Below are 110,000 nucleotides of genomic sequence, written 5' to 3'. Positions count from 1 at the left end.
CAGTAACAATTACAAGTATAGCGACGCGTTTGGATCCTCTCCGGCTCATGCCTTTCTCGCCTGGTTGTTTGTTTCTTATCATAAGTCGGATTATGGAGATATAGCAAGAGGAAATGATAAGCAGAGGAAACACATATCCGAGCATAAAGGCGTACAGAATAAACGTTTGGTAGACCTCTCCAGACCAAGAGAGACTGCAAAGTGTCTCATTACTGGATTCTGATATGCTCGTTTCTGAGTACAACCATAGGGGTAGACTTACCAGTACGGAGAGTACCCACATCATTATGCATATGAGGCGTGTGTTCCGCACCGTCCTAATGCTCAAGGACTTCATCGGATATTTCAAGGCCATGTAGCGATCCAAACTCATTGCCGTTAAGAGGAACACGCCTGTAAATTGATTCATTCCATCGAAGGACATTACAAATTTGCACATGGCGTTACCAAATATCCATTTGGTGGTCACAAATTGGTGCGATATGAAAGGTATGGTGAGCATAAATAGGAAATCGGCAGTAGCTAAGTTTAGAATGTAGATGTTTGGCAACATTTTCATCTTTGAATACAGTAATAGTACGAGAATGACCAAAAGATTACCGATGAAGCCAGATACACTTATAATACCATAGGCTGTGGGGAGTGCGATTGAAACAGCTGCCCGGTCATTGGTAGAATCCGGTGAAAGTGTTGGGCTCGGAAAAACAGAAATGCTGACATCAGGTAAAATAGTGCTGGTTGAATTCAAGTATGTCGATATGTTTGATGATTCTGGTTTGTTTGATCCTTCGGTGAAATTAAAGGAAGAGAAATCATACGCTGTTGACAAAATCGAAGTTGTTGAATTTTCAATCGTCGAATTCCCATCGCTGTAATCGTAGTAGGTCGAATTAAACATGGATGTGGTGTTATCCCCCATCTTTGCAATACGTATTGCTCTGTCGTCAAGTATTTCATATGGTGATACTTGCCACGCGCACAAGTGTTTTTAAACTGAACGCATTAGTGAAGTCCGGAAGTATCCAAAACATTATCATACAGTTCATAAACTTATGAATATAAACACGCCCTCTCGCATTCATAATACATGTATATGTTTTCCCCACGTTTCCCTAACTGAAGATACAAGCGATATTGGTTTTAAATTTAAATGACACGTTCCAAAGATAGAATATGTTTCGTTGGTGATTTCAGAATGATATGTTTGTGACAATAGTTTATGTTGAGATTAAATGAATTTTGCATGACGTATTCATTCTAAAGGACATACGATAGTACTAACTATTAAAATACGTAGAACCCGACTCTGACGTCACAAGCAAAATACATTACGTCATAATATAGATAATGTAAATATTGTGGGCATATTTTATTGTTGTTGCAGTCTGTGCATTAAAAGAGTAATATAACGTCGCTGATTTTAAATTTGAAGGATGTACATTTATTAATTTTTTACATATTTATTCATGCATTTCGATTGCATAGTTTATAAGTTCATGGGGTCAAATTTGTGGTTCATCAGGTCAATAGATACACTGGCGTCACGTTGTTATGAAATTGTTTTCATATGCAAAAATCATACTGATATCATGCCGTGCCATTATTGCATATTTGTCGTGTTTATATCTGTCTATCGTGTCTCAGTCTACATAGCCCGGTGCTCTAAACTATGTCAATACGACGATGCATACTATTGAAATAGATTATTTAATTAATCTCCTTCCTATAAATGGTCAAAACAGTGTTTTGAAGATTAAAATCGAACAAGAAAATACTCAGAAGTCTTCAAAGTATATTTACACCATTACCATTTTTCAGAGAGTTTTTAGTGTCACGGCATCGCACATTCAAAATAATTTCATATTTCATTTCATTTTATTCCATCTCATACTATTTCTGTTACACTAAGTGGTATAATTTATTCTCAATTCATGATGTTAAAGTTGTAATAACAAATTGTAATAATAATGCAATGGAACAAAATGGTTGAGGGTGGCAAATTGCTTTTCGTCACTTTATTCCGTTTATTGTTAGCTATTATTAGCTTGTGGAGCAATTTTATTCATTCAAGATAAACCCCACAGAGGTATATAATCATAGACCTGTCATATTCAGATCAGAAAGCTTTTTGCACATATTAGGATTATTTTGATTCTATTATCTAAAAGAAATTGAAGATTTAGTGATATGGAGTTTGAAGAATATAATCGGAAACTAATAAAAATGATATTAAAAGTTGACATTGTGTGGCGTTATTTTGCCATACTATCCGTGATGCAAGGGTGCACCTAATACCTACGATCTTCCCCTTTGATAACATAAGGTAAACGTGATATTCACAGTGGTTAAAACATGGTGACATTTCTTCTTGAATTACTTGAAAACAACCAGGAACAAGCTTGTACATCGCAAAGTTTTTGGAAATTTGGATAACTCCAATTTTCAGGTAATTTGACTCTTCTTCCTTAAGATAATGGTGCTCTAAAGATATGATCTTGCAAAGTATCTTTTATATGCATTGTATATATTTTGTCGTACTTTAATGACGAATCTTCTTTTGAATACTGGCAACGATGTATCTGTTATTGTTTATGATTGTTCTTTTAAAATACCTACATTTGTAACTTTGTCTTGTTTTTTTAAAGACTGGAGTCAAAACAATATTTCGTCTATGATTCGTAGACTTAGTATTACCCTATGTTTACCCTATATGACTGTATAGAAGATCAATTTTACTACGATTTAATGGACACGTCCCTTAGGCCTAATTCACATAGAACAAATTAAGATTACTTGTACAAACACAGTTTTCCGGTTGACTTCAGCGATAACTAAATAGATCACGAATTTGATATTATAGTAAGTTCTGGTATCATGACAACGAACTGAATATAGGTAGTATTAAGGTTAGATTATTGATGACCCCTGGACACACTTGCTTATTAGTAGTGAACCAATTGGTCTTTCCAGACTGCAAACAGGAAATTGAGAATACAGCGCTCTCGCTCAAATCGTGGGTATGACCATAGTACCATTTCTGTAAGAGCTTTGTCCCTTGGTATTCTGTAGAAGTGTAAATCAGGGATGTTTTTCGTATTGTTCAGACATAGAGGAAACAGCAGGGCTCTATGATTAACTGAGTAACCTATACCATGTATACCCCAAGGTACACACAGACAGGAAGTAGAGCGCCACCATGGCAAACTTTGCAAAGTCCTATTATAAATCTGAATGTGTAAGATGTGATCCAAATCACGTGATTTTTTCAACGTCCAAGTATTTGGATCGAAGTATGTATTAGCACATTAGAAAGAAAAGAATATTGCAAGTGACAATATTTCAAATTTTAACTGACATTGGTCAAGTTGAACTACTTTACTGGCAAACATCCCATAGTAAAAGGCAGTTGAGAAATATTTCCTCTTTACCTAATAGCTATAATATTGGTATCACACCGATCAGTGCTAGTATATATCATGTTCTCTTCACCACATTACTCGACATGAAGATTTTCTGAAGTTACTATTTGCAAAATATTTCTTAGTGATTTATTTGTTGGTGAACCTGATGCTAGATGATTATGCCATGTTGATTTTCGAGAGCAAATGTGATATAGGTATTTGAATTACAAATATTCCGGAAAGTGTGTTTTTAGTGTTGTTTTTTAATATTTGCTGTGATTTGTTTCGTGGAGGGTTCGGGGCAGAATTCTATTCAGATGAGTAACAGACACACTTAACTACAAATGTAGCTTGTTGGAACAGAAGAGATGCATTCTCATTATAAATGCGCTTTACAGGAAATAGCACTAGTGTTAAACCAAGTGTAATGTATTTAATATCCCGTTGCTTGCGGCAGTATCCTTTTGATGTTATGAGATGAGCAAGTTTACAATGAGAAGCCTCAAAAGCATAGTTATACCTGTCTAACTTATATCATGTCAAAGGAATGGAAGAGAGAAAGGTTGCAATGAACTTTGGTTACATCGAATCTGCCGTAAGCGATTCGTGTTATTTTAATGGTGTTATGTCTTCTTTTTTGACATGTCCAAATGGATGTCTTCAAAAGCAATAATGTGTCTAGTTTATTTGTATTGTAACTTTTGTTTTGAGATGTTCAGTTTAATATCTCACATAAAGACCAACATGTATGTTGTTTAATAGTCAAAAGTTAAAGTTTGCACGATGATCGCTATTTGTTTGAGATGAGAAGTATTTTTCTTGGCAACATTTCAAGTGCACACGTCTTTTCAGTAGTTATTCGTGATGGCACGTCACAGTATCTTACTATACAATTCTTGCACTGATAACGTATGTGTTACGGGAATGAATGTTCATAATTACAAATGAAGATTTTTTCTCAGTCAAAAACATGTTTTTTAAGCAAACCCCAAATATTCGCCGAAGTTTCGCCACAGCATCGTCAGGAGTATATTAAAATGGAGACGGGATGATCCCACTGGAGTTAACCCTGATGGTGCTGAAGACACATCGGCGAAATTCGTTCCCATTTTTTTAAATTCAGGGTATATAAATTGAAATTTGTAAAAGATATATAACGGTTGTATAGTTCAAGGTCAAGTATCTATTTGACAAATTGGTGAATAACTCAACTGGGAATTTAACATTGGTTTAGGAACGATTCGATATCTGTTGAGAGGACGGAGAATTAAATTGAATACATAAAGTGTCCTTTGAGGTAGGTAACCGGGCCTTGCCGTCAGCAAGATCATTACCTACTCGTTCACCTTACGTTCTTCATTGTCAGAGAGCACCTACAGGATATTGTTACCATAGTTGACCCTAAAAACGTGCTTATTTGAATTGCTACTTGTGTTTTGGTTTCCAAGTTTTAACATTTCCTTGCATTTGATATATTAACATTCGTCGTATATGTTGTGTTTTTCTACTTGAATGTTGAAATATAGAATTGTGACTGCTTCACATTAATATGAGAAATTATTTGTATTCCTGGGTTAAGATTTCATAATGTGAGTATTATTAAAGTGGCCATATATATGAGAAATGAATATCTGTTTTATATCTTTTTTTTATTTATTAAGACAACTTTACTATGTTTTTCTACTTGCAAAAATACGAAAACATACACCAAGTTCCCACTTTTATGTCAATAAATTGAAGAAAAACCTTCCTGTATGTACAAAAACATACTTTTTACATATTTTGTTTTTAGGGTTTCATAGAAACTTACATGGTAAAGTTACTTTTTTAATCAAAAATCCTAAACTAATACCAATCTGTAATCCGTATGGCCACTTTAAGAGTGGTACTTAGAAAATACCATGTTCTATACATACTGGTAGATTTAAGCACTAGTAAACACATTCTAAGCATTATAATTCCGGTGTTGAAGAAGGATCTTCACTGAAAAACAGCTTGATAAAGGAATTCGCATTAAAGTTAAATCTTAAGCAGTTAATATCCCCGTGGAATTGCATTTTCACTTGCCAAGTTAAAGACTGATAAACGGTGCTCTGCTATTTCACTATGAGTCACCAGTATATATCTTCATTTTTTTTGTAATTCGACTTTGGAAGCAAACCTGTGATAAAAGACTAAGCAATCCGATACGCTACTCGCATGACATACATTACAAGGCAATCAGTTGAAGTCTTGAAATGCAGATCCCTGTGAGACTACATAAAATGAGATCTCAAGTCATCACTCAATGGTGATGCAAAAGACAATGATGTGAATTGGGTTTTAAAGAATCTAACCACTTCTAAATCTTCAAAATGTGTAGTTATCACCTAGTTACTACACGGAGCTTTGTACGTTGCCATCTTTTTATTCAATAGGGATAGTACATTTCAGTGCGTCACGTTTCAGACTAGTCGTGTATTACCGCAGAATTGTTACCTGAGAACTATATATATATATAAGATACCTAACGGGTCGAATGTATTCCCACGTGTTTCTATACACAATATTTATGCTGCATCGTATGTAAACGTCTAGCTTCGGAAAGCTTAAGGTAATGTGCCAAGTAAGCCAACGTCTGGACCGAAATCTCAGTTGATGTTAGGGACTGGTCAGTTTCTCCAGCCTGGGGGGGGGGGACCGGTGGATTCTTAAATTGGGCCGACAAAACGTCACTGACCCCCCTATCTGTAAAACCAAAAACATGCCGACCCCCCCCCCCCCTCACTTAATTCTAAAACATGATAACACCCCCCCCCCATGATATATAATATTCACATGACAGGTATTTTTTGATCGTGACTCAGTGTGGACTGCTTGACTGTCTTGCATCTACTTTATAAGATCCCGGGTTAGCACTATCATAATTATAATTACTACACAGGGTAAATATATTTCAAAAGGAGTTTAATAACTACAACTCTCATTCCCCTTGCCGCTTGCTACCTACCTACATACCTACTTAATACCTACCTAGTACTTACCAATCTACGTAAGATACATACGCACGCACGCACGCACACACACACACACACACACATACATACATACACACATACATACATACATACATACATACATACACACATACATACACATTCATATGCGAGTCTTCATAATTGTGTAAGGACAATGTTCTATCATCAGCTGTCAGACACACGGATGGAAGCAATCTTGCATTCAAATGGCTATTCGCAATTACGACGTTTGTTTTCACCTGAGACTGTGCCGAGTTAAACCCTTTGGGATATCATCAAGCTAATTCCCTATCTTAAACCACTCAGAGCATAGTCGAGAGACCATTTGTTACATTATTAATGCTTCGGGATACTGGACCAGAAAAATAAACGACGACCATCATGTTTTTAATAAAACCTCAGGTAGTCTTTTTTCGGAAAGCCTAGTCCTTTTCTAAATAAATGAAAGTCTGTCATCATTAACTAACATTTGAAGCTTACCAATCAAACGTTCATTTTATTTTGTTAAATCGATGATGTTGTGAGCTTCAGTACTTTCAATCAATCGGGGTATCATCTGTCGCTCTTTACTAAATTGAAAAAAAAAAACGTTACCTGTATTGTAAAGCTAGCTATATCTATCATTTGTAGAAGTCATTTGTCTACCTAGTTTCTCCAGTTTCCATTTGTAGGGTGTTCTTTTGTGCTGGGAATTACTCTCAGCGATTTTTTTAGACAGGCAAAGACATACAAAGATACATGAATACGTGCTTGTAAAGATTTCTATTCAGGTTTGAGACTACGTGACAGTGCTATGTTGCACGCTTGCTATCACGTCGACAACAAGGCTTTCGCCGTCAGTCCACAGGCTATCACGAACCACCCAGGCTGGTATTTTCACTGTGTTTTCCCTACCGCCAGAATTGCACTCGATTGGCCAACCATCCAAGAGCGGCACAACTACAACTTCAATAAACTTGTCAAAAATGTGTTATTTAACAAAAGTACCATCATATCTTTCTGAACTTGTAAACAACCAATGATACCGTTCATCAATACAACGCAAGGATCAAATTCCACATTCTGAACTTGTAACAACCAATGTCACCGTTTATCAATACAACGCAAGGATCAAATTCCACATTCTAAACTTGTAACAACCAATGATACCGTTCATCAATACAACACAAGGATACAACTCCACATTCCGAAAGCCCACTCCCGGTCTGCATTCTCCCACTCCTCTCGATGTCCAATATTGTATATTATTGCATTATATTTTGTATCTGTCACATATATTTTAATTGAAATATGTATTTGAATCTGTTATATTTTGCAACTGCATGAAAACCCATATAATGGATGCATTGCAGTTTATAAAATAAATAAATAAATAAATAAATAAATAAATAAATAAATAAAAAATGTCTTTTACTATGTAAAGGACCCAATTAACTGAATATTCATACGTACGCATTGGCAGTTGGGGGCCAGTCATTCTGAACTGGTTGGGGTGTTTTGGTGGGGGAATATTGATAAACGTCACTTCAAGTGGGGACGCATTCATTTTGGAAGACACCACTTGAAGCGGATTCAGATTCAGACTGTCTTTGCATTTCAAGGCCTCCGGCCCACGTGCTTTGGGATTTACATTTTCTATTATAATAGAATAAAAGATGAATACAATAGTCAATCAGCAATGATTTATCGAAAAACATAACCGAAAGCATATACATACACTAAACCACTCGAATCTTTATACTATTCAAAAATTCCTGATGGCGCTGAAAATATCTGTACATGTTTCTTATAATGACCTCATCTTTTAACCTCAACAAAAGGTAAAACTCTTAGACTAGTGGAATGTATTTGACGCGTACATTGTGTTATTTAGGACATTCAAGGAGAAAATGGTACTTCTCTTCCACTATTTGTGCGGCTGACTTTGCAAACTCGGTCTGTACATGCGTGACCTTCACGTCTACCTACTTCAACTTCAAAAATTGTTACTCCAAAGTTCTTCTAACTTTTGCATGTCTTTACGTTGCTCATGTTTACCATTTGTAGATGTCTACCTGTTGAAGTAGACCACTTTGCAAAAGAACAAGATAAGTGTATTTGTCGTTTTTGTGCCATGAAATAACTCCTGAACTGTAATTTGTCAAAATGTTCTACAGAAGTGTCAAAATGTTAGAGAGAGAGAGAGAGAGAGAGAGAGAGAGAGAGAGAGAGAGAGAGAGAGAGAGAGAGAGAGAGAGAGAGAGAGAGAGAGAGAGAGAGAGAGAGAGAGAGAGAGAGAGAGAGAGAGAGAATGTTGTCAGGTGTATACAGTGGTACATAGGAACAGTGGCAGAGATTTCCTGACAGTTTCCTTCTACATACCCACTATCAAACAATTTATGTATTTGTTTTTAAGCCACTGAAATGTAGGCACAAGCTTCCTTCCGGCACTCTAGTATACCACAACAATGACAACATTCTGATTGATTTTAAGAAAACATAGTTTGACTTGCGCAGTTCCCTTTCAAATCACATGGAGATGAAAGATACTACAAATCGTGACATTAGAAAATGTACCAGCAATGAACATTTGCTATACGTTTTGGTCACGAAAATATATTGAGTAGCTGTCTCCTTTTGCTCAGCCGCCTTTCATTTCCGCCAAGCAAAATGACCGGGCTCCCTATTACGACGTCGGTTACCCTTGTAAAACTACTTAGTTTTGATAAGCTCAACTAAGGATGTATTACACCAGGAAGTAGGCATGAAGCAAATCGTCAAATGGTAACAAGAAGACGTGAGTTAGTCAACATCAGCCGTCACTGTATATAAGGAATTCTGGTTTTAGTCATGTAGTCCAGTCACGATGATTTTGTTTCAAATGCACGAATTACGCATTTTACTTCGTAACCTTTCCAGTAGCTCGATTTCTTTGGGGATATCTGCGGGAAGAAAAGCAAATGCAGACAGACAGGCAGACGAACGGAAAGACGGACTGCGAAGACTGTTTTGTTTTCGCTATCAGCAATCTTTGCTTTTTCACCTTATTTTCATTTGTCTTATCATGTTCTACTCTTGAACGAGGAAAATGTCTAAGGTTATCATGTTGATCAAATGTAACAAAGTGCTCGCCAATAATCTTTCCTTATAGGAGACTTGGGTTATCTTTAATTGTACGCTAGGTTGTCAACAAAGATTTGAAGGTATGATACTGTCCGTTTATTTTCGATGAAACAAAACTTATAGATGTATTAGTTTGCCAAACGATGAATCCATTCTTTAAACTCGTTATTTTCTTCTTTGTATGAGCTGATTGAGAAGTGAAAATAATCATACTTGAATCGGTTCATTTTAGGACTATTTGTCATTATATTGTATTCTGTGTCCTCGGTGGTATGTATTAACTTGTCTGATTTTGTTGCGTTGTGGTTTTTACTGTTATGTTCTGCATTGATCTATTGGTACAAATATACGTTCCCGATAAGCCTTATTGTTTAGATGAAAATTTGAAGTTTTTCTTCTGCTTGGATGGATACAATTGTGGTATTCTAAATTCAGTTACCAGTGCTGTCTTGCCAGGATGCATACCGTACTTGTCTGTGTAACCGAGAGTAATATCATAATGGTTTCTTCCCCATACGACAGTACAAAATGTGATAAAAATGTGGATATTTCAGGTCACAGTTTGACGACAGTGTGCAATACATAATACAGTAAGTGTGATTCATCTCATAACCCACAGTCACGTGTTAACTTTTAGAGAGAAAGAACAGGACATGGAACGAGAAACGTGAGAGTAGTGGTGTAATTTGGATTGAGGATTAATGTATCAGTCAAGATATTTAATGAACTGTGTAAGTGATCTAATTTGGTTTTAGGCTTCATTCTATACTAGCACTTTGTGACTTCAAAACTAATAAGGTTTCGGCACTGTGTTCAAGGGAAACTGTGTTCACATTGAGGATATTACTCAGTGAATTTTCATGTATTATATAAGGATTAAATCTGGACAAACCAACATAGCTCTTTCAATTTGAATCTGGACAAATTTGTACAGTGTTTGGTTATTCAGGCAAGTAGGCAGACAGGCAGAAGTATAGGCGCGCAGTTTAGGCCCACTGGCTGATAAGCGGACCCGATAGTCTATATGTGTAACTACCTTCCTTCCTACATACCTAGCTCCCTATCTACCAATTATAACTGAATGAATGAATGATTGAATGAATGACATTTATTTCTGTATGTATGTAGACAGACAGACAGACAGACAGACAGGCAGACGGACGGACGGACGGATAGACATATGTGTTTGTGTGTCTGCATGTGTCTAGTTGGCAACGTTATAAATGTAAATAACCCACATTTCGATATTGCAGCAACATAATGAAATATAGGAGAAAAGAAAAGGTCTTTCCAATTGACGGCTAAAATCAAAATAGATATTCCAAACATGTCGTGGTAATCACGTCCACGCTGTCGATCAATTTGTAACAACGAGTGTTAATTATCTCCGGTGTACGCTAGAATGTGCCATCCTGGAAATTTTTACTTCAAAGCGCTGTCGTTCATTGATATGAGTCGATCATATATCGGCCATGCATCATTGGAAGTAATGAATTGGGGGATTCGAATTTCAATTTCTAAGATTAACTAGAGCATTGCATTAATGAGTCAAACGGGTATTGGAAATGAGAAATACGTACTACATCTAGGAGATAAGGCTAAGAAGGAATTGAAACACAAACTTAATGTAATAGCATATATAGAGTACATAGCGTGCAAGTAACAGCATGGGCTTGCTCGCTTGACCAATTTAAAGAATTAAATGTCACGATCTCATGCAAATATAATCTCTGCACAGCTTCAAAATCCAACACACAAAAAGGTTAACATAACTGCGAATGATTTCCAATTTTACTTTGAAAATTGAATATTCATGAATATTGAATCTTAAATAGCAACACAATAGCGAAACTATTTTGAATAATGAATTTATCAAAGCTAAACATAGTAAGAGTATTGTAGACCAGAATATAGATTTTAGAAAGATTGGAGAACATCGCCTGAGAAATACACTAACAAGGTTATAAGTGTATTCGATTCAATAACTAATTTTTTGGAAAGTGAATTGTGTAGCCTGAAACTGAGCAACATACAGGAAGCAATAAGACAATATAATTGGACACACAGACTTATGTAAACTTTGGGTTATCGATTTTGAATAATTGGACACACAGACTTATGTAAACTTTGGGTTATCGATTTTCATCATTATATAGGAATATCTTGTTCAGTTTATCTATCCATTTTTCCAACTTCTGGTTAATTATACCGAAAGATGATTTTGAAGGTAATTTGTTATCCAATTGGTAAGTACATTACTAGAGAGTATATCGGAGAGTTACTAGGTCAATTGTTCACTGAACAGTTGCTTTATAATTCTACATCTGCCACCTGCCGTTTCTGGAGTCATTTGGAAATCATAAATTGATTTTCCAGCCAGGTTTGGTGTCGGTATATTCTCACAGGTATTGAATTCAACACTCAGCTGGATTTACCATCATATTTACATTGAGTTACAGTGCAATGGAATAACAGTGAAACAAAATGTTGCCTGGATCAACAGAAAGTTTATCAACTAAACATTAATTGCTTAACTTTCGTTACGTGAGTTGTCATTATCTTAGCATATCGTCACCAAATCATATACATTGTAACAATATATACCTTTTCAGGCATGTCAATTGATTGAAATGTAACAATTATACTTAAGTTTTGTTCTGGCAGACGATGACATGTAGCAATGGTATTACGATACTTGTCGAGCCAGACAACAAAATGTAGGATTATTGGTGGGAGTTTTGTCGAACCAGTCGACGATTCGTCTAAACTCATTGGTGTTACAGCTTTATCAAGTACACAAATTATGTATTCTAAGTTTTGTCAGAAACAACTCATGTGTAAACAGCATGTTCTTCTCTACTTGACCTTGTGTCGTATTGAGAGAAAGAAATCATATCACCCACTTCATGTCATGTCCATACGCAATTATTTTATCTCCTCTTGTTCAAGACGATGGTATTATTTTCTTTTTACTCTGATAGTGGGATGTAGTCATGCATGCATACATACATACATACATACATACATACATACATACATACATACAATACACACACATACATACATACATACATACATACATACATACATACATACATACAATACACACACATACATACATACATACATACATACATACATACATACATACATACATACATACATATATATATATTTACTTTGGTGAACGTTTTAGCAAATACTTACATAAAGCGTCGATTTAACCAGTCTAGCGATGGTATAATAATGGTTAGTCTATGTGTAATAATGTATGCCATCGAATCATTTATGTATTGTGTTATTATACCCAAACATCAGGTTTGTGTTATGCCAATAGCAAATAATGGTTAGGTATATCCTTCTGTAGGCAGAATACTAGTAATATGCAGCTGAAATAAGCACCCCAAAGGTATAAAGTAAGAGTGAATGAAGGAACGGTTTTCTGTGTATTTTAAAATTTTATGTATCATGAAATAAGAAACGCGTATGGTACATCTAACCAGTCTCTAGGGAAAAAAGATGCAACTGTCTCATCATTTCATATATTGCAGATATGTCAACATATAAAATATCGTTTCATGATTTTTCGCAAAAGGCACACTATTCTATGATCTACAGTGTTACACATATATTTGACGCTCTTTCAATTCTTACTGAAGCAGGATAAGATGAATGTGAAAAATACAGGGAAGTGCTGTTTAGTAATATTAATGATATAGTCCAATTAAAACCATTATTATCATTACTTGAATAAAATATTATGGGCTTATACTTCAAATATGTTTGGTCATGTCATATTCCAGTTGATAAACAGTGATAAACATGGTAAAAACCATTTACATCAAAAGGGCACATCCGTGGATACGTTGTAAGCTAAAATGAATGTTCTAAACCCCTGCGGAGTTGACGTCGAAAATAAAAGTCGATATCGCTTTTTTGAATCAAATGCACTATCTCAAATGAAATCCGTCGGTGACACTTTATTAACCTCAAGATGAATCAACAAACTTGTTCAGCGCAATGAAGATAAAAAGTGAATTATACCCATTCGCAGTGAAATGTAGAAACTTCAAAGGAATATTCACAAGACTTGGGTTATTTTCTAACCTTTTTAATCAATGATTTGATTACAGTGTATAACTGGACAATACAACCTTATAAAATACTTCTCTTCATTGCATAGATGTTCGAATTGCAAACCATACTTTATACAGAAGACAGTGTTAGTTTAGTTGGATGTCGATCCAAATATAGTACTAGACTACATTAATTTATTTAAAAAAATCCTGCCGATGATCAGGTTTCTTCACTCGGTAAATAAAATGAATAATACGCTGTGTTCGACTGAAACCTGGAGAATTGTGTAGAACAGATTCACAGGGTTTACCTATATAGTGCTTTGCTGCCTATATATGTCCATGACCTGGTCATTTCTTATGAGCTAGTGCTCACCTTAGCATTTTATAAAGATATATATATATATAAAGATATATATATATAAAGATATATATATATATATATAGTTTTGGTAGTACTGGAACTCTTTCTTGGGTGTAACTCGGAGTTTCACGCATATTGCGATCATCAGACACTGTCTGGTATTTATTTCAGAGTGTCTGATGATCGCAATATGCGTGAAACTCCGAGTTACACCCAAGAAAGAGTTCCAGTACTACCAAAACTATTACGCTCTGCCACTGCGGTATAGAGCACTGTCTTAGCAGATTGATACTCACCGAGTTATATATATATATATATATATATATATATATATATATATATATATATATATATATATATATATATATATATATATATATATATATATATATATATATATATATATATATATGAAAAACTGTGGGATAGAAACATTTTCTGAGTCAGACATCCTTTTACTAGTAACGGAAAATACAACATTTGTCCAATATTAAATAGAAAATTGGCTGTAAAGGATATTGCCGATTTTTTCGTAGTCACATTCTATTTTATGGAAACTATATATTCGTTAATCTACAACAAAACTAATGAATGAAAAATGGTTTATATTACAATAATTTTGGTTAATTTCAGGATGTTCAAAGAATGTTTTGAATTGATTCCATTTCTTTGCGATGGCCAACAAAATGGCTATTTGCTTGAATAAGAAGTTTAAAAAATGCTGGTTCTGATGCTACCTTTATGTTCTGTTTATTTTACATCTAAAGACATAATGTACTATTGCCCCCTCATGACACACGCTTTAAAACTAAAAACCAGAATAACGTCAATTTAAGATGACAGAAAACGCACTTTGACCTGTTTCATACAGTAAACTACTTGGCAATGCGTGTTAATTGTACATCTCTATAGTCGTAAATTTATACTATTATTTCTGGCTGGCAAGTATTAACCTACATGCCCTTCTCACTAAATTGCTGTCATTCAGGTGATGATCCATCTAAAGGCGATCGTGAAACATTCAGAAATAATTATTGCAAGTGTTAAACGTCGACCTCATATTCACAGAGAGTCAGTCTAGTGGAGTTGTCTGGTATTTACGTTTGAAACTTATCTGCATTTTGAGCTACACCGTAGACCAAAACTGTCTCAAAATTCTATGTCTTCATGATCGATAGCTACGTATATCATGGCAATGTGGGAAGTCTGGGAGTACAACGTTGTCACGTGATACGTAGCAGATTATTATAGCATATTTGGTGTTTTGTATTACATTTACGAAGCAGAAAGTTTAACAATACATGTTATTACCACTGAAAACCTACTATTGTGGTGTTGCCATGCATGTGATACTGAGCAGCGTAAACTCAAATGTACAACAAAAGTACGTTGATTGTATAAATGTTCAAAATAATGTACTCGCAAAACATGATAAATGTGAACCGCATCTACAGCCAGTATGAATAGTATAGCTAGGGGATATAACCAAGGTATGATACAGAAGGTTACTATTGAAAGATACTATATTATCAGAAAACATATTTTGATTAAAGCTGTCACAATTTGTTCACAACAAAATTGCAATTGTCTTTAATGTTATCTGTTATATGATTCAGATCATCTGAAGGAACATTCGAATCCGTACATGGGCAGGATGTGTGTGTTAAACGACGCGAACGATTTAAAAAAAAATAAATTAGGGCAACGAAAACGATGTATATTTAATGATGTAAGCTGTAGTGTAGAGTCGTGTTCGTGAAAATAAAGTGATGAACTCATCTCATTATTGACGCTGGTGGGTGAAAAATAGCGGCTAAGACAAGAAAGAGGCAATTACCTGCTCCCCTAATATGGCGTTTAGAGTATTAACAACAAACCTGTGGGCTCTACTAACGTTTTACAATCTTTGCTGACAGCAAGTAATATTAGTTCAATATCTGACTTTCGTCGTTCAAAGATGTCGACTTTCAGTGTTCATCTTTTATAACAATTTCAAAATGATCATGGAACTGTAGGGGACAGAACGCAAAACACAATATGTTTTCCTGGGGTAACACTATAAATAAGTCCTTCATAATCCGCACGACGCATTTTAACAATAAGTTCTTAGCGGTTATGTAAAGGGAATCTCAATGATGCCTATTGGTTATATAGCTTCTGCTATGTGCTCGAACAACAAAATATGGTCTTCGAAAGATACAACAAAAAAGATACTTAATACTTTCAATTTACAAGGAATAAGATTTCTGTAGCAAATGAAATTTATAATATCAATGTCCTTATTTGATTGAGAAATTGTGACCTGTTGATATTTAAAGGGACAGCCTTTACGTTTCAGTGAATTTCCTTCCGACTTTTAATAGCTTTAGGATTATAACTGTATTAAATTCTACACCTTGGAGAAAGTTTAATTAATAGTTAGTATCACAGGTTAGAAGCGCAAAAACACGTACGATCATTGTTATGTGGAAATTGATGTTATCAGCATATGGTGGTGCCTGGGTTTGCGTGCTTACAAGCACGTTAATGATCACGTAAAAAGTCTAAGGTTATTGGTAATCGACATCGAGAGAAACAGGCCATCCGGTAAGCTAAAATGAATTGTATTTGACATTTTCCTCTCCTTTACCTCTGCAAATTTGATGACAATATTCAATCTTGCTCAGGGCGGATTTGATTTTAAGCCGTACTTTTTGGTGGTTTTTTTACAATCATTTTTTTTTTTACTCCGGGGATCAAATTCAGTTAATCTTGAAATAACATACACATCATCAAACGATCCTTCAGGTAGACCTTAACCTATTCTAAAGCAAATGAAAAGAATTACATCTGACACTAACACGGCAAGAAAGGATTTCCAGAATTGGGCTCCTTTCGCTTACAGAATTGTGTTAAATTATACAGCCTACCGCCAGGAAGTGGAAGTGTATGCAATTCTGAGGTTTGAGAATACTACATACAAAGTTGGCTTTCTTCTGTATTTACGCTTCGCTTTCTTTTGGAACATAAGACATTCTTAGGAGCGTAAGATGCATTTACACCAACCGGGTTTGAAGATTCTAAACAGTAACGTGTGCATAGTTTTGGAAGGGTGTTTTAGATGTTGTATGCATATGTATAAATCGCCAGTATTAGACTACAGTACCTTCAAGGTACAGGAGATGACGATTGTTTGAAAGAACTGTAGCCGAACTTCATTCATACTGGTAGGCCTATAAAGATAGAACAGCAAGCAACTACTACAAGACCTAGTTATGAATGTGATGTACATTATACATAAGGAAGTCTATAGAATGCTTTGACTTGATCTAGACGAGCAGGTAGTTCGTCGTGTTTTGTTTGGCGCAAACAGTGAGACGAAAGACTTCATTTGAATGGCAATTAGTCGAAAGTAAAACCAAACCAAACTGCAAATCTCCGACTCTTGTCATCATCACACTTTAAAGTATTCAATACTTTAAGCCACAAGTTGACGTTAATTCGCTATTCATACCTACTTCAGTTTGGAAGAAAACTTTCAATGGTGATATCAGTCTGTGACAGGTTCGTTTAAACAAATGTCTCAAAGCTTATTTTTAAATCTTATTATGTGCGGATCATGCAATTTCTTTTTGGACGAAAGCAAATTGCAAATTAAAGCTCTTGAACTTTAACTCTATAAACCGTGGATCAGGTTCACGTCTTTGTGGTATTCGACATCAATCAAATTATTTCCTTTTAAAAACGGACACAGCTGTACTTTTCGTTGTACACGGGAATAATACAGTGGTTTCAACAAAATGAGACACTTACACGCGGCTTTATAAAATAAAGAGCATGCAGCGAACACGGTGTACTTTATGGGCTGTAAGATTATTAAATGAGCTTATGGTAAAGTTTGATACCGTGAACCGAAAAAAGGTATATTCCCTCGATCAAACGTTTTAACAATTCATATCGTGGTATCAGAAGTAAAATACTGTACATAATTATGTTATACAATCCGTTATGGCCAATTCTCAACTATTATGTTCTAAATCACACATTCTAGAACGCATTCACATAACAAAGTCACGTTTCATGGCTTATATACCAGTTGATGTGTGTGAAACTTCTTTACGTCTTTCAAATGAACCCTTTTGTACACTTTGTCTGTGAAATCAATTAACTTAAGATAAATCTTAACGATTTTGATAATATAAATAATTTATGCACATACTTTTGGTTTCAGATTTGGTCCCTGCTCTTGTAATAATTTGTCTGATTTTCATGGATAATGTGTTTGAATTCCATAAAAAAATCCACAATGGGATACAGATAGTAGACTCTCAACTAACATTTAGTTAATATTGGTTTGTGTTAGCGTCCCAAGAGTATTCATGTCTGGCATTCTTACACACTTTAAATGGAACAGTATATTTAGATTCTTCAGAGAGTATTCATGTTGGACTTTTTACAGACTTTAAATGGAAAAGTATATTGAAGGTTCTTTAAAGATTATTCACGTCTGACATTGCTAAAGATTGTAAGAAAGATCAACAAACCCACATCTTAAAAGGGGTAAATTGTGTCGTCGTGAACGTAAGAGGATTACAGTTATATGGCCAATAATTAGCTTTTTTGAAAAATGCTACTCACAAGGTTAGAGATGTAGACACGTGATTGTTTATCTACTTGGGTGTCAAGTCAGGGGATAGTTGTGATGAAATAACGGTATGTATGTACAGAGATGGTCGTTTCAGGAAGTATTTCATTTCTTTAAAATTGGCGAGGTGTTCATTACAAGAATGGATTTAAGAGTTAAGTATATAAATACTGCATAGCCTTGAAAGATCGATATTAATGAAATTCAATATAAACAACCAAATTAATCTGACCAAATTAATCTCCAGAATTTAACCCTGAACTTGAGCGAACAATCACTTGAAAAGAGCAGTTTGACAACGAAAGTTATGCACATGCATATCGGTGTATGTATATTGTGATAACATGACCATAAGGTTACGGGGACGGGATGGGGGGTGGGGGATGGGGGGTTAGTACACCTATTACCTCAGCCCACTAAATTTCTATAGTGGTCTGAAGTATGCGTATGATAAACTCTGTTCGACCCCTGTTGTGACTAACAACTTAATGAAATATAAAACGGCTTCGCATGCAAAAAAAATGCTGCACACCATTACACAGTTGATGTAAAGCAATTGGCAAGTTAATGAGTCATCTGATGAAAACCTTTATGTGGTCTCATATTTCACTATACCTAAATACACTTATAACTCAGTAATCACTGGCGCTGAAAGACAACAGGAAACCAAGACGGAGATGAATAATTTGGCGGCAGTTGGTGTGAATAGTGTACAAAGGCAATGAAACCATACAGAGGACAAGAGTGTAGCGTTGTAATATTTGCGTTGTAATGATGTGTTACCGATATTTTTATGGGAATAGAAAGTAGTATTAAAGCACATAGTATGGCTCTATGGAGATTTTCAAAACTATTTACAGTAAATGCCATTTTGAATACATGTGCCTATAATCAGATTCGTTTCGTTGTCTACGCAGTACAAGGCATGTGTAGGCAGATGTTGATTTTTTCTTGGGTTATATTAATTTACTAAAGCTTGCCACGTGAAAGACGATCACAGATATTTTTTAAACCATCAACCAGCTAAGGGAGCGTTCCGTGATTACAATGAGGGGGGGGGGTAAATCAGGACTGGGTAAAATATGGTCCTCCTTGATTCCGTCGTGCTAAAAGGTTGCACTACCACAATTTCTGTTCCATAAAACTAGACCCTCCCCGAGAATAAATTTGCAAAACGTGCCCCCTCCATTCCCAGCCCACATGTAATTAATAAAGACTCCCAAAGACATTTATCAAACACAAACGTTTATGATCATTCAGTGCATATTGGTTTGCAAATTGCGGAATAACTCCCATCGTCGTAAACAACAGCGTCGTTTTACGGCACTGTCCAAGATGCTTTATTTCAATTGTGTCGAGGAAGAAATAACAGCTCTGGTTTGCGACAGTGGTATTTCCCTCTTTTTCATCAGAATTAGAGGTCTCTAATTTCGCAATCTTCTCTCCATTACCAAAAGGTACATAAACTATTTCGACATGTAGATGGTTGCCTATGGCTTCCATATCAACACTCCAACGCAATTAGACTATATTGATAAAATTATTATGAATCAACCACTGAAATATCACACTAGAAATTTCAGAAACTTGCCGAAGTTAATATTGCATTTTTAAAGGTTGATAAAATTAAATATGCACGGTGGGAAGCATATGTTACATCACATGTAGGATAAGATGTCTGGCAGCTAGGAAATAAATCACTTTAGGCTTATACAAGGCAAATCAAATTTTTATACAAAATACAAATCATAGAATATCTGCATAGTACATGATATCATATTTGAATTATTCATATGAGAATTTTTTCTACTGCAAAAACTAATAATCTCCGGTAAAATCACTGTAATTGGAATTCTTCGAGTCAACCAAACCTTAAGGTTGATTTCAGTGATACTTTTGTCATGTACACTATTGACTATCTTTAAACTAAATAGTGCCCCCATAGTCACAGAGGAATCGAGTATGTGAACATCATGGCTTAAGCTTCAATACAAACACGGCTATATTTCCCCAATGTATTCCTTATCACAAATGCAAAGGGTAGAAGACACGAAGAAAAATGTCCTTTGAAATGAAGTTTTACAAGATAACGTCGAACATGCGTGCATAATTATGGGAATTCACCTCATGGACCGAGTTGTTTGAACACCAAAGTAACTCGAATCATTGTAATGTTTAAGATACGACGTGTCGTGCCACTATATCAGATACCGTTTCACATCTATACTGCAAGACACAATTCTATACTGCAAGACACAATTCCACACTCAACTATATCTGGTTGCAGTCAATCAAGTATAGCTATGCCATAAAAAGGTTTTAAATCACCTTGAAGTCACTCTTATTAGGTTAATTCATTTTATTTCGCTGATAACACAACCTAATGCTTATAATATTGTGCCATTAGTAAACATAACTTTTCCAGCCAATGTCTGGTACCTTGTCAAGAACACAGAACGGACAGGTATCACCATTGGAATAAAACTGTGTAGATTGTTCCTAGTCCTTTTTTTCTTTCATTATTCATCATCTTATTTTCAAATAATAATAAGGGCAATTTTTTTGAAATCAGGTTATTTATTTTAAAACATTGCATGGTGACCCCAGTGTTCTTCTTGATTTAATTGAAAATGTGTTGGAGTTTCCTTGAGTAAAGTTACAACAAAGGACTTGTATTCCCTCAGGCACATGCTAAAAGAAGTAGTAATAAACCTCAGACTCTCAAATTATGTAAGATTGATCTTTATTATTTAATTTTGTGTGTTTTATATCATAAGTTAAGCTAATGTTTACAGAGTGACATAAGCAATGAAATATCAAGGTATAATGTTTCAAGGACAGTCTGGTTTCAATTTTTAAGTAAACAAAAGTTTCACTTACATTACATACACTAATACTTTATGAAAACTGTCTACAATACATCTGTGGACAACATATGTATGACCTGCTTGACCACTGAAATGTAATACTACTGGTGACATCTGTTTGACAGGACACAATAAAAAGCTGTTCCACTATTCAAAATACAACTACAGAAATGAACTATACACAAACACAAACTAAAACTGTAGTCATTGCAAGGGGCAGATTACCCAAGTGGGTGATGGTGTTGCCTTGGTTATGTGGATATAATCACCAGGTAAATCAAGGCAGTGTAAGCACCGAATGAGGTTGAATGTTCGGGCACTTGAGGAAAATTAGATTGTATCAACATGAAACAATAGTTCTAGACTGGCTGTCTTTAGTTTGTCTATAGCTTGATTTCCATCATAATAATTCATGCATGATATTAACAAACACCCTTTCATTTTGTGTGACTCTTCCTATGATGAAAACAGGTATTTTGCTTTCAATGGTCCAAAACTGTCATAGCTACATAATATACAAAATGTAGTTTCTTCGGGAAGTTACACGAGGGACAGAAGAACTCTAGCCAATATATTGTACTCTATCTGCTTTGCTTTGTTTGCATGTTTACATAGTTGAGTCGATTGTAAGAAAACACAAAACATAGAGTTGTCATGAAGATATTTCAGCATGAAATAGGTGTTGTATTATTACCATACAGTTCTGCACACCATTTGATAACACTACTGATGTGTATGATGAATATCATTATACAATGAGAAATACTGCACTAAAAACAAATTGAGAGCAATAGTTGAATTAATTACAGGTCTTGTTACCCTTCTACTTCTCTTTTACTTTTTAGACATCAGTAGTAGCTTTTCTTGCTGAATGCTCTTGTCCAGTTTGAAGTTTTTCTGAATTCTGGAAGATGTCGTAGAGCATGTAAACTTTCTATTGAGAAATAAAAACAATGACAGAATAACTAAGAGTTACAGTATACATGTGAAATTAAATTTATATTATTTTTGAATTATATCAATTGATAAACATTGGTCAGAAATCAAAGACATTCAGGTAAAGTAACACAACACATAGGATGATGTTTGTGGTGAATAATATTCATCTTACTTGATATCACGTAACATTTCTCCAATGTTCAAACTTAGAAGACCATTCTAGTGTGGTTATATGGAAAGAGCTAATCTTTATACAGTTTAACCAAGTAACATAAATATCATTCACAGTAAGTTTAGTTATGAACTCAGTGAAACAAATCTCAGTTTAGTCTATTCAAGTAACATAAACATCATTCACAGCAAGTGTATTGACAATTTCTGACCTTTCAGTATAAGTCTGGTAGAAGCCAGCATATCAGAATTTGGTACTTCTAGCATGACAATCAACCAGTCCACCATCTAAAACACAAACAGGGCCACATAATTATAGCCATATACAGGCATATGCAACAGTTTCATGTCAAGAAGACTCATATCAAAAGGTACAATCACTTTAAAAATCCAATGGTTTCACACTATTATTATTTTATCAGTTGAGCTATGCGACATCAACACGTCCATTCTTATGTTCAGGACAAACTTTTTAAAGATAGCTTTGCAAGATAACAGTTTTTCTCACAAAAATGTTAACCATAAACCAACTTCACCTTTGAAATATACACATGTTGCTTTATCATCTTATTTCTTAAAGCATTACGGTACTCATTAAAAAACAACAAGGAAAATACAACTACCAATTATCTATGAAATGAATTATAAAATTATAAATAATATTCTACTGGTCATCTTCTGGGCAGGTCTATTTTGATTATTAAATCTGATTGCATTTTCCTGCTTGCCAAAAGATACTGTGAATAATACAAACATTAATCAAGCTATATCATTCTGTGTTACCAACAGCTATAAATACATTCAGATAAGCTGACGAGTGCCTATGGTACTGAAATAAATTTAGATTAGCAGATGAAATAATAACGAATAGCCACTTTAAAATCTAACTTCAAAATTGCTGAAAATAATCGTGTTTCATGATTCGTAAAATATGCATAGAACGGTGGTTATGCTATATGACATGTCTGAGAGCTATATGGGCTTAAGACACTTATTACATTTCTTTGTAACCATAGATGTTAGAGAAGAGACTAAGGTCTGTGTTCTAACATATCTATCAGAGAAATGTATATACGATACATGTTCATGACATACATTATTCATAACGGGGAGTTTTGTTTCATGAAAAAAAATAATATTGATCGGTACACAGCATTCATCCGGTCAGTCAGTCAGTCAAACTTGAATGATATTTAAGGATATTTATTTCACAAGAACTACTGCCCCCAGGGAAGATTGGCCTTGGCCAACTGGGCTACCTGCTTTAAATAAAGTTTATTGATTGATTGATTGATTGATTACCAAAGTCCTAGCATAAGACAGATAGCATAAGACTTACAATGAACATGGGTGCCTGTGTATGTGTGTGGCGATGTTTGTAATGATGCTAACATATATTTTTAATGATGCATGAAAGGGCTTGATATTCCTTAGATCTATAATGGTATGACCCATTCAAGATCTTAAACTTTCTTTTAAGTATACATGATGAAATATCCTTCATGTAGCAATCTCTATACTACAAAGTTCCTATTAATAGAATTGGCATGACTAGGGCACAACCATACTGCCCAAAAATTTAACACAGAATGGACCAATTTACCTGAAAATTTGCAACATGAATGTTTGTTCCTCGTCCTTTTGAAATAATAAAAGAATTTAGGAGTTCACTGTCTTGTTTTCAAGGAAATCATTATCTTGCAGTTTTCCAGAAAGTTAACGGTATTCAACAGCCATTTTTGATTCAAAAATGGTTAAATTTTTATGTCAATTTGACCTCTATTTATCAAATTTGTATGAAACAAATTTAGATTAGCAGATGAAGTAATAACGAATAGCCACTTTAAAATCTAACTTCAAAATTGCTGAAAATTATTCAAAAATGGTTAAATTTTTATGTCAATTTGACCTCTATTTATCATTTGTATGGTGACCCCCGATTTTCTGTAATGATTTAAACTTAAGAATGGGTGTGCATTTTCTTGAACAAAGTAACAGCAAAAGTTTTTGATTATTATTTCTAAGATGCATACAACATTAAAACTGATGTGAAACAAAAAGCAGCAGAGATGATCTAGAGGAGTCCAAGATGTCCACTCCATTTTTGGCAATTTGTTTGACTCAACCCACAACTCACCTTGTCTGTCATTTGACACCATGGCTGTATAGACAGTAGAACTGGTAGTGCAGTGGGTAAAAGATGTGCTATCTCTAACATTGATAACTTTTCTAAACCACCCATTCCTATACACATGTCTTGCAATCCAGAACGCAGGCTAGTCTTTAAGTCAACTTCTTCTTTCAAGAGTTTCTGACTCAAGTGAAAAGCTGGACTATGAGAAGACATTAATCCCAGTGACAATGCTAGATTCGTCCCACTCCATGAGACTACAGCAATAGCTAATACATCCACCATGAATTTCAAAGTCTAAAATAAATATTGATTGATATAAGATGTTGTATAAGTGCCCAGAATCATCACACAATAACCATTATAAATAGTGCCAACTATTCAATAAATGTAACATGAAGACAAAAAGACAGAATAACTGCACACAATGGGACACACAGGAATGTGACCACTCAATACAGATGATACGATTCAGATTTATGCTCTATTTCTATCCATAACGCATGCCTAACTTACTTCTTACCAAATACAATATGTATCTATTGCAAATTCAGTCAACTGTTCCCTATTTCTGGCATAAGGAATCTACCCTAAAGAAAAGTTACAAATAAACTATCTAAGCATACACCTTCTATCTAATACAATACCTTTAATCAAACAGATTTTGTGGAATGTATTGTGGGATTTAAAACTTAACTGAAGTAAAATCCAGGAGTAAAATCCAAGTTCCTTTTTTTATTCTCAAAAGTTCTGTCTTCATAGAATTTTCAAAAGTATTTGTATATTGCTAAGTCAATAGAGGGCCCAAAAACACAGAAGGTATAATGGTAACAACATCCTTAACTTACCAATTGTAAATTTTCTTCTTTCAGAGAGATCTTCTTTGCTGCAGTATTCTTGATATGCCCAAGAAGTTCCAGCATCCATTGCACCCGAGGCAACACTCCCATTTGTTCAGTCTGGACAGATCTACAGTTGAGGAATGCAGTAGTCAACAACCACACAACAATTTGATGACAGTCTGGTTGGTTTGTTGCTATGGCAGCATCAATGCATGGGTTCAGCCATGTTATTGGCTGATGACCTTTTGAGAAGATATAGCACCGAATAAAAGTTGCCTTTAAAAGATTCTCCTGTAGGTGATAATAAAATAAAATGCAAGCATCTTGTAAAAATCACAATTTAGATGAGGTAGTATGATTTTTTCTTATATTACTGTGGACAATGCATGCTTCATCTGCCCAGCAAGTATCCCAGATGTTCCTCTCTGAAACAATGATAAGATTGCATGTGTATATTGAGACTTGTGATAAGATATAAAAATTATCCTAATGCTAAACTTACAAGGGAAGCCTACTCCAGCAAATAATGGTATTTTCATAAATTTTGAGATCTAGAGAGTCACTTCATGATCTTACATCGGAAAACTTGTGTGATTGCTGAGAAACACCGAGTTGAAACTTGTTCCTCATTCATTCTTTATTGGATAATAAGACTTTGCATATGCATTGCATTGTGGAAGTCAGCATGTATATGTAATATAGCAGAACATAAATATTTATGACTAAGTTCCTACTATCAACAACAAGCGACCTATCAGTCAGAATAGCTATGCTGTTGTTTTTTAATTTTATTTTTTATTTTGGTGACATGTAGAAGTGGTTCAGTTCTTCAGCTCTTCACTATGCAGTTTTGTTTTAGCGATGTAATAAAGTGGTTAGTGGTTTCATATGATGTCTCACTACAAAACACATTTTACACAGAAGTTGGTAATGTATTGTACTTTTATACCATAGTCACCATTTTATATCCAAAATCTACTGTTATGAAAAATTGCACAAAATCTCAGAAAGAAAATGACTGGGAAATGCACACAAGAAAAAGAAAAAAAGAGGATTTTGAGGTTGGCTATAAATAATTCCAGTGTCTTACAGCTTTAACCCTGGAAAATTTTAATGATGAATGAAATAAACTAGGGATCTAAAATAATTTTGAGGCAATTTGAATTTCAATTTTCTAACAAATTTACCAAGTCAACAACATTCAACTTGTACTAGTTGTAGTAGATATATATAGGGAAGAAATGACTGTCACTTTCAGAGATGATGAAAATATAAAAATTTGACAGACACCAATGATTCCACCTATACTCTATACCTTAATACAACCTATACCTAAAGCTACGCTTTCAGCTTTCGCTGACAGCGGAGCTAAAAAGACATTTGGAATATTTATTTACCAATGTGAGTTACTTGTATATACTTAATTTGTATACTGCCAACGTACTCACTATAACAACTAACTATAAAGCCACTGATAGCACAACTGAACTTTATAGTTCAGTTCTGAAAATGGACTGCAATATCACAGCAAGAACTTATCCATAACATATAATACTACTCTTATCAGTACAGCTTTGTTAGTTTAAAAAAAAAAAAAGTACATGTATATACAGTCTACAAAACATTCAGCCTGAGTCTTTCCAGCTATCAGTTACTACCGGTACCATGAAAATAAATCTTCTTCTAAATTGTAATCGATGCTTTCTGAAGCAGATAAACTGCAATGTTTCATCAATCAGCATATTACATACAGTAAATTCAGTGAACTGCAAAGCGGGTGCCTAGATTTACTATGCATCAATGACTGCTTTTGCTACATCAATATCATAGTAGTTAGTGAATGCTTCACCAACTCGGTTCACTCTACCACAGTGGATAATTTGGTCTTCTGTATGAAGAGTTATAATTAAAACAAGTTATGATAGTCAATTGCTTCATATCTATAATACCCCTGTACATGGCATTTGAGTAAAATTGCATGCATTTAATGAACCCAGACCACAATCCCTCAGTAGACATATTTTATCAGCAAGAGTAGGTTTTATAAAAAGTCAAGAAGACCAAATTGTTGACTTGTTTTGTTATCAATCAGAATTTGCGAGGTATTAGAAAGCAACCCTACCTTCAAATGAACTTACAATGATAGCAAAGAAGTAAAGTGGAATATGTAAAGTGGCCATATAGATAAGGATTAGATATTTAATTTATACGACAATTTTATCATTGCTACATACAAAAACAAACATTCTACTCATTATTTAGCTTTTTGCAATGTATTGAGTTAAAAACACTGACTTGGTCAATGTTGTTTCACATTGATCCATGACAAAATTGTTTTATAAAATTAAAATTTAAAAATAAATACCCAATCTTCATCCATATGACCAATTTAAAGTACATTTGAACTATTTGTTGAATAAGTATGATAACGTATCTTACACCATGAACAAGCCATTTAGAACAAAAAATATGGAATATATACGCTGGTTGTTCTTTGTCACGACCACACACATCTAAGTCACGACAACGCATGTCTATGTCACTGGTTTTGTTATTTCGAAATATGAATCAAAGCATGCAAAATTACCATCATTTCCTTTTTCCCTTTGATATTACTGGCACTGGTATAATTATGTTATTCTCCAATATTTTTCTTAATTCAGCTGGAAAATACTCATGACCTAAGGGTTTGTCACTTCTTGTCTATCAACTCGTAGTGACAAAGACCCTTAGGCCACTAGTATTTTTCTTGGCTGAACAAAGAAAAATGTTGGAGAATAACATCTAATTATGTATTTCTTTTAGATGGAGCTAAGAGCCAAATTGCATGTTATCGTTATATAGATAGTCTCATTAATAAGTCACCTAAAGCTATCACACACAAATGACAGTAGCTGTTATTGATGTTTTGTTCCGTAAGTTACATGAGTGGTTGATGCGTACTTTCATCTAGTAAACACCATTGTGATTATACTGATCAATTATATCACTAACTATTTTTCCATTCTTTTCTTAGTTTACGTCATATTGACTCTAAGTGGACAAAATTACTCAGATGAAGGAATTTCTCCAAAAGCATTTAGTCATTTAATAGAGTTTAAGCCTTAGGACATCTCTTTGACGACTTCCATAATCTACATAGCATGAAATCTACTGGGAAGTAGTTGTCTAAAAGTAATGGTAAATTTGAACAACTGAATATTTAATTCTTGAAACTACTGTTTGACATAGTGTGCATGCAAATTCTACTTATTCGTGTATCAAACACAACCTAGCAGTAAGCAAGCCTTACAGCAAGTCCTGCTAATGAATTACACATGAAGTTCATCACCCCAAAGCGACAGACAAATTGTATGCATTGACAGCGCCATTGGAGATTTATCAAAGGGATAAAAAAGAACATCACAAGTAAGGAGATGTACTTTGGATACCATGGAGACAGTTAGAGTGTTGCACTTTTGCTGTTCTTTACAGGTCATTGAAAATCCATTTTTGAGTTATAATCCTTTGCTGTTTTCACATACATGATCAAGGAAACCAACCAGGGTTCATCATAAAAATTCTCAACATAATATCAAAAGTACGCCATTTTAGAATCAAATATGGCCGCCAGTGATAACTGTACTAAGAGAACCAAGCTTTTAAAAAGTTTGATTTTCAGGCACAATCTACATTAACTCAAAGTAAATAGATACAAAAAATGCAGTCCAATTTAGTTAAAAGATTGAAGAAAACTTTTGCTCTTCTAAAACATCTTATGTTTGAGGATGTTACAAAATAAAAGTTGGAAATATAAGATTTGAGGTAAAATGATACTCTTGTATTAATTAATTCAACCACAACGATTTTAGATTCAGACCTAATAAGAAAGTTTTTGGGTTCTGGATACCTGACCCCACCTAGTTTTTCACACTGACTCTAAAAAAATTTTATGGTTCGAGAAAAAATATACTAAAAATCACGAAAAAAAGTCTCGCAAGAAAGAGTGAATGTGGAAACTGACATCAACTTAAAAAGACAATATAAAACTGTTCTTCCAATCTGTAATGGCTGTACATCTAATGTGAAGAAACCAATAACACAAAGACCATATGGAAAACAATGGAAAGCATAACTACCTGAACTAGACACTCACATATGAAAAAAAAAATTAAATCAAATAAAAAATCTACCTACCCCACCTATTCTAAATTTGAATGTAATCGAAACCACACAATTTTTTCTTTTACTCACCAAAGACATTAAAAATATAATGAACATGGTGCTATCATTCAATTTTCAGAGAATTTGTGTTTTTGCTACTGTTTTATCAGAAAATTTTATTGTTGTTAGTGTTCTTACTGTTGTTGTTTTTACCATGCTATAAACACTGAAGGTAGGTATAGTTGTGTAATAAATTTACTAGTTACTAACTATTTAGTTACAATAGGAAACTTGCAATCCAGACTGAGCATGCTCAGATGCAAAGGACTATGGGATTATCTGTGGTTATCATAATACCTAATCTGGCGCTACCAATAAAAAACCTCCCACGATTGTCAGGGTAACTATGAATTGATCATTCGTACTTGCAAACAATGTAACAATATTGTTTACAAAACCGATTCATTAGTATTTATTTTCACATTTCCCATGATGCAACAATCAACATGGCGGGTTTGCAAGTTCCCTATTGGAGAATATGAAATGTCGGAGAAACTTAAGAATTCTCTTTCCAAAAATATTTTGACTGAGTAGAAATTTTCATTGATCTCAATCTATTGTTTGAATAGCTTCCAAGAGGAAAATGACATCCAACTTTTTGTTAATGGATTGCAATTTCTTCTAGAAATTCAACATTAAAGAATTGTTAATTTCCAGTAGTTAAATATCTATACAAATAGGCTATGCACTGTACACTCCATCACCTCAATTTATTTCTCATAAGATAGTGTTATAGGATCAAAGCCTGAATGGAAACCATTCCAGCTGTTCTTGTTAAATTAAGGGCAACCCTGTTTTATTTCTGTGTTTTATGTGAGCTATCTGACCCTATATTTCATGAGTTTGAACAAAAATAATGTTGAATTAGAGAAAAAGTACAATTTCACTTCTGTCAAATGACACAACAAACATTTATCTATAAAAACTATCATTATCATGTTTCTCTAAAGTTTGGGTTCTTGAATAAATTAAATGATTGATAGTTATTATTAACCTGAATATTTTCACTACTAGAAAATTGGGTGATTTTACAGTCTTGAAATAGATCTATAAGACTAAGGCAAAAAAAAAAATATCTGGTTCTGGTCAGGGTAAACTTTCTAAAGTGGTGCATCGACGCAAATTTTTTTTTTTCCCGAATTTTTTTTGTTTTTTTTTTGCAAATAAGTAATACACATTTTTTTGACACTTTACATACTCTGTTTTATCATATTTATCTCTTGAAAAACTTCCTTTTTCTTCGAAGCAGTTTAGGCTTTGTATTTATGCAGTCTTGGCATGTAGGGTAGATTTCAGCTGCTTGTTCGCCTGATATCAGGAATAAATAAGGAACGGGAAAGCAAAATTATCGGAAAAAAAAGGATCAACGCGAGGGTATTCAGGGCACGCGCGTGCTGACCAGAACCAGATATATATTTTTTTGGCCTAATATTTACTAATTACCAGATTATTACATTGTGTTTATGTACAAAAAGACATTTTAGTCACTACTTATTTTGGGGTTTTTGTTTTCCTCGCGAAATAAGTGAAAACAATTGTTTAGCAACAATTTCCCATGTTTATAGTATCCTTCTGATTTTAATACATTGTAGTCATCTCTAAGACATCCTGGCAAACTGTTAATGGCGCAATTATAAACAGAAAACAGTACCAACAGGGTTGGCAGTGGCCGAGTGGTTAAACCACTTGCCTCTTACCACTGCGATCAGGGTTCAAAATCATTCAAGGTTTGATTAAATTTACCATGCTGTAAGTAAGAAGAGTGTCGTTCAGTTTGACTACTGAACAACGCAAATATGTATGTATGGTTCAAAGGTATTCTTGTAGTGGTCACTGATGTGTCAGTTTGTCTTCAAATTGATAGGTGACGATGTAACTCAAGTTTGAATTCATGTTCAAACCTTGTTAATTCCTGCATGTCGATGAAAATGTATAGTCTTGAAATAGACTGTCTACTTTTCATGCATTAAGTTACATCCTGTCACTCTTTGAGATGTTTTCTCGTTCACTCAAGAGGCAAAATATCCCTCACAGTGACAGATAAAACAGCTATTTACTTTGAGATTATTTCCTGTCTCAAAGTAGTACAGGAAGCAACTAGTGAAATAAGGTCAGACATAAATATTTATCATTTCCCATTCAGTAATACATGTACTTCATACTGGTATTTCATTTTATTTATTTCTGATGAAATCACAATAAACATGATATTTTGGGTTTATTGAAAAGGTAAGAATGGTCCTAAAAAAACACTTGAACATATCGATTTTACTCAATCTAGCTCAAGTTGTAGGTTGGTCCCTCTGTTGACACACAAGTAAATCAAGACAAATCTCTCCAGTAGCTGCATGATGAGTGTTGTAATGTGACATTTTGTCTATGTATTTACTATACTATGTTGTCTATAGTATGCTGCAAGGTTATAAAGTATTATTAGTGTAAAACCAAAGTCTTGAAAATATAAATAAGAATTAATTAATTATTAATTTGCTCAATCAAGCTCAAGTTGTAGTGGCCTGTGTACCTTAATTTATTTGAAGGTTGGCCCTTTTTGTAAAACCAAGTCATGTAAAAGTATGTTTGTTCAATCAAGCTCAAGTTGCAGGGGGCGGTGTACCGTAAGTTATTAGCAGCTTAGCCCTTTTTGTAAAACCAAGTCATGAAAAAGTATGTTTTCTCGATCAAGCTCAAGTTGCAGGGGTCGGTGTACAATAAGTTATTAGCAGCTTAGCCCATTTTATAAAATTAAGTCATGAAAAAGTAAGTTTTCTCGATCAAGCTTAAGTTCTAGATATATGATTTATCACAAAACTAGTAATTGTAATCACAATCAAGTGACTTGGTTGATTATAATATCTATTTTTATGCTGTGTACACCTAATTGGAAAAAAAATAAATTGGGTTGATACACAAATGATTTGCCATTCATGAAAAACTCGCTGAATTGTCAGCAGCTACACTTTACAATCTAACCTTCAAGAGTTCATAATGTGAACGTTTATCATGCATATAAATAGTCACTTAAAAAATCATTTCAGAGTAGACACTTGAGAGTATTGACAGCAAATTGTTTAATCTAATGTTTGTCATGATCTTATTAATGTAAATATCACTTTAAAATTTGGTATTTATTTGGGATTTTTATTTGATAAAACAGCTTCACTATGTTTTTCTACTTGAAAAAATAATGTGAAATAACATATACCAAGTCCATGTTCACATCTCAATAAACTGCAAAACATTAAACAATGTGTAAAATGTTTGTTATTGTACGTACAATAACAAACTTTTTACACTTTTTGCATCTTTTTGCAATGTATTGAGTTATGAATATGGACTTGGTATATGTTCTTTCACATTATTTTTTCAAGTAGAAAAACGTAGTGAAGCTGTTTTATCAAAAAAAATCCCAAATAAATACCAAATTCTCATCCATATGGCCACTTTAATACAATGTAGAATTGAAGTCCAAGAAGTGCTAATTATTGCACATTTGCAGTCATCCTGTAGTTGGTAAAGCTGCCACAACGTTTTATCTATTCATTGTATGATTCATTTATTACATATATATTTGCAATCTAAGTGTTTCCTTCTTGGTATTCATGTCACCTAGAGTTCAAGTGCTCTCTTAGGGTATAGAACATTTTCAAAAGATAGTAGTTTCATTGAACTCAAAACAGCAAGAAAATTGCCACTTTGGGAATATACAATAAGTGGCTTCTTATTTTCCAAAGTGGAAAAATGGCTTTTGCGAGAAAGAACATTTACAGATGTTTAGGTTTTGTAACATTGAAGCTTTGCTTCATTCCTCTCCACTGCAGGCATATTAGTTAAATGACATACACATGAACACACATTGTCAGCAGCTGTACATCTAGGAGTATCATTCAGTTGCATGGAACATTAATATTTTTTTATCAGGTGACCCTTAATGTCAGATTGCTGTATAGTTGCACCCACTTTGGATTCATGACTGCAAAGTGAATACAGAGCTATAAAGCTGGACTCAGAATCACTTATTTTCATGAAAAGATAAAAAGAGAGGGGATAATTTCACATTTGTATCTTGGAAGATCTGAATTAAACAAAAAATGAAGGATGTCATTAACTACAGTCCTACCTCAGACAACTAAAAGGTTTAATTGTCTGAAGTCCTACATATACTTCACTGACAACCTATGTTGAAAGACAATGTTCAAACTGTAAAAGTAGGAGGACATGTCCAAGTGTATAAGATGATAATCAATTTTGGTGCACCACTCTTCCTAACGTGTATAGCCCATACTCAATAACTCATAAATGCAGACTGTGTGTTTGCCAAGTGGTGGAACCCCCAGTAGCACAGACATGAAATCTGGTAACATTTGAATGGATTTCCAATCTTCTACATTTTTGTTCGGACACTAGTAACACCCTAAGAAACCCAGGTAGATTTTTCATATGTGGCATGCATAAAACCAACCCTATATACCATATCAAGTCAAACTAACATTTCCAAAGGGCAATTTTTTTTTTATCAAGATCTGCATGAACCTCAAGTCATAACTCTAATGAAGAAAGCGAGTTGACTTAGTTTCATTTCCTTAATGTCTTAAATCAATGCCTTATCACTTGTGAGATCAATAATGGTTTGAGGTGATTGGCTTTTACTGATAGCATAATGATTAATCTAAAGACAGGGTTGAGAATATAAACTATAAAAATTGCATCTCTATCAGATTTGACTGCAGCAGAATATACAATTGCTTCATTATCAGATTTTAGTATTAAGACTGCAACCAAATAGACGGACACAGGATAGATGATTTTTTGAATCACACGAGGATTCATGAACAATAACAGAACTTTGATATTGCATTACAAATTGAATAACAGTGCCCCACCTTGTGTCGATACTATGTTTAAATTTGTATAAAGACAAAACACAAGGATACTGATTCCTACATTTGTGCCGTCAGCTGTGTGCAGTTCATTGACTGTTTTGACAAAATTGTAGCCAAATTGAAACAAGTATAATCTCATACACATCACGAAAAGCAACATCTGTGTGGTCTTTAACACTAAGGTCATACAACAAGACTTACCGGACAAGGACTTCCCGGCTTTAATTTTCATAATTCCATTTGCAATATGCTAATGGAGAGTTAACCTTCAGGCATTTTGCTGAAAGCCAGCAGCTTAGATAGCCGAACTTTAAAACTACATTGGAAATCAATTTTCCCTGAGATCTGTTATCCATCATGTTTTACCCCGTGAAATTAAACATTTCTCTCAAATTGAACACTTTTAAGCTTTTCATCATTTTTCTATATAAAACAAGTCATGCAACTTATAGATTGAAAATGTTCTGTACTGAATATTAATCTGTAGTTTGATTTATAATTTCTGATAGAATCACTCAGTGCTATATTTTGTTAAAGTTTGGTACTGGAGGTAAGTAGCTAAAATGTACCTGAGTTTAGATGGATTGTCAATAGCTGAACAGTTTAACAGCACATATTCGTCATACCACTAAGTCTGGGTTTGATTAAAAATTACAGAGAAATTAGATGCATGTCTGTATGTATGAAGAGTAATGAGCTGACTCTACCAAACAACACAGGTTTTCCATGAGTTATCCAACACTCCAATTTTCTCCTACTGTAAAACAGAGGCACTAGGGTGTTGCAACACTCAACATTCAACAAATTTCCAAATTTATTTGAACCTATAAATATTACAATTATTTTATACTCAGTCATTTTATACAGTTCCCATTAAAATTATAGTATTTATAAGGAATGGAAATCTATGAAAGGTTTAGTTGATTTTTGTCCTCTAAGGTTGCCAGAGTTCCCAAACCATATACTGATTTTCTACATATTGTGAAGATCAAACTCTGTTAGGTTTTGAAGCATCAAAAAGCAGATGTCAAACTGTTGAAAGAAATAGTAATAATAATAATAATCAAATATATTTGTTCAGGGTAGCTCAAATAGTGATACAGTACTAAAGTAAGTGAAACACTTCTTTCTATTGTGGTCATTAAGCATCTCAACAATAACACTAAACAATGAAAAATTGTACAATAACCCAATATAATAAAAGATATATGTGGACAGGTAGGTGACAAAGAATGATGTAAAGTCACAAATCAAAAATGGAAATGAGGGGCATATAGTTCTATCTATCTTAATTTGCAGCTACCGGGTACATATTTTGAAGCCATGTAAAATCCCATGAATCATTACCCTGTTGACCTGAAATAACCTATGATTTTATCAATTTCAACAGGTACGAGTGCAAAGTAGTTTTGTCATGTGTAATGTGTCACATAAAGTAGTACAAATGATGTATTTTGTACTTTTCCATGTTTCATTTTTTGGCTGTCCAAGAGATTTTTATAACTCAAATTCTATATATTCTTCCATTTTTTGAAAAGAGAAAACAATTGTAAAAGATTTATTTTCTAATTTTCAACAGGATTTTTTTGTGGTCTGTCCGAGAGATTTTATAATGCAAATTAGATGTACTTAATAATATTAAATTTTCACTTGGAGATATGGATATCAAATAACAAACAGGAGCATCGTTATTAAGAGATATAGCTATTTTATGTCTTAAGGGTAACACTGCAACCATTAGGGAGGATTTTAAGAACTATACCTCATAAGATACTGTGATTAATTCAGTTGCCAACTGAGGAAAATTCCAACTGTACATATACTTTGTGCCCTGCAAGATTCTTTTTCAGGGCGCAGACTGAGTGTCTGTAGTCTTGTTCAATACCAGTATTTTGCTTTTAACGATCTGTCTTGAACAAAGTTTGTGTGAGTGAATGAATGAATGAATGAATGAATGAATGAATGACTGGAGAGATATCATTTTTAAGTTTGTACTATATGCTTTTAGTCTTCAAACTCAAATATGTTAGTTCAGTCCTAAATGTTTAACTCAGTGGGGTTGTTAAATGAGACAGATTATTCTCACGCTACAGTAAAACCTGTCCTCTTTTCATTTGAAAGGTTGTTTCCTATTAAGATCTTTGTTCAATTCTCTAGATGTCATTTTCAGTGAGAAAGTATTTGCTGTGATGTGATATATACAATGCACAAACATTAATTCAATCACATTTACAAAATACAAATATTTCAATAAAATGTCAGTTGGTAAAACATTCTATGTTTGCATTTAACATATAGTATTTATTTTCTAAAGTGCTTCTGTTCTATCATTAGAATAATCAAAAGCACACTAAATTCATTACATGAAAAGTATATGGATGAAATGGATAATATTTTGGCTAGTATATTTTCATAGATTGTTTAAAAAACATTCACTATAAAAAGTGTGTACCAGTTTTATAAAAACATTCCAGTAAAATACATAATCCTTTTTCATGTCAATCATTTCTGTTAGTCTTGTTTTCCAGTTAATCATATTACTTTTTGTAATATTCTAAAGTGTTGTGGATTTTCCTTTGTAAAAAGTGTTAAACCCAAACTGAATGTTGTAGGATTTCAAAATATCACCAAATCCTCTTATTTGATAAGTTGTAAAACTATCCTGACAGAAGTGAGATAAAACAGACCACACAACTAATCATAATTTGGTAGCAAAGGAGGGGGTAATAAACAGCCTCCAGAGTTCCCGTACAGTTTTTACTGACTTTGTGTGTATGAATGTGTGTAGTCAGTTGAAAGGAGACAGACTCTTAGCAGGATCATGAATGTACAAATTTGAAAAAATGTGAATCAGAGGTTACACACAAGAAAATATCTTTTCTTTAACATTTTTTTGGTAGAAAATTGCTCACACTCTCTGTTAAAATAATATTTCATAAAAATTGAATAAAAATTGGTGATAAAGTTGTTTATTGATAAAAGTTAGCTAACAGAACAGTATGGTATTTTGACTACAATGATGAACAAATGAAACATATCAAAGATTGCCTTCAGTCATAAACATATTGAATTTTACATAATTTTTGACGGAAGATGTCACATAATTTTCTGACATTGTTCTGTAAGATCATATTTTAGAAATACCATATTATGCAAAGAATTGTTGATTAATATAGACAATATCATTTGTAAAAGAATGCAAATGAGTAGAGTGTATGGTACTTCGTGACGGGGTGCCCTCACTCATCGGTCAACCCCTCGCAGAGAGGGTGAGAGGAGGCCTGTGAGGGCGGAACGTCATGACGTATCTTACAGTCTCGTAAATGACATGTTAAAAAAGTTACAAAAATATACATCAGGAGCAGTTGATGTAAAAAACCTACAACATATGTCTTGTTAGTATTATATGACATAATAAAAACTAATGGTGACTTTAAGTATGATATATTATTATTAAGTTTGGATGGTACATTTTTATGTTATTACCAAGCTCTCATTTATCTTAGTATTATACCACATACAAGCCAAGTTGCACACATTAGAACAGAAAATGATTTATACCCTGGTCGTTCTATGGTATGATAACGTGTGTCTACATCATTTGGTGTGCAATACTTCACATTTGAGTCAAACACTCAAAATTGATTAAATCAAATGTACTTATTAATTATGATATATTGTTATTAATATTGGATTTTATATTATCATTAACAAAATCTCATCTATCTTAGTATCACATGACACGCAAGAAAAGTTGTAAGCATATGAACAGATAATATGGAATTATACCCTGTCATGACATAATTTGCTGTGCAGTGCTTGAATTTGGAGTCAAAATTCCAAATTGTCATTTTTCCCACTATTTTCATGATTTATGCAAGTACAGGTATAATAATAATATACTGCAATATTTTACTTTATTGAACAGGACAGTGTTCATGGCAGAAATGTTTTATTCACTACTAGCCTTCAACTCACAGTGAGAAGATCCGGTATTTCACTCTGTTTTTCTCAGATTGAATGATATATCTCAGTGTCAAACGATAACATTACAAACAGTATAGATGTGTTTTTTCATAAGAATTGTTATTTCTTTTATTTTTATCTTCTTTGTACTTGATGTGTGATCAGAATATTAATGTCTATTTTATTATTCGCAGCAAGAAACTAATTAAAATAATGCTGGTACAGAAGCACAAAAAATGATTAATCTTCCAGCCTAACGCCATTCTAGTTATTCCATTAAGTGTTAATGAACAACTTCCAATAGTGCTAAATCACTGGCATCTAGAGACTACTGACCACATTTAGGGGCATTTTTTATTTCAAAATACTATAATTTAGAAATGTCTAAACATTGAATTCCAGTCATTATTCACTTCTAATTGTCACAATTCAAGTGAATATAATGTACATACCTTATCATCAGGTTTTGTTATTCTATCAACAACATCTAGTGGTAGGAAAACAAGGCAATCCCCTAGTGCAGCCAACACAGGAATCTGGTACTTCTACAAAGAGATAGACAAATATTATTATTTGGATATTATAATAATAATAATAATAATATTTATTTCTTATAGAGCACATTACATTAAAACAATCTCAATGCACTGAACAAAAGTATAAAAGTAATTTAAAATGTACATAATTATACACAAGTATAAACATAATATGAAACAAGATAAAAATACAAAGACACGGAATGACATTTTAAAGACTGAAATGTAAAAAAGTTAAAAGTTAATAATAATGAGATCTAAAAAGATGACATTTCAAGGCAGATTAAAACTGTTCAAAGTGTGTGAAGAACGAAGACATGATGGCAGGGCATTCCAAAGGCGTGGGCCGCAAATAGAGAAGGCCCGATCACCATAGTATGCAAATTCACCACGCTACCGGATTGTGACCGAAGGGAACGACGGGTGGATCTAATCATTAATTGTCAACATCCTTCGTAGACTTACATTTTAGTTATTTCACAAATTGAGACAGATAACTTAAAGGTTGTGTTTTAGAGTATTTTCATCTTTCTCTTAGTTCAGTTTATTTCTTTAAAAGTAATTTTATTAGTTTTTCCTACAACATTTACTCATTTTTAGAAAATAAATCATTCAAATTTATCATTTGCAAAAAGTGGCACAAAAAATTTTGTTTTCAAAAAAAAAAAAGTTAAATGGAGATATACTAGTTGAAAGAACGGAATACAATATATAACAGATTGATCAACAGAAACCTGTCTACATGGTAGAGTCAGTTTGCTTCAAGGCACTGATATCCGACATAAAGAAGCAATCTACATCGAACAAATTACACAAGACTGACTTCCTTTGTGGAGATTGATACATGAACTGCCTCAAGATCGTTGATTTCTTTCAATGTACATACAGTGTTGTCAAAAAAACTCCAACAACTGAGTGCATGATAAAAAAAAAAAACAGTCACGCTTCCAAGCCTTTAGCAATGCTAAACTTTACAGAATGGTAAAATTGATGTGTTTGTAATTTTTGTGTCATGAAAGTGAACCACTTGCAGTGATTAATACTTTTGACATCCAGCTGCTCATTGAATATAGATAACTATTACAAAATGAAGAAAATCAGGAGACCAAGAAATACATTTTTTTGACATCAAAAGAACAAACAATTGGAATCGTTTCACTGTATTTTTTGACAGAGATCTGGTAGTTATGTAAATATTAAGTGTAGATACGATGAAACCAACAGAAACTCATCTGATGATATACAATGAATACATATTAAATACATAGCAACGGAAAACATGTCATAATACACGTTATTGCATACATCTGTAAACTTTTCATTTCATTTTTTGACAAACATTATGGAAATGTTGATTGCGTGTAGATTATAATATAATGATGACAAAAGGCAGAAACCAGTAGAGGCACATCTGGTGATGTACAACGTATATACATACTATAGCATAGTGACTGAAATCATTCCGTTACATTTTTTATATGAATACACAAAGAATAAATGTCATAATTAATGTACAACTGAAAATAATTCAAAATATGACAGAACCCCATGACATGAGTGCTAAGTATGCATTACTTGGGGTATGTGCTCAAGTGCTTGCAGTGTTATCTACAGCCATAATTTCATGAGTGTAGTGAGGGAAAGTATCGTAGAACACACCACACGTACAAGTGAAACTTATACATCTGAATACTGGCACTCATGCGTCATCTGGTTCTGTTATTATTACATGTGTTTGTCTGAAACAGCAAATTTCAGTGAAAATTACACCATGCAATCACACGATTTTGTGTGCAAGGAATGATCATGTCTGTGATTGCATATAATAATAATAATAATAATAATAATTTATTGTTTAAAGACCACTACACAAACATGTCTCAGCGGTCTGAACATTACAAAATGAGAAAGACTAGCAAAAGAGCAACAACAATAAAAATCTAGCATAAGAACACAATGAATAGTTTAAAAGCGTCTCTAAAAACAAAATCGGATATAGTTTGCATACATGTATGCCCATACACACCGGTGCAAGTAATCATTACAACAATATTGTTAGTACACCACGTATGCCCATACAAACCGGTGCAAGTAATCATTGGTTTATATGTAATAATAATGGCATTGTACATTGTATTTTTGATAAAATTACCTAATGACAACCTGAACACTGTTCTTTCTTTCAAAAAAAGACATAATATTTATTACATGTTAAAGGAAATCTTTATAGATGAAGTCTGCTATGACTATGTTCACTAAATTAATGATATGACTTTCTTTTATCAATATCATAAAATTTGGGGAACATCTTTTAGACCAAAGGGAAAACACCTTTATGTACTATAAATTTTTTTTAGGTATTATATAGCTACTAACCAACAAATTGACAGAGTGACTTTTACTTCGCAATTTTACTACGCAATTTGATGGCAAAAATATTATAGTTGAATACACAGCTCTAGTTGAAACACATAAAAGTTTGGTAAATCTTTCAGGCCAATGGCATGAGACTGATAGGTATAGCTACAAACCAAAAAAATGACAGATTGAATTTCATCATGGCAAAAACTACAGTTAAAAGCAGCTCTACAACTCTGGCTGAAAGGCATAACATTTTGGACTCATCTTTTTAGATCAAAGGCAAAAAGCTTTTAGTTTTAACTACGAACAAAATGAATTACCTGAATTTCACCACGCCAAAAATGTAGAGTTAAGTACCAATCTTTAAGTTGAATATATTTTAGTTTTTTTAAGCAGCTCTGGTAGAAATGCTATTAAAGATTGAACTGAAATCCACTTTCCTTAGATTAATAAATCTCCAGGGCAAGATAGATGGAGGGCAGGTGAAATGAAGGGACTACTAATAAATCATGTCGATATGAAGTATGGTGAAACAACAACCAGGCTACATTACTCTTATAGTGGTATTAAATTTAGATCTGTTATTAACATGTAACTACACGAATGCATTTTCAACTAATCTATCTTATCAAAATGACCGTATTTCTTAAAAACCATACATGACACCTGATGGTTTGTAGCTCTGTAGCATATTAGTAGTGTATCCAGACTTTGTGTTGCCGCCAATCTATGATTTCAATTTTGATGAATAATTATTTCAAAATTCCTAAAAATACTTATTTTTTGTAGATTTCATACAGACTTGTAGTTTTGGTGGCAATCTATAATAATTAATTTTGACTAAGAATAATCTTAAAGTTCCCTAAAGAAATCTTTTGTACATTGCCTTCAGACTTTTGGTACCAATCTATGATGTTAATTTTGACTATATTAAAAATACATTCAAAATTGCTATTATAATATTGATTTTTGTAGATTTCATGTCAACTTTACTTTTAGTGATAATATATAATTGATTTTTCCTAAAAATTATTTCAAAATTCTACAATGCTGATTTTGTAGATTTCATACTCCCTAATTACTAATTATAGTTCTGATAACAAGCAATGATATTAATTTTTTACTCGAAATAATTTCAAAATTCCTATTAATTTTTGTTGATTTTATACTGTAGTGTTGGCGGAAGCCCATTATTGATTTTGAATATAATTATTTCTGTAGGTTTCACACACACTTAGAGTTTTGGCGGCAGTTTATAATTATTGATTTTGACTTAAGATTTAAAAATTCCTTTAAAAAATGTTTTGTAGATTTCATACAGACTAGTCGCTTTGATACAGTCGATCTGATACTAATATTGACTAAAGTAGTGTCAAAATTCGTAAAATACTGATTTTATTAATTTCATACATATTTTCAGTTTTGGAAGCATTCTATGATACCAATTTTGAATAAAAATAATTTCATAATTCTTAAAATTCCGCTTATTTTAGATTTCATACATGAATCTGTATGTCTGAGCAGACTCAAAATTTGAAAAATGAACTTAATAATTGACTGATGATCTATCACTCGGATGGTTTTTGAAATAATGGATATGCTAATGTTGACATTGATATATCCATCACAGAAATTGACAAAATGTACCCTGAACATATGTATACATCATATCATATCAATGGCAGGTGATTATTTGTGTTAAAAAAAATACAAACACGTAATTTGAAATGACTGATGATGAATGTCAGATATATCAATGTTATAGGACCAGTTGTAAAGATAAACATTGGCAAAATATATCGCTATTCGATATGCATACAGCATCATAACAGTTTCTTTGTACAGTTACTATTTCCGACAGCCTTGGACGATACATACACATGACAACATCCAGAACACAAAGGAACAATACATTGCATTCAGCTAGCTATGTTATGGTGCTCAGAGCTTTTTAGTTAAAATTCACGGTCTGTCGTACATTTCCATATGTTGGCTATTTAAAGTAAGATCAAAAACCACTGATGCAGTCTCATGGCATAAAGTTTGATTACATCTAAGCAGAGTGCATCCTCTAGTCCTGTTATTCTAACATTCAGGGTCAAACCTATAAGCTTTTTATATCTTCAACTTTGATGAGAAGAACAAATTTATATTTACAGTCTTGCTGTCTTTGGTGAAAAGTACACATTGTCAAAATCTCTACAACTCTGGCAATAAATAACACTCCCTTGGGGAACAGTAAAAACAGTTTTTAATGGAATTTTGATAACACAGCAAAGTACTAAAATATAGTTTTGGTAAGAAATAGCACTTATCATTATAGTTCCCGTCTCAATGTGGCTAAAAGTAAGTTTTGTACCAAACGAAAATCATGGAGTTTTGGCAATAAAAAACCCTCAAGTTATACAATGTAGCATGCAGTATCTACATTTTGACAATATAAGTAGCCTTCTTTAGTGATACAATGTAGCAGTAATGGAGTTTTGGTAGTAAACAGCGCCACCACATGATCAAATACATATATACCAACAGTGATTTGGTGATTGATACTAGCTCCTTCTAGTCACAAAAAATACTAACTCAGTTAGTGTCCCTGTAAAATAAATATCACGATGTTTATTGTCCCAAAGTAGGAATTATTGATCCGGATATATGTGTATGACAATTCCTAGGGGGTGGTTTATTGCTATTATATTATACCGGTATACTGAAATTTGCAACAAAACTTTTTAAAAAATGGAAAAACACACTGTAGTTGGAATTGAAAGAAAGTGATGGTTAAGATCTGCCCCAGAATCTGAATATCTGTTGTTTGTTAATATTGAGATCTGGATGATATCATGATATGAAGCCAAGGACATATACTGCCACGACACTACAATGCATATTTTGTTATTATAGTTTTCAGTATTTGTACAGTGAATAGTTTTGTGGCAGTTATACGTACATGATGATGTGTCTCACAATGTCTGTTTTTGTGAGAGTCAAGAATGACATAATAGTGTATGCTGTGGCCACATAAAGCAAAGATTTTGAGTTATAATTTGACAATTCTGGGGCTTTGAAAATCTCATTCATTTCCCCCAGTTTGGAAAGGTATGAGCATTTGGCACGAACAACCTTGTGCTGTGCACTTTTGGTATAATATAGTATGGAAAATGTAGAGAAAATTGGTCACAAACTGGCGTGCAGTTACAGAGGTATTATTTAATCAGTAATTTTCCTCAAAGTGTAGTCATTTTCCGGTATTTACGATATATTTCATTCAATCACTTAATATATCCTCTGCTTGTAACTAGAATTGCAAACATGAACACTTGCAGATGAGATGGACAAGGCTCTATTCTATTCATTACTGTGATCTTGTGTCCATGTGTTCATTTGTGTATCACTTCATTTGAATACACCATGGTGGCGAACAAGCTGATTTGGTGGATATTTTCAAACCGCCTTTCGCAATTCTAGTTACAAGTGAGGATGTGAGAAATTGAATGTGGGAAGGGGCGATCACTCCGAACAAAAACAAACGAAACAAAATGATGGAAATAGAGGTAAATAAAGCATTTAGCCGCTTTCACCACATCAGATTTTAATCAGATTGTACTGTATGTTAAACAAGATATGAGAGATTGAACGGAATATACCATAAGTTTCGTAAATATGATATGAGAGTTTGAAGGGAATGTACCACAGAATCATAAACAGGCTACTGAAACTGATGAATGAGTAAAATACAATGTAAACTACCTGGATGGTGCCTGGTATCATATGGTATATTTTATCAACTGTTTGGTATAGCAGGAGAGTGGCTGATTGGGGTGGATCTGGAAGTTTCAGTGCCTCTAAAAGTCCTCTCAAAACTGAAGTGCAGAGGGCAGTGTTGTCTTGGGTAGCCACTGAGAATGGCTCCCTCAAACTGGTCTCAATGAATGGTTTCATTTTACTCATAGGTAAACCCTTGAGAAGAACATGGAGTGACAAATACAAAATGTCTCTGCATTTCTCCTAAAAAAGAACACAACATAAAAACATTTTAAATATCTGTGAAGATTTTTCTGTTTCCAAATCATACACAGACACACAACTTAAAATAACTATAGTATTTGGTATTTGTCTGCATAGTAATATTTCATAGTTATCTATTCTCTTCCTTGAATCACATGATATTCCAATGGTAATGGATGTTGAACAAGTTCTGGCAAATTACGTCAACTTCTGGAAAACTCAATACATATAACAAGAACAAGTGACAAAGGTTGAAAAGTATAGACATTATAAACATTTGTTTAAACGATCAAACTTTGATAAAGATAGACTTCACACAATTAGAAAAATGTCAATCATAAAATGACTAAATGGTATATTCAGTATAATAGAGAGAGAGAGAGAGAGAGAGAGAGAGAGAGAGAGAGAGAGAGAGAGAGAGACAGAGAGAGACAGAGAGAGACAGACAGACAGAGCAATGCATGTATTCAAATAAAATTTGGCACATTACACATCACTAGCTTGAAAACGCAATAACACTATATTATCAGTTCATATGGCAACAATGCAGTTTCAGCTCAAATACGATGTTTTTGGCATGAAAGCACAGTTACTATGTCGGTTTTTACCCTGATTTTATACATCAAGGTCGGGGTTAAATATGACAAATAATAACTAACAAAGCTAATTATGCTAGCAATTAGTTATTGAAATGGAGTAGTGTGTGCCTTCATTGAAATGTCAAACTTTTTCAACTCACTTGTAAACTGTTGAATAAAGATGTTGTCAACCATGACTGCAGGAACAAAGATGCACTGGAAGAGCCCTGACACTGATTGACAGCCAACTTTAAACATTTATGATGAACTTCTACACCTAGAAACAGAACAAAGGAAAGTGATTGGTGTAAATATATTGATTGACATGTGTCAATGGAGTGATTGACAGATTATGTATCAACTTAGCTTTGAAGGAATTTGATTGACCTGTACCTATAGTGTATCAAAATACATTTTGTATCTAAAATATGTCAACTGATTTTTTTTCTTTTTGTTGTTGTTTTTAAATACTTTTGCTTTTTATTGTGTCAGCTATTTTACACAGTAAGTTTATTGAAAGTAATAATTATGGAAATCTTATATAATATTTGTTAAACATCACTTTCCAACACTGTTCAAAATGCTTTACAATTATTACCGCTGACATGGACCTGTATCAACACAATAGCCCTTTATACTTCAACTCTCAGGGAAACATATAATCTATTCCAGCCTCTATAAACACATAATGCATACACTTTTTGTCATATAACCTTAGCATTTGGGTGTTTGAGACACACACAATTCTTGTTCGAAATACACACAATCCTTGTTCGAAACACACACAATCCTGGTCATAAGACCTTAGCATTTGCCGTTTTGTGCAACAATTTACTCTAAAACAGGACACATCAAAAGATGCGTCAGTTCCAGGCGACAAAACAAACACTCCAGTCGAAACCACACCAACTTGTGTCTGCATCAACTCTCATTGACGGAACCCTTGATGTCTTCTGTATTAGAGTAAATTGTTGCAGAAAACAACCAAATGCTAAGGTCTTATGACCAGAATTGAGGTGTTCGAAACACACTGAATCCTGGTCATAAGAGTTTAGCATTTGGGCATTTTCTGCAACAATTTACTCTAAAACAGCACATATCAAAGGGCCGTCAACACGGATTGACAGTTCGGGTAGTCTACAGGACGGGTGTTTTCGGTGACCAACACCCCGTACAATTCTGACTCTCCGACGCATCGCGATGTCCCAGCAGTGGCAGTCGCTCGATCATGGATTGGTGGGTACCCCGGCTTGTTAGCGAAATTTCATATATACCCCTTTTCCAGTTAATATTTCAATGAAAAAGAACCCCCCCCCCCCCCCCCTTTTTTTTATATAGTGAATCTGGGAGAAAATCACTTCAAAAACCCCATTCTTTCCGAAATCAGGGAAGTTTTACCTTCAACTAACTCTGGATTTCTATGCTACGGGGTTTCGACACGTCGTGTCAAAACCCCGTAGCGTATAAATCCAGAGCTATACCTTCAACGACACCTGAGAGAGAGAGAGAGAGAGAGAGAGAGAGAGAGAGAGAGAGAGAGAGAGAGAGAGAGAGAGAGAGAGAGAGAGAGAGAGAGAGAGAGAGAGAGAGAGAGAGAGAGAGAGAGAGAGAGAGAGAGAGAGAGAGAGAGAGAGAGAGAGAGAGAGAGAGAGAGAGAGAGAGAGAGAGAGAGAGAGAGAGAGAGAGAGAGAGAGAGAGAGGGGGGGGGGGGCATCGTACCCATATTCTCGGAGGGTGATCTGAAAAAGTACCCCCTTTTTACGATTCCCTGGACCTTAGATGGCCGACGAGATGCGAAACATCCATTGGACCGCGACCAAGAAAACAGGTCGTAAATTGTGATATTGCGATTCTGAAGAGTCACTTTCACGGTAGTCATGCTCGCAGACGGTGTACGCGTTTCGCTCAAGGGACGACTTACTCCGTATGCAAGCAGGACTACTATCACGGCAGAGTACCATCTAATTTGGATGAAGAATCATTGAAGTTTGAGCGTATCATACACCACTTTTTAAAATTTGATGTAGACACTGGACGTACGTACTCTACGAAAAGACACAGCGAGAGAGGGGTGAAAAAGGAGACACGAGAAATATCAGTGGAAAGCGGGATGGTCACCGAAAACACTGGACATCGCGTAGTAGACATCTACTGACTGCTCGAGTGCTCTCTTCAATGTTGAAAGCGGCATCTTTTGATGGTCATAAATGCTTAGCATTTGGGACTTAATGTCAACAATTTACTCTGTTCGACAGACCAGAAGTTAGTGTGTCTTAGACACCACACGAAATTGTAACAGTGTGTAAAGCAGGATGCTTTGAAGAAGTTACCGCCGACTAACGCATCTTTTGATGTGTTCTGTATTCGAGTAAATTGTAGCATAAAACGTCAAATGCTAAGCTTTTATGACCAGGATTCAGTGTGTCTCAAACAAGAATTGTGTGTGTCTCAAACACCCAAATGCTAAGGTTATATGACAAAAAGTGTAACAACTTCTACCCTACCAAATTATACTGGCAGATTGACTGAGGCACAATCATGATCAAAATCTTGCCCAAAGACTTTAGCTATTCAGAAACAAATGTTAACGATGAGGCTGAAATGGCAACCAATCTATCAATTGAGCTGTCAAGACTCTGATTATGATATCATTAATATATTTACTCCTATTAGTCTATTATTAAGGTAAAATGAAATAAATAGAGAAACAAATCACATTACTTACATCAGGTATAATTACTCGTGTTTACTCTACTCCAATTAAATCTATAATTCTGACTATAGGTGGTGATATTCTAGTTCTTGAGACAGGAACTTTGCCTACCGTAGGATACTATTACAGACTATGCTAAATCAGGTCTCTAATGACTTTTAGGTTGTTGTTTTCGTTTACATTATCTCTCAAGTATACTCACCATATTTCATCCTTGGAAGAGGTGACAAGATGGCTGCCAAGTTGACAGGTGGTAAAGTTACCCCCTTTGAATTCTTAATAAGTGATTCCATGGCAACCTCTACCATTGAAGGGGTAATAGTTTCTGGGCCCTGCTTTCCAGCAGTGATCAGAAAATCTATTGTTGCCCTAAGTACACTGGTTTCAGGAAGATAAGCATAGTTTGAGGGAACTGCATGATGGGAAAAGAGAACAATAATACTGAGTGGTTAGCTTGTGTACCTCTTACCATTGCAGTCTGTGTTTGCATGAACTCACCCAGAGTCAGCGGGGTTTAATGACAAAATTCCAAGATCTGTATGTAAGAAAGGTGATGCTCAGTTTTACCCTTCTGGACAAGAAAGGTTTTCCCTGGGTACTCCTGCTTTAGGGCACTTGAGCACTACACAAGTAGCAACCATAGTTATATTTATTAATTTACTTTCGATTAATCGAGTTTTTATTAAAATTATAAAATACTATTTGTACTTATTTCTACTCACCACTACTTTTACTTTGTTTACTTGTAGTTGACATCATATAGAGATATGCCAACAACCAGGCTGCACTGTTTCTCATACCAATGTCATCAGAAGATGTCAAAACCTACACATATGACAGATTGCAAACTTTTAAGAAAAATTTATTTTTGCAAAATACAAAAGTTGAACTTCTAGAAACAAGAAATATACCCTCCAACATAAACTTATATTCAATGTATTTGTTACACTTTACAGTAGTCTAAATGTACATACAACAAATAACTCAATAGATCTCCACGCAAACTGTCTCTCTTTCTGTGTACCAGGATCTTATAGGCTTGGAAAAGTCTGTGTCAGAGACAGGGCACAACTGTTTCCTTTCAAGAAATGTATACACGAAGGAATCACCATTGATTATCAGCCTTTGTATTACTCTGTGCTCTGTGCTTTCATTCACTTTGCAGATAATCTTGTATAACTAAAGTTGTTTATTTCCAAATGCCACAGTATATATTATCATTAGTTACACCATGGTTACACAAAGTTTACACAATAAACAGTAAAAACCTCTTACCTGTGATAATGACTTGACAACTTTATTTTGTCTTGTCTGCATTTCTGAACTCATTATTATCTCAGTGTTGACATACACAAATGTGGTTTCCATAGAAACCAAACCTACTAAGCCATGTAACATAGCTGTTTGTTCCAAATGAGACACTTCCTACAAGTAAAGTAAAACCATGTTTTTTACATGTTGGAATTGATACACGATCCTCTGTGTACTGAGGATTGTAAAAGTAGTGCTTCTTGTCATAAATGCTTAGCATAAGATTGTCAGGATTGTCACTGGCCGAGTGGTTAACTTGTATGTCTCTTTAATATACCACTCACTACAGTCTGGGTTTGAACTTGCCCAGTGTCAGCCGGTTTTGAATAAAAATATTCACTAAGTCTGTATGTAAAAAGGGTGATGCTCAATTTGACCCCGCTGAATAAAACAGGTTTTCCCAGGTACTCCAGTGTCATTCTGCTTCAATGCTGTTTCACATCGTTTTTTTTCAAATAGGAAAATATAGCAGAGTTGTCTTTAAAAGACTTAAAAATCAAAAATAAATAATAATTATAATACTTTATTTTAATGAGGGCTAAAATAGCTGACGAAACAACTAATCGAGTTTTGTCCTCAGAGAAAAAAAAACAACAACAACAAAGCAAAACAAAACAAAACAAAAACATGCATATCACACAAATCCGGAGAAGTATTTAACTAAATTCGTAAACAATTACTCACAAATCTTAAAAGAAAGAACAAAATGGTATACATGGCTCTTGAAATTAGCTTTGAACGTACTCCGATTTCGAGTGTCTCTTATATGGGAAGGGATAGAGTTCCAAATTTTGGCCCCAATGAACTTTGTGCTAAATTGACCGTAATTATTTTTGTATTTTGGGATGCTTAAATCATGTCGCTTACCCATGTGTCATCTATATGGCCATTATAAGCTATTGTCCTACAATTATTGTCATGATTAATGTTTGCAAATTTGATCATCTTGAGATATACTTACAGGAGTTGTAGCTTGTTCAATCCATTGACTGAATAGATTTTCTATTACTGTGTTACTTGCAGTATGTCCAGCAGCAGACAAACCACAGCACAGTACACCACAACTCAATGCAATTCCAGACACCTAAGAAAACAAAATACAGAACAAAATTGCTAAAAAATACACCAATGAATAATTATAATCTAATTTGCATACTCCAAACAGAGACTGCAAATTTTACATAAAATATTATCTCATTTGCATAATCACAACTGAAAGACCCTGCAAAGTTTACTTAAATGTGATCTCATTTGCATAATCATAACTGAAAGACCCTGAAAAGGTTGGTCTCATTTGCATAATCAGTACACAACTACCTTACAAAGTTTACATATATATCATACCATTTGCATAATTAGCACTGAAAAACCTTGCAAAATTTACCTATATGTAACCTGATTTGCATAATTAGCATTGAAGACCTACGCAGGATGGGCACCATCTAGAAATATTTATACTTTCAGTACCCATTCTTCTACAAATACAAAAGTACAATTACAGCTTCCCATAGATGGAGTTTTATTTTCTATGATATGTACTTTGATTTGTTTTGACAACCCCCTGGTGAATAAATTATCATAAATTAATAATGATATCCATACCTGGGGATACTTCTCACACAAGGACTGGAATTTCTGCAGTACAAAGGCAGCAATGTCTGGGGATAGGTAGTGACTATTACAAGCTGACACTGTAACCCAGGCAAGGCACATACACAAAGTCTAACAGAAGAAAAATCAAAGTAATCAATATTAAATACACTAATCTTCTACAATAAGTATTAAAAAGACTCCCTGATATTTGCATTGACGCTATGTTGTAAACAGACATTTTTGAACTCGAAAATTTTGCGATTTTCATCTTCAGCTAGTTCTCAAAGACTAATTTTTCTTAATTAACAGACTTATATATTGTGTTCATGTACTTTAATCACTATTTTTGCACTTTTGTTTTCTAGCGAAACAAGCAAACATTTCTAGGTTTACAGTATATCAAATATCAACCCTAGACATATTACTGGATACATCTGTTGCTGCATGTGATATAATCCCATTATGAACAAAATAGGTACTTCAGCCACTAGGAATGCCATTTGGAAGCATGGCCAAACAATGAGTATTGCAGACTCCCTTTGAAATGTCATTATTTCACGGTGTTTTTCAAGATACAGTCGATGACATTCTCAGCTAGTCTCAATATTTCTGCTTACTTGTTTAAGATGATGTACTTTTTAGAACTCACAGACAGACAGACAGACAGTCAGACATCCAGATAATGGACAACTATAAGATAGCATATCGATCACTGCCAGCAAAGCAGAAAATGAAGATTGGAGTAACAGGAGTAAAACATGTGGTGAAAATAGACATGAAAGTTTGATGATATATCTATGTATACCTGTATTGCAATACCAGACTTTTCAGCCTCTTCCCAGGCTTCTAATAATGTCATTAATTTAACATGTGTTGAAGTGACATGCACTCTGGAAGCAGTGGCACCAAGTCCACACAGTGAAGACAATGCAAGTCCAAGACCAAGCAAACTACCATTATTATTTTCAACACCAGGAGATAGACAGCTTCTTTCCAGTGCATCCAGTGCTTTCATGGTTGCCATGGTACCCTGGAAACAAATTGAAATAGTAGTAATGTGGCAAAACACTTCTGAATCATTTTATCTTTATAGATACTGTGCATTTTGATTTAGGCTTACTGTAAGAAGGCAAGGATTGAATTATTTTCATCAAATACATGAATTATTCATATATTTCAAATATACAAGTATTACCTTCAACTTTACATTCAGGCTAAAGTTTCATATATTTTGAAATCAAAACAGTACCAGTAAAAAGAAAATTCTGTGTACTTCACAAGCAATACCAACACAATACAGTGACATCACATTTACTGTGTATCTTACCTCACTACCAGTGACATAACATTTACTGTGTATTTTACCTCACTACCAGTGACATCACATTTACTGTGTAACTTACCTCACTACCAGTGACATCACAATTACTGTCTAACTTACCTCACTACCAGTGACATCACATTTACTGTGTAACTTACCTCACTACCAGTGACATCACATTTACTGTGTAACTTACCTCACTACCAGTGACATCACATTTACTGTGTAACTTACCTCACTACCAGTGACATCACATTTACTGTGTAACTTACCTCACTACCAGTGACATCACAATTACTGTGTAACTTACCTCACTACCAGTGACATCACTGAAATGTTCTTGATACAACTGACTGAGTACCATCCCTAGTCCTGCTCCATGGTGAAACTGTATCACTGGTGATATATCTTCCTTCTGTTGCCCTGGCAACCCAGTGCTCAAGATACTCATCATTTTGTACACTGTTTCAGTATTGGTGGTAATCAAAATTGGCACAAGTTGTGGAAGGGCAATAGCTGTAGTGGCCCTGGCCAGAGTACTAGCTGTTATGATGTTATTGTGACCACTTGCTCTCTGTAAAAAAAACACAACAAAAATGGTATTAAAGGACCTATTGTCAATTGTAATAAAGAAAAGTTTGGAAACTTTAAACAGCCTTCCTTGATCATTTAAATCAAGAACAGACTTATCAACCAGAGTAACTTATATACTCCAATTTCTTGGCTGGGAAATAAAGTAATTTAAAGAAACTTTGGGTTCTGGAGTCATTTCATGATTTTTTATCGCCAACATTATTAGTGATTTCAGAGAAATACTAATTTCAACTTTGAAAGTATAGCTGTTATCAAGCTTGCCACAATATTCCATAATCTGGTTATCAAAAAGACAAAAAATTGTACAATTTGGCCACTAGGAGTGCTGTTCATAAGCAAGATATGGATCAAATGTGAGAGACCTAGTTGAGTTGAGTACTACAGCCTACTTTGAAAAATTCATCAAGTCCCATTGTTTCATGGCAAAAGTTGGTTGCTAACGTTGTTTCATATCACAGTAATTCATGGAGTTGTTTTTGCCACATTTTGAAGACTGTCATGTAGTTTTCCTCATTTGGAATACTCTCTTGTGACACTTCTGTTAAAAATGACCACAAGGTAAGTAACCACAATATGATATTTATTTACTCTATGTTACTTACTTGCTGACACATGTTAAAAATTCTTCCTTTAGGTTTGAACTTATCATCCAGTATACAGAGTAATGTATCTGTTACTTTATTCAACCACTGCCCTTGTCCAATGTGTTCTGGTGCAAGTTTGATAGCATTGTCAACCTCTGTCTGGCCTAGACTAGACGTGTACTTTGTGATGTAAACAGCTAAACTAGCAAATGCTAGGATAGAATTAGACTGGACAGATGGGTTGCCTCTGAAAGGTCAAACATATTTTTGGGTTATATATAATATTAATAGAGACTAAATCATAATTTCTAGCAATAAATCAGGATTGAGTTGTAACTTAAAGTTTAACATTTATGTGACAGATAGTCAGATAGCTGAAAATTCAACTCAATCATAACATTCTTATATTGAAGTGTTTTGATAGCGTTCCAACTCATTATTGCATGATGGTGAGTAAACGTTTACATTTTGATTTGATTCATTCTATCAAAGGTTGGGAGTACGATAAATGTACGATAAATGACGTCATGAGATTATTAAGTACATTTTGATGAACTATCATCATCTTGATGATAAAATTGTGAAAATTATAGAAGAAATAAAAGAGTTTTTTGATGGCCAATAGAGTAACTAGTGAAAAGTAGTAACATGCTGGATTTTGTCCATATATGGGATTTTCAAAAAAGGTTTTTGCATTTTCAATAGAACCACAAATTATTGACAAGTAGGTAAACTTTACCCACATTCCTAAGGTCTTTTATTGGGATTCCACACTGAAATTAGGGTACAATGTATGGAAATATATGCAAGTTTTACCAGATTTCCCTGCTCTGTTATCAGGATTCCCCATCACATATGTGGTTCAAGGTATGGAAACCTACCCAAGTTTTACCAGATTTGCCTCCTCTGTTACCAGGGTTACCCACCAAAATTATAGTACAATGTATGGAAATCTATGTAACTTTTAACAGATTTTGCAGCCCCTTTGTTACCGTAGTTACCAAACTTAGAATACACGCATGAATAATTTTTATGACCATAGAATCTTACTTAGAAGCTGACTTCAACAAATCTGTTATTTTATCTCTGACCCATAACCAAGCTGTCTTCTGTTTCATCTTCATCTCATCTTCTGTTATATCTATCTGTTTATGACTTAGTTGCATCTCAAGTTCTGCTTTTCTTCCCTGTAACAAGTGACAATATTAACAATGCTGAAGACCATCAGACCCAATATAATGTTGTATACTGTGTGGCTTGTTTTTTTTATCACAAGAAGATGAAGGTGATAAGTTACATTACAGTCTGTAAGATATGTCATGTCACACTGCCCTCAATGGTCTTGAGCTGACAAAAGCATGAAGGCATCCTGACACAAATTAGTTATATTATGGGATGTTAGAATATAAACCATGACATGAATGGAGAACACTGAAGTAAATCCATCTCAAAAAATTTGCACTATAGTGAGATGCAATACACTACAATTTATTCTTCACTTTTTGATTTCTTATCAAACTTTTGCATTTTACTAACAATACAAATTTTGAAACATAAAAAGGAATTGATAAGTAACCTTACTAATACATCATTTCAAACATACCTCAAACATTGCGTCAAATAATCGACTCATAAAAGTTGTCCATGTGTGTGGCATCAACACGGTTCTGAACCAGTCAGATGGCTGAACTGGTACCTGTAAATAATTATAGTACATCCACTATTAGGTGAAAAAAGGAAGCTAAAATAATATGTGGCAACCATGCATTCACAAACATTTTGGATAATTATAAGGATTATTCACAGAATTATCAATTTAATATTTCAAATGATATACATTCTAGCACAAACCCTATTGGAAAAATATGCAACAAACAATTCTTTTTGCTACCGGATACCAAACTGTCATACAGATATCGTCAAAAACTCATTCTTCCCACAACAATGATAGACTGGAACAATGTTAAAGATAGTGTAGGTAAAGATGGATCTGTTGATGTCTTCAAAGCATCCATCCAACTCTACTAAGAGACTTCTCTCTCTATGGATCAAATACCAGTTATCTAGTCATTCAACATATTTATACAGAAACGGAAACATTCATGAAAATTTATACACAGGTTGCACTACTGTGTCATCAGAAAAATGATGTAGCCAACCATCCCTGCATGATTACCTCTATCTAATAATCAAAGCATTATGACTATCTATTATGACTATTAAGACTATGATATCTATCTTTCTGTCAACTTATATCCCAGTCAAGATATATGAGTTCCAATGATGTTCCTTCAAGGTAGTTGACAGAGAGAGAGATAGATATTGTAGTCATAATGCTTTGATTAGTCAAGATGGACTACTTCCAGGCCAAAAAATATGAATTTTTTATAAATGAGGAATTGCGAAAGAAAAGTGACACATGTAGGAATTGAACCCACATCCCCAAAAAACTAGTCAGAGTGCTCTAACCAGCTGAGCTAACGTGCCAACTGGTAGATAATGTGAATTGAACCCACATCCCCTAAACACAAGTCAGAGTGCTCTAACCAGCTGAGCTAACGTGGCAACTGGTAGATTCCGTGAATTGAACCCACATCCCCTAAACACTAGTCAGAGTGCTCTAACCAGCTGAGCTAACATGCCAACTGGTAGATAATGTGAATTTATCCTGACATCTAATTTATCCAAAAAATATCCCAAGTTTTAGTCAAGATGGACCACTTCCAGTTTTTTTCTAGTCACACAACACTTTAGTCTTTACCTCATTCAACATGATATTAAGTGTCTGTTGGTATGCCCTTCCTAGACCAACCACATGTCTCCTTGCTGGCTTACCATCCCTACCAACTTCCAACGGTGGATCATAGCAAAATAGGAGGGCAGCTGAAAAAGAACGAGAAAAAAACTTGCTTGAGTACAGAAGTAGACTTTGCTCCAAAAACAAGATAGAATACTTAATATAGTACAGGAATTAATTTTTTACTTTGTGTGTGGAAGGAAACTTTACCTTTGTATACACAGTTTTACGTTTACACATAAATCAACTCTCATTTGACTCTGTGTTGGCTATTCAATGACAACTGAACATTTGAATATAACAAGCTATCATTGATAAAGATATTGTATACAATCAAGTCAATGAATACATTCATAATATTGTGTATTGTGGATTGTGTGCTCCCCAGGGAGTTGAGGAAGTATAAATGGCTATTGTGCCACCTTGAACTTTCAGGAGAAAAAGCACATTATATATTCGCATTATTATGATTACTACAGAATATTTTGTAATTTAGAATCATATTTGATGGATTCATCTCAGTGTAAAGCCTAGAAGAGCAATGATTGTGCTTGAATAATATTTCCATTTCTGACTCAGTCTGTATATTGTGAAATTGTTGCATACTGATTATATTCTTGAGATAAGGAGTGGAAACCTTTGAATGTAAAAAGTATATTCTGAGTGAGAAAGAATTATGGTGTGATACTGTTAGCAGAATATTACAATAGTTTCATATTTCAAGGACATATTTATAATATGCAAAGGTTCCACAAATTCAGTTTGATTCATTTCATTGGTAAATGTAAATTTGCTCTTGATAGGACTTTTCAGTGTACACATTAGCAGGTTGGCAAAGGTGACTAAATTTTTTGAAAGTATCCAATCCAATCTTTGAGAGAGAAATTCTTCAATTCATAAAACTGTAGAGATTACCTGCCAAGCCTTGTTTCAAACCAGGTAGTTTATTTCTATCATATTGTCTTTGCATCAATGCAGGAATCCCACTCAAAGCCTTGCTCTGATTGGCTGATTTGCGTTGCCCCTTCAAAGCAGAATGGTACACCCCTCTAGGCATGTTGTTCATTTCCTGGGCAATAAGTGATGTCAGAAACTTCTCAAAATCTGTAAGAAAGGAAACTATTACCTTTGTGTACACTGTTGTATAACTAGAATATTATTGTTATGGGCTAGTAGCTAGGTAAAATCTACCAGGGTTCTCAAAGAAAAATTATGGTCAATTCTTTGAGTAACTATGTCACTTTTCCTCGTTACTGGAGTTCCTCAGTCTTAGCAAAAACACTGCAGCAGAAATAATATCTGGAATGTCTAAATACAAAAATGATCTGATGTATCATACACTGTGCGTGCCTGTGAATATATATGCTCCAAAGTGGGACAATCATATTTGTGATATATGTGTTGCCATGGTGATAGAACAAAAAATTAACAAACTAACAACCTAATTTGTAATTTATGGACGCAGTCATTGTCATGGATACAGGCATATATTTTGAACTAATTTGCAACAATCTGAATGTGTGTTTCATATTTTGACTGACCTTGTAAACAATATGGACTGATTTGTGTTAGTAAATTCAAATAACAATCTCCTGGGATATCAAGATCTTCATCATCATCATCATCATCTTCATCATCTTCATCTTGTCGTTTGGCTTTTTCTCTTTCCTTAGCAGCTGCTGCCTTGGCTTTTACATCTCTACTTATCTAATTATAAGAACACAACACATTCAATTTGATATTTATTGCTATTATGTATAAAATACAAACTTAGAGAAAGTACTGTACTGTCATTGCAAATAAACTGCTCTCATTCCACCATGCTGCTTGTCCTCATACCAATTTCAACCTGTTATTTTAGCTACTGGTATTAGAATACCAACATGTAGAAATTAACATAACATTAGCATTACATGTTTTGTATGTGTCTATCTACAATTTACATATCAATGACTTCATTTGAATAATCAAACTGTCTGATGTAATTTAAACATGTTCATCATAGCAACCAATCATTTTATGTAGATATTTCGAAAAGTCAACTTGCAACCAGGACAAACTGGATATTGAAACTAGTGTGAAGGAGTCACTGATCCAGTGATTAGACAGGCTGGGTATATTGTTTGAAGGAGTCACTGATCCAGTGAGTAGACAGGCCGGGTATATTGTGTGAAGGAGTCACTGATCCAGTGAGTAGACAGGCTGGGTATATCATGTGAAGGAGTCACTGATCCAGTGAGTAGACAGGCTGGGTATATTGTGTGAAGGAGTCACTGATCCAGTGAGTAGACAGGCTGGGTATATCATGTGAAGGAGTCACTGATCCAGTGAGTAGACAGGCTGGGTATATCATGTGAAGGAGTCACTGATCCAGTGAGTAGACAGGCTGGGTATATCATGTGAAGGAGTCACTGATCCAGTGAGTAGACAGGCTGGGTATATCATGTGAAGGAGTCACTGATCCAGTGATTAGACAGGCTGGGTATATCATGTGAAGGAGTCACTGATCCAGTGATTAGACAGGCTGGGTATATTGTGTGAAGGAGTCACTGATCCAGTGAGTAGACAGGCTGGGTATATCGCAGTACTGATGATCAGAGTACATGCTGTATTGTACTTCCTTGAAGGAATGTGGTATACAGCTGGAAACAACTAGCGTAATGTATCATAGATAGAGTTCCATCAAATTTTGCTCATTTGCTCTGGCAGTGAAGTACTAGTATTAAGAAAGTAGATACATTATTTTCCCAATTTACAGCAGCTTTAACATAAATGTAAACTTACATCATCCGGTAAATCATCCAGCCTAAACTCTTCCTCATCAAACTGAGACAAAGCAGCAAAGGCAGCACCACTTATTACAGGGTTGGCATTCTTAGCAAATGACCAGAGTATAGTCACGATATCATCACGGAATTCCTGTCACAAAATCATAAATGTAACTGTTAAAAGTGTTCTTGTTTATAGTTTAATTGCCATCAGCTAATCTGATATAGTGGAAAACGCTCATATTACTGACCGGAGTGTTTTAGAATACCAAGTATTCTGTCTGCTCTTTTTGTTCTCAAAGGCACCCAGTTCTTTCTGGTGTGTTTTATGTGCAAATGGGTTTATTACACAAATTGGAGCATATTTTTGGTTGATGTAAGCTCCAAAATTGGAATAAAGAAAGAGTTGATATTTGATGTTGCTTTGTATGTTAGCTACCAGTGAGAACTGTTAAACGTCCTCTAACTAGCACCACCTGTCTGCGTCTGTTGAGAATGAGAGCCAATTATACTATCATGATGCATCCTACCAAAGTTGAATCAATAGATTTTGTTAACACCTAAAATTTAACATATGCTATGATAATTTCTACTCAAAGGATCAAAGTTTCTTGGAAGTGAATCCTAATTTTTTCACTGACAGATTGTCAGCATCATCAGGGGTGTAATTTGTGAGTAGAAATTATCATTTGATACTATGACCCCAGAGTCCATGCAGATTCATTCTCGTAAGTTAATATTTGTTTGTACGTATTCACAGGGTTAATCAGATATACAAGTCTACTTCCCATGCGTTATACTCAAATGAATAACATATTATTATATGTATGTGAATGTGTACCTCATAGTCTTCTGTCTCTACATTGAGATCTGGGACCAAAGAAAACAGCTCACACAACTTTTTGTTCACAAGTGGTCTGAAAGGCAAGTATCAAACTAGATTCAGTTCAATGCTAAGTTTGAAATTCAATGTAGTTTAGAACAGTTCTCTGAGCCAGTGATTGAAGTTCCACACTAAGGTTATTATCATATTCATAATCATAATCATAATACAAAATAAAAAAATGTCTTTTCTTAGGTTTGTCATGCTTACAACATATTCTGTGACAAAACACTAACAATTTCACACCAAAAATAAAACCCAATAATGTCAAGTCAATTTATGAAGCCATTATCAGCTTTGCTAGTTGCTACATTATCGTACAAGGAGTAATATGATGTCTACTAGTGCCCGAATAAGGCCAGGCAATAAGTCTTTTATAACAGCATGGGGTGTAATATGATGTCTACTAGTGCCCGAATAAGGCAAGGCAGTAAGTGTTTTATAACAGCATGGGGTGTAATATGATGTCTACTAGTGCCCGAATAAGGCCAGGCAATAAGTCTTTTATAACAGCATGGGGTGTAATATGATGTCTACTAGTGCCCAAATAAGGCCAAGCAATAAGTGTTTTATAACACATTACATTCTCTTGCACGTATTCTTTCCATAGTCAAAGTAAATCATCGGTAGGACTCCTGTGCTATATAACAATATTTCCCTATGGAAAACAGAACATGACTAGTGCCTCACTCTATGCAAATAGGGTCAATAAGGGTCACTAGTCCATATCATGTGATAGCATCTAAACCAATCACTGAAGGCAGTTTGAAAATGAAGAGTTATAAACTACACTATGCTAGATCACTAGAATATTTCTTACCTCTCTTCCTTCGTAAACTTTGATGAGAATTCTCTCCATGTGGTTCTGATATCTACAAACTCAGACTGACATAGAAAATACAGTCCTTCTAATGCTAGGGCAACCACACTTTCATCATTTACAGATTGACATTCAAATATGAACCATTGTATGGCAGTCAACATGTCTGAACCATGCTGGAAAGGCCTGGTGAAAAAAAAGAGAGTTTCAAATCAAACTTATGTATACAAGAGATGAGTATATTTTTTACTGTTAATTCTGGACATAAACAAAACACGTGTCGTAAATTTCTCAACATTCATGCTCACAAAAAATGCTAGGCTTTGTCAGAAATCAAACATATATGGTGCCAGACCAGAACATCAGTATAGTGTATTGTTGTGTCAGTGCAGTAAGGTCATATCTGCCTATACAATTGCATAGTAGATATGACCTTACTACACTGATGTGATGGTATATAAAGGAAGATTTTTGGCAACCAGTTCTTATTCTTATTTTCAAACCCATAATTTCCCTCATGATATGGTTTCATTTACATAGTCTACTGTATTTGGACTGATATTGGTTTATCTTACATACCCATATATGGTTAAGATATTTCTTAGCTTTGACAGAAATCAGGTACCTTTCTCTGCAAACATCTGTGACAGATACTGCTTTGACCTAGACTCTGTCACCAGTCTTTGGGAGCATTGCTATCAGCTGTTTTGTATGTACCAATATCTACTGCATAATTGTACGAGAGTATCCTTGTACTGTGGGCCCTCATCAACTACGTGACAGGGCTAATCATTTGTTGACGTGTTACTGCCCTGAGGACTGTTAACGCTTGTTCAAATTTAGCATCACAGTAACATGTCAACAAAGATTATCCCTAAGTAGTCCATGATGGCCCACAGTACAATTATGCAGTAGATATCGATATGTACAAAACAGTCCTTTTAGCGATGCGATGCTCCAAGGACTGGGAGCTAGAGAGGGTCTATGGTTTGTCTAGAAGGACACTATATCCTACCTTTCTCTGCAAACATCTCTGACAGACACTGCTTTGGCTAGAAGGACATCATCAATGAGATCAGATTCAGATTTTGTCTTCTTTAATGTCAAGGTCAGTAACTTTTGTAAATGAGGAAAACAACGGTCCTACAAAAGTAAAATACATTGTATATAAAGAGGAAATACAACCAAAAAGTCAAAATGATGCCTGTATATCTTAGTCTCAGTATAGCATTAAAAGGTGGAAACAAAACATTCTACTTTCTGTCCTTAAAGTGACACAAGCTGAGTTCAATATTATATGTAGGTAGTGTAGTGGCAAGCTGATATCTTTATGTCAATTTTACCCAATAATTAGACATTGTATATGTTAATCAGTGGTTGATATTATCCATAAGTAGTACAGAAACAGGTTGAAATCATGATCACCATTTTTAGATGTGGACCCAAAATTGATTTATTGTGTATGCAGCTACAAAAACTATGTCTACCCACAGGTAATACAATTGTACTGTTCATGGTGTACAATATTATTTTATAGTTATTATACCTAACAAAACATTTACAAACAACATTCCAGTTGCAGCTAAAATACTACTATATCCTTTAAATATGCAGTGAAAATGACCCCAAACCATACACAAACTGATAAACATAATCCATACCTGTAATTTCCACAGTGCTGTTATCAATCTGACTACAATAGCAGACATTGAGGTGGCAACTCCAAAAGTTTGCAGTGTTTTCAACACAGGACCTACACAAACTTTATGTGTGGCTGTAAGTGGTATGGTGTACAATATCTTGAGTCTAATATCTGGATCAATTTCCTTTCCTAGTTTATACAGCAGCAGTGACAGAAAACATGGTGCCTATAAAAAAAATATATATCAGATGCTTTCTCAGAAAGTTTGCTTGAAGTATTCTTAACTTCTGAAATAAAACATTACATCATAGACAATGGACTGTCTATGATTAAATGTAACATATTGGTAATCACAATGATACAACAATGTCAATGTGAAGTTGTTGCTGTATTAGCCTAGGTGCATAGTTTTGGTATAGGATTGTAACTACACTGTTTAAAGTCATCCTGAGTTTTTCGTACTATACCTTTGAATAGTATATTAGTTGATGAAATAGAAATTAAACATAGTGGTTTTTGAGAACTCAGTATGTACATGTAAGTAAGGAGTGTTCAATGAAGTCAAGACGGCATCAGATTATATTACTGAGTTCTATTCTACTCTATCAAGTCTTGCCATTACCCTACGGAATACGTCTTCAAAATTTTGTTTGAATTGAGCAAGCCATTATGGAGAAAACGATGACATAGATCCTTTAATCGTGTGTACAATGTACTGAAAATATGCCAATATCTTATTAAAACTAAAAGCTACATTAATAATATTTTCAGGACAGGTGCGCTTTAGTATCGCAAATGTGTGTACCAAGTTATAATGAATTTGAAGCGTGCATTCTTGAGATATAGCCTAATTACCGAAAATCATTAATTACGTAAATTGCTCATTAATATTCATGATATTTTCACCAAAACCTAATCAAGTCTTGCCATTACCCTACGGAATACGTCTTCAAAATTTCGTTTTAATTGAGCAAGCCGTTATGGAGAAAACAATGACACAGACAGACAGACACACACACATACACACAGACTTCCACCCATAAATATATCTCTTCCTTACGGAAGAAAACATGAGAGGATACAGAAAAGCAAATGAAAAGGAAAGATGCTGTAACATACATAATTTCTGTGAGAGATGATTATTTCTGGCATAACAAAGACCTGACCATGAGCTCTTATATATCATTTGCATTGAAAAGCTTAATCAGAATTCACATACACAAAGAAACCTCAGATTTCATCTTTGATGTCAGAAACAGGACTAGTACACTTGAGTGACAGATATACACAATACATTACCTTAGTAACATCCTTTGCAGCTACATCTGTTAAAACTGTCAGACACTTCTCAACCAATGGCTGCTCTGATTTCAACAACAAATAACCAAGCAGTAAGATGACATCATCTGGCACATGATCACCCTTCTTCAACTCTGATTGGATAGTGACCAGCCAATGGAAAGCTGTCTTCAGATCTTCTTGAAATTGTATTGCATATTGTGTACAGGTTGATGCTATTTGGTTCCATGCATCAATGCAACTGTATGATTCCTTTTTGGATGGCTGGAAAAGGGGAGGGTAAATTTCCTTATGTAGGAATATGTACGAAAAATAGCAAACTGATCATCCCTCAACAAAGCATGCAAACTACAGTATGCATGAGCCCTCATACATTATTAACAAACTTTATTCAATGCTATATATTACACAAAAAGGTGCAAATATAGTAACTGTGTTTAAATCATTGATCATTGGCTAATCCCAAAACAATGCCAAATATGGTAATTATGCAAATATAGTAACTGTGTTTAAATCATTGATCACTGGCTAATCCCAAAACAATGCCAAATATGGTAATTATGCAAATATAGTAACTGTGTTTAAATCATTGATCATTGGCTAATCCCAAAACAATGCCAAATATGGCAATTATGCTAATATAATAACTGTGGTTAAATCATTGATCATTGGCTAATCCCAAAACAATGCCAAATATGGCAATTATGCTAATTATTGATCTTTGAATTTTGACCCCAACAATACCCTAAAAATACCAATTTTTTCACTTTTGACCCTGAATCATACCTTCTCTTCACTCTTCTTTCCATTTTCTATCGTCATCACAACTTCTGATGCCAAAGACTGGATAGCATTCTTTAATCTTGTATCTATGACAACTGATGACTGTGAGACAGAAATAACTTGAAGTACCGGAAGCACCAACATTGTATTGACATGGGATTGACAGGATTTCAGTAGAAGATTTTTACCTGGAAAAGTTGGGAAAGATGAATTGATTTTTACCTGGAAAAGTTGGGAAAGATGATGTAATAATAATGTTGGTTGGTTCTTATATAGCGCTTACCGACTCTGTGCCCAAGCGCTTTACAATTATTACCCTTGGCATGGCTCTATAGCAGCACAAAACGACCCTTTATACTTCCTCAACTCCCTGGGGAGCATACAATCCATTGCAGCATTTACATGTATAAGCACATAGGATTAAAGCATTCACTTTCAACTTCTATCCTCCCAGGTCCCCAATTATACAGCTGGGTTGACTGCGGCACAGTTGTTGTTCAAATCTTGCCAAAGGACTTTAGCCACTCAGAAACAAGTGGCAGCGATGGGCTCGAACCTGCAACCTGCAGATTCCAAGCCAGCCATTATAACCATTCGCCCATCATGACTCTACAACCAGCAACCTGCAGATTCCAAGCCAGTCACTCTAACCATTCACCCATCATGACTCCACATGTAGAAGAGTTGACAGTATCAAAACAAAGAATCATTGTTATTTTCACAGTAAAATCTCACAATATTGTAAATCTGAGCCATTTGCAAAAACAAAGGGTCACATTGCAAGCTAAATGTACATCTGAACTGTTCAGTCACTGTTTACAATTAGACATTAATGCAGTGTACACAGTGTGTGTGCCATCAATGACTAAGAAGACATGGAGATGATAGCAATACAGCTTGATTTCTTATTATTTACCTTTATTTCCTACATTTATTGTCGTTTGTTCTTTTTTGTTCTGCGAGTGAGCACCTCTCCCTATATCTCACCCAATACCATAGGATTCATGTTCAAAATCCTGTGCATTAAGTAACCTACTCAACCAATGAGAACGCATCTTACATTTCAAATTTACAGGTACAGTACCTCAGAACACTTTGTTTCAAGTGCAGAGCACAATGATGGTGTTGATGGTTCTGTTTGTTTTCAATACCAATCATGGTGTGTCAACTACAAGGCATATTTTGATTGGTTATGCCTATGCATGGGATTTGAATGTGAAACCCTGTGGTATTGTGTCAGATGTAGGAAGAAGGCTCTCACTCTCAGAACCACAAAATAAAAAACAAACGAAAAAAATGAAGGATAGAGAGATTTTGAGTCGTATTCACTACATCAGAACGTAAACAAATTGCTCTCATTCCTGCTTGCCAAGAACAGTTAAAATCAACATTATTCATTCCATCACTGTACATCTATAAAAATTAGGTATTTTGATACTTACAAATCAATAGAACATTTTGCATATAAACTATTGGCAATGATAACATCATGTGACTCAACATAGACACCATTACTTCAGGTAAAACTACCACTTGAGATATCCTGCTGACAAGATGCAGGGATGATCTTGGATCGCCATCTATCGCTAACAGCTTCTTACAAAGACAGAGTAGATTTATAGCAAGTGTACTGAGATAGCCACTAAACATCTCTGGATAGAGTATCAGAAAGTTTGTGAGAGTAGACAGACATGTCAAAGTCTCTGTCATAGAGGTCAGGGGTTCAATCTGTAACAGGATGAAAAACAAAAATAAAAAATTTGACCATCCCTAGAAATATTTGTAAATATTTTCAGTTTTATTGATTTTGGAAAAGTATATATTTTCAGCCTTAGCAATTTTAGAAAATATGTACTTTACAGCAAACTCCTCTTTATGTTCCAAAGCCCAGAAATCATAATATTTTTAGGTTAGGTTTGCACAGCACCCTCTATACACCATTTGATTACAGACAGAATTTTGTCTTGTGATGTCACTTCCTATATGACAATACAAAATACCTATAAATGCAATCAAATCTAGTCAACATTGTAGCTGTGATTTTCAGAAACTATAAAATCTTTTTTTTTTTTCTTCTTTTTTTTTCAAATTAACCTTTGGTCTGTACAATAAATTCAGAAAATCCTCCATTTTGTTGCAGTGATGTGCATTCTGGGATGGCTTTTCTTGACCAATGACAACAAAGCATTTTGTGGCCTACCTGTCATAGTATTCACTGAAACCAGTTCAATCTTTTTTACAATTGTGATAATTAAGACAGATATCTAAACTAAGAGCAGAGGATGATTCTATCTATTTTACTTACAAGTTCCCCAAAAAGACCACTGTGCACACACACAGAACTGCATCATTTGTCCTTTTCTGTACAATAAGAATCAGTGATCTTTAAGGTCAAATCAACTTTGCAACTTTGAGATAAAACGTTTAATCAACTATATTCAAGTTGAAATATAGAAACATCTGTACCTGCATTGAAGGTGTAACATTGACCAAAAACTCAACCAAACACTGGACCGAGTCATCATCATCTTGTTTACTGGTCATCCGTGATGTACATAATTGTAGTAATGTAGTATACAATGATGTCTTCAGTGAACCATGCTGGCTTGTTACATTGGGATCCATAAGGACAAACTTCAAAAATGGTTCTAGTAATTTTATACAACACACAACAAGTCTGTAAAAAAAACAAAGATATACGATCAAAGTACTGATTATGATTTGTTCAGATTAAAAAGTATCATGATAAACCTATCCTATGTGAGTGATCAATGAAACCTAATTTTATACTTATACTTACTGTTCACTGTCATTACTCAACAGATATTGGACTTGGTCTACAAGTACTGGATAGCTATCTGAACGACTTGTCAATACTGAGATCAAGGGATGGGGTGGAGTTCTGTAAGATACAAGATTTGATTGAGTGAAAGGAATAGACTTCAGAAAAATGAAGTCATAAGCCTATAAGGGGTTTTAAAATAATGTCATAAGCCTAAGGGGTTTTAAAATAAAGTCATAAGCCTAAGGGGTTTTAAAATAAAGACATAAGCCTAAGGGGTTTTAAAATAAAGTCATAAACCTAAGGGGTTTTAAAATAAAGGTTAATACAACTGTTATGTTATCATATGAACATATAAATTTGATGAATGAAACATGTTAGAATTTCTTCCTTGACTTTTCATCCTATCAATAATTTGATTTCATTTTGTACAATAAAATTTAAATATTTTGTGAGGGATACATATATTAAGTTGGTTTGATGATTGTAACATATAACTCATCACCTTTCCTGAACTAAAGAACAGATAACATTTTGCAATTTATGTCAGAAATTTTGATATTTTGATAACAAATTCTAAATTTGATGAAAAATTCATCAAATGATACAAGGTGATATGAGAACATTATTAAGTAGTTTTAAGATATCTTTGAAAATAAGCATTGATGGAACAATATACCATTACTTTATATCACATGGATATTTGTAATCAGCTGTTTGACTATGTTGATGGAACAACATACCTTATATCATATGGACATGTGTAATCAGCTGTTTGACTATGTTGATGGAACAACATACCTTATATCATATGGACATTTGTAATCAGCTGTTTGACTATGTTGTAATGTTACTGACACTTGTAGTAGAAGTAGATTACTGATAGTTCTCAAGGCAGCTGTCAAACACTTGGCGGATGGTATCAGATTTAACAAGTTATTAAGAACATAGTTGTATTCTGCATGTCCTGCTTGGACCAGAGTAAACACTGCCTGACTGCAACCACTGCTAACGGTTGCATTTCCATCAATGCATTTATCCCATAGTAACTGAAGCTCTGGTATCTAATAGAAAAGATTAACAAACAGACAAACATGAACAAACACACAAAAGTATTGTGTAATTGTGATTCTTCTGGTAAGTGCCTCTCCCCACTATTCAAAAACCATTAGATTTAAATGGTAACTACTAAAATACATGGTCAGATGTGGGGAAAGGAGCTCATTTCCTGAACAAAAAGTCTAAACAAACAAAAATATATGAAGTAAACAGAGGTAAATAAAGCAATCAAGCCATATTCTCTGTCACATCAGATTTTAATCAAATTGGGTTCAATATGTGAAGAGTTGTTTTCAGAAGTAAATAAATAAATAAATAAATGAATAAATAAATAGTCATTTTATCCATGTAGTTCTACAATTTAGGAAACTGACTCTTGCACAATAAAATTGAATTTCAACCTCTTCACAAAAAGTAAGTCATCTATCCATAGCTATCTATCATACTATAATCTCTCATTTAGATCATTGCATGTAAATGGAACATGTATATTTGACAACTATCTGACAGACAAACATGCATGCATTGTTATAGTGACTAGAAGTTAGAACAAATCCACACTCTAAACTGTGGTCGTGTCAACAAGTTTTATTTAGAATATTGTTACTTCTACTTTCAGACATACTACATCAAGACTACAATTTCCAAGCATACAGATCACTTACGGTGCATACAAGTAGATAGTTCTGCTTGTAGACTAGACGGAGTAAGTTGGGATTCGATTACAGACAAAGACAATTTAAAGGCTATGATGACCAGTCATTGAATGTTGTTTTCTCGTATTCCGTGTTTGAGATATTTTTAAAAAAAATCAAACTATCATTGCACAGAAAATAGTGACTCTCCCCCTTATGCATGCACAAAATGGTGACCACCCCCAAACACGTGAAAATGGTGAACCCCCCCCCCCCCCCCACACACACACACACACACACACTTTCCGGATGAAGAAATACAAGTACATAATCTACCTACCTCTATTACAGGGGATGCTATTTTGTCAATCTTTGCATTTTTCTTCTTTTCTAGTATCTGTAAATAGATTCTATTTACAGTCTGCATACGAACACTGTTGTTCCCGAAATCTAAACGTCTTCTAAGTTCTTCCACCATTTTGAAGGTTAGGCCAAGTTATTGATCTACAAATTTGTCACTGACAATTTCTTCATTTCCATTACAATAATATATTTCACAGAAAGATTTGTCATACCAAGTTAATAATTTTTACCCCATACAGCCAAATTTATCCTAGTAGCAACTGATGCAGTAAACGTATATCAGGTAGGCATTGTAACGAGACGACTCCGCCACACCACGTTGTCACACTATGGAGAACTCCATTTTGAGGAATGCCCTCTGACGTCACATTGTCATGTGAAAGGATTCCCTCAAAATGACTATGACGTAGAGGGCGTGGTGACTTGTCCGAGTAGTATCGTCTGCCAGATCGTCTGCATGTGGTGAGAATGACATGTGAGAATGGTGCGGATATCGGATTCCGTTTATTATCTCAAAAGAGATATGTATTCAAACTATTGTATAGTCTGCTATTCATCTAGAGATTCGACTCCAAACATACGTTCATGCATGCACACACTGGCGCGTGGCTAGGTGCAGTTGTTTAAATGATAGTCTAGTTCCTGGCAGGGACCATCACTATCCCAGGATAGTGATGAAATACACACGTAATACGGTCCCTGTCAGGAACTAGACTATTTAAATGATTGAGAAGGAGAAAAACGATGCAAGCCTAAATTTCAAATCAGAAAGAAATGTTACTATGCAATGTTTAGGGAGAGAAACTCAACTAATTTTCTGATGTCGCTTTCTAATACAGAGTCTGTATTGTATACATATAATGGGAAGATTGATTAACGTTTGAGTATATGCAATTGTCATTTTACAAAATGGGACAAAGGGGAGGGTCACCTTTTACAAACGGAGAATGGCGAATGGGTCATGTTTTACTTAATGTGTGATTTCCTCCGCCCCCTGTAAATACTGAAGGCTCCCTTATTTCATCTTATATCATCTTATCTTGTCTTGTCTTGGCCTTGGCCTTGTCCTGTCCTGTCCTGTCCTGTCCTGTCTTGCCTTGTCTTGTCTTGTCTTGTCTTGCCTTGTCTTGTCTTGTCTTATCTTGTCTTGTCTTGCCTGACAAGACATGACATGACATGACCTTATATCGATAATTAAGTCTTCCCTCAAAGACACAAACCGCCAAAATTAAAGACACGAGACTATTCAGTACACTTGATTGTTAATCTGAATGACTTGCCCCGCTAATAAAACGGGCTTCTATGTTTTTTTTCTCCGCCTGCTCTTGAGCTTTTTTCCCATCCAGCAACCATGGTAACGTCCAGAGCTATTGAAAAAAATACTTGGATAGTCGAAAAAAACCCAAAATAACATAAATGCAAGAACTGGGTTGTTGAATAACTGAGCCTTTAACTGTTGATGTTGATATATTCTCCTTTTTTCGACCCCTGTGCACATGGATGTGAAGGTCATGGCATATATATAAAGACGCTCTTACTTCAGTATTTCAGTTTTTGATAGCTATCAGCCCATGATTCAAAGCCGCGGCCCCAGACATAGATCTGTATGCCAAAATGATTACATGTATATCCAGATATGTTAGCGTCAAAGGTCTGACGACTTCACTATCTTGATAAAACGCAGAGTACATGGGGCATATGCCAACACAAGAATCTGACACCCATACATAGTCAATCGATATGATGGGTAAAAAAACATGCAAATGTTTATCAGAGAGAGAGAGAGAGAGAGAGAGAGAGAGAGAGAGAGAGAGAGAGAGAGAGAGAGAGAGAGAGAGAGAGAGAGAGAGAGAGAGAGAGAGAGAGAGAGAGAGAGAGAGAGAGAGAGAGAGAGAGAGAGAGAGAGAGAGAGAGAGAGAGAGAGAGAGAGATGCGATGATGGAACCGTAATAATTTGAATCATGTTCTGTGTCTAGAGGACCTATAGAGGGCGTGTGCTCATGGATCACCTGGAGTAAAATTGCCCAAAGTCTCTGCTGATGTGCTTTCCATACATAGTACCGATCCTTGTTTCCATCAATGAAAACGAATGTTGCATTATTGAAATGAAACCGGCTTTAATTATTTAACTTTTTAACTATTATGTAAATAGAACGAACTACTTTAATAGGTATGAACTCACAATCTTATGAATTCTGAATCATAATTATTCAGTATAATTATTGAGTACACAAATGTAAAGAAGTCCGTTCTTTCATAAGTTTATTTTAATTTCAAACACAAATAATACAATATATGAGCAACTGGGAGTTCAAAAACAAAGAGAAAATGTTTGACAATAACATTTAATAATAGTCCAGACAACATAACAATGTAAAATTCGAACTACGTGTAAGTGTTGAATCTATGGAGAACTATACAATCTCACATATAATCGGATGGAATGCTACAAAAGATATACGCTGACGGATATGATCTAGAAATACAAGAAATTTACGATTTTGCTGAGCTATGCATCTCATTCTTACACCACGATATTCCCCTATGTAATTCGAAAAAAAAATCTGTGACCAAAAATGATTCGGCCAATCTCAGTGCTGGCATTTTTGATCATCTATTACGTCATAGGGAATACATGTATACGTGATCTATTACGTCATAGGGAATACATGTATACGTGATCTATTACGTCATAGGAATACATGTACACGTGATCTGTTATGTCACAGGGAATACATGAAATCTTACAATTAAAAAGGCAACTCTACATTTGCAAAATGAAATGTGTCAAGATGACAAGTCTATAATGCTAGTGAGAACTTGAAGGTAAATATAAATATTCTCATTTTGATTGTTACGTACAGTAGTCTACTGAATTGGCCAGTCAAATCGTCTACTACTCAAACAGAACTCGTGTATGTTCGTACCATGTCGGGTATGTTCGTATTATGTTGATGGTGCTCGATCGCGATTGGAAATCTCATTGTCTAGATTTTTGGAATAGGCATTTACGAGGTATAATACAATAAAATGGGAAACTGACAGTTTTAAGGTCAACAGTGATGAATAAAAAGTCGTATAAAAGTTGTGAATTCTAAAGTTAATGTGTTGTTACGGTATTTACGGTGGTGTATCGAATCTAAACATCAATTGTCCTATTCATATTAAACATCTCAGATGTTTTGTTATCAAGGGAATGAATCTGAATCACGAATCATTAACACACCTAACTACCTGCGAGTAATTAACACATATAGAAGAAGGTACACTTGAATTTTCTAACGTGAATATAGCAGATATTGCTGTCACCATAAGTTATTAAGTTGTCGGCCCTTATAGACAAATAACAACATCATGAAATGAGAGAGCCAAACTATTGCTATTGTGTATATAAATATATTTATTAGCACTTAGCTAGCAATTATTTCTATTTTGATAATGTTGTACTGAAGTATAGGATACCACATGTATTATGTCTGACTCGATGCTGGAGCTTCAAATCCTATATCGGAAACTGCACTCAGACACAACTTGGCGACATAGCTCCTGTCAAAGGAATTGTAACTGTTAATATAGAAGCTGACTTTTTCATTTTCAAATGTACTTGATAAAAGTAGTCTGAAAAAACCAGACTTCGTTTATACTTGTATATATCAAATTTCAAACAAAATAAGCTTTGTTATTTCACATTTACTAATCTTCAAGTTCTTTCGGATCATAGACTGAAAGATACAATCGTTGGTGGTGCCCTTCTTGTCTCTTCGTTTCCCCAAACAAACGGCTGTATCTTCAGTGGATGTTCCAGGAGTGGGTGAGTAGCAGATCGCCCTGCCACCAGTTTAAGTATATAGATGAGTTACTAGTAAATATCTAAGTCAATCGATACTCTCTGACTTTAGTTCCTTTTCTTCATTTTCAAGTTCTTCCTCTTTGGACCCATCAAGTTGGTCGTCGTCGGTTGCCGGGCCCTCGTTTTCAGAAATCATAATTTCTTCAATAACAAATTTTAGGTCCTCGTTGATTGGCGGGTCATCAAAGGTCAAGGGTGGATTGATTTCATCGATACCTTTATCCAGGATGTCACTGGAATCCCCACTGCCGTCCAACAAATCAGAAAGTTTTTCATCGTCAACATCCTCGGGTTCAGAAACTATTTCTTCACCTAAAACGAACCCCAGGATTTCATTCGGATCACGGTAGCCAACTTCAGGCGCGTGTCGAATGTTATTACCGCCTTTGAAAACTGCACCCTGCAGTTCCAACACATCTCGTCGGAGACCGGCCATAATAAGGAGCACAAAATCTAAATTTCCAGGATATCCCTACAAAAAAGTAACCTCGTTTTAAAAATATGCCTTTGCACAGTATTATATGAAAAGAGATGTTGATAATCCCACCCGTAAGAAGTAACCTAAAAAAATCAATTGTTCAATATGATGGATCAATCAATCAATCAATCAATCAATCAATCAATCAATCAATCAATCAATCAATCAATCAATCAATCAATCAATCAATCAATCAATCAATCAATCAATCAATCAATCAATCAATCAATCAATCAATCAATCATTCAATCAATCAATCAATCAATCAATCAATCAATCAATCAATCAATCAATCAATCAATCAATCAATCAATCAATCAATCAATCAATCAATATACCAACCAACCAACCAACCAACCAACCAGGCAACCAACCAACCAACCAATCAATCAATCAATCAATCAATCAATCAATCAATCAATCAATCAATCAATCAATCAATCAATCAATCAATCTTTATTTTACGCAGTTGTACATAAATATGGCAGTTTGGGGTCACACAGGTCACCATGGAAATAGAGTACTGATCACAAATTACGAATAATCCTCCGCCCCCTCCCGTTCCAATAGTCTTCTTGGAATCATAAGCTGTTCTTTGAAATCTTCAAATCGTTATTCTAACTACATGTGTTCTTCTGCTATAGTTACAGACATCCACGTAGAGATGTGTGTGCAGAGTTCATGAATTTGTTATGCTAGTCATTTGTCAATTGTATATTTGACTGACATACTGTAACAATTGCTAAATGCATGAATAATGAATACTCGAAGAAAACTTACCTTCTCGCCTCTTGGCCCTGTTTCACCCTTATCACCCTAGTTGAAGTAAATAAGGTATAACAAGAAAAAAAATAGCAGCGTGAATATAAACAGATATCATATGTACTTCATATGCCATTGTTTATAATTAACAGTGGTGATGTTAAAATGTAATCACAAGGATTGGGCAGAAAAATCACAATGTGTGCATACATACATGCATACATACATACATACATACATACATACATACATACATACATACATACATACATACATACATGCATGCGCGCGCGCACGCACGCACACACACACACACATATACATACATACATACATACATACATACATACATACATACATACATACATACATACATACATACATACATACATACATACATACATACATACATACATACATACATACATACGATGGCAGAAGAGATGAAGTTGAAACTTATGTACATACCTTCATGCCAGGAGTTCCTCGTGCCCCAGGTTTCCCCTGTACATTATAAGAAAAGAAAATATATGCAATTAAGTATGGATGGTATCAAGCAAAATAGTGTTACAAACTTCCTAAGGTACCATATATTTGGACCGGTCTAAGCAATATTGATCTATTCGTATGAGTTGGTCGATATGTACAAAGAGGTCAATATTCATAGTTCAAATAGTCGACAGTGTTCCTACCAATAGCTTAGATTTTAATCGTCTGTAAACATCCTTTCAAATAAATTGTAGCTCTCTACTGGATATGTCTATTCTGAGATGAATGTACATATGTACAGGTACAAGTGTATGGACTTATAATCAGAGTAAGTTATGAACGTGTGACGTCATCAATGTAAAATCATTATATTTTGTGCAACTAGCTTAGATTTCCGTTATAGTTTGTAATGAAGTTAAACAATAGTCTTACAAGCGGTCCCCTTCGTCCACGTTTTCCAAATCTCGCATTCGCTGTTCTTGTTCCTGTAATTGCGGCTTCTTCACATTCACAGGCTGAACCTGGCTCCCCCTTTGGTCCAGTGGGACCTTCAGCACCCATTGGTCCTGTCAGACCTGGTAAACCTGGCAATCCTCGCGCTCCTGGTATTCCTGTTTTTCCCTGTGGTCCACGGGGTCCACGTGGGCTGACGAGACCTGTGGCTTCTTGTTCCTTCGGAATCGATAATATCAGAGGTTGGAAGAGTTCCATCTGTTGGTAAAAATCGGAAATCTTTGATTGTTTAGACAAAGACTTTCCTTGGCCCCTTCGTCCTTTCACCATATTTACGGTGTACTGCTGGTCATTTCTGCTATTATAAATATTTTATTTTACTTTAAGTATAATTGCAAACGAACCAAAGTATATGCTATGATCACATTTTCAACGGAAAGAACGTAATGAATATTAAGTATCCCTTTAAGACACATGTTTTTCACATATGTGGACTTTCAGATCTGGTAGATAGAAAAAAGTACCTTTCCCACTAACTCTGAGACGTAAATCTTCAAGTCATGGACATCTTCACAACTAGGAGTACACCCAAGTCGATGTTCAAGGGTAGCACTGGAGTCCACTGATTTTATTGCCGCACTTTCATCTAGAAAATCATAAATAACATTGAAATCACATTCATTGGAATCAATAGTAAAGCAAATAAGTGTGTTTGTGTGAAGGAGGGAGGGGAGGGGGTATGTGTGGGGGCATTATGAATTTGAATTAATCTAAAATTGAATGTACGGGCCATGGACACGACTAGTTCTGCTGAACTATTTTCATGGTCCCCATTAGATAACACATGTATATTTCCATTTGTCCAATTTTTTTGAAAGTGTAATGTATTATTTATTTATTTATTTCTTGTTTTGTTTTTGTTATCTGATGAAATAAATTTCAATTCAATTCAATTCAATTGTCGTGAACTACATTGTCATAAACTACATTCTCTTTTACGGCACCGTTCAAGGAATTTTCAGTGCTTGAGGAGAAAATAAACTCTGGCTTGTGAGAATTGTATGGAGTGTATAAAGTGTATATGTGCAGGTATGGAGTGTATAAAAGTGTATATGTGCAGGTATGGAGTGTATAAAAATGTATATGTGAAAGTGTGTAGGTATGTTGATGTGGTATGGAGTGTACTAAAAAAGTGTGTATGTGCAGGTGTGTAGGTATGTTGATGTGGTATGGAGTGTATAAAGTGTATATGTGCAGGTGTGTAGGTATGTTGATGTGGTATGGAGTGTATACAGTGTATGTGTGAAGGTGTGTAGGTATGTTGATGTGGTATGGCGTGTATAAAGTGTATATGTGAAGGTGTGTAGCTAGGTATGTTGATGTGGTATGGAGTGTATACGGTGTATGTGTGAAGGTGTGTAGGTATGTTGATGTGGTATGGAGTGTATAGAGTGTATATGTGAAAGTGTTTAGGTGTGTTGATGTGGTATGGAGTGTATAAAGTGCATATGTGAGGGTGTTTAGGTGTGTTGATGTGGTATGGAGTATATAAAGTGTATATGTGAGGGTATGGAGTGTATACAGTGTATGTGTGAAGGTATGTTGATGTGTTTAAATTTGTAGATGAGTATGCTAAGTTACACACACACACGCGCACACGCAATTCGCAAGCAAGCAAGCAAGCGCGCACGCACACGCACACACACAGACACACACACACAGACACACACAGACACACACACAGACACACACACACACACACACACACACATACACACATATATATATATATATATATATATATATATATATATATATATATATATAATTGAAGTTTGGACGGTCTCAATAAAAGAGTATCATCATGTCAGTAAATGGGAGAGAACAACAGTAAAATGCCAAGGAAATCTTGGGTGTGAAAAGCTCAGTACAAAAGAAAGGCATGAAAAGAAGTAGAAAAGTGAAAAGGGAAATTAACAGTTAGGATGCTAGACAGTTAAAGGTGTTTCACTATTCAGTCCTTCAGGGATCAAAGTTCGCATTCTTTTGATCCAAAATGTCTCCCTGGTATCTAAGTTCAGATAGTCTCCATTGTACATTCTTTCTATGACAATAACAACCAGGTCATTCGCTGTTGAAATGTGATGCTACAAGTGGACTGGTAGCACATTCCTTCCATTTAATAAAATGTCCTGCTATAAGCTGTTTAACAACGTTTTTAAAATTACCCATGATGTCTTGCATGTGAAACCACCTTTGTATTTAAGCATGTACTATACATTATGTTTTTCTAACTTTCACAGACATAAACAAACTGATGTATGCATCGCCTGGATATACATTTGAGACTGCCACTACATTTATTTTTGTATCAATGTACATGTCAGTTTGATAGACTGTGTGGGGAGATTTTATGGCACCTTCAAAGCCATTTCTAATTGTCCACCACTGATAAAACGACTTATAATCAACAGCATTTCTAGCCAACTGTTGCAAGATTCAGTTCACGTGTCCACCTCAATATTACCAAATATGATCTCTCTGCTCACATAATATTATTGGATTAGACTTTCATTTTGTTATCAAATGTCAATACCCCTTTTCATGTTTACATTGTATTACTTGAGTATCACTGGTGGACTGCACTGAAGGACTGCATGTATGTATGTATGTATGTATGTATGTATGTATGTATGTATGTATGTATGTACGTATGTATGTATGTATGTATGTATGTATGTATGTATGTATGTATGTATGTATGTATTGTTTTGATAAAGAGGTATTAAGTGATGCATTAAAGAAGAACGTGCTTCCAAATGGACAAATTCCATATTATCTGCCGTCCGTAGTATAGTTACGCTCAATGAGCATGCCAAGGTGACCACTCCTTTCTGAAATAAATACGTTCGATGAATCGCCTTCTCAATCAGATGTGTGTGTTTGTGTGTTTGTGTGTGTGTGTGTGTGTGTGTGTGTGTGTGTGTGTATGTGTATGTGTGTGTGTTTGTTTGTTTGTGTGTATACCGAGCTATGTTATAGTATGGCAAAGTTACAGTATAAAGACCTCCATAGGGATGACTGGATCTCAAACCACTTATTTAAAGTATAGACATTCTTTCTAAAGATTGACAGTAATGCACACATTGTGATCAAGACATAACATTACCAAACATAATAAATCTGATATCATATAACATAACATACTATTTAAGTACATATACACGTCACGGCATGATGGTATAACATAGCATAGCATTATACAATGTAACCGTATGAAAGTATTCATTAAAGTTGGAAATGCTGACCTATCGAACAAGTCTTCATATCTTCATTCAGAAGATATCCTTGTGGACAAGTACAGTGGTAGCTACCCTGTGTATTATTACAATGGTGGCTGCATCCGCCGTTCTTGAATGTGCATTCATTCAAATCTGAAAGAAAACGCAGACCAATTATTGCAACAATCGATACAATTTTGGAGAAATTCATATCAGTTTCTATCGTCACGCCAAGGGATGAAATTTTGACGGCATGGCGTAAGATTTTAGCATTACATTTGGTTAGTATAAGATCTGGGCTGTCACAAACTGATGTTGGGCCTCTGGATTCTCTAATGAAAACTAACAGGAGGTAGTTTCCATGGTAACTGTGACATTATTTTTAATAATACGCAACATATGATTGTTAAATCACACGTACTCGGCTTGCTACCTGAAATTTTTTTTCAACTTGTGATGTGTAAAAAAATTCAATTTTCAGAGCATTGATATTTCAAAGGAATGGTATGTTTTAGAAAAATCGCGAAGTCGTATTTGTGATGAGACACTGTTTTTTTCATTACTCTTTCTCCACACGGGGTTTAACTGATTGTAACCTAGCAATGTTTTACTGAGTAGAGGAATGTATCGATGTACTACATACACCGATTTACTGGTGACCGTAGTCAGGTAAAATGACAGTCTTACATCTCAGCTATGCTAATGACATTTTCCTTGGCTACAAACCAACAACTGAATTCCATTCGGAATAGCTGCCAGAGGCAAAACTGTCATTCTCTATATAGGACTTTATGTTGGTTTTGCGGTCACGTTGATACTATGCAATGGCTATAATAGTGGGGTATTCGTGGTATGTGTGCCAATGGGTTGTAAACGGACGGCTTCTGTTGGATAAATCTAGTGAAAATCGCCATTAATAAATTATTTAGGTATTTCGGTTGGATAATTTATGAGAATCCTTCTGTCTCATGATACGTCTAGAGATCGTGTAGAGATACGAGTCAAAAACACAAAGTATAGTTTTTATTAATATAAATAATATCGTAGACCGTAGACGGGTAGAGTAGCAAACGCGAGTAAAACAAGTCTATCTGAAAGACATACATGTCAGCTACATACGCACGTTGTACTTTTTATGCCACGTCGGAGTCAAAAAGTAGTCTCGGAGATTATCAGACGTAAACTGAATGCCTTCCGTTAGGGCAAAAAGCATTCCTTTCGACTGTATGTATAATCAGAATTCGAAATTCTGAGATGCAATACACAGCACGTCCCTCAATTGGTAAATTTCATTAATTATGCAAATAACTAATTAAAATGAAAAACTACATCAACCACTTATAGCGTACACAATGTACTCTGTTATCACCAATGAATGTGCCAATTATACGAAATTTGCTTTCTAAAGATTTGCCTAATTATCGAAAATCTTATTAATCATACAAATGGATAATTAGACTTAAAACATTATATCAACAAGGTTTACACGACTTATCCAAATTATATGAAATTCGAATACTGCATTCAAAAGATATTGCGAAGATCGTTAATTGTGCCAATAGTAAACTGTGGGATACATCATGATGTTCAACTCTATCAGACTTCTAAAACACGACTGTGAGTGCTGGGTGATAGAGTACGTGGTACAAATGTCGTATCTTACAGACTAGGCAAATGGCTAATTAACCTTAAGAACTATATCAACCTGTATATGGCACATTTTATCATGAATGAATGTACCGATATTGCAATTACCGCGGAAATCGTGCAAATGGTTAAATAACTTAAAAACTATATTAACGATCTTTATACGATACATGCATTTTGGTATCATAAATATATGAAGTATATCATAATATTTGAAATTTGAAATCTGTGTTCAAGGATATGTTCACAGACAAACAGACGGACGGACGGACAGACAGACAGACAGACATACAGACAGACAGACAGACAGACAGACAGACATTGTTGGTGTTGTACAATAGCTTACCAACGCAATATGGTGGCGTTTGGTTCCGAAACCTTTGTCTATCAAATATATTACCGGGAAAACAAGTACACAAAACTCGGCCAAAATTATTGGTACACTGTTGCTCACATGGTGAATCCTCACAGGCATCAATCTCTGAAATATTGAAATACATTGGAGTGCTAAATTATAGTATTTTTTAGAAATGTGACAAATAAATTGATGATGATGATGATGATGATGATGATGATGATGATGATGATGATGATGATGATGATGATGATGATGATGATGAGGAGGAGGAGGAGGAGGAGGAGGAGTATGACGACGACGACAACGACGACGACGGTGATGGTGGTGGTGGTGGTGGTGGTGGTGGTGGTGGTGGTTGAAGTGACAACATTCAAACTGTTACATTTCGATAAGCAAAAGGAAACTGTGAACTACATAATTATCCCGCTGGGCCACAGGAATAAACGATTTAACAGATACACATGTTCTACCAATTTACTTATAATTGTTGTCGTCCCTGGTACGAATGTAGTTTATTAACTACCTTTGAAACAAATCAAAAGCAATGATTTTCCAACTGTTCCACTAAATCGCCCATATAACACGTTTTCTCGACATGTTTCACCGCACATAAAACATACGAAATATAGCACATAAATTCTGAAAACGGCTTACCATCTGAAATACATCTACCAGCAACATGGTGGTAACCTGGGCAACAACTCTTCCTGTAATAGACACATCATGGTGTTTTATTACAATGTATTATATCACCAGAACTTTTAAACATGTTTTTCCAAAGTTTACAGTCAGTCACTGTTTTAACCAGCAGCGTCATGTTTACAGACATAAATGATACAAGATCTAGTACACGTAGTTGCATCTCGGTCGTCTACTTTATTAAGAGTAGCACAAGCTGAGTTTTTATCAGCTTTTTGTTGATAAGTGAAAATACTTGTACGAAACTTGGATTTAACTATTCTAATATGCACGACTTCTATTACATTACAATAGTTTCCTGGCATTGTTAGAACTGTTGATTGCATAGTAAGGATTTCCCTTACATTTGTACACGTCATCGGATATTTCATAACTTATACTTTGATACCACGTTCGAGTTCAATCAATTACAAGTGATGTTTAAGTATATTATTGTGAATAGAATACCACGAGTGCCTTTTGAATATTCCACAGCAAAAATTACATCCAAAAATATATATAGACTCAGCGCCAAAAATATGTATAAACTCGGCGTGTGTCTCTTTAAGTTTATAATTGGAACACACGTCCATGCCAAAGAGTTGACGTGGTAGCTTAGCGTAGAACCTGAAGAATGCTGAAAAGGAAGACAATAACAGGAAATGGTTTGACTTTAATTTGTCATTATTAAAAGAGACCTACTTGATACAGTTTCCAGTACTTCCATCCTTTTGCTGGCAGCTGTATATCTCAGTCACAACTTTATTTGGCGGACAAAAACCGTCGTCATCTTCACTGAAACCAAAACCAAAATGGGAAAGCTGTCACGAAGACTGTAATTATCTTTGTCCCTCGTGACCTGAACGTCTGTTATCACTTTACATGTCTTTGAATGTAGGTCAGTGTCAAATTCTATGCAAATTATTGGAATTCAGTGATACTCCACCATCTGTTTATTTGCACTTTTGCAGACATGATTTTTTTAAAGTGAGGCACTGTCCTTGGTATTTTCATGCAGAGATAGTCATTTGGCGTATCAATAGTCTGGGTTGGTTTATTGAACAGACAGGTTATATATGGACGATATTGTGAACGAGATAAGCAAACAAATATCACTTGGTCTATGTGGTAAGCATGTTGCCGTACGTTTAACCTCTCCTGACCCCTATGGGCTATAATCATACTGCAAGTTGTCTCAGATTTTACCAAACCAATCTTAAAGGAAAGAAAATCAAAACTGGAAAACTACAGGTATCGTACTTGTCGGAACAAAATTTAAGGACCTTCTCACAAAAACTATACTCGCACAACATATCAAATAAAGCTGCAGTCGAAGTGAATTTTTTTACCAAAACCGTCAGTACTATCATACCATAAAACAAATACCACAAATCTTCATCGAAAACATATGTCATTTTGAGCAAAACACCCATTATTACCAACTAAATAGAACATAATGGTAAGGTTCTTGTCCTTGAATGAACTTCTCAAAAACACAGACAAATAAGAGTTATAAGACGGACAGTTTCAGAGAAGAACCCTAACGCACTGAAATTTGAATTTGATTGACAGGCGACTTGGAATTTGAATGATAGACACGAATGTAAACCATAGGTTCGCGTCATTCGGAATAGCTAAAAAGTTTAGTGTCGACTCAGTGACCACTTTGGTTATTTCACTGAGGTCAACTCGACAAGTTGTTTGGAGACATTCTTTGCTTCTAACCTTTGACCTAGACTTGTTAGTATATCCGTCTCCCTACCGGGTTTTTTTCTTTTCAAGGAGGTATACATCGGCTACATTTAAACGAATTGGAACCTATTTGTTCCATAGCTCGCCCGTTTAATCTTTACAGTATGAAGTTATGTGCTGTACTGTTATCGTTAATCTACTGTAAGCTAAGGCATATTTACAAAAGCAAACTCCCCTAACCATCAAACTTTGCCGATATTGCACGTGTAACAAATGAAGTAACAAGATTTTAACAATTTGTACCCTGTATAGAATTACGTAGTGGCAGCATAAAGAAATATGACATGGCTAACTTGTAAATTCAGTAGTTTCTGTTGCGTTGTGTGAAGGAATTAATGTTTATAACATTTATGTGTGTTAGAAAAGTACGTGATAGAACATTGAACTGTGTATTACAGAAAGAAAGTCTTGACCATGTGTGTATTAATTTACTCAAATTGTAAACTTAAAGGGCTATGTTTCAATCCAAGGATTGTCACATAGTGTTATCAGTGGAACCAAAAGAATGACATGAGCTCATTCGTTTATTTTGGACTATATTTTTTCTATACTTGTATGCCAAACAATCACACCTAAATTTTAATCCTCATTGTAATGGAATCCGCTTTGAAAGCTTAATGCGTACAAGATGTTTTTAATTTCAAACGTTTTCGGAGGATGAGACTCTACCGTAAGTCAGTCGTAAGTACATTGTCAAGTAAACAGTTGAAATTGTTCGGACTCTGCGGTGTCCTTATCTTTGGGTGTAATATCAACATTCCAATTCATTGATTAACACTTACAAATACCTATGTTATGACTTGGACATGTTATCTCCATGTCAGTTTGTGTTTATGTCGGGTATATCATGAAGTCGAGTAAAACCTTGATATAGCAGGATCTAGTTCATAATCGTTCGGTGTACTGTTAAATCGAGAGCCCTTTAATCTTAATTGGTTCTTACTTGTATCTAGTTTTGGCTTGTTTTTTCCATATCGGATCCAAAAGTGGATATCTCTATGTGTATTAAGTATCATTCGCTCCTTGAAACGAAATCTGTGAGAGTCGATCATTGTATATCTTGAAATAGCGAGTACTTAAAATACCAAAGGTTATCTACAAGCTACTTCAACTAGAAATTGAAACAGTTTTGTGGGGCTTTTTTATTTTTTGAATCATGCTCGATTGTTGTGGTATTTTTTCAAGGGAGAACTCTCACCCTTTCCAAGTTGCATGTGTTATTATATCGAGTGTTGTTGTTTTAATATTCTTTTCAACTGAACTTACGGAATATTTCTAAAGCTATTCAACGCCCGTTGGGAAAAATACCACGACATGGCTCCCATGAAGCAATTGTGTCAACACAGCCGCCGTTGTGAATGGTAAGGAAGCAATCAGTATTTACAAACCAAGGGGATCATTGGAGACGGTTGTTAATATGAGGACATTTTGAGTAGGTGTTTGCGCACAGGATTTGCTCTCGTTCGCTCAATTTTTCATGACATACAAATGTTAGACATTTAGTACATCTTTGTCTAATACTCAGTGCCCATTACTATTTATTGACTCTTTAAAGACCTTTATATATATATATATAGAGAGAGAGAGGTAGATATAGATAGAGTTAGAGCGAGAGAGAGAGAGAGAGAGAGAGCGAGAGAGGAACAAATGATATATAAGACTCGTCTTTCTTATATCTAATATATATATATATATATATATATATATATATATATATATATATATATATATATATATATATATATATATATATATATATATATATATATGCATTTCAGTAGCTCAGGAAACATGAATATTTATTAGATGAACAATACATACTCATGATTTTATCTGAAGGACATAAGCACGTAGGGTTCATGAATATTCAATGTTCATCTAATTCATATGCATGCCTACTAAGACCCATCGGAGCAACATGAATATTTAATGTTCATCTAATTCATATGCATGCCCACTAAGACCCATCGGAGCAACATGAATATTCAATGTTCATCTAATTCATATGCATGCCTACTAAGACCCATCGGAGCAACATGAATATTCAATGTTCATCTAATTCATATGCATGCCTGCTAAGACCCTTCGGAGCAACATGAATATTCAATGTTCATCTAATTCATATGCATGCCTGCTAAGACCCTTCGGAGCAACATGAATATTCAATGTTCATCTAATTCATATGCATGCCTACTAAGACCCATCGGAGCAACAGAGGACCACTGAAAGAACAATAGAGGTGAAAAAAGTTTCGATTTGGTGTTTCTCGGCAATCGAGTGAAATTCATATAATGTGAAGGCTCTCCAGAACCCATAATTTATGAAAATATCTTTATTCCACTTTGAGTAGATTTGTTTTTTCGCTATTCTCATGCCATTCCTCATTTTCCCAGAGACCCTCTTTTGTGATTGATAATCTCAAGTGACCTCCACCCCAATTCTTAGTGCCGCCCCCTAAATGAATTATGACAGCTCCCTTACGGTTTTCAAAAAACATTTGCGTCAGACTTCCAATAGAAACATAACAAGTTTTGAAAAGGTTTCAACTTCTTCTGATTTCCGCAAGTTAGGAATATGATATGTTGGTAGTAGTTATATATGTACACTGTAAAAGTTTATCTCCTCCACGCTTCATGGCTACATATACTATTTTTTCATCTCTGTTCTGTGTAGATACCAGATCTGATGACCCGAGAACACAGACGTGGTATAACTATAAATAATTTTCAACTGTCAACAGTTACACATGGTCTCAACGTGACAACTTCATCAATTACTCAGCGGTCACCAAGTCATGGTCGGACCAGCATGATCGGTGCTGAAACAAAGTTATCTTGATTTCTTGTCACTTTCTATTTAATAAATAAATGAAAAGTATTGAAGGATTATTAGCGGCTCTATATCAGCTAGAATATGAAATTACACAAAACGAAATGTATTCTGACTACTAGTATGTGACAAAATGCACATACCTTCCATCAGTATGAGAGTGGGTAATGATATGTCACAGAAGACGTTGGCCATAAATACATGTCCAACTTTTGATGCCAAGTTTCACTGGTTATGTGTAAAAAATAAAGAGTCTCGGAACTCATGGCCTGGTTTTTTTCCAGGTCGAATCGTCTAGCTTGACCCTGTCAGAATTTTCTCCTTCAGACGATTTTTAAGTAAATTGACGACTTGAGAAGTCAATAGATTGGCGAGAAGTTACTGGCGTCTTGAGAAGTTGTGGTCCTTTTTCTTCTAGGGCGAAGCTTTCAGCTCCTTTGAATTTGTCCCCCATTTCTTAGACTTCAGCAAATTACTTTGGCGACTTTCAAAATGAAAACACTGTACGAAAATGTACGTTGCATTTAACAGGTTATTGACAGATGTCATGCAGAAATTCGCCCAGAGCCCTAAACCACTCAACTCCATAACAAGAAAGCTCGGAGTTTATCTTGCGTGATATAGTGTACGGTTAGTGTTACACAACACGATGTTCCAATTGCTCAGTTCCCGCCTCTTGCAGCGCATTGTCCTTATTTCAACTCTTTATCGACACAGAGGAAACGAATGAGCGATATGCATACACATACCACAGACCCATAGCGTGATTTCCGCTATAGGGACAATTACTAGATAGAGATCGTCAGTCATGTTACCACAGCCTCGTTTTCAATTCAAATATCAATGGGTGCTCGAGACAGCTGCATTATCTATGCATCTGTCCTTGAGATAGGCAATAAGTTGCAACCAATTTCCTCAATGGCACGTTTTTCAAATCTGATATTTCCCTCTCATTATTCCTGGATTGGTCAACATCAATTTGATGTTATTAAACTTACGACATTGTTTTAGATATATACTTCAGCTACTGTGTATACATTTCTACATTGTGTACATTTCATAGACGTTTTGAAAATCAAAGGGGTTTCAAACTTTCAATGTGTTTGGAACCGCAACATTTGAAAGCGTGTACCAAGCCCTTTTCAAAGATAAATTCCAAAGGAAAGAAACTATTCACCATTCCTCTTTCAAAATGAAATAAACATGTTTGCCTTTCTAGACTCAATTGCAAAGCATTGCAGCCATTTACAAATGAGAGAATGTTAAATTTTAGCACGGGGGTTTTCCTCTCTCTTTTAATATGTGTTGTGGACAGTTCGTAAACATCATGATTCTTAATGGATGCAGGTCCGTTCATTACTGTAAAGATGTGTCATCTCTTGCTCGTGTCCTTCATTCTAGAAATTTATTTTTTCATGTTATGTTGTTGTTCTGTTTCTGTTTAGGATGACATTCTAAGTGTTGCGATGCCATGCATGTAGCACCATGTAAAACGGCACTCCACTTTGAATGACAGCACAATCGACTAAAGTAAAGGCTCCTTAAAAATTTAATGACTCCGTTGAAGATGTATCGTTCGTGACATAGCTGTGAAACCTTAAACAAACTACCAGATCCCTTCAGTAATAGAACACTGCCATTAGCTTGTCGGGTTTGCTTCCTTAACATATTTACTGGTTGTGTAATTCTATCTTAAGAATTTTGGCAACGGAAATTCAATATAAAATCACCTGCATTTATATCACCATTCACATTGATTAAATTATTTCAATTTTCGAAACTTTTTCCAGTTTTAAAGTGAGTCAACTGTTATTCATATGATATGTTAGCAGATTCAAACTTAAATAATTAGTGTATACTTCGGATATTCTTTTAGACATGCTTTGGAGAACATCTCGAAGTTAGACATACTTTGGAAAACATCTCGAAGTTAGACATACTTTGGTAAACATCTCGAAGTTCGACATACTTTGGAGAACATCTCGAAGTTAGACATACTTTGGAAAACATCTCGAAGTTAGACATACTTTGAAAAACATCTCGAAGTTAGACATACTTTGGACGAAGTTAGACATATTTTGGAGAACATCTTGAAGTTAGACATACTTTTGACGAAGTTAGACATACTTTGGAGAACATCTCGAAGTTAGACATACTTTGGAAAACATCTCGAAGTTAGACATACTTTGGAAAACATCTCGAAGTTAAGATAATTCACTGAGTGGGTGGTCATTAAACTGTAGACATTGCATCCATTAAGTGAGGGATGACTGGTTATAACCAACGACAAAATTTGGTTTTTGCCATCGTTCTTTGGGGGAATTGAGGGGAGGGAGAGAGATGGCCCCACTGCCCCAACACACCATATTTCACAGTAATGGGATGTAGAAAACAATGAAGTCGCTACTTCTAAACCAAAATCACACTTTAAGAGAGCTCATCACACAAGTGTGACATTTTACAACCAACATAAGTAAGTATCGCCCTACTTCTCAAGGTCGTGGTCTCGGGGGGTAAATTATTGTATGGCTTTTTTGGTTGTTTTCACGTACTGAGAAAAAGACCAAAGACACATTTCTTTCGTTTTTCATCCACTCTGTTCAGACAAAGGGCAAAGTCTGGTGGTAACTGATATGTGAAAAACATGCGGTGGCTACTTCAACACTTCCTCTACCCTCTATACCAATTACTCTACCAAATAGTTTAGCTTGCTGTTGGTCCACGTTTGATTTCGTGCCAATACGACCTCGTGTTTTAATCGATATATCAAACTCATGTCTTCCATTCGTATTCATTGTCAGGTTCCATCACCACTATGACTCATGGAAATTTGTTAAAACAATGGTATAAACAAGTAGTTTACATGACAAACTTCAACAAAGAAGCAAACTGCTAAGATGGAAAACACAGTAAAACTCAATAAAAAAAGACAGACTTACCTCTCCCCTAGTGAGTACCCGTTGTATCCTATGGCAAACTTGAAAATTAGACATCCGAAGAGAGCACACAGATACATATGACAATATGCCATGACAAGTTTATACAGCAAACTTTCTTTCTACATATGTATATTCTGAGGCCAAAAAGAAATAACGTGTTCCTAAAACGACAGACTATTCCTCTGATCTCGGCTACTAGGAGCGTCAATAGCGTACTACTTATAATACGTGATAAAGTGTCGCGTGCGTTGGCGTCGAAAACTAAAACCCCTTTTGAAAATTCTTCTATTTATCGGAGTTGGTCTCCTGGCATGTGAACAACGCGCTGCCTGGGGAGACTACCACGGCTTAGCTGATGTTTTAATTTCTCCCTCGTTAGCTAGACTATGTAACCTGTTACCAATCTGGACTTGCAACGATAAAGCAAATACAGCTTGCCACGGATCTCAGCCGGCCTTAGTCATGACCTTAAGTTGTAGTCATTACAACAACGGCTGACAGACAGAATTCATCTAGCCTTTACAATTAGAGATATATATCCGTTGCCATGAACTTTGACCTGGGCAAGTACTTGTATTGATGCAAGTTGAGCATAGTTAGTCTTCTCGGGTTCCTATCAGAGATACATTTTAACATGAACATATGGACTGTGGATGATCAGATTTGGAAACTGACGTGATCAACCTGATCTCAATCATCTGATCTGACATGACATGACATGACATGACATGACATGACATGACATGACATGACATGATAAAAGATTACCTGATGTGAGTTTGATTTAGTTTGACGCGAGCTTAGTTCAATTAATCTCATTTTCTGAGGTGATTTAATTTAATTTAATATAATTTTCATGTAATATAATTTGTAATCTGTAAACTTCGTTGTTTGAAATGCCATTATTTCACCTAAGCTTCAAAGAATCGCTACACATTTCATTGTAACAGTATATCATTTTATGCATATTACATTAAGACTAACTAAAAAAAGTTGTTTGGTTCCGGTTACCCAACCCCGCCTAGTTTTTCAAGCCGACCCTAAACTTTTTTACGTTTTCAAGAAAAATACTAATAAAATCGCGAAAATTCTGAAGTCGCGCAAGAAATAGTGGATGCGGAAACTGACATCAACTTAAAAAGACAATATAAAACTATTCTTCCAATCTGTAATGGCTGTACATCTGATAGGAAGAACTAAACAACACATAGACGACACTCATGTCGTGTATTAATGTCATACATACATACGTACATACATACATACATACATACATACATACATACATACATACATACATACATACATACATACATACATACATACATACATACATACATACACACACACACATACACACACATACATACATACATACATACATACATACATACATACATACATACATACACACACACATACATACATACATACATGCATGCATACATACATACATACATACATACATACATACATACATACATACATACATACATACACACACATACATACACACACACATACATACATACATACATACATACATACATAAATACATACATACATACACACACATACATACATACATACATACATACACACACACACACATACATACACATACATACATACATACATACATACATACATACATACATACATACATACATACATACATACATACATACACACACATACATACATACATACATACATACATACATATAGTACGTATCCGACGAGGTACGTGCATACACATGTGTTATTACTATTGATAAATCTATGACAATTAAACCACTCAATCGATGGTTTTATCACATATGTCTGTCAATGTCGTGTCAAGTTAGTCTTTGCTTTACCACAGATACCATCAATCCATGTGGCATTTTGCATTAAATCATCCTCATTTCTCGCCTCTCACCCTGTCGTACGATTGTGTACAACGCCCTCAACCTGCACAGTAAGATACCCCATTAGTGTTGTTTTTAACAGAGACGCCTGCAATCAGCCAAGATACTAGTAGCAAAGTTATTTATCATTCAAATAAAGCCACGTGTGATTAAGGAAAGGGATGGGATAACTTACTTGACTATTTATAAGAGGTAAAATTAATTATAATGTCCCTGGAATGTTTCAGTTTTTAGTGGTGTCCCTGTGTAGTAGTTGTGTAAACTAGTCGGGAGGTACAGTTGGCCATGGTTCACATTTTTAGATATATAGTCATATCTCCAATATTTCTTTCACGTTGTCATACTTCAATTATTTTTGTCCATCAATAAGACATGTAAAACATGTCAAAACTGACAGCATTGCAGTAATTCAAGTTCAACAGATTTTACCTGTTCATAGTATTGCGCCCTCTGTAGTTCATACCACGATACTTGTTCATTGCACATATTAATAATTTAATTACTAAAATCGTCATAGGATAATATATAAGGTTGTATCGAAAAATGTAATCACATAAACAATGAAGAGGATTAACAATTGTGGTTAGCTGTTCATTTTGAGTGATTTTGTATAAAAAAACTGTAATCACTCCGTTACTAAGCCACAATGTTGCGAGGGATTTGACTTTAGATCAACATTCAGTGGTATTACATGTACTTATAATTACTAGATGTTAGTATGACTGGATAAACTTTGATAAAGGCTTGAACGGATGTTGTATACAGATTTAAAGAATATGTGACGCTAGACATCAAATATGCGAGTTATTTAAATGTGTGATTGATTATGTTTCATTGCAAGACTTCATAAATTATTTAGATATCATTTAATGGTATTCATGTTGTACATAATACTAAAGTTCTGCGCAATCACACTGGTTCTGAACCAGTTTGTTTTTTGTACATAATTCTGGTTCGGTGTCTGTTTGTTTCTTGTACATAATTCTGGTTCTGTACCAGTTTGATTTTTTGTACATAATTCTGGTTCTGTACCAGGTTTTTTTTGTAAACAATCCAGTTTTTTGTACACAATTCTGGTTCTGTACCAGTTTTTTTGTACATAATTTTGGTTCTGTACCAGTTTGTTTTTTGTACATAATTCTGGTTCTGTACCAGTTTTTTTTTTTTTTTTTTTTTTTTTTTTACACAATTCTGGTTCTGTACCAGTTTTTTTTGTACATAATTCTGGTTCTGTACCAGGTTTTTTGTACATAATTCTGGTTCTGTACCAGTTTGTTTTTTGTATACAATATTGGTTCTGTGTCAATCTGTTTTTATAACTATCTTTATCAGTCTTGATGGTAAACAACAGCGGAATTATTATTAGACTGAGAGATCCGTCGTTGTCTATGCTAATGTAACCATGGCTACTAGCTAACCACGGTGGTTGGAGGTTGTGGTAATTACACGTATATAAACGGATAATTCAGTCTACGAAATTAGCGGAACCGGAAGTGAACTGTTAGTGAAAACATAGACTGCAAAGGCAATGCCCTCATAGTTTATTAATTGGTAATTTTTTTATTCTTATTTCTTGTTGTAATTTTCATATTTTTATATAACATATGTTATGCAGAGTGTAAAAAACCCCAAATAGTCTATCCAACAATACAATCACACTTGCAATACAGAGTGTTGACATAAACATATCAATTTCGAAGAATTAATCCTATAAAGAGGATAATCACATTATAAAAAATATAATACTTGAAATGGATGGTTAAGTCTTGCATATTTCAAATGTGTATATGAATAATTTATCAAATCTAGTAAATAAATTCTCGCGATTGATGTATACTTTTCATCTTGTTAGCTTTATTTCCATGATCGATATTTTATTAATTACGCAAATCTAAACAAAAACTCATTCGATACGGTCTATTTCATACATATTTAATATGCTATCTACATAATTAATGATGCCGTGCAAGTTAAGAAAAGAAGCCCACAAATTGAAAACAAATGCAATATTTGTTGAGTCGTTCGGTCTGTCGACAAAGGACGGCGACGGACATATTGTTAATGCGCAAATAACGAGCAAAATTCAACGAGATAAAATTTTGACCATTTGGTGATGTCTGTAGGGCTCGGGGAGATAGCAATAGTCGTGTCAAATTAAACGTTAGGTGTAGCTTCTGTCGGAATGATGAACTATCATTTACGATTGACGACTTATGAATGCGATTATAGGGGTTTCATGATAAGAGATCTGTTATCCTATTAGAGTATATCTCCAGAATACAGCAGCTGCTTCTCATCATGATATAATCATATAAGTATATATCTTTATAACAACCTGGTACCATGGAATATTCTCAATTGTATGTTTTGATATTTGTGTTATATTTTTGAAGACTTTTCCTTCGTCGCGTGTGAATTCCAAATCGCATCATAATGGCGTTAAGTCTTACTCGAATGGTTGAAATTACACAAAGCATCAATATGTGTATCTCTGACAATTTTATGACGTATGTACTTGGTTGTAATTGGAGAGATAAACTCAGTAATACATGTTCCGTGTATTTACCCTCTAAATGAACATGTCGAGTATGGCTCACGATGTGATCCTTCTTCATACCATTGGTGAACGACAATTGTAAACAGTTTTGAGGTAAATGTAACAAATGAACTGACATTCGCCATCTATTTATTGCAATGTTTTTCGTCAGATACCATTAATACTAAGTGAAATGTTTCTGATTGTTTCGCTAACAGTAATTTTGTATCGTTCTCCGGTCTTCCATTTTCCTCTAAACTGCTCCCTATACCACTGTTCTCTGACCTCTCCCTGTTTCAAGCTATGCTCTCGTGTCTTTATTTTGTCAATAATCACACAAACGTTTTATCCTGCAAGCTTCAGTCTTCATCCGGGTTTGACGTAAAATATCGTGGTTGTACTGGCATCAAAAATTTAAAGATCTGACTCATCCCCTTAAACCAGTACTCGTTTGATTGACAGGCGCACCAATCATAGCTGGATTTCGTACCTCCAGGGAATGGGATAGACTACGACACTCATCATCATGATCATGGCGGTCTGATTCCATGCACCGCTGTCAGCAACACCCATGGGGTTTAGATAGACAATTTTAATTATACTTTGATGGATTGAGTGCGAGCTATCTAGATACTCTTACAGTAATTTTACTGATTATTTCCCTTTTTAATACCATTCTCCATTGTTGAGAAGTCATTAATTGAACATACTCTATGAAATTGAATTTTAATTATTCAAGATAGGAATTGTTACTGAGTCTGTTTATATTGATAAATGTTTTACTTTTTAGTAGACTAGAAAGGAGTGGGATTTGTCAGTCAATGGATTCAGCCCGAGATATTAACAACCAGTAATTACTTGGATCTCATAACTTCTTACTATGTATTCATTCAGTGACGTATATGCAATGCCTAGATTTCTTTGCTTCCAAATCTCAGATAAGCTTCTATCATTAATATTTCACAACTTGGATTGAGGCATAAGAACGCAAATAGGCAAGCTTTTCATTGCTGGATTTGTCCGCTCGTATTTCCTGTGTTGTTATGACGTATTTGGTTTGTTTGCAGGACTATTTGTCGTACATTCAACATTGTAATAGAATTTACACATTCCGTTTCTGTATGTATACATGTGTAATATGTATAATATATTAGATGTAGATAGGAATGTGTGTGTGTGTGTGTGTGTGTGTGTGTGTGTGTATGTGTGTTTTCGTGTGAGTATATAAGTGAGAGGTGTGTGACGTGTGTAGTATACATATGTGCTCGTTTTGTATGTATGTATGTATGTATGTATGTATGTATGTATGTATGTATGTATGTATGTATGTGCGTGTGTGTGTCTGAGTGTAACGTCATGTCATGTTATTTGTACTGTATGTGACCGTGCTTTTATTGTGTTTACATATGCATGTGAGGTTATTTTCAATTTATAATTATACCTTAGGTAAACTGCCAAAGCGCCTCCAAGCGTTTGCAAAGAATGCCATTTTGATAATATCTAAATATGAACTTTCCACACAGTTTACCAATGCAATTTAATTACTGAATAAATATTCAAACTGTGCTGTGCCAAATTGCTTCTGAAGGATACTTGAATATGACAAAAAGTCAATACAAATATGATTCCAAGCTAATGGACCAAGGAAATCGGTTTACTTGACTGTCGTCCTCGGCTTTTTCCGACAAATTCCCGACATATACAATAAAAGACAATACAAAAACGCCAGACGTGAACGAGTTATTAATACAATGTACATGTAAGTAACTCTTTCTTCTGATGTTAATTTGATGTTGCAAATATATGTATAGGACGATGTCATCTTATTGATGGGAGAATTTTTTGTGGTTATAACTCCATGTCAAACATACGATCTCGGATTGAGATTTCGTAATGTCAATATACGTAGTTCTCATATATTGTATTAAGGAGTATTGATTGTCAAACGGTTAGAGTGGCCGTTTGGGAACTGAAGGTTCGAGCCTCACCGCTATCGCTTTTTTTGAATGGTTAAAGTTCTTGGACTTGAAAGATTTGAACCGCGATTGTGACCAGTCAACATAGCAGTACAATCGGGAATCTGGTAGGATAGAGTTTTCAAGTTTTACTCGTATGTATTTATAAAGAGGGCGTCTGCAATGGATTACACGCTCCCAAGAGAGTTGAGGAGGGTATAAAGGTTCTTTGCGGTACTGTAGGTCCATGTCGGGGATGAATTGTAAAGAGCAGTGTGAGCGACTCAGAGTGTGGGTAAGCGCTATTTACAGACAAGTATTAAAGCTGTTTCTCAATGTGGACTCCAAACAGGAAATACAGAAATAGAAATGAATGATGCACACTATTGAACCATTGATCTTGGAGAGATCCCCTCCAAGATCTATAATTGAACAAACGTCATGCTTTAAAATACACCGAATCGGAAATACAGGAGCGATATGAACAACGGATCGCAGAGGTGGCATTTCGTATTCCCTCGGTGCAATCCAGGGGAGATGGTAATGATTCAACAATATGTTAATATTCTTATGATGAAATACATGTAAAAGGATGTTTCCACAAATAAAAAAAGCAAACCTAACTTTGATTTATAGGTAGTTTGTTTCTCACACAGTTCCTCTGGGTATAGATCTCAATTTGTCCGTGATCGTCTATGAATGCACTGTACTAAGGAACGCTAAATTTCTGACAATAACTCAAATTGGCCAAAAAAGTTTGTCTTACCTATTGCAATAATTGTAATCTCATGTCTGTCATCATGTCGTGTATTAATGTCATACATACATACATACATACATACATACATACATACATACATACATACATACACACATACATACATACATACATACATACATACATACATACATACATACATACATACATGTACATACATACATACATACATTACCCTCATCCCACAAGTTTACAATTGTTGACAAGTAATGGTCAGCTTTCACTACGTACTTGTAAATATGGACGAGCACTACGGTTTACAATTGCGCATGCGTGATAGGGATTCTTCAGGGATGTGTAATAAATAACAGACGTCATCTTTAAAATACAATCACTCTGACTGTATTGTAATAACAAATATGTAACATCAGTTTATATACAAAACCATATAAATAACGGCTGGAATTTTCTGAGAAATGGTTGTTGTTGCTGTCGTTATTTTGGTAGTGGTTGTGGTGGTGGTGGTCATGATGATGGTGATGATGGTGGTGGTGGTGGTGGTGGTGGTAGTGGTGGTGATGATGATGATGATGATGATGATTGTGGTGGTGGTGGTGGTGGTGGTGGTGGTGGTGGTGTTGAGGGTGGTAGTAGTGAGAGTGAAGGTGGTAATGATGGTAAGGGTGGTGATGGTGAGGAAGTGGGTGGTGGTGGTGGTGGTGGTGGTGGTGGTGATGAGGTTGAGGGTAGTAGTGAGGGCGAGGGAGGTGATGCTAAGGCCTAAAAAAGGTGACGTTCCGATTATGCTCAATTTTAGAATAGGTGGGGTAGGTAGATTTTTTATTTTATTTCATGATATATTTGTTTTATGTGCGAGTGTCTAGTTCAGGTAGTTATGTTTTCCATTGTTTTCCGAATGGTCTTAGTTTGTGTTATTGGTTTCTTCCCATCAGATTTACAACCATTAAAGAACAGTGAAGAACAGTGTTATAATGTCTGTTTAAGTTGATGCCAGTTTCCGCATCCACTATTTCTGGCGAGACTCCACAGTTTATTATTTTCTCTCGAATATGTAAAAAAAAGTTCAGGGTCTGCAGTGAAGAACTAGGTGGGGTCGGGTAACCGGAACTACACAGTTTTTTTTATATTAGGGCTATGGGTGGTGATGATGAGGAAAGTGGTGGTGGTACGTCATGGAGTAGTGGCGTCGAGGGAGGTCATGGTGAGGGTAGTGAGAGTAGAGGTGGTAACATTAATATGTGGAATTTTGGTAAGCGACCTTCGTCCTGAATCGTGTCTTCATTAACTTGTTTTAAAACGGCCCACCTATCTGACATATAAAGAGACTATTGTCGATAAGCCCATACATAACCCCTTTACATTAAAAATGGATACTGAAGATTAAAGGTAGTCATGAGACGTCCGTGGAAAACGACAGCATGGTGGTTAAACAAAGTCTATAGGCTAGATCAAAGGGTATAGTCGCATTCCTTGTCGATTCATTCTAAGGGTTGTTATGCAGAGTATGCTCGTATTCAAATAAGAGCATTTGGCAATCTTAACAGTATCTAGACTCAAAACTAATGAAGCAGTGGTTAGTTATGATATTAGTGTTTATATTCAAGAAAATACAGTAAACCTGGGTATGATAGGAAACACACTACACCTGGGTATGATAGGAAACACAGTACACCTGGGTATGATAGGAAACACAGTACACCATAGGAAGTTATGGCATTCAACCGCACCACACGTGTGAAATGGCCAACAGTACCAGTATGGTGCATGCTTGATTTATACCCGGGGATTTATAGTTTTCAAACTAAAACCGGACTATCACCTACTAGTGTAATCTACCTCAGCGATCGAACAACTATAGTGTCTTAGTAAACTAAAAGCTTGGTTTCCACAGTACATCTTGAATAATAGTATTCAGCATGACACTTTGCACGGCTCAAAAATATTTATGTTATTACTGTACTTTAATTAATTAATTGTAATTATCACCGATCACAAATGCCATCGGCTTTTACAATAGCTTTCAAGAAAATGAGGTCACTTAGTCCTACCGCAAGCAATCATATTTAATTGTTCATACATTGCAATTAAGGCTAATCGTTTTACGAGAAGTGTCAGTGGAAGAAATTCAAATATTGTGCAGCAAATACATAATATTTATTAAATTTAAATTGAACATGTTCCATACAATTTTGTCTGTAAGGCAAGTTTTTGTGGATAGAATTATCTTCAAACGGACTCCTGTTCCAGAAATATTTTGACATAAAAATGAATCAACATTGAAACTGTTGACAGCAAACTGAAGCTATCGTCCACACCATATCAAGAAGTACACTAGCGTGATCGCTAAAGGGGTAAAGATTGGTAAGGTTGTAGTGTGCACTAGTGTGGTGTGTAGTATGTAGAGTGGTCTGTTAATACTCACACCATCAAACTAGATTAATGTGAGGTTTGGTTCGGCGTGATGTACAATAATATGTCGTGTCATAGTAAAGTAATATGGTTTTGTATAGTGTGTGATGTGGCCATAGTGTAGTGTGATGTGGCCATAGTGTAGTGTGATGTGGCCATAGTGTAAGTATGATGTATGATGTGGAGTAGTGGAATATGGTATGGTATTGCATGGTGCAGTGTGTAGTATGGTGTGGTGTGGTGTGGTGTGGTGTGGTGTGGTGTAGTATGGTGTGGTGCGGTGTGGTGTGGTGTGTGCTGTGTGTTGTGCTGTGTTGTGTTGTGCTGTGCTGTGCTGTGCTGTGATGTGCTGTTGAATCATGATGGTCAAATAGTTATAGTGGCCAGCTTGGAATCTGCGCGTTGCGGGTTCAAGAGTCGATGCTGTCGTTCGTTTGTTTGTGAATAAATGTAGTCCTTGGGTTTAACTATGATGAAACACATCCGTTTATACATGTAATTGAGGACCTGATAGAGGTTGAAACGCAAATGATTTAATCCCATATGCTTACGGAGGCTGCAATGGATTATATGCTCCCCAGTTGTGTCGATATAGGTCCATGCCGGGGGTAATTACAATTGTAACGAGCTTTGAGTATATTGTGGGAAAGCGTTATATAAAAACTAATATTACCATTATTGTGTTGTGTGCAAAAGTGTGGTATTCAGCGGCACGGAGTGGTATGGTGTGTTGGTTTGTAATGTGGCAGAGCAGTTTGTGACGTGGTATGGACCGTATGCCACATACTTGCTTGTGTGTGCGTATTGTTCCTTTTCTATGGCGAGGCGAGGTCAGGGTGAGGTGTGAACTGTTGTGTTGTTTGGTTTGTTATGTTGTGATGTTTGTGGTAGAGATTGTTGTATATATAGTTTTATGCTCACCGTGTTACTATACATCAAAGATAGCGGTTGGTACAAGCTGTGTTGCTGTCGGCATATGTGGGTGTGCGTTTGCTATTGTAGGTATAGTTTCATGCTCACCGTGTTGCTATACATCAAAAAATATACACACTTGTAGGCATACGGGACAGAAACAGTATGAAAAATTAGCTCCATTCTAATTTGTATTGTACACAACTCCACTAGCAACTGTCACTCACTTTTAGAAACCCTACGATGACTTCCTATTTATGTTTCAAATATTTTAGATTGAATTTTTTTTCAGATTGCAAAGTGTAAATTGTAATTCATGAAGAACATTGAGTTATATTAAAATTAATTTATATCAAAGTTTTCTCATTTATTCAAGAACACTCGATTGATAACACGAAAGTTGTAACGACCCAGTGTGTCAGTCTATTTATTTGTTTGTTTGTTTGTTTGTTTGTTTGTTTGTTTGTTTGTTTGTTAGGAAGAAATGAAGGCGCGTTGATCAGTCAGTCAGTCAGTCAGTCAGTCAGTCAGTCAGTTAGTTAGTTAGTTAGTTGGTTAGTAAGTTAGTTGTCAGGCCGTTCGTGCTTTCGTTAGTTAGTAAATTAGTTAGTGAGTTAGTTAGTTGATTAATCATTTTTTAAAAAGAAATTCAAATATAGTGTTTTAGTCCAGGAACTTTGTAAAAGAATTGTTCGTTGGAACAGTCGTGTGAGAAAGACGGCCAACGTGATAAATCCTTAACACCAATACAAACAACTTTATGAATAAGAGGTAACTATATAAAATACACAGATGGCTACTCTTTGCTATAACAATATTTTTAGATTTCTTGTCACAATGAAATGCAATTGACGTTGAGAACCTTGTCAATCAAAATCGTCTGACATAATTTAAACAATCGCTTGTCTAAATCATAACAGGTATGTTTTTTAATCAGCGTTACTTATTCCCGTATACTTCCCATAACCTTCAAGTACTCTCAAGATAGAACAAGAATTGCAGCTGTTACATATTCTTGAATTCAATGTAATGACATTGATTCGTTTCTTTTGTTAGTCTTAGATATAATACAATAATTAAGTACTAATTCATTTATTTCAGTGGTGCTAATTGTCTGAATTCTGCCCTTTATAAAAGTAGTCCCTACTCAGAGTGTCGTCTCTCTTGCCGTATGTCGTTATCTCCACAGGCTATTGATTCTGTATGTTTTACTGGAGACGCCGCACCAGTGCTTGCAATATGGTACTATTCATCACCAGTAGATGTTCTACGTCACGAGAGGGCGCTTGAATGGCATCGATATGACTTCTTCGTTTTCAGACAACAAATTAAAGTCAGTGACAAGCACTCCCAGCAAGGTCTCTAGGGACTAGAGCTAATACTCAGGTTGTCTGATTATTTACGTTTCTCTCATAAGCAATACAACCATACAGTCTTTCAACAATACCGACGAATTGTTTTGTTGTGTTGATATGGAAACAAGTACAAAGGCAGTAAATAAATTAATCTTAGCATATAACACACACGAGGTCAAAGTTCACTTGTATACACCTGTTCTATATAACACATTTTAGCACAACTGAACTGATAAGGTTCAGTAGTGCTATAGGCATGGCAAAGTGTGTGTGTGTGTGTGTGTGTGTGTGTGTGTGTGTGTGTGTGTGTGTGTGTGTGTGTGTGTAAACAACTTAAAGTCAAAAACCGCTAGACCGATTGCCATGACAGTGGTATTACCTTGGGTGTCTAGTTGGAAAATTGTACAAATCTAAATGATCTTACCATTGGTGTGTAATTTGGGCAAACAAGTGTAATTTTTGGTTTAAAAAAAATTAAACTCAAATACTACTGAGCAAATCGGTCTGAAATTTGATGGGAACAATTTCAGGGATGTTTAGATTAATACTTGTTCATGATATGATGATCCCGTGAGTGATATGCAAATTAGGGCTAAAAATATGACCTTTTGGTCAAAAATCTATAATGCCAAAATTATTGAGCAAATTTGGTTCAAATTTGATGGGGACATTCTTCGTCGTGTTTAGATTACGAATTGTTCATACCATGATAATCCCATCAGTGATATGCAAATTAGGACTAAAAATGTGTCTTTTAGGTCAAAAATATATAATTCCAAACTACTGAGCAGATTGGGCAGGAATTTAATGGGGATGCGTTCGGGGATGTTTAGATGAAGCTGTATTCACAACGTGATGATCCCATCAGCAGTATGCGAATTAGGTCTAAAAATCTCAATTTTGATCAAAAACTTATATCTTGCAACTACAAATGTACATGGCCCGGTGAATGAGGTTGAAACTTCGTGCGGATGTTTCTGGAGGTGTTATTTCTGAAGTTATTGTTGAAAATGTTTTGGAGACAATTGGTCCTAGGAACCATGATCATGCCCTTAGCAACAGTGAAATGATTATGAACAAAGATAACAACAGGGGTGGGTAGGTAAGTGAATAAAGATTCCAAAATGTATGCAAATATGCCTAGCAACAAGGCCATGCCAATAGCAACAGCCAACTACAGTTGTACTACAGCGCCATTGGCAGTATTTTTAAGAAGACGATTTAGGCAACAGAACATGGTCCATTTTCGTATCAAAGTAAATGTTGAAAAACTAATTAAATGAATTATCCATGACAATATTGAAGCAAAGAACATGGCTGACGAAAAAAACTGGTACCGGCTTTATCTAATATAAATATATTGTCATTTTGAAGCCTCGGTCCAATATCTTTATTCTTCAAATGTGCTCGTTTTTTAAATTATATTTTAAACTTGTTATGCGTCTAAAGAAGGTTAACATTACGAGATATACCACGCCTTCATTTACAAGTCTTTGAATTGCTTTGAACAATTTAATAAAATAATGATACAATTCCCTTGCACAGGTTTCGTATTAGACTTGTTAAGTTATATGCCCAAAGATTAATTGAAGGCAACATTACAGTAAAAAAGAATATCACATATTTGAGAACGATTTCAAGTATATGATTTTTTTTTTCATTTTCCGAGCCACAGCAATATTTATGAAATAAAAGCAAGTGACTTATATATTCTGATATTTTAAACATGCTTTATTCATAAACGGCAAACAAAGTATGTAGATTATTTTTCTCGACAATTTAATGTATATATAATAGTCATGAACTTATTTATCACCAGCGATAAATTGTACACACTGCATACAGAACAATTGAAATTGTCGCCGATACGCCTACAGTCTCTTTTAATTAGCGGTAATGGAATTAGTAGTCTCAATTTCGGTGTATTTGAAAAATGATTATAATTGCAAATAGGACAGCACTGCAATATTCTGTAATTATAATGACATTTATCACAACATACATGACAGTTAATTTCCATTTGAAGGCGCAACTGTAACGCTAAACGAGTCTAAAGTACTGACCCGTTACATTCACCATTAATATCCACAAAATCCATCTAGGTACATACATGCCAAATCCTTCATTTGGAATTCTCTAAACTTGGTCTTTGTTTTGTATCAGTACGTAAAAGTTGAGCTGGTCGACGCTGATGTGATCCTTTCCTCTATCTAATTAACATATTCCTAATTCAAAATGCACTTTCTACTTCAAGTTGTTGGATCGACTAGTGCAAATTGTGGACTGAGCTCAACTCGACATAACCCGACAATATACAACCCCAAAATAACCAAATTCATTGCCAAATTCAAAATTTGTAACGTCATGTTTGTTATTCGATGCCCTCATTTTTGCTAAATTCTGATGTTTCGAACTGTATCATAATCACATGCATACAATTTTCAGGTACCGGAAAAATCGGGAAAACACCAGTCTCTGTCACTTTGTGCATATTCATCTATTATCATCACTCGGTATCGACGCCAATTTGCCTTTAAGTAAACATTGTTTTATATTATGTATGAACATCTTGTACATTAATATACGGTTACAACTTGTGTGCCTTTAATTATTGACAGAGTAACAACAACCACAACGTCGCTCTGTTACCCAACCCGGTAACCACATTATAGCAATGTATCAAACCAATCAATTCACCCCAAGTATCCAAGCCTATAGTCAACAAACATGGAGGTATAGGGGCCATGGTTAGTTAATATCCTCTCTCTACTTGTTTGTACACAAATATCTACAAGTTAATAAATACGGGTTATTTTAATTAGACCTAAATTAACTCTGCCTGGGATCAGAGTAAATAGGTTGTTTAACTTAAAGAAAATAACTAACATGAAACAGACAGACAGACAAACAAACAAACAAACAAACAAACAAACAAACAAACAAACAAACAAACAAACAAACAAACAAACAAACAAACAAACAAACAAACAAACAAACAAACAAACAAACAAATAAATAAATAGATGAATAAATAATTAAATAAACAAACAAACAAACAAACAAACAAACAAACAAACAAAAACTAAATACAACAAGCTCGCAAGCTCATGCAGTATATAGAATGCATTTTCTCTTGTAATCCGTTGCATATTGCGACTATCTTAGTTTATGGCTCACCGACTCTTCGTTTTATTTTGTCGTTATTTTAATTTTAATTCCAGGCAAGTTTCTGTATGATGGAAGAAGTCATGTCGACATTTTTTAATTGCATAAGGCGGGTTTATAGAAAGGCAATTTGGAAATTCGTTTTACTCTTCTTAAAAACAGACTTAAAATAGACTACTATAGGGTTGTTGGGATTATCTCGTTGTCATTACTCTGCGGATAGATTGTATCATGCATACGAAGTGTAGTGCTAATTTTGAGAGAATTGCTGATATATATACAACAACTGTTCATAATGTGATCCAGAGATTATGTCTACAATTTGAACATACGTAATAATGGTGTATAAGTCTTAATAATTGGTGTAATAAAGTGGATTAACACAGAATCGTAGAACAATGAAACGACCAAATAGTTAATGTTCTTCTCAGTTATAAGGATTCGTCGTTCAATCATCACGATACCTGTTTGTTGAAGTGAGTACATAGAATAGCGAAGTCTTACCGACTCTGGGTAATTCACTGTTTTTATGAATGTACATTTGGCTAAATGCGAATAAACTTAGATCGCAGCAGTAGTTACGACTGATCAGTGCTTTTTTTTCCTTTATATACCATTAGCCTACACTTTTAATTACTTTTATTGACTTCTCCTGAGTCACGATAGGTTGGATCATGGTTGTCTCCAGTCTTGACTTCCATGATCAAACCTATCCGAACACAAACTGCTCGAACACATATAATTGTCAGCGCTTCGACTGGGTATTAGAGACACCAAGCAAGATATTGTGGACCTCCCAAGTCTAACGAGGAAAAGGGACTCCTGGCGCAACACTGTGGATTCTATCTCGGATGCGTCCGCATGATGATCGACTGGGTATGGAATTTGACGAAAAAATTGTAACGAATTTGTGACCAGCACGGGTTTCATCAAGGAAATATTGAACCCATGAATCATAATCCCAGGCCAATTTGACAGATTAATTATAACAGGAATCTGGGAATAAATGCAATGATGTCATCTTCTCCTAATAATAATAATAATAATGTTGGTTTCTTATATAGCGCTTTCCCACACCGTGCTCAAAGCGCTTTACAATTATTACCCCTGGCTCGGATCAGAACAGCACAACGGCCCTTTAGTCTTCCTCAACTCCCCGGGGAGCATACAATCCATTGCAGCCATTTTAAGCGCATAGGATTAAAGCCTTCACATTGCAACCTACATCCTACCAGGTCCCCAGTTATACAGCTGGGTTGACTGAGGCACAGTCGTGGTTCAAATCTTGCCCAAGGACTTTAGCCACTCAGAAACAAACAGCAGGCAGCGACGGGGCTCGAACCTGCAACCTGTAGATTCCAAGCCGGTCACGCTAACCATTCACCCATCATGACTCCTATCCCGTGCAATATACATCTGAAAGCAACATTTATATTTCAAAGAAGAAGTTGGTATTGAATTTAGATAACAAATATAATCCCTCTTCGTCTTCTACTGGCCAGGGGTATTTTTAAGTTCTGGCATGAATGAACTGTTGATAAGATCATGACGTCACAGTGACGTCACCATGATGGTACGAGATGCAGCCAAGTATATTCGGCTGATACTCAAAATAGAATAATGGAATATGGTCATTGAAATCCGGTATTCCATGATGTGTCACGTACACACAGTTGATACTTTAATTCATATAGCATTGTATTCATCTCGATTGTCACCCGTTTATCCTTTGGCGTCGTATTCATTAGGCCTAAAAAAATAATTGTTTGGTTCCGGTTACCCGACCCCACCTAGTTTTCCACTGCTGACCCTGAAATATTTTTACGTATTCGAGAAAAAAATAAAATAAAATAGCAAAAATTGTGAAGTTTCACGAGAAATAGTGGATGCGGAAACTGACATTATCTTAAAAAGACAATATAAAACTGTTCTTCCAATCTGGAATGGCTGTACATCTGATAGGAAGAAATAAACAATACAGAAACCATTTGGAAAACAATGGAATACCTGAATTAACCACTCACACATGAAAAAAAATATAATAAAATAAAAATAAAAAATCTACCTACCCCACCTATTCTAAAATTGAGAGTAATCGGAACCACACAATTTTTTATTCGGCCTTACATGATTTAGGAAGACTAATGTCAATCAAATATCTGAATGCATAAAAAATGAAAGTATATTGAATGATCAATAGTTCATTTATTGTGTATATACTGTAAGTGATATATGAGTTATAGGATTTGGGCCAGTGGCTTTTACGAGCAATAACGCATGTTATAGTCATCATTAACTTGTTTCATTATAAGTAGAATAATGAGTGGAATGTGTCCCTTTAACCTGTACTTTCGCGCTGTGAAATACATTTTCGTAGGTTCCAATATTTACTGCGACGAAAGTGATACATAAAAGTGAATGAGGTGATAAGTTATGAACTAATACCAAATTGTTTTATACAGTACCCAACACGAGAAAAAGCAATAACCTTACTTCCGACCAGAAATCAACCTACACTTTTTCGTTTGTCAATTTTTGTATTCAAAGCTTTTTTACTCAGAGAGAAGGCGTCTTTTTAATTTCTATTTTATTTATTTATTTATTCATTGTGTTCCAAATGTTACTGATTATTTATCCTTTGTGTCGAATGATGGGCGATGGTCCTTTTATTATGAAGTAAATCAATTAAATTAACTGTCAAGAATAAGGTTATAATGATGAAATGAACTCAGGAATCCTACCAATTCTATAATGAGTTCTTGACATAGAGTGATCAGACATTCATAATATACTAGTGTATTCAATGCTATGAATACTCTCATGAAATACGATAAAGACTTGTTCAGATAAAATGTCCCCAGTCCTTAAAATGCCTGACGTTTCAGGATTTGCCCTTCATTTTACAAGAAATACGTATGGTGTGCTCGCACTCACGGTCAGTTTCGCCCCATCTATAGTTAAGTGGTGTTAACTCGAAATGTTGATGAGAGTACTAAGTGAAATCTAGGATAATATAATCTAATCCAAGCTAGTGGTGCTATTTGGGATCGTATTGTTATCGTTCAGTTTGTCTATTTCTTACTTATGTCATAAGCCAATTTAAGAATGCAGTATATGTGAACTTCTGAGGCTCCGTTGGGATGACTGGGGAATGTGTGATCTGATGTGCTATTTACTTTCACAAACCAATTAGTCAAGCGCTCTTGTCGCCATCTTGGAAATGAAATAATGAATAAAAATTATATAATGACTTACACGTATATTATACACCACATTCGGAATACATCCCGATTGATTCGTCCGAAACTGCGTATTTCATCCAGACTTATCATCTTATTTTAGAGTTGTGAACGAAATTTCAATTCATTTACCGGTTACTCGTGTAATGCAATAGTATGATACAGTATATTATTGCCTTATTATAATTGTTCCCATTCTATGCAAACTGGAATTGTGTTACATCATCTATGGATTGAATACTTCAAAGTTTAAGACAACTTTTCAATTTGATTTACTTGCCAATTTTCATAGAAGCCGTGTTTTTCACACGTTTTATGACGAACTTCTCTTTTCTCAAACGGTTTCTTGTGAGTGTATCATGGCTGTTAAACTAACATCAAATGGTATCAAATAACAAACAGTAGTTAATGTATACCTTCTCGCGACATCTTATATGTTGGAGGCTAGATTTGGGCAAAGAAATACAAGTTTTTAAAAGACCTTCACACAACCCAAATGAAAAAAAACGGAGGTGATAGTATTGGGCGTGGCAGCGCAATGGACCGTTAAGTTATAATGGTTTTTTTGTAACTGTTTGGGAAGCGGGCATTTGTAATGAGGGTATAGAGAGTCGACCTGTGTGTGAATTTGCTTAGGCAGTTTTTAACAATTTAGACAAAGCGAAAAGTAGCATAATTGAAAAACGATGGTTAAATAGAAGGTAACTATATATCAGTATTGATAAGCCAAAAAAAAACCATTTTAACGTGGAACCACTTTACTTATTGTCTTATAAGATAGGGTTTTCCAGTGAGAATAGTTCAAATAATCATCCGTTGTCAGTCGCACAATCCACATTGTACTCACGAAATTGTGTGAATGAGAGAGAGAGAGAGATAGTGTGTGTGTGTGTGTGTGTGTGTGTGTGTGTGTGTGTGTGTGTGCGCGCGTAGGGGAGAGAGGGGGGAGCGGGGTTGTGTGAATCTAAAGATTAACGGGTTGACCTCTCACTTGCCGAGGGCAAGAAAGGTAAACATCAGGACGACACACGAATCTACCAGTTGACACGTTAGCTCAGATGGTCAGAGCACCCTGAATCGAATTCAAGGGACGTGGGTATGATTCCTACACGTGGCACTTTTCTATCTCTATTTACGTCCAATTATATTCAATTCCATTTCAAGTTTATTGGTGTTCAAATATACACATCACATTCGGATTTACCAAATATATATTATATTATATTATATTATATATATATATATATATATATATATATATATATATATATATATATATATATATATATATATATATATATATATATATATATATATATATATATATATATATATATATATATATATATATATATATATAGGAAGTCAGTGGTAAGATTTGTCCGTAGTACAGTGCTCGATACGTCTGCACGCAGAGCGGAGTATATGTTGAGGGTAGAAGAAAATCAAGTCGGGTTTTTCGTCTCTACAAGCCTGTTTCGTGAGTAAATCACTCGTCAGGAGATGTTGATGTAGAGACGAAAAACCCGACTTGATTTTCTTCTACCCTCAACATATATATATATATATATATATATATATATATATATATATATATATATATATATATATATATATATATATATATATATATATATATATATATATTCTTTAGAAGTGTTAATCGAGTGTCTGTTATTATTCTTTAGACGTGAGTGTCTATTATCAATTAGTTGAAAGGGTGTTCTTAGGAGTGGACAAGTATAAAAGTGCAATGGGATTCGAATTAATGATGAGCGATCTTCTGACTAAGGTCACTAATAAAACATTTCCGTCGAATGTTTTTAGTTCAGAAAATCACAAGTTCTATGTGAAATAATTTATTCACCTAGTAAGATGATACCTTAGCACCCTAAAACATTGAATCGTGCGGCAATATGACAACCCCCCCCCCTCCTAAGCTTTTTTTTCAAAGAAGATGTCATGGGTTTATCTCTTTCATTTTCTATTTCGCATAAAATAATTATACCCCCGTCGTTGAATAAAACTGTATAACCCGATTCAGTGGGCGTTGGTAATCTTGACTTGAACGTACACCGGACTGGAGTATTTCAAGATCATTTTGGCGATTCAGTGAAGTTAATAAAAGTTGGCGATTTGTGTTTACAGAGAATACAATATGGTAGGTATGCAACAGCGACATGTAAACACTGGTGACAAAGAAATGAAATATAATATTCAATGATTGTTTAAGTAAATATTCTGAGTTTAA

At 34.9% G+C, this 110,000-nt stretch overlaps 3 protein-coding genes across 3 annotated transcripts in view; all 3 read right to left on the bottom strand.

The window, feature by feature from the left end:
• Positions 1–919, bottom strand: part of LOC144443129 (somatostatin receptor type 2-like) — a 1,650-nt gene extending 731 nt beyond the window's left edge. Inside the window, exon 1 of the mRNA XM_078132500.1 lies at positions 1–919. This exon is cut by the window's left edge and continues 731 nt beyond it. Coding sequence (XP_077988626.1) covers positions 1–919 — 919 coding nt within the window.
• A 20,384-nt stretch (positions 920–21,303) lies between these two features.
• LOC144443128 (focadhesin-like) lies at positions 21,304–70,128 on the bottom strand. The gene is made up of 32 exons (XM_078132499.1): positions 69,991–70,128; positions 68,758–69,020; positions 67,975–68,076; positions 67,641–67,851; positions 66,617–66,902; positions 65,178–65,362; positions 64,392–64,655; positions 63,112–63,318; positions 62,466–62,593; positions 61,451–61,636; positions 60,589–60,664; positions 59,764–59,898; positions 58,521–58,686; positions 57,895–58,083; positions 56,944–57,065; positions 55,786–55,878; positions 55,233–55,369; positions 54,201–54,429; positions 53,315–53,578; positions 52,489–52,713; positions 51,693–51,812; positions 51,052–51,174; positions 50,055–50,204; positions 49,502–49,604; positions 48,982–49,191; positions 46,228–46,343; positions 45,231–45,488; positions 39,039–39,131; positions 25,541–25,825; positions 24,699–24,989; positions 22,774–22,849; positions 21,304–22,385 (listed from the first exon to the last, which is right to left on the bottom strand). The coding sequence occupies exons 1-32, from the start codon at positions 70,126–70,128 to the stop codon at positions 22,300–22,302; spliced, it is 5,517 nt and encodes a 1,838-aa protein (XP_077988625.1). The 3' UTR covers positions 21,304–22,299.
• Positions 70,129–72,317: 2,189 nt separating this feature from the next.
• Positions 72,318–89,827, bottom strand: LOC144443513 (uncharacterized). Its single transcript, XM_078133019.1, has 10 exons — positions 89,530–89,827; positions 82,712–82,804; positions 81,986–82,038; positions 81,320–81,454; positions 79,354–79,479; positions 76,570–76,691; positions 76,025–76,303; positions 75,572–75,607; positions 75,122–75,157; positions 72,318–74,335 (listed from the first exon to the last, which is right to left on the bottom strand). The coding sequence occupies exons 1-10, from the start codon at positions 89,619–89,621 to the stop codon at positions 73,889–73,891; spliced, it is 1,419 nt and encodes a 472-aa protein (XP_077989145.1). The 5' UTR covers positions 89,622–89,827; the 3' UTR covers positions 72,318–73,888.
• Between the last annotated feature and the right edge of the window lie 20,173 nt (positions 89,828–110,000).

This window comes from Glandiceps talaboti, chromosome 12 (genome assembly GCF_964340395.1).
Source record: "Glandiceps talaboti chromosome 12, keGlaTala1.1, whole genome shotgun sequence".
Classification (NCBI taxonomy): Eukaryota; Metazoa; Hemichordata; class Enteropneusta; family Spengelidae; genus Glandiceps; species Glandiceps talaboti.
Note: the sequence above shows the minus strand (reverse complement) of the source record. Positions and strands in the feature narration are given on the sequence as shown.

Bases quoted from the DNA above. Each gene is read 5' to 3' on its own strand.
- LOC144443128 (XM_078132499.1), bottom strand. From the start codon at position 70,128: ATGGTGGAAGAACTTAGAAGACGTTTAGATTTCGGGAACAACAGTGTT. The intron at 58,084-58,520 runs GTCAGTCAAAAT...CCTTTCTTACAG, and splicing joins CAGTCCATATTGTTTACAAG to ATTTTGAGAAGTTTCTGACA. The intron at 45,489-46,227 runs GTGAGTTGAAAA...GTTCTTTTTTAG, and splicing joins CTTTATTCAACAGTTTACAA to GAGAAATGCAGAGACATTTT.
- LOC144443513 (XM_078133019.1), bottom strand. From the start codon at position 89,621: ATGGCATATTGTCATATGTATCTGTGTGCTCTCTTCGGATGTCTAATT. The intron at 81,455-81,985 runs GTAAGCCGTTTT...TCAATATTTCAG, and splicing joins TGGTAGATGTATTTCAGATG to AGATTGATGCCTGTGAGGAT. The intron at 76,692-79,353 runs GTCAGCATTTCC...ATGATTTTCTAG, and splicing joins TATGAAGACTTGTTCGATAG to ATGAAAGTGCGGCAATAAAA.